The sequence below is a fragment of the Pelophylax lessonae genome (genome assembly GCF_965119305.1).
Source record: "Pelophylax lessonae genome assembly, chromosome: 13".
Lineage (NCBI taxonomy): Eukaryota > Metazoa > Chordata > Amphibia > Anura > Ranidae > Pelophylax > Pelophylax lessonae.
In genome coordinates, this window is record NC_138780.1 from 190,452,109 (window position 1) to 190,596,287 (window position 144,179).

General features: G+C 47.6%; 1 protein-coding gene across 1 annotated transcript; it reads right to left on the reverse strand.

Moving 5' to 3' along the window:
* Window positions 1-21,016: 21,016 nt before the first annotated feature.
* Window positions 21,017-96,932, reverse strand: NRDE2 (NRDE-2, necessary for RNA interference, domain containing). Its single transcript, XM_082242784.1, has 14 exons — window positions 96,818-96,932; window positions 86,684-86,792; window positions 74,748-74,954; window positions 71,058-71,204; window positions 64,922-65,369; window positions 61,050-61,455; window positions 55,627-55,760; window positions 45,446-45,569; window positions 39,841-40,016; window positions 35,383-35,769; window positions 31,681-32,561; window positions 26,891-27,029; window positions 24,609-24,680; window positions 21,017-21,235 (listed from the first exon to the last, which is right to left on the reverse strand). The coding sequence occupies exons 1-14, from the start codon at window positions 96,876-96,878 to the stop codon at window positions 21,110-21,112; spliced, it is 3,417 nt and encodes a 1,138-aa protein (XP_082098910.1). The 5' UTR covers window positions 96,879-96,932; the 3' UTR covers window positions 21,017-21,109.
* Between the last annotated feature and the right edge of the window lie 47,247 nt (window positions 96,933-144,179).

Sequence of the window (144,179 nt, forward strand, 5' to 3'; positions counted from 1 at the left end):
AGAAAAAGCCCTGGATGGGGCTGGGTGTCTCTTAGAGGACTCTTGGCTGATTTAGTGGCCATTAAAGGATGAGGTTACTGAAGGGTGCTGGGGGAAACTGTGGATGATGGGGGTCTCTGAAGGGGTTGGTGGTCTCCCTGGGAAGCTAGGAACTTTTCACAAGCACTCTGGGAACCTGAAGGGTGCTGCAGGAGCTAGGGGGTACTGTGGGATAATGTTGGAGATCAGGGGCACTATGAAGGGGCAGAGGCTTTGCAATAGGCTTGGGGGCACTGCAGGGGCTGGTTGGGGGGGGGGGGGGGGTTGAGGCTCTGTGGGATGCTGAGTTGCACTGTGGGAGGTTGGGGGCACTGTGGGGTCTAAAGGGCATTTTTGTCCACCATAGAAGGTTGGGGGGGCACTATGATTACTTGGTAGCTCTTTGGAAGGTTATGGGATCTGAAACTAGTTGGAGGCCTGGAAGGAGAAAGGCTGCCCGGCAGCGAGCCATTGTTAAGAACCACTACACTACACTAAACTAAAATTGTAAGTGCTGAGTCCACCCCAGCTATACACCGATTGTACCCAACCTAGGTGGAGATCCTGCCTCCCATTATTAAACCATACACGCAGCAGTTGGAAGAGGTAGAGAAGAAATAGAGTGGGGTCATGTGATCTCTAATCAACATTTTTCTAGGTGCACACATATTAAAATCACATTGTAAGATTACCTGTTCAGGTTATATTTATACGAATGATCCCCAAAGAGTTTCTAACTAAATCCCTGCACAGAAATGTACACTATATTGTCAAAAGTATTGGGCCACCTACATTACACGCACTTAAACTTTAATGGCATCCCAGTCTTAGCCCGTATGGTTCAATATTGAGTTGGCCCACCCTTTGCAGTTACTGTATAACAGCTTCAACTCTTCTGGGAAGGCTCTGCACAAGGTTTAGGAGTGTGTCTATGGGAGTGTTTGACCATTCTTTCAGAAGCGCATTTGTGAGGTTCACCAGAGTTCACAGGTTGCCACTGGAGTCCTCTTCCACTCCTCCATGACAACATCACGGAGCTGGGGGATGTTAGAGATCTTGCGCTCCTCCCCCTTCTGTTTGAGGATGCCCCACAGATGCTCAATAGGGTTTAGGTCTGGAGACATGCTTGGCCAGTCCATCACCTTTACTCTCAGCTTCTTAGGTAAGGCAGTGGTGTCTTGGAGGTGTGTTTTGGGGTCGTTATCATGTTGAAATACTGCCCTGCAGCCCAGTCTCCGAAGGGAGGTGATCATGCTCTGCTTCAGTATGTCACAGTACATGTTGGCATTCATGGTTCCCTCAATGAACTGTAGCTCCCCAGTGCTGGAAGCACTCATGCAGTCCCAGACCATGACACTCCCACCACCATGCTTGACTGTAGGCAAGACACACTTGTCTTTGTACTCCTCACCTGGTTGCCATCACACATGCTTTACACCATCTGAACCAAATAAGTTTATCTTGGTCTCATCAGACCACAGGACATGGTTTCATTAATCCATGTCCTTAGTCTGCTTGTCTTCAGCAAATTGTTTGCGGGCTTTCTTGTGCATCATCTCTTAGAAGAGGCTTTCTTCTGGGACGACAGCCATGCAGACCAATTTGATGCAGTGTGCGGCGTATGGTCTGAGCACTGACAGGCTGACCCTCCACCCTTTCAACCTCTGCAGCAATGCTTGCAGCACTCATACGTCTATTTCCCAAAGACAACCTATGACGCTGAGCACATGCACTCAACTTCTTTGGTCGACCATGGCGAGGCCTGTTCTGCCCTGTTAAACCACTGTATGGTCTTGGCCACCGTGCTGCAGCTCAGTTTCAGGATCTTGGAAATCTTCTTATAGCCTAAGCCATCTTTATGTAGTGCAACAATTCTTTTTTTCAGACCCTCAGAAAGCTCTTTGCCATGAGGCGCCATGTTGAACTTCCAGTGACCAGCAGTGTTCCCTTTAAGGTGCGCGCGTGCGCGGACGCGCAGTGGAAATTACGTCCCGCGCAAGCACCTAGTTAGACGGCGCAGCCGCAGACGGAGCGGCCAGGGAGCAGAGCGTGCACCCCGAGAGCACGCCCATCGTGTGACAATAGCGAATGAAAATTCGCTATTGTCATACGGATCCTCCTCCTGGCCAATCAGGGAGCGGGTCCTCCCGCTTCCTGATTGGCCGAAAGGCCAACTTCATGCCATTGGCCGAGGAGGAGGCGCCGGGACTCGGGAGGATGGAGACGCGGGAAGCTGGAAGCCGGGGACTGAAGACAGAGTGCCGTGACCGTCCGTGAGGTAAGTGCACGGGGTCGCGGGGGGGCATTGCTGTGGCACTCTGCAATTTATTGGGGGCATTGCTGTGGCACTCTGCAGTTTATTGGGGGCATTGCTGTGGCACTCTGCAGTTTATTGGGGGCATTGCTGTGGCACTCTGCAATTTATTGGGGGCATTGCTGTGGCACTCTGCAATGTATTGGGGGCATTGCTGTGGCACTCTGCAATGTATTGGGGGCATTGCTGTGGCACTCTGCAATTTATTGGGGGCATTGCTGTGGCACTCTGCAGTTTATTGGTGGCATTGCTGTGGCACTCTGCATTTTATTGGGGGCATTGCTGTGGCACTCTGCAATTTATTGGGGGCATTGCTGTGGCACTCTGCAATTTATTGGGGGCATTGCTGTGGCACTCTGCAGTTTATTGGTGGCATTGCTGTGGCACTCTGCATTTTATTGGGGGCATTGCTGTGGCACTCTGCAGTTTATTGGTGGCATTGCTGTGGCACTCTGCATTTTATTGGGGGCATTGCTGTGGCACTCTGCAATTTATTGGGGGCATTGCTGTGGCACTCTGCAGTTTATTGGTGGCATTGCTGTGGCACTCTGCATTTTATTGGGGGCATTGCTGTGGCACTCTGCAGTTTATTGGGGGCATTGCTGTGGCACTCTGCAATGTATTGGGGGCATTGCTGTGGCACTCTGCATTTTATTGGGGGCATTGCTGTGGCACTCTGCAGTTTATTGGGGGCATTGCTGTGGCACTCTGCAGTTTATTGGGGGCATTGCTGTGGCACTCTGCAATTTATTGGGGGCATTGCTGTGGCACTCTGCAGTTTATTGGGGGCATTGCTGTGGCACTCTGCAATGTATTGGGGGCATTGCTGTGGCACTCTGCAGTTTATTGGGGGCAATGCTGTGGCACTCTGCAGTTTATTGGGGGCATTGCTGTGGCACTCTGCAGTTTATTGGGGGCATTGCTGTGGCACTCTGCAATTTATTGGGGGCAATGCTGTGGCACTCTGCAGTTTATTGGGGGTAATGCTGTGGCACTCTGCATTTTATTGGGGGCAATGCTGTGGCACTCTGCATTTTATTGGGGGCATTGCTGTGGCACTCTGCATTTTATTGGGGGCAATGCTGTGGCACTCTGCATTTTATTGGGGGCATTGCTGTGGCACTCTGCAATTTATTGGGGGCAATGCTGTGGCACTCTGCAGTTTATTGGGGGCAATGCTGTGGCACTCTGCAGTTTATTGGGGGCATTGCTGTGACACTCTGCAATTTATTGGGGGCATTGCTGTGGCACTCTGCAGTTTATTGGGGGCAATGCTGTGGCACTCTGCAGTTTATTGGGGGCATTGATGTGGCACTCTGCAGTTTATTGGGGGCATTGCTGTGGCACTCTGCAGTTTATTGGGGGCAATGCTGTGGCACTCTGCAATGTATTGGGGGCATTGCTGTGGCACTCTGCAGTTTATTGGGGGCATTGCTGTGGCACTCTGCAATGTATTGGGGGCATTGCTGTGGCACTCTGCAGTTTATTGGGGGCATTGCTGTGGCACTCTGCAGTTTATTGGGGGCATTGCTGTGGCACTCTGCAGTTGATTGGGGCAAGCTGGTCACTCTGCATTGACGTCCCCCCCCCCCCCCCCCCATTGCTCAATCTAAAGGTTTGCGCTCAGAAATTTTTTTATTTGCTCAGCACAGTAAAAAATTAGAGGGAACATTGGTGACCAGTATGAGGGAGTGAGAGCGATAACACCAAATTGAACACGCCTGCTCCCCATTCACACCTGAGACCATGTAACACTAACGAGTCACAAGACACTGGGGAGGAAAAATGGCTAATTGGGCCCAATTTGGACATTTTCACTTAGGGGTGTACTCACTTTTATTGCCAGCGGTTTAGACATTAATGGCTGTGTGTTGAGTTATTTTGAGGGGACAGCAAATTTACACTGTTATACAAGCTGTACACTCACTACTTTACATTGTAGCAAAGTGTCATTTCTTCCGTGTTGTCACATGAAAAGATAGAATAAAATATTTACAAAAATGTGAGGGGTGTACTCACTTTTGTGAGATACTGTACATGCGTTATGTGGGTGGTAAAAGGTTATGCTGATTACATTTTACATAAAATTGACTTTATAAGATTATAGATCTGGTATAATAAAAGCTGTAGAGGGGGAGAGGGAGGCGCTGAATTCTTATCTCCAGATCTTCTAAGTGGCTCAGCAAGTCAGAAGTACTCAAATGAGAACAAAACGAGAAGGATAAATAATTTACAGCTCATGAAAATGTCTATTCCCGGGGGGAGGGGGAGATAATACAACCAGCGACACCATACTTGTACATACATATATACAAGCGTCAGTGTTGTCATGACACCAGGGATGCAGTTTATGAACTTTAACGAGAAAAACAACATTCTTCAACATTCTTGCAAATTAAGGGGCCCCAAGATTTCTTAGGATGGATATGCGGGCCCTCAGAAGCTCCCATCATCCCATTAGCTCCTAACCTGTTGCTGCCCATGTAACGCATATGTGCAACAGGAAAGGGGTTGAGCTTTAAAGGAGTTGTTTTTTACCTTAATCACTTGCCATCCACTGCGGCAGGCTGGCTCGGCTGCGCGAATCGCCGTACATGTACGCCGATCCACGGGAGTGATCCTGGGGGCGCATGCCCCCATTCACCAGCGGGAAAGCTGATTCACGGGGCCTGTGGCCACGATTGCTGCCAGGCACCCGCGAACGCTCCCCGTGGAGAGAGAACAGCGGTGACCCCATTTTTACAACCCCAATTTCCAAAAAGTTGTAAAATCTACATAACAGAATGCAATGATTTGTGAATCTCATAGACCCATTTATTATTCACAATAGAAAATATAGCAAATGTTCAAACATAGAAACTGTATAATTTTAAGAAATAATAACGTCATTTTGAAATTGATGGCAGCAGCTGGTCTCAAAAAAGGTGGGACTGGGCCATGTTTAGTACGGTGCAGAGAAGTCAGGACAGGGCCATGTTTAGCACGGTGTAGAGAAGTCAGGGCAGGGCCATGTTTAGCACGGTGCAGAAAAGTCAGGACAGGGCCAGGTTTAGCACGGTGCAGAAAAGTCAGGACAGGGCCAGGTTTAGCACGGTGTAGAGAAGTCAGGACAGGGCCAGGTTTAGCATGGTGCAGAAAAGTCAGGACAGGGCCAGGTTTAGCACGGTGCAGAAAAGTCAGGACAGGGCTAGGTTTAGCACGGTGCAGAAAAGTCAGGACAGGGCCAGGTTTAGCACGGTGCAGAAAAGTCAGGACAGGGCCAGGTTTAGCACGGTGCAGAAAAGTCAGGACAGGGCCAGGTTTAGCACGGTGCAGAAAAGTCAGGACAGGGCCAGGTTTAGCACGGTGTAGAGAAGTCAGGACAGGGCCAGGTTTAGCACGGTGTAGAGAAGTCAGGAGAGGGCCATGTTTAGCACGGTGCAGAGAAGTCAGGACAGGGCCATGTTTAGCACGGTGTAGAGAAGTCAGGACAGGGCCAGGTTTAGCACGGTGCAGAAAAGTCAGGACAGGGCCAGGTTTAGCACGGTGCAGAAAAGTCAGGACAGGGCCAGGTTTAGCACGGTGTAGAGAAGTCAGGACAGGGCCAGGTTTAGCACGGTGTAGAGAAGTCAGGACAGGGCCAGGTTTAGCACGGTGCAGAAAAGTCAGGACAGGGCCAGGTTTAGCACAGTGTAGAGAAGTCAGGACAGGGCCATGTTTAGCACGGTGTAGAGAAGTCAGGACAGGGCCATGTTTAGCACAGTGTAGAGAAGTCAGGACAGGGCCATGTTTAGCACAGTGTAGAGAAGTCAGGACAGGGCCATGTTTAGTACGGTGCAGAGAAGTCAGGACAGGGCCATGTTTAGCACGGTGTAGAGAAGTCAGGACAGGGCCAGGTTTAGCACGGTGCAGAAAAGTCAGGACAGGGCCAGGTTTAGCACGGTGCAGAAAAGTCAGGACAGGGCCAAGTTTAGCATGGTGCAGAAAAGTCAGGACAGGGCCAGGTTTAGCATGGTGTAGAAAAGTCAGGACAGGGCCAGGTTTAGCACGGTGCAGAAAAGTCAGGACGACGATCGGTACGTGTGTACGAGGCATAAGGATAGGAATTTGTGAGCTCCTGGTTTACACGGCTATAGTGGCCTCAAGGCATTGTATATGTCCATTGAGCTGGTACCGGTCGGTGCACTCTTTAATGTAAGCGCAACTACTGCAGAGTTGTTTTTTACCTATTTTGGTTTTAATAAACTGTGTTGCACGATCACCTTATTTGTTTTCTATACCTATTGCCATCGATTATCTGAGGGGAGAAAGCTTTGCAAAAGTTCACTAATCTTGCATTAAGTTGCATTTGCCAAAGCATGCATTATCCCTGGGACCTGGGGGCTCTGGTGAGTGTGTTGTATATCTGCATGTAGTGGAGCACTTGGTATTTTGGAGAAGAGCACCTATATTGCACTAAACACGGATGTATGGTCACTGTAACCATCACTATCATTTTTTAGTGGACTGTCACATTCTACAATGGATTGTCATTCATATTTTTTTGGGAGACTTTAACTGGCACGCTCTGTACAATTCAGGGCCCAAACTGCGGGTGGCCCCTTTGACCTTGAACTCTTCAGGATCCACTGACTAGGTACCCCCTTTACCGTTAGCTGGCACTGAATCCCAGAACCTCTCCCGGAGTGGTCCCCTCTAACTTCAGGCAGACCCCCAGGGGCAATCCTCAGTACTCACGACCTGTGTAGGCTTTCCTGGGACTGGACCCCTCTCTCTCTCTCTCTCTCTCCGCAGGCTCTCGGCACACCGGATCCCCTCAGCTCAACTCAGCACTCTCAGGCGACAGGAGGAGAGACAGCCGCACTCTCCTTCCTGGGACTCTGCTCCCACCAAAGACACCGTGTCATGTACTTCCCCCAAACTTATATCCACTCCCAGAATCCTTTGCAGCACAATCTGCCTCCTGGGGTAGTTACAAGCCTGGATGTGTCCCCTGATTGGGTTTCCTCCACTGCCCTATGAGAAGCCTCGCACAGGAGCCAGTGGGGAGACTCCCCCTTCAGCAGGCACACCTGGAAACCATAACACCCTGACTATTAAATCACAGCCCTGCTGTTAGGCAGACAAGGCCCACTATACATTTACCTAGCACCTACCTGTAGGGTGCTATATATAATATAATTTCTTCACTAATCACATGGATTTTTAATAGGGGATGATGGAATAGGACATTTTATTATATTTATATAACAGTGCCTCACTTTACTTGAATCTTAAACATTTGATATGTTTTATTGTTGTGAATAAAATATGGGTTTATGAGATTTGCAAATGATTGCATTCTGTTTTTAATCTATATTTTATACAGCGTCCCAACTTTATTTGAAATTGGTGTTATATATTCTCTGATGGGTAATGAAGTTGTTTTCCGTGCCTTTTCTATGGTTCACTTGGCAGTGGAAAAGATGTGAATTTAAAGACTAGGATGCGCAGGCCATAGAAGGTTTGCAGTAGGGCAAGGCCGATATATTGGTGGCCGATATGCACTTTCCCCGATATATCAGTATCGGCCCCGGAACTGGCCGATATTTTTGTGACATCATTCTGCTTCTTAGGCCGCCTCCCTCGCCTTGGACAGCCTCGTCTGGAGTCGGGACTAGTCTCGTGGGAGTGTATCACAGCCATACACCCACCCACAGCAGCCCGGTGTCAGCCACCCAACCACATTCACAGGCCCTGTACCAGCCAGCCACAGCACCTGAGCCAGCCACCCACCCACCCACCACAGGGTGCCAGACAGCCAGCCACCCACCCACAGGCCCTGTACCAGCCAGCCACAGGCACTGTACTAGCAAGCCACCCACAGGCTCTATGCTAGCCAGCCACCCACCGCAGGGTGCCAGCCATCCACCGCAGGGTGCCATACAGCCAGCCATCCACCGCAGGGTGCCAGCCAGCCATTAGGCATTAAACAAAAATTAACATGTTCAGTACCAGATTTATGTTAAAAAGTGTCTTTATTTCTCTTACGTCCTCCGACAGTCGCCGCCTCCTCTAAGTCCTCACTGATGGGTATTGTCCACCTATCCGTAGGAATAGCTAGGCATATAGACTTAGTCCAAAGACAAAAGGCATTAGCATATACACACCCACGGGGGCTGTCCCATCTGGTCAATACCCCCCCTGCATCACCACTCCCAACTCAGTTTTAATTTGCCTAGCGTCAGGAATAGTCAGGCTACCTTGTGCTGGGGCTTCAGTCTCAGCCTTCCTATTTGATTTTCTTTTATAATGTCAGTTTTTTTCTCTCACTTTGCTAGCTGTTTATTTTGTCAGCTTTAGTGTTAGTTTATTCTTCGGATGAAGATGGATCATGTGGTGCTGGGATTCGGACTGGCCGCCCTGGTTCTCCAGGGCACAGAGGGTCAGATGGACCCCCAGCCCGCCATCGAGCGTTCAGCTATGGTTCGCCCTGGCATTAAGAACGACCCATCCCTGTTCGCTGCAGGGATGCAGCCGTGAGGTGGCTACCTCACAGGACTTGTCTGCGGTACTGCAGCGTCATGTCCCTGGCTCACGGCACTCCCTGTCAGATGAGGACAGAGGTTTATCCGTGCATAGTGGCTCCCCCACGCCATCTGGTACAGGTAAGTACTTTTCTGTGTGGGGCCTCCGTTTGGGGGTGGCAGTCTGTGTTGCTGTGTGTCCCCATGTCTGTGCCTGTGTGACTCCCCGTGCGATCCCTGCGGGGTTCGCTGTGTGCAGATCTGTATGTTTGCCGGGGGTCCCTGTCCCTGTGTCACCTTAGGTGCATGTTTGGGGGTACAGACTTGTGTGTTGTGCGGCGACTGCTGCGGGGGTAAAATCGCGCGGTCCGCCATGTTTTTACTATGCACACGTGTATAGCCCCTCTGGGGCGAGTATACAGCTCATTTTGGCGCCATCCGCAGCCATTTTGTGGGCGGTGGAACGATCAGTTCGGCCGCATGTCGGCGGCCATCTTGGCGTAGCCTCCTATGCATCCCTATGGGGCAGCCATTTTCCCTGGGGGCTGGCTTATAGCCAGCCCCCTCCAGCAGCATTTCCTTTTCCTCTCAGACAGCAAGGACACAGGTAGCAACGATCTGCGGGCTCTGCAGTTCATCTCAGTCTTCTTCTGCATACTGCTTCTGGCTCAGTTTCTTTCTCCTTTTGGGGGTCTTCATAGCTGTGACAGTAGCGGTGGGCTGCGCACTCCGCAGCGCTATTTAAGGGGACAGTACAATACTTTTTTGCACTGTAGTTTTTTATTATCTTGAGCCATGGATTCTCAGGAAAGCAAGTTTCCTCCAGCTTTAGTGGGGGGCCCCAGTTCTCCTGTGGCCCCGCTGCGACCTGATCTGGCTGCTGTAGTTGCGACTTTAGTGGCAAATATGGAAATGCTGATGTCTGAACGGGCTGCGAGAAAACGGCCTAGGCTGTCTCTCTCTTCTGATTCAGATGGGGATATGGATGCTGCTGCTGCTGCAAGCGTGCCCTTTTCAGGGTCCCGCTCATCCTTAGACCCCCGGGGGTCTGAGGGGGAGGCTGAGGTGGAGGGTGTTGATACATCCTCCCCAGGGTCACCCGAAGAACGGGCGACCATGGATGAGTTGATTATTTCGGTTAAGGATACCTTACATTTGGAGGACGAGCCCAGTCCTCCGGGCGTTGTGTCCTCTTTTGGGATGCACAGGACCCGCAAGTCTGCACAGGTTTTTCCCTGCCTGGCGGAATTCCATTACACTGTTAATGAAATGTGGCGCACGTTAAAACGTCCATTCCTGGTACCTAGTTGGTTCAAATTGCTTTATCCTTTTGCGCCGGCTACGGAATCGCGATGGTGTGTGCCTCCACAGGTAGATCACACTGTGGCCGTGCTGAACAAGGCTACCTTGGTTCCTACTGAGGATACCCCGGTTTTCTGGGATCCCACGGACCGGCGGTTGGAGTCTCTAGCCCGCCATTCCTATACGGTGGCGGGTTCGTTGTTCAAACCCGTTTTCGCGTCCGTTATGGTGGCTCAGGCGGTGGCTGATTGGATTAAGGTGCTTAGAAGCAACCTAGTGTCCGATGACGTGCCACCTGCACGACTGGAAATGGTGGACCAGATCCATCAAGGAGTCATGTATCTGTGTGATGCAGCCCTAAATGAGGCCCCCTTGATGGCTCGCCTCTCTAGTGTCGCGGTACTTAACCGGCGACTGATATGGCTGAAGAGCTGGTCGGCCGACCAGTCCTCGCGGAAAACTGTTGCTGATTTTCCCTATGCTGGCTCTCGCCTTTTTGGCGAGGCGTTGGATACCCTGGTGAAAGGCGTCACGGGGGGTAAGAGCACTATGCTACCCCAGAACCCGAAGAACAAGTCTTTCCGTGGCAAGCGGGGTTCTGCGCCTAGATCAAGTCAGGGGTCCTTTCGTGCCTTTCGGAACCAATCCAAGGGCAAGCCCTTCAAGGCCCAGGGCAACCAGAAGAAACCCTGGGCGGGTAAGCAGAAGACCGGCAATGCCGGCTCGGCAGGACACTCCGTCTTTGCCTGAAGGGGCGCCCTCACCCATTTCTGGGGTGGGGGGACGTTTGCACGGTTTCCTCCAGCCTTGGCTGCTCCGGATCTCGGACAGGTGGGTCCAGGAAATCGTTCGATCAGGTTACAAGATCGAATTCCTTTCCAGGCCGGCGGACAGATTCTTTCCCTCCAATCTCCATCTGCTTCCGGGGCGTCTGCAGGACTTGCATCAAGCGGTGCAGGACATGCTTGCTCAGGGGGTGATTGTCCCGGTGCCTCATCGGGACAGGTTTCGGGGGTTTTATTCAAATCTGTTCACTGTGCCCAGGAAGGAGGGCAAAGTGCATCCTATTCTGGACCTAAAAGCGCTGAACCGCTTTGTGCGTGTTCGGAATTTTCGAATGGAGTCTCTCTGTTCGGTTGTGGCCTCCTTGAGTCCAGGAGAATTCCTGGCTTTGATAGACCTGAAGGATGCGTACCTGCACATCCCCATTTTCGAGGGTCATCAGCGGTACCTTCGGTTCGCTATCGCAGAGGACCACTACCAGTTTGTGGCATTACCGTTCGGTCTCGCTTCGGCACCCAGGGTGTTTACCAAGGTGTTGGCACCGGTTCTGGGCCTGCTGCGTGCCCAGGGCATTGCGGTCCTGGGGTACCTGGACGATCTGCTTCTGAGATCGCGTGCCAGTCAGGACCTTGTGCGCGATCTGTCCATCACGGTACAGACGCTCCAGGAGTTCGGGTGGACCATCAACGTTCAAAAATCAGCGTTGTCTTCGCTTCGCCTTCCCTATCTGGGAATGGTTCTGGACTCTGCTCAGGCAAAGGTACTCTTGCCGGAGGACAAGCTCCGGACTTTGCGGGACGAAATCCGGTCCCTCAGGGACAATCCGTCCTCGTCACTCAGGGCCTGCATGCGGGGCCTGGGTTTGATGGTGTTGGCCTTCGAGGCAATTCCCTTTGCCCAGTTCCACACGCGGGCTCTCCAGACGGAGATCCTGGCCAGGTGGGACAGACTTCCTCAGTCCTTGGATCTGGAGGTCTCCTTGAGTCGCCGGACCAGATTGGCTCTTCTGTGGTGGATCCAGTTCCGTCGGTGGCGGAAGGCAAGTCCTTCCGCCCGTTGGTGTGGACAGTGGTTTCCACGGATGCCAGCCTGTCGGGCTGGGGTGGAGTCCTGGGCACCCTGTCTGCCCAGGGCACTTGGTCGGAGGAGGAATCCTCCCTCCCGATAAATGTGCTGGAACTACGAGCGATAAAACTCTGTCTCTTCCAGTGGTCGGACCGTCTCCAGGGCCTGCCTGTTCGCGTACAGACGGACAATGCTACCGCGGTGGCTTACATCAACCACCAGGGGGGCACCAGGAGTGCTCGAGCAGCCCGGGAGGTGACCGACAACCTGTCTTGGGCCGAGACTCATGTCCCGGCGATTTCGGCAGTTCACATTCCGGGTGCGGAGAATTGGCAGGCAGACTATCCGAGCCGCCAGATCCTGGACCAGGGGGAATGGTCCCTACACCCGGAGGTCTTTCAGATGCTGTGTGCGAAGTGGGGATCCCCAGACGTGGATCTGTTCGCATCCCGGCTAAATCGAAAGGTGGAAAGGTTCGTGGCAAGAACGCGCGACCCGATGGCGGACGCCTCGGATGCGTTGGTGGCCCCTTGGCATCAGTTTCGTCTGATGAACGCCTTTCCTCCGATTCAGTTACTATCCAGGTTCCTTCACAGATTGATCTCGGAACCGCACATGGTGATTCTGGTGGCGCCGGACTGGCCTCGCTGGTCTTGGTACGCCGACGTTGTTTACCTGGCAGTGGAGCCTCCCTGGCGCCTGCCGCTGCGGGCAGATCTCCTGTCTCAAGGTCCGATCTTCCATCCTGCTTCACAGTCGCTGGCTTTAACGGCCTGGCTGTTGAGACCCAGGTCTTGAAGGACAAGGGTCTATCTCCTGAGGTTATTCCTACCCTGATCAAGGCTAGGAAATCCTCCTCTGGTAAGATTTATTACCGGACCTGGAAAGCCTATTTCGCCTGGTGTGAGTCCAGGGGGTTCTCCCCTCGTTCTTACTCGGTGTCGAGAATTTTGGCTTTCCTCCAGTCTGGAGTGGATCAGCACCTGGCGCTGGCCACGATAAAGGGCCAGGTGTCTGCACTGGCTGTTCTTTTCCAACGCCCTTTGGCGTCTCGTTCTTTGGTGCGCACCTTCTTTCAAGGTGTGCGACATCTGGCTCCTCCCAGGAAGGAGCCTTTACCTCCATGGGACTTGAACTTGGTTCTGTCCGCGTTACAGCGTGCTCCCTTTGAAAACATCAGGGAGATATCGTTGCCTCTGCTGTCTAAGAAGGTTGCCTTTTTAGTGGCTATCACTTCGGCTCGCAGAGTGTCGGAGCTGGTGGCGTTGTCTTGCCGCTCCCCTTACTTGATCATTCACGAGGATAAGGTGGTTTTGCGTCCACCCCCATCCTTCCTTCCCAAGGTGATCTCTGACTTTCACCTTAATGAGGACATTGTCCTGCCTTCGCTTTGTACAAAGCCTAATGCCCTGCATTCCTTGGATGTTGTCAGGGCGATCAGGGTTTACCTGTCGTCTACGAAATCCTTTAGGAAGACGGATTCCCTCTTTGTCCTTCCTGAGGGACCTCGGAAGGGCATGGCTGCGTCCGCAGCAACTATTGCCAAATGGATCAGACAGACCATTGAGCAGGCTTACGCCTTGAAGGAACGGGTTCCGCCCTTCCCTGTTAAGGCGCACTCTACCAGGTCTTTGAGTGCATCTTGGGCCTATTGGCATCGGGCCTCGGTGGCCCAGGTCTGCAAGGCGGCGACTTGGTCGTCGGTGCACACTTTTTCCAAGTTCTACAAAGTAGACGTTCTGGCATCAGCTGATGCTTCTTTTGGCCGCAAAGTTCTCAGTGCGGCAGTGCCATGATGGACCCTTGAATTTTTTCTCTGGGTCCCTGGCTGTTGGCATTTGCTTTCCTGGGCTGTTGCTCCTGTTGAGCATTGTTTTTTTCTGTTGCCCAGTTGGTTCTCTTACGGTGCAAGTAAGATTCCTTTCTCTGATGTGGGTACTGCGTTGCCTTTTCTACGGTTGCGTCTCCCACCCCTCATGTCTATACTGCTTTGCGACATCCCATCAGTGAGGACTTAGAGGAGGCGGCGACTGTCGGAGGATGTAAGAGAAAACGGAAATTTTTGTAAAATCTTACCTGTAAAATTCCTTTCTCTGAGTCCTCCGACAGTCGCCGCCCCCGCCCCTCTTTTGGGGTTCTTATTACCTACTGCTATGCTACCAAACTGAGTTGGGAGTGGTGATGCAGGGGGGGTATTGACCGGATGGGACAGCCCCCGTGGGTGTGTATATGCTAATGCATTTTGTCTTTGGACTAAGTCTATATGCCTAGCTATTCCTATGGATAGGAAGACAATACCCATCAGTGAGGACTTAGAGGAGGCGGCGACTGTCGGAGGACTCAGAGAAAGGAATTTTACAGGTAAGATTTTACAAAAATTACGTTTTTTCAAAACTTTAAATGTACAAAATATCGGCCCATATTGCCCAATACCGATACATTGTGACCAAAATATCGTTATTGGTATCGGTCCTGAAAAAAACATATCGGTCTATCCCTAGTTTGCAGAGTAGGGCTTCAAGTTAAGGTCCTTCCCAATACTACCCTAATTGCGTCATATACCCTGTCCCAAAAAAAAAGGACCTTGAGGCATTCCTAAAAAAGTGACTATTAGTCCCAGACAAGGGACATCTAAAACAAGTTGAGGGGTAAGAGGGAATAACGTTGGAAAACATGATGGTTCACGGTCCCAGCAAAATAAGGGCTTATAGATTGCTTCAATTGTTAGACAGTTACATTTTTGGTGTCGTCTGTGTCTTGTTAGGGAGATTTCCTTTTACTTCCTATTCTTGCAAATACAAAAAGAAGGGAGTCATTCATGCCTATAACAGAAAAACAACAAATCTGCATTATTATACATTTATATACAGTATCTGACAAAAGTGAGTACACCCCTCACATTTTTGTAAATATTTTATTCTATCTTTTCATGTGACAACACTGAAGAAATGACACTTTGCTACAATGTAAAGTAGTGAGGGTACAGCTTTGTATAACAGTGCAATTTTGCTGTCCCCTCAAAATAACTCAACACACAGCCATTAATGTCTAAACTGCTGGCAACAAAAGTCAGTACACCCCTAAGTGTAAATGTACAAACTGGGCTCAAAGTGTCAATATTTTGTGTGGCCACCATTATTTTCCAGCACTGCCTTAACCCTCTTGGACATGGAGTTCACCAGAGCTTCACAGGTTGCCACTGGAGTTCTCTTCCACTCCTCCATGATGACATCACGGAGCTGGTGGATGTTGGAAACCTTGTGCACTTCCATCTACTGTTTGAGGATGCCCCACAGATGCTCAATAGGGTTTAGGTCTGGAGACATGCTTGGCCAGTCAATCACCTTTACCCTCATCTTCTTTAGCAAGGCAGTGGTCATCTTGGAGTCGTATTTGGGGTCGTTATCATGTTGGAATACGTTTATCTTGGTCTCATCAGACCACAGGACATGGTTCCAGTAATCCATGTCCTTAGTCTACTTGTCTTCAGCAAACTGTTTGCAGGCTTTCTTGTGCATCATCTTTAGAAGAGGTTTCCTTCTGGGACGACAGCCATGCAGACCAATTTGATGCAGTGGGCGGCGTATGGTCTGAGCACTGACGGGCTGACCCCCCACCCCTTCAACCTCTGCAGCAATGCTGGCAGCACTCATACGTCTATTTCCCAAAGACAACCTCTGGATATGACGCTGAGCACGTGCACTCATCTTCTTTGGTCGACCATGGCGAGGCCTGTTCTGAGTGGAACCTGTCCTGTTAAACCGCTGTATGGTCTTGGCCACCATGCTGCAGCTCAGTTTCAGGGTCTTGGCAATCTTCTTATAGCCTAAGCCATCTTTATGTAGAGCAACAATTATTTTTTTAAGATCCTCAGAGTTCTTTGCCATGAGGTGCCATGTTGAACTTCCACTGACCAGTATGAGAGAGTGAGAGCGATAACCCCAAATTTATTACACCCGCTCCTCATTCACGCCTGAGACCTTGTAACACTAATGATTCACATGACACCAGGGAGGGAAAATTGCTAGTTGGGCCCAATTTGGACATTTTCACTTAGGGGTGTACTCACCTTTGTTGCCAGCGGTTTAAACATTAATGGCTGTGTGTTGAGTTGTTTTGAGGGGACAGCAAATTTACACTGTTATACAAGCTGTGCACTCACTAATTTACATTGTAGCAAAGTATAATTTCTTCAGTGTTGTCACATGAAAAGATATAATAAAATATTTACACAAATGTGAGGGGTGTACTCACTTTTGTGAAATACTGTAGCTCTGACCTATGCCACAGTGATGTACAAAGAACACTGAGCCAGTCACATCAGTCTCTGTACCAGAGGAGCTTCTCCACCAGGTGGTGCTGTTTTGCAAGGTGCTTCTGGCTCACTCTGCTTTGGTCTCAGCTGTAAGAAACATCAAGCCTGGGGCTTTCCTACAGGCATCTTCCCAGACACCATGCAGCGGGTGGGGGAAGACAAAGGTGAAGGCTCTGAGGCCTGCACCATGCGCTCAAGGTTCAATGGATCCTGGGCTTGTTCCTATACCAGCCTTCCAGGGTAGAGTGGAGAATAGACTTCGCCGTATTACTGAGGAACAGAAGCTTGCTGTCCTAAAAGAAGATTTCTCTTACGTCCTCTGACAGTCGCCGCCCACTCATTCAATCTGCACGTCTAGGTATTGGCCTTCTCCATAGGAGTAAGCTAGGCAGAAGATTTTGTTAGAATAATCACAAAAACTTAGTATAGACACACCTACAGGGGGCTGTCCCTCTGGTCCAATACCCCCAGCTAGCCTCATTCCCAATTCAGTTTGCTGCAGCCTAGCTTAGGAGTAAGCTGGCTTTTACCTGGCTGGGGCTGCGGTCTCAGCCTTTTTCTACTTTTTCTCTCTTGAAAAGTGTTTTTTCTTTTAAAAAAGATAGCTTTTTATTTGTTTCTGCGCTTAGTCGGAATTCGGATAACTACAGCATTTGCAGAGCTGGGAATGGCACTGGTTATTCTAGAGCCTTATGGAATCCCAGCCTGCCATTGAGCGTTAGCAGGTTATGTGTACGCCCAGGCCTCGCAAATGACTATGTCCCTGACCACATATATATATATATATATATATATATATATTGTATACTCCTTTTTTTAACAAATACACATTTTTTATTTTTAAGATGGGGGGATCTTGGGTGAGTTCCCACACTTTTTTTCCCAGGACTTGACCCCTGTAGGGATGGTATTGGCCAGGTGATGAGCGGCGCCTGGTTTCCTCCAGACATGACGCTTGCCATTCAGGCCAAAGAGTTCAATCTTTGTTTCATCAGACCAGAGAATTTTGTTTCTCATGGGCAGAGAGGCCTTCAGGTTCCTTTTGGCAAACTCCAGATGGGCTGTCATGTGCTTTTTACTGAGGCGTGGTCACTCTCTACCTTACAGGCCTGATAGCAAATTTATTAAAAATGAAAAAAAAACAAAGATTTCAAACAAACTTTTTTCACATTATCATTATGAGGTATTGTGTGTAGAATTTTGAGGAAAATAATGAATTGAATCCATTTTAGAATAAGGCTGTAACATAACAAAATGTGGATAAAGTGAAGCGCTGTAAATACTTTTCGGATGCACTGTATGTTTGATACATTTTTAATAAAAGCCAATTTTTTTGCACAGCTGCTTAAATCAAATGTTCAGATTCCAGAGAAGGATTGAGCCTGATCTAGATCATGTAATCAGCTATCATAGATTGAAACAATATTGTGGTACAGAGGAGCCCTCTAGAGGAAGATAATAAAGTTGCAGTAAAATGTAATTGAAAGCCAAATTTAATCATTGGGGTAGATTTAGAAGCATATGGAAGAAATGGACTAAAATGCAGAAATAAATGAAGGATGATCATACCACAGCAGAGATGACACTGACAGCTTATGTGTTTCACACCCAAGTTAGTGCTTAGTCATAGCTGAAGCTATGACTAAGCACGAGCTTGGGTGTGAAACGCATTAGATGCCAGTGTCATCTCCGCTGTGGTATGATCATCCTTCATTTATTTCTGCATTTTAGTTTTCTTCAATAAAGGACTCATTTTTTGGAGTGCTGCCATCCAGTCCATTTCTTCCATATGCTTCTGTTGCAACCAGGGCATGCGCCTGTATTTCCTCTCTGAGGCTGAACTTTGAATGGAGGCTTTTTGTCCTGGAGCAACACAGTGTCTTGCTTGGGATCGATTTAAACATGAGACTAAAGCCCCGTACACACGTACCGATCGTCAGCCGAACGATCGGCCGTCTTTTGTCCAGGGCTGTCGGTGTCTGTTGAAAAGTGCAAAAGACTGCACAAGAATTTTGTCCGCCGACTACAGAAGTGATGTCATGTAATGGTTAACTTTCCCTGTGTTTTTCCTTTTCTGAGCATGCCCAGTCTTGCAAATCAGCGGTCTGTCGGCCGAATTCTGTACTGACTGGCGAACAATCGGCCGCTCTGGTGTCGGCACACAAAAATTTTAATGCTTGCATGACAGATTCTATTCGGCTGAATGTGCGCTGTCGGCTGTCGGAGGCATCATACTAACAAGCCTACAAATCGGCAGATCGGTCGTCGGCCGAAGCTTTTCGGCCAACGATCGGTACGTGTGTACGGGCCTTTAATCTCTCTTTCCTCTGAAGTCGGATCCACATTTGGATCATGCCTGGGAGGCTATTGACAGATGATAAGGAAGCAATGTGATGCCTCCTCACCGCCTGTATTAACCTAATTTTTGACAATAAACATGCAGCAAGCACACGCATTGCTTCTAGTAATTTTGATAAATCGCATTTGTTATATTACAGCAAATCTCATCATTATTAAATTTCACATCTTCTTGTGACAATCACTGTGTCAGGTCACCTGTAGCCAGGTGACAACTGCACCATGTTGGAGGCAGGGGTGCAGCGCAAGGTAGTGAACCCAATAGCTGACTGCTGCGAATGGACAGGAACGTGAGCCCAAGATTCCCCAGGGCGCGGAGTCTTAGACCCAGCAGGTGTTCACCAGAGCCTCTAGTGGTGAGGATGGACTTGGCTGCAGCTGGGCCCAGGTCGCGGCCCCTGGGGTCCCCCGGGTCACGCTCCGTAGGGAGAGAGGAGAAGCAGGCACTCAGGACACAAGGGACAGTGATGGGCAAGCCGAGGTCGGTACAACAGGCAGACAAGGAAAACCAAGGATCAGGCCAAAGGTCAGGGTCACAGTCAAACAGGAGTAGTAAGAGACAAGCCAAAGTCGGTACACAGAAAGGTAGATGAAGCACACGGCAGACAGGAAACAACTAACACTGTTGAACAGCAAAGCAGACCTGCAGTGCACTGGTTAATATAGACTTCATGGAATGGCCTGGGGTGGGGCCGAACAGGAAGGAGAGGTGATAAAAAGGAGCCAGAAGGGGAGTCTGGCCTCTAATGGAGACATGAAGGAACAGGTAAGCTGCCAAACACTATTGCAAGTCCATGACACACTGTTGACTAATAATCGGCCTTTTTCCAGCTGCATTAAAAATATGTTTGTCTTTAACCACTTGCCTAATGGGCACTTATATCCCCCCCCCCCCCCCTTCCCGCCCAGGCCAATTCTCAGCTTTCAGCGCTGATGCACTTTGAATGACAATTGCACGGTCATGCAACGCTGTACCCAAATTGAACTTTTATCATTTTTTTTAAACAAATAGAGCTTTTTTTTGGTGGTATCACTACTGGGGTTTTTATTTTTTGTTGAACAAATAAAAAAAGACGAAAAGTTTGGAAAAAAACAAACAAAAAACATACATTTATAGTTTGTTATAAAATTTTGCAAGCAGGTAATTTTTCTCCTTCATTGATGTGAGCTGATGAGGTGGCACTGATGGGCCCTGATAGGCTGCACTGACGGGCACTGATAGGCGACACTAATGGGTGGCATTGAAGGGCACTGGTAGGTGGCACTCATGGGCAATGATAGGCACTGGTAGGTGACACTGATAGGCAGCCCTGATGATGGGGCACTGACCTGCACTGGTAGGTGGTGCTGGTGGGCACAGATGATCCTCTCCTCTTTGGGACCGATGTTGCTCTGACAGCAGCTGGCGATCTGCTTTTTTTTTTTTTCCAACTCACAGAAAAAAAAGCTGATCTCTAGCTGCTGTTTACATCACGTGATCAGCTGTCATTGGCTGACAGCTGATCACGTGGTAAGGGACTGGAATGTACTTGCTGATCACAGAGCGAGCTGCGTGCAGCTCCACAGGAGGCGCACAGGCAGCTTATGCACGGGAGGACGTACAAAGACGCCCTCCCAGCAATTAAGGTCCACACTGTAGCCGTCTTTCAGCTCTAGCACGGACAGCAAGTGGTTAAATCTGTTCTCTGGCCTTCTCTCCAGTCTTGCACAGTTGTACCGGCTCCTCTCCTGGACTGAAATGGCTTCCTCTGATTTCACTGCACACTGTGAGCTTCTCACAATGTGCATTAGAAGCTGCAGCAAGTCAGAGAGAGTCCACCTCATTTCCTGGCTGGAATACGTCCAGCATCATCTCCCCAACCTTACTGTCCCTGACCCGATCTTTTCAATAATTGGGATTTCAGATCTTTCGGTAATGGAGGCTCAGCTTCACAGGTAGGTGTTCTGCATGCAAATACCACCTACCTAGGAACGCCCACTCCTCCAGACGGACACACACCCATCAAGGCATTTTAGTTTTGTATACTTCCTCATAAAACCAGCCCTCCCCCTGCTTGTATCAGGACGGAGGGCTCTTCAGAGGAGTACTGAGGCAGGGTGCTGTGATGTTTTATGTACAGCCCCCTGCTGGCCCCTCCCACCAGCCATGATCTGCCTGCAATGTGTAGAGCAGCACAGAGACCCAATGATGACATCATGGAGTTTAAAATGAGGTATGCAAAAGAAAAAAAAAAAAAAAAGGTAATACGTTGAATTCTATGCTTCGCTTGACAGATTATTATGAATTGCAGATTAGGGAAGAAGAGTTCCAAAGAAATAAATGAGACACAAACATATTTCACATATCAAGCTGCTGAATCCCAACAACCCAGGTAGAGTTTTTTTTTCCTTTTTATTTTATATAAATAGGACACTTTGCTCTATACAGAAATATTGTAAAGGGGTTTTTGCTGCAAAACACATGAATAATTAATCTTCCAATAGCAAATCCAGCTCTTCCAGGGGAAGGCGAATTCTCAGCTCTTTTTCTGTCATCAGATCAACAATCTCCTGCAACTGCTCAGGGAAATACTCCACGGCATCCATGTACAACACCTAAGGGGGGGGGGGGGAAATATATATATAACACTTAGAAGGACAAGCATCAGGAAAAGCATGCTCAGAACCTAAGAAAAGCTTGTTCAAAATACATGCTTAAGTACCCCAGAGGGGCCAGCACAGCGACTAAAGAGGTTGTAAACCCACCTTAATGACTTGTACCTATAGGTGATCCTATGATAAGGGTTACCTATAGGTACTGTAAATATCTCCTAAACTTGCACCGTTTAGAAGATGTTTACATTGCATGCAGCCTATGACTTCATCAGCGCATGCTCTCTGAAGGAACGGCCACCCAAGTCCTGTGCCGTGAGCGGCGGCTCCCGCATGCAAGCACGAGAGTGATGTAATCGCGCCTCCAGCCAATCAGATGGCCGGAGGACGCGAACCAGGAAGCAGGACAGCCAAACATGTCTGCTGTGTTACCGATGAGCGGGCGGCCCTGCGGAGGCTTCGTTCTAAGGTAAGTATTTTATAATGAGCGAGTTTCTTTTATTCATTTTTTTTTTTTTCCTGAGGATTACAACCTCTTTAAGCTGACCATACACTATGTGCACTTCTTCTGGTTCCTGATGAACTGGGTGAAGTTACATAGTTAGGTTGGAAAAAGTCCATCTGGCTCAACCAATAAAAAAAACAAAAAACAGTAAAGAAAACCCAACCATACAATCCATATACACAATCCTATACAAGCAGTTGATCCAGAGGAAGATAAAAAAAAAAAAAAAAACTCAGCAAACCATGATCCAATTTGCTACAACAGGGGAAATAAAATCCCTTCCTGATCCTGCGAGAGGCAAATCGGATATTCCCTGGATCAACTTTACCTATAAATATTAGTACCCATTTATATTATGTACACCTAGGAAAGAATCCAGGCGTTTTTTAAAGCAATCTAGTGAGCTGGCCAGAACCACCTCTGGAGGGAGTCTATTCCACATTTTCACAGCTCTTACTGTGAAGAAACTACGTGGATGGTCCTGTCGCCCACCCCCACTGCTTGACATATGCTTTGATTTAAAGGATAAGTTCAACTTTTTAATAAAAATAATAAATGCAAATCATTTTGCAGGGGAAAAAAAATGTGCAATAATTTTATTTTTATATCAGGAGCCTGGCAAGCATTGCACCCACGATCAGCAGATGGTGGGTGCTATGCAGGGCTCCGGCAGGCTCTGCGTGTAAGCGGTTTAGCTGTACATCATAAGGCCAAGCATTTACACATTAACAGGAAGTGTCAATGAACTACCACAACGCTCAACAGTGCCGTGGTACTCCATTGAGAACTACAAGTCGAAAGCCGCAAAGGCTGCTGGTTCTTGTTGTTTTCAATTCACAGAACTCTTTGAATAAGTGACGCGGCCACGTTCTCTACAGATTCTGACAGAGAGCAGGGAGAGAAGATCCCCCCGCTGCCTGTGACATCAGGAGGAGAAGATCCCCCGCTGACTGTGATATCAGGAAGAGAAGATCCCCCGCTGACTGTGACATCAGGAGGAGAAGATCCCCGGCTGCCTGTGACATCAGGGAGAGAAGATCCCCGGCTGCCTGTGACAATAGGGAGAGAAGATCCCCCGCTGCCTGTGACATTAGGGAGAGAAGATCCCCCGCTGCCTGTGACATCAGGGAGAGAGATCCCCCGCTGCCTGTGACATCAGGGAGAGAGATCCCCCGCTGCCTGTAACATCAGGGAGAGAAGATCCCCCGCTGCCTGTGACATCAGGGAGAGAAGATCCCCCGCTGCCTGTGACATCAGGGAGAGAAGATCCCCCGCTGCCTGTGACATCAGGGAGAGAAGATCCCCGGCTGCCTGTGACATCAGGAAGCGGGGAGGTGTGGGGGCTGGTGGATTTGTACACGTTACACTCTAAATATGAATGTAACATGTCACAAAAGGTGAACTTATTCTTTAAAAACAAAGCAGTGGGACAGAAATGTTTCTGCTGCTTCATGTACACTTGTCAAACCAACTGTCTGCTTTTTGATGGAAACAGTTGGGACCGGGGAGGACTGAGCCAGGGTGGCAATTGCCCCGGGCCGCTCTGATGCCCTTTAAAAAGGCTGCACTGCTTCTGCCACAGACATGCCTAAAGGATTCCTGGTGAAGAGAAGTAAGAAGTCCCCACTGCTGACCTACAGTGTAAACTGTGTCTGAGCAGAGGCCAGTTCCATGCCCCACTGGAGACTCTCCGCCCCCAGGCAACCCCCGACCAAGCCGTCCCAGCTCTCCCTAACTGCTTCCTGCTGGCCAGGTCGGGAACTCTGATTCGGCCAGTAAGTAGAGAGTATCGGGAGCAGAGCTTCAGCCTGGAACAGGGGTCAGGAGGAGCCTGGGAAGAGGGAGAGTGGGAGAGAGGCTGACTTGCTGCACCATGGGCCTCTGGTTTGTACTTGCCCCCTGGGCCAAAAGTTGCCAGTCAGCTCCTGGTTAGGACTCTGATGTTTAATGGTCTGAAGTTTTATGGGTCCCTGCCAGAACTTGCTGCACCCTCCCCCCACGATGTGTCCTTGGCTCACTGTTCCTCCTGCAGGCATGGTGGATGTAGCCACATGGAACAGAGGGAGATAAGCAAACCTCCATTCACTGATCCCCCCCTCTGGTGAATGAAGCTGGAAGTTGCCTGTAATAGGTCACTTCTGGGTTCAGAGCTGTCATTTCCCCTCTGCTGTGGCCAGAGAAGCAGTGAAAAGTGGTTCTGAAAGCAAAAGGCATTCTGTGCAGTAAGATAAAAAACCTTCTGCATGCATCCCCCTCTTATACTTACCGGAGCCCAATCTTCATTCAGCAATGTGTAAGAGAGCAGCAGCTCTTACCCTTTTCATTGGAGCCATTGGCTCTTGCTGCTGCTGTGAGAAGGGAGCAGAGGGCAGGGCTGAGCTGCTGTGTGTCACTGGACACGCAGTGCAGGGCTCAGGAGGGAGCACACACGAGTGCCCCCATAGAAAGCGGCTTGCTACGGTGGGCACTCGGGGAGGGGAGGAGCCAGAATAGCCAGCAGGAGACCCAAGAAGAAGAGGATCGGGGCTGCTCTGTGCAAAACCATTACACATAGCAGGTAAGTATACCATGTTTCTAAATTTAATGTTAAAATATCTGATCATTTACAATCACTTTAATCCAGCACAAGCTCCCTTGACTGTTTTGGGGTATAATTTGCGCACCCGTTTTGTTTTGGAGGGAGGCTTTTGCGCAACACGCATTTTTTCATTTGTTTAGCAAAATCTGACCATTGCTGAGCTTCTGAAGTCACTGGACAGGATGTCAACAGAGTGCACCAAAAAACTGCTGGTCTGGGTTAGCAGCACCACTGATGTTTTCGATATGGTGAGCGAAGGAAGGGAAGGCAGAAGGTCTCACTCGGTTTCTTACCTTAGCCCATGGACAGCTCTGTATTGCTTTGTAGAAGAGACCTCGACCCCTGTCACAATGTCCCAGAGAAACCTGCAACACAAAAACAAAAAAGTCTATAAGTCAGACCCATTCATAGTTGTATCCAACACCCTCACTTTACTGACCAGGGCAGGGTTAGATGGCTCTTTAGAGGTACGACTAAGCCCTGCCTGCATCATGAAGCGCTTGACACAACCAGAGCACCACCGATGACCACCCTTCCTGCTGTGTAAAGACTATGGCGCTGCTGTAGCCACCCAGAGATACTCTAGGATGAGTAAAGGGGAAATAGAAATGGAAAGTCTATAATATAGCCAATCAAAAGGAAAGAGGCAGCTCCCATGGACAAGGTCCTGAGTCAATCAACCTATTAAACATAAAAGACAGAAAAGAGCAGAGGGAGCCTCCATCTGAATGTAGACTGTGCAAACCAGCAAATAGTACAAATATAATAATGCACTCACATGTAGTAGAGAAAGAGTCAGTACTAATATAATAATGCACTCACATGTAGTAGAGAAAGAGTCAGTACTAATATAGTAATGCACTCACATGTAGTAGAGAAAGAGTCAGTACTAATATAGTAATGCACTCACATGTAGTAGAGGAAGAGTCAGCATGTCATCACTGGCAGAGATTGGCAGGCAAATGGCTGGTGTTATGCAGTTTGGCTGGGAGGATGTGGAGGGAAGCGCTGTGGCATAGAGATTTGGAACGCAAGCAGTGCGGTGTGTGCTGCGGCTTCCAGGTGTCCTCAGCTTTCTCGTCCGTGCACACACCAGGCTGCCTGCGTTCCAGTTCCCCAAGCCATAGCGCTTCTCTCCACATCCACCCAGCATCTTCCTTGCCAAACTCTGCATAACACCAGCTGACTGCCGAGCAAGCTGACACCCGGAAGCTGCTGCACACTCCCTAAGCCACAGCAATTCCCGGGTTAAATCTGCATAACACCAGCCGCTTGCCTGCCGATCTCTGCAAGTGATGACAAATCCTCCATTGATAACACGCTGACTCTTCCTCTACTACATGTGAGTGCACTATTATATTTATACTTTTGGCTGGTTTGCACAGTCTACACTCAGATGGAGGCGCCCTCTGTTCTTTTCTGTCTCCCCGCTGTGTACTCAAGTCAAAAACGAAAAGAAAGGAATAGACCAATAAGAGATTAAAAAATGTAAATAAACTACTTTTGCTGCAATCCACCTTCAACCTAAATCCTTCTAGTAAACAGGATTACATCTAGTACATTAAAGTACTTCACGAGACGTCCTCAGTCTTATGGGTTGCTTGGGTCAGCCCATTTCCTCTGAGCCCAGGAAGTCCCTGACACACCCCCAGCCTGTGACTGGGAAATGAATTGAGAAGCAGCACAGTGATAAGCTCTCGATCACTCTGCTTTGCCCTTCTATCAGCATGCTGCTTGTCAGAACATAAAAAAAAAAAACTGTTTAAAACAAGTAAATATGATCTGATATACTTTCCTATCTATCGGTTTACTAATGCCAGCAGCATGAGGATCACAAATAATCAATGTTGACAGAGACTGAAGTTTCGCTTTAAAATGGAAAAGGTTGCGGACCCCAGCCGATACACGTATGAGACCTATAGAAGGGAGGGGGTCCAGTGACTAGGGATCGACCGATTATAGGCAAAGCCGATATATCGAAGGCCGATCACTTTTTCCCGATATATCGGAATCGGCCCCGGAGGTTACCGATATTGCCGATATTTAGTGAAAGTGCTGTACCGGAGTGATGACTGCAGCTAGAGGCATCACCCCGGTACCGGCGTCCATAGCCAACGGTCGGCTGTCTTGTAATGACAACCGATCCGGCTGAGAACCTGCTCGGCTGTCATTACAAGGAGCGGGAGGGGATGCCCCCCCCCCCTCTTCCCGCCGCCTTCCGCGGCTCTTTCCGGTCTATCGTCCCACTGGGAGACCTGGGCGACCAGCCTGCTTGGCCACCAAAGACCCGATCAAAGCCGCATTCGGCTCTGATTGGGTCTCCATGCAAAAACCCAGAAGTGATATCATGACATCACTTCCGGGTACGTCTGGTGACAGCATTCAAAACAGCCAAACTTGGCGTTTTGAATGCTTTTCAGTTCAGAGGATACCTGTCAAGAAAAAAAAAAACAATTTTTTTTTAAATGTACGAAAATATTGGCCAATATCGGCCGATACCGATATGCAATGGCCAAAATATCAGTATCGGCAACGAAAAACCGATATCGGTTGATCACTACCAGGGACAACTCACCGTGAAGTGCAGGTACATCCTCCAGAGCAGCACACATCGGGACCCGCGCTCCGTGCCCACACAGTGCTCAAACAAGGCCTTGATTCGGTTGGACAGGCCAGTCTCTGGTAATAGTGTGTGCACCTCTCCCATATCCCCCCTGCAAAACACAGAGACAGACTCAAGTCACGCACCCCTGCCTGTTCCCAAAATACATTTCATTTACCATTGGCACATTTTTTTAGACCCATTATAAATGCAATGAATATATAATATCTGAAAGTCTGACAACGGAGCAGGATTATAACTTAAAGGGTAACTCCACTTTCGTGGGGGGAAAAAAAACAGCAAATAAAGGAAAAACCAATATAGCGTATACAACTGCGACACAAATCATATTGTAATTGAATGTCATTAAAAATTCCCTTTCCTTTTCAATCTGCAGCTGTTGTAATTTTCTGAAAATGCAATGCAATATGGCCGCCTGGAGGTGTTCTGTACACAGAATGTATACCGACCACACCCCCAGAAACAATTTCCTGCTTGTGTGATTGGCTCACTGATTTTCCCAGAAGTCTGCACTAAGATACAAGTCAGATTTCTGGCATCCCCTGCAACAAAAATGTCATTTTTGGTGAGATACTCCCAATAGGAACACGTCTAAAGGGATGCAGGCCCAGCAGATTTCCTCATCAGAGCTCTGCAGCTGCCAGAGCTGATAGATAATTATGAAACCACTCCCATTTGACCCACTCAGCACAGAGGAACAAACAATGATTTCTACAGTGTAACAAAAGTTAGGAATCTGCAACAAAGTTTGTTATAATCCCTGCAATGTACAGAGATCACCCAGAGGGAGAGTTTTTTTTTTTTCTCAACAGAAGTGGAGTTACGCTTTAAGTGTCCTTGCTCAGCAACTTTCCTCATTAGAGCCCTGCAGCTGCAGCAGCTGATAGATAATTATGAAACCACTCATTTGACCCACTCAGCACAGAGGAACAAACAATGATTTCTACAGTGTAACAAAAGGAAGGAATCTGCAACAAAGTTTGTTATAATCCCTGTAATGTACAGAGATCACCCAGAGGGGAATGTTGTTTTTTTTTTCAATAAAAGTGGAGTTACGCTTTAACAGAGGAGGGGTTTTACTGACTGTAACCTAAACAGCGAATCAATAAAAATCTTAAAAAAATAAGAAAAAAAGGACCACAAAACAAACATTGTTTCCAATAGCTGCCAATCAGGTTTCACCTTTCATTTTATGTAGGGATGCACTGATGCCAATACCAAGCATTTGCGCGAGTATCGGTACTCGATCAAATGCTCCCGATACCGAAACCAATACTTTGCGGTGTGAATTCCCTCAATACAAAATTAATCGAATCTGCAAAGAATTGCATGCGATTTGAACAGGAATGCTTGCAATTCCTGTTTGAATGGCATGTGATTTCCCCCAGTGCTCTGGTGTGTGTATAATAAGGGAAAAGCGCCATCTAGTGGGAAGTTTAAAAAAAAAAAATGTTAAAACTCACAGTACATATCTGGCCACATCCAAAATAATCTACATAAGTGTCCCGATCTGCTGATGACAGCAAATAAGGGCCGCTGGAGGGGCTCACAGGGCTAGAGTAGATGTAGAGACGGTCCGCCCCCAAGCTGACATTACTTCTGCCCTATACCCACGGGGTCCTGGAACCTCTCCTCCAGTGGCCCTGATTTGCTATGATCCGCGGACCGGGACACCTCTGTAGATTATTTTGCATGTGGCCAGATGTACTGTGAGTTCTAACATTTTTTAAACTGCCCACTAGATGGCGCTTTTCCCTTTCTACACACACAAGCAGTGGGGTAAATTGCATGCAATTCGGACAGGAATCCTGCTCAAATCCCATGAGATTATTTGCAGTGTGATTTGCACCGCAGAGTTTTGGTGAGTACTTGACCAAAAGTATCGGTACTTGTGCTCACCAATAAAAAAAAAAAAAAAAAAAAAAAAAAATCGGTGTAACCCTAATTTTATGTAAAAATTAAAAATTCAGATTGATCACTAAGAGCAAAACGCCAACTTTGTGCTCATTTTATTATCTCTGGTTCTCCTAAATTATTGTGAATCCTCAGCCCACTATTTAACCCCTGCTTACCGCAGGTGGTTTTCTGCACAAATCAGATACCCGCCCCATCATTGTCTCGCTGAGATCCTCTTCTGTTTTGTCTCTGCTCCGCCATGTTTAGATGTGACGTCATCGATGTGACGTCATCAGTAGCTTTTCCGGGTTAAGCCAGCCGGTCAACCAATAACGTGCTGCTTGGCCCGCCCGCCCCCCTCCTCCTTTACTGAATGGAGGGACAATGACTCCTGGGTAATGTGACGTGCATATCGCAGGAGGAAAAGGACGCACAGCGCACGCCATTTTTTTTTTTTTGGGCACAGCTTCTGCACACCAAAGCCATATCATGATTACCTTGGGTTGTGATGGGGTAAACTGAATCTAGAATTGAAGAGCCACAATTTGATATTGCTGTTTCGATACAGATTAATTCCAATGTAAAATTAAAGGAAACCGCCAACGGGTTTCAGGTGCTAAGCATTGCCCCTTCATCAGGGCCTGGAAGATAGGAAACAATATATGCGGTCTTTGCATTGAAAATCAAGTTATTAATTTGACTGTCAGTGCTTTAATTCTAGGCCACAGGTGTCAAACACAAGGCCCGCGGGCCGAATGCAGCCCCCCCAGGTGATTTCATGTGGCCCTCGCACCTCTCCTGCAACTTCGGCACCCTCCTTGTCTCTTCCCCCACCTTGTCTCAGTAGTTGGCAGCAGAGAGGACAGAACTCCTTTGCCAAATCCTGTGCTGCTGTCTTTGCCCACCCCCCCCCCTTCTCAGCAGTCTGCAGCAGAGGAGGGCAGAACTCCTCCTACAGATCCTGCACCTCTCTGTGCAGTCACATCACCACCTTGTCTCTACCTCCCCTGGTCTCAGCATTCTGCAGACTCTGTAAGCTGACTCCAGCTCGCCTCTGGTCCTCCTCCATACCTTGCACTTTCTTCTTTCCAGATCCACCCGCATCTTCTTCCTTGCAGTAGCACAAGGTAAGGGTGTGCATTGTGATGTAAGAAAGGGTGGGTGACTCTTAACATCTCATGTAAGGGGGCGTGGGTTTCTCTGGATATCTAATCTTACAGATATAACGGGCCCTTTGAGGGCAACCATAATGCTGATGTGGCCCCACTATGAAATTGAGTTTGACACCCCTTTCCCAGCCCCCCAACCAATAAAATAAATAACTTAAAGCTTTTACCTGTGATGATTATGGTGGATAGGAGACAGCGATCTTCTAGTCTTAGGCCAGCCATACATGGTTCGCATCTCAGCCGGTTTAGCAGGAACTGGCCGAGATTTGAACCATTAATGGGCATACTGAATGCACACAGTTGATTGATTGATAAGCTTGGGTACACCCAGCCTGCCGGATTCGCTTGCGATTATTGCAAGCGGCTGCTATAGCTGCTAGCAATAATCACATTCTTCACCCAGGGAAGAAGGCTTCCCCTACAACACCCCTCCCCCAAACGTGAGAAGACAATTGCTCAGCAGGAGGGATTCCCTTGTCAACACTGTGTTGATGGTGGAATCGTGCAAATTTCTTTCCTGCAACCCGTGGTTGCAGGAAAGAAATATGCACCGTCAACAGTCGTCCTTAACCTCTTGCCGACCGCCCACCATAGTATTACTGCGGCAGGGCGGCTCGGCTGTGCAAAATCACGTAGTACTACGTGATTTCGTAAACGAGGTCTCGGCGGCACGTGCGTGCCGCCAGAGCAACGTGCGCGCCGCCAGAGCAACGTGCGCGCCGCCAGAGCCACGCTCCCATTGTGTTTAGACACAGCAGGAGGCGGGCCGCGGTGATTGCCGCCGGCATCTCGCGATCGTCAGATAAACCGACAAGACCTGCCTGCTTATGCAAACAAAGCAGGCGAGTCTTCTGTCAGACAAACAGAAAGAGATCAGGAGTTTCAGCTAAGCTACAACCCCGATCTCTCTGTGCCTGCCACAGAATCCCCCCCCCCCCCACACACACACAGTCAGCAAGCATATTTAGGCACACATTAACCCTTTGATCACCCCCCCCCCCCCCCCCGTGTGTACCCGTTCCCTGCCAGTGTCATTTATACAGTGCATAATATTTAACACTGATTACTGTAGTAATGTCACTGGTACCCCCAAAAGTGTCAAAAATGTCAGTTAGGGGTCCAATCTGTCCGCCGCAATCCCGCTAAAAAATGCTGATTGCCGCCATTACTAGTAAAAAAAATAAATAAAAATTCCAAAAATCTATTCTGTAGTTTGTAAAGGCTATAAAGTAAAGACTTTTGTGCAAAACAAATTAAAATAAGCTTTTTGGGACTTTTTTTTTACCAAAAATATGTAGCAGCATACAAATTGGCCTAAATTGATAAAAAATTTTGGGAATGTTTCATAGCAGAAAGTAAAAAATAGTGTTTTTTTCAAAATTGTCGCTCTTTTTTTGTTTATAGCGCAAAATCTAAAAACCGCAGAGGTGATCAAATACCACCAAAAGAAAGCTCTATTTGTGGGGAAAAAAAGGACATTAATTGTATTTGGGTACAGCGTCACACAACCATGCAATTTTCTGTTAAATTAACGCAGTGCCGAATCTCAAAATATGGCCTGGTCATTAAGGGGGAAAATCTTCCGGTCCAGAAGTGGTTAAGCAAGGCGTGTCTGCCTCCAGTACTGTATATTATATTAGTCTATTAGACCAGGACGGTGAAAATGGCCTGGGCTACCTTTGAACAGATTCCAGCAGCTTTTTCCTATCCTCCTCCGCCCGAATCGCAAACAGATATGGCTCCAGGGCATCCGACGTCCTCCTGACCCCGTCGATGAACCTCCTGGCTTTGCTGATATTGTGAGACCGGCTCTCGGTCTGGATGTAGGATTTCCACAAGGTGTTGTTGTTGGGATACAGATGTAAAGCATCCAACAATGCGTCCCTGAGAGGCCCCCGTGGGTACACGCTAACCTTAATGTGATGTGTGAGCAAGTTGATTTGCATCAGCTTGATAGCCTGCAGAGGGCTGTATGAGTCCTGTGATTCTCCACACCCAGCTGCAGGGGGTGTCAGTGAGCCAGCCACCTCCCTGAACACTGTAGCAGCAGCCTCTATGCCCATGGTGAGGTACTGGAAAAGTGCGTAACACCCCGTTAAGGTGACCAGCGATGCAGAGGGCGGCGAATTCACGCTGTCCTGCAGAGCGAGCTCGTAGGTTTTTCGTGCTTTCAAAACAGTAATAGCCTGAGAAGGTCCCCTATAGGGTTGGTAGGGTGCACTTTCTGCCAGGCTGGTCAGTACATGGACCGCCCGAGACCCGCCAACCCCCTGCAATGGGTCCGTTATCCCCCCTTCCAGCTCTGCATAGAGTAAACAGAGGCTGCAGAGTTCTTGGTCCTTTAACCCTTTGCCTCCTGCCAGACTGATGGCAGCATCAAACACCTTCCTGGCCTCCTCTGTGTTCCCCAGCAGCCACTCCAGGAGAGCGTACTCCTTCCACAGCGCCAGGCTGTTCCGGTTCCATGGCTCTTTCAGCAGACTTTTGGCAAGTCTCTTACTCCTCTTCCCCTGGGATTTAAGCTGCTTCTTCCTCGGTGTTCCAATACACTGGACAATCTGGAACAGCAAAGAACGAAACGCATCAGCCAGCAGTCACATACATGCATCCTGATTAAACAAAAGAGCAAGCTTAGCATGAAGATGTACCAAAGGTTACAGATGGTGAATCTGAATAACCATTGTTAAAAGGGAGCCTGTCACTACTACAGACTTTTTAAAGCGGAGTTCCGGCCTATTTTGCAACTTTAGTGATTCCTGGAGCGCTCGCTATTCTGATCAACAATAGGGCATTTTCAATTTTTTTCGGGGGTCCCTTACCTTATTTTTAGGGCATTTTTGATTGTACTTCCTCCTTCTCCCCCCTCTGTGGCCACGGCCACCAACATCACTTCCGCCTTTGCATTGCATCCTGGGAGCTGTTTGTCTGCCCGCGATCCGAAAATCATTGCAAATCGCGTGACGCCTGTGTGATGCCCGTTATTTGCAATGGCACCTCAAACCCTGTACGATGTTGCCGCGATTTCCGCCTGCCGAATCGCGTAAACAGAATCGCGGCACGCATGACGCCCAAAAAAGGTACAAGGGCTTCTTTTGTGCGTCATGCGTCCCGCGATTCTGTTTGCGCAATGTTACCACGATTCGGCAGGCGGAAATCGCTGCAACATCGTACAGGTTTTGGGGTGCCATTGAAAATCACGGGCATCGCACAGGCGTCCAGCGATTTGCAATGATTTCCGGATCGTGGGCAGAATCGCGGTGATTCTGCCCACGATCCGCTACGCCCACATGTGAACGTAGCCTAAATGCATTATGTTTAATTTTGTTTCAAAGAAGTGCAGGGAAAGATTCTCCTTGGGCAGCTCAATTTACTAGAGAGACTGGCTGTGCAAGGAGGAAAATGCCAAAAACAGATCATTCAAAGCCCAGCCTAATTTTTTATTTATTTTTTTTAACCACCTCTGGACCGGAAGGATTTGCCCCCTTAATGACCAGGCCATATTTTGCGATTCGGCGCTGCCTTATTTTAACGGAAAATTGCGCGGTCGTGCGACGCTGTACCCAAAAAAAATTGATGTAATTTTTTTCCCACAAATAAAGCTTTCTTTTGGTGGTATTTGATCACCTGTGCGATTTTTATTTTTTGCACTATAAAGAAAAAAAGAGAGGCAATTCTGAAAAAAAAAAACAATATTTTTTACTTTCTGCTATAGAACATACGTGCCCCCAATGTAGTCACCAGCATACAGGGTTATTTGCATCACCTATATCCAGATAGCGCTGTCCACACTGGTTGCTTGCTGAATGGTCATTTTTTACTATTTTCTGATGGCTGCACCAGATTAGTTGGGACAGTATATATACAGTGTGGATTGTCAGAGAGATTAGCGCTTGGGACCATTTGCTGGGAACTATGTGTGAAGGCAGCGGAGGGACGAAGGAGCGACCAGAAATACTCAAAGATCGCAGGTGAAGTGCCAAGTGTGTGGGGGGGGTGCAAACATACGGAGGGAGGAACTCCACTTTAACTTGTGCTTCTGCCGGGAAGAAGCTGGAGGTGGACCTAGGAAACAGAAATTGCAGGGTCTGGAGGGAGGAGGACCAGAGGAGTACTTGAGTCAGCTGTGGCAGACTGCTGAATGCTTTGACCGAGGAGGCAGAGATAAGGGGGTGCTGCTGCATAGGGAGACACAGGATCTGTAGAAGGAGTTTTGTCCTCCTCTCTGCTGTAAACTGCTTATCTGGGGGGGCTGAAACGAGCGGATGCTGCAGCTTCACAGAGAACCACACCATCTGCCCTCCTTTCTGCTGCCAACTGCTAAGACAAAGTGGGGGCGGAGATGAGGGGGTCACCGCAGCTGCAGGAGAGGTGCGGGGGCCACATGAAATGGCCTGGCAGGTCGCATTTGGCCTGTGGGCCCTGTGTTTTGACACGCGGCCTAGGTGATTCCAGCGGAAGTGGGGAGCAGGTACTTGTCAAAATGATGGCGCTTTCCACTGCATGGAACCGAATGGTTCGGCTCGCTTTTGCGCTTTTCCACTGCATGGTACCGCATGGTACGGTGTTGGAACGGTTCGGTACAGTACGATACGGCGGCGCTTTTTCACTACATGGAACCGAACGGTACGGCTTGCTTAAACAGTACCACCTCGGTTGGGGTTCCAAGAGGGCCGTACCGGTCCCATATCCCACAATCCTTTGCATGCAGCCTTGACTGTTTGTCACTACTAGCCACTGGTTGGTCAGAGAATCATTGTTATCCCACCCACTTACTACTTTAGTGGAAAAGCAAACCGTACCGAACCGTTCCAACACCGTACCATGCGGTACCATGCAGTGGAAAACCAAACCGGGCGAGTGGAGCCGAGCCGGTACTTGCAGTGGAAAAGTGCCATTAGGGACCTGCTCCCCCCCCCCCCCCCCAAAAAAAGACATTGTTACAAAAGTAAAAGGGGGAGGGGGTGAACTTCTGTTTCCCAGTGAAGTTCTGCTTTATTGGTAGAGAAACACCTCAGAAGACAAGACTTTGCCTACAAGGCAGCTAAACACTTAAAAATAGGTCTGCACCAAGTCGGCAAAAAGATGGCAGCCGCTCTGATTCGTCTGAAACTAGCAAAAACAAGAGTAAAATAAAAAAAAAAAAAAAAGGAAAAACGTACACCGGGCAGCACAATATGCAGTACAAAACAATACAAAAAGGGGTCCTCAGCATACAGACCCGGTCACCCCGCCTGAGTGACAGGGTCACTTTAAAGCAATTTTGGTAGCCAAGAGTAAACAGCATGATATAATATTTTAGAATCCTCCCATGCTTTTCCTTACATCCCCCAATCATCTTATGAAAAAATGAGTGATATTGGCTATTTCAGGTTCCATTACCTTGGAGATTTCATATTGCAGCCAGCAGACACACAGCTCCATCTTCTCTTGTCCCTGGAACAAGGACATTGCGGATTGGAAGACGTTCTGTATGAAGCGTTCGCCTTCCTTACAGTGGCCAATCTGCTGCCTCCCTCTGTTCACCGTGTTGAGGTGACCGACCGTACTGACCCCAGCCAGGGGAGCCTCGAATGAAGTCACCAACCTCTCACCGGCTGACATGGAGTCAAAGAGGGAGAGCTCATCCAGGGCGAGGTATAGACAGGCCGGAGGAGGCCGAGGGCCGCAGGGGACACCCAGGAACTGCAGGAAGGAGAGAATCAACTGGAACTTTAATGCCGGGCTGGTGATCCCGAACATAGACGGTCCAAGGTCATCAAAGAGAACCTGTAATAGGAAAGGACTGTGAGCAGAATCCACACAAAGATCCCTACAGGAAAACAGACATATTATCCATCACTTCAAAAGTATTACTGCTTTAACCACTTCAGCGTGGAAGGTTTTACCCCCTTAACCAGTTCCCGACCACCAGCCGCCTTTTTACTGCGGCAGGATGGCTCATACAGGCAAAACGACGTAGACCTACGTAGCTCACCTGAGAGGAACTGGGGAGGGAACGCCCCCGATCGTCAGCGTGGGAGCCAATGCAGGTGTCAGGCGGCTCCGATTGCCGCCTGACACCCACGATCGTTCCCCCGCTAAGAAGGACAGTTGGCTGTTGTAAACACAGCTGATCGTCCTTCTCCCTGGAATAATCGCAGAGCTCTATGGCCCTGGGAGGATCACGTCTCTATGGTCATCTCAGAAGCCATGCCCCCCCACAGTTATAATCACTCCCCTAGGGTCACATTTAACCACTTGATTACCTATACTCTTAACCCCTTCCCTGCCAGTGTCATTAGTACAGTAACAGTGCATATTTGTAGCACTGATTCCTGTAGTAATGTCACTGGTACCCCCAAAAGTGTAAAAAATGTCAGTCAGGGGTCCGATCTGTCCGCCGCAATGTCACAGTCCCGCTATAAATCGCAGATCGCTGCCATTACTAGTAAAAAAAAAAAAAAAAAAACACAATAAACATGACATAAATCTTTCCCGTAGTTTGTAGACGCGATAACGTTTGTGCAAACCAATCAAAATACACTTATTGTTTTGTTTTTTTACCAAAAATATGCATCAGAAAACAAATTGGCCTAAAATGTTAAAAAATTTAGATTTTTTTTTATGTTTTTTTTTGGGAATGTTATATAGCAGAATGTGAAAAATATATATTTTTTTTTATGTTTTTTCAGAATTACCACTGTTTTTTTGTTTATAGCACAAAAAATTGGATTTTTGTAAGAACTTACCGTAAAATCCTTTTCTCTGAGTCCTCTGACAGACGCAGCTCTCACTGCTTCTTCACTTATGGGCAGGCCTGATGCTATAGAAATTATAAAGGAAGCACAGGGAAAATGGCTGCCGCCCAATACAGCGCGGCCTGCCCATAGTAAAGAAGCATTGAGAGCTGCGTCTGTCAGAGGACGTAAGAGAAAATAAAAAACGCACAGGTGATCATATACCACCAAAAGAAAGCTCTATTTGTGGGGGAAAAAAAGACATCAATTTTATTTAGGTACAGCGTCGCAGGACCGCGCAATTGTCCGTTAAAGTAACGCAGTACCGAATCGCAAAAGATGGCCTGGTGATTAAGGGGGAAAATCCTTCCGGTCCAGAAGTGGTTGATAAATAAATTGAATAGGAAGGAAGGCTCGGGACTGGAGAATTACATTTAGGTTGTTTTTTATGCCATTGATAAGTTGGGGGGGGGGGGATTGGTGATCCCAGAGCTCTAAAGCTGAATGCCAGGCAAATCCATATGCATTCAGTGCTTTACCTGCTACCTGGAGAGCCCATTATAAGAAGTTCCTACGATGCCTGCTGGATTCTTTATTCATTAATTATCATGAAATAGCAGGGAGAACATCCATTTAGCAGCAGAAGCAATCTTACATCTCACAATCTTATGGAACAAACCCTCCAGGCAGAAAAAGAACTTGAAATTCCGTCAGGAAGATCTCATTAATAGAGTCCTCAATGGACACGGCGCTCCGTCTACGGCCAAATTATCACTTTTCAAATGAAAATCTACAGGACTGGCAGAAAGATTTTTTTACTTTCAAAATGTTTATTGGTTATTTTACAATCAAAATACAGAGACACCAGCAAGGTGGAGGTGGGGTACTGGTATGGGCTGGTATTATTAACCACTTCTGGACCGGAAGATTTTCCCCCTTAATGACCAGGCCATATTTTGCGATTCGGCACTGCGTTATTTCTACGGACAACTGCGTGGTCGTGCGACGCTGTACACAAATAAAATTGATGTCCTTTTTTTCCCACAAATAGAGCTTTCTTTTGGTGGTATTTGATCACCTGTGCTATTTTTATTTTTTGCGTTTATAAAGAAAAAAGGAGCAACAATTTTGAAAAAAAAAAAACATTTTTCACATTCTGCTATATAACATTCTCAAAAAAAAAAATCCAAATTTTTCAACATTTTAGGCCAATTTGTTTTCTGTTACATATTTTTGGTAAAAAAAAAAAAAAAAAAAAAAAATCGCAATAAGCGTATTTTGATTGGTTTGCGCAAAAGTTATCGCGTCTACAAACTAGGGGAAAGATTTATGTCATTTTTACTGTTTTGTTTTTTCTTACTAGTAATGGCAGCGATCTGCAATTTTTTAGCGGGACTGCGACATTGCGGCGGACATATCGGACCCCTAACTGACATTTTTGACACTTTTGGGGGGGACCAGTGACATTACTACAGTAATCAGTGCTAAAAATATCCACTGTTACTGTAATAATGCCATTGGCAGGGAAAGGGTTAACCCAGGGGCGATCAAAGGGTTAAATCCGTACCTAGGGGTGTGTTTCTAACTGTATGGGGGTTGGGCTTGTGAAATGATCACAGAGACCTGTGAGCCGATATAGAAGGATCACAGGCACTCTGTGATCATTCCAGAGAGAACGGTCAGCTGTGTTTACAACAGCTGACCGTCCTTCTCCCTCAGCAGGGAACGAATGCGGGTGTCAGGCGGCAATCAGAGCCACCTGCCCCGTGCATCGGAGTCCCCACTGCCGAGTGGGGGCGGAAGAGCCGGCATGCGCCCGCCCCCTAGCTGCAGGCGCGCGACTGACGTATACCTACGGCAGTTCGCGCAGGAGGGCCAGCCTGCCACAGTATTTCTGCAGCGGGCAGTCCTAAAGCGGTTAAAGCTTCAAAAAGCATCATCATTGTATCATCGAGGCATCAAAAAAGCATGTTGAAGTGATAGGCGTTTTAAATGTGTAAATGAGCCCTGAGAGAGCTTTCAACACTAAGAAAGAGCTCTTCCACACTAGCAGCCGGGGGAACAGTAAGGCCCCTGTCACACTTCCGCAACCTTTTCCTGCACATTGGGACTGAAAAGTCGCATGACAAGTCACACTCCATGATTTCCAATGAGTTCCGTTCATATCTGTGTGACTTCAAGTCGCAACGACTTCAAAAGTAGTCCCTGCACTGCTTTGGGACGATTTTAAAGCGGAGTTCCGGCCACAAAATCGATAAAATCGATTTTGGGCCATCCGCTTGCTAAGGGGAACCTGAAAGAGAAATGGATAATGCAGATTTTTTTTTTTTGGTCACTTACCTTATTATAGAAGAAAATATACTCACCTTCCTTCCACTTCCTCCTTCTGCGGCCGCGGCCCGCGCCGTCACTTCCGGTTTGCGATGACTCCTGGGAGCTGAACGTCATCGCTCCCAGGAGTCAATGCGCCTGCACCGGCCCCGCTCGTCACTTCCGGTGCAGGCACGGCATTTCCTGCTAAACAGCTTCTGGGCATGCCCAGAAGCTGTTCAGGGATGCCGTGCCTACACCGGAAGTGACGAGCGTGGCCGGTGCAGTGCATTGTAGGACTCAGACGTCACGGAAGAGGGACACGAAGAGGGACGCTGCGGCTTCAGCTGCCCACACCTGAGATGGCAGCGCTGGAGAAGAAATTTTCAAGGTAAGTATTTCTTCTTACAGGTAAGTGCGACCCGGGACAGTTCAGAGGCTATCCATTGTGGAATGTACTATCCCTGACTGTCCCGGGGGTATTTTTAGCTCAAATTGACCCCCGAGGCCGGAACTCCGCTTTAATGCGTTTTGAGGTCCATAGACATAGGCATTGCTTCAAGTCCAGTCAAACTTGCATCAAAAAAATCACGCGACTTTTAAGTCGCATAAGTGTGAAAGAGGCATAAGACGGTAATAACAGGTAGCTGAGCCACCGTGGATCACTTTAAAAGAGCAGTAAGCATTACTGTCAGTGTGAAAGAGTCCAAAGAGAGGCGTTCTGAAACCCGTAGCACAATAATGGTGGATGGTGTAATCTTTTAAGCAAGTCTTTTACCCCGATGACTGGAAAGGGTCCGTACTCTCTCACCTGTCTCTCAGGATCCTCACAGTCTTCCTCCGTCTGCTTCTTATCTGGGTCCGCTCGCCATGGTAAGAAATGTCTAGCCTCCCGCAAACTCTCCATGTCCAGCCAGATCTTATGACGATGGAGACTCTTGTCTTTTATATCAAGCTCCTCCTCCACATCCTCCTCTTCCTCCTCCCCTGAAAACACATGTCCCCAATGATTGATCAAAGAGGAGTTCCACTTTAAAGACCCTGCTTTTATACCAGGCTGTTTTTAATCACTAAATATTCCCAAAATTACCACTTTACAGGTTAAAAAGCAAAAGATAATGTGCACAGAAAGTTACGGTGAATTACTCACCTTTCTGCCATTTCCTGCCCTGCTCCATCCTTCAGTCTTTCTAAAGCTGTAACAGTCACATTTAGGCCTCATGCACGCTGGCTGTTTAGCCCTGGATGCACGAGACTCTGGTATTTACCGTGTTTCCCCGAAAATAAGACCTATCTGTTTTCTAGGATTGCTGCAATATAAGCCCTACCCCGAAAATAAGCCCTAGTTGAAATCCTTGCAAAATCATGTAATCTCTGCTGTAAAAGTATTATATATTGTCCAGTGTGTGTCTGTATGTAGCATGATTGTAGAAAATACCTTATTTACAGCGCCACTGGGCGCTCATGTGACCAGCCGGAGCTCTCCTCCCAGCTGACGTCAATGGCCCCTCCCCCTGCAGTGCTCGGAGCAGGGCTGACGTCAGCGGAGATCCTGGCATCTCCCTCTGCAGTGCTCAGAGCAGGGCTAACGTCAGCGGGGATCCCAGCATCTCCCCCTGCAGTGCTCAGAGCAGGGCTGACGTCAGCGGAGATCCTGGCATCTCCCTCTGCAGTGCTCAGAGCAGGGCTGACGTCACCGGGGATCCCGGCATCTCCCTCTGCAGTGCTCAGAGCAGGGCTGACGTCAGCGGGGATCCCAGCATCTCCCCCTGCAGTGCTCAGAGCAGGGCTGACGTCAGCGGAGATCCCGGCATCTCGCTCTGCAGTGCTCGGAGCAGGGCTGACGTCAGCGGAGATCCCGGCATCTCGCTCTGCAGTGCTCGGAGCAGGGCTGACGTCAGCGGAGATCCTGGCATCTCACTCTGCAGTGCTCAGAGCAGGGCTGACGTCACCAGGGATCCCGGCATCTCCCTCTGCAGTGCTCAGAGCAGGGCTGACGTCAGCGGGGATCCCAGCCTCTCCCCCTGCAGTGCTCGGAGCGGGGCTGACGTCAGCGGAGATCCCGGCATCTCCCTCTGCAGTGCTCGGAGCGGGGCTGACGCCAGCGGGGATCTCGGAATCTCCCTCTGCAGTGCTCAGAGCAGGGCTGATGTCAGCGGGGATCCCGGCATCTCCCTCTGCAGTGCTCAGAGCAGGGCTGACGTCAGCGGGGATCCCGGCATCTCCCTCTGCAGTGCTCGGAGCAGGGCTGACGTCAGTGGGGATCCCGGCATCTCCCTCTGCAGTGCTCGGAGCAGGGCTGACGTCAGTGGAGATCCCGGCATCTCCCCCTGCAGTGCTCGGAGCGGGGCTGACATCATCGGGGATCCCGGTGTTCGGTTAAAAAACCCTAACCGTGAAAATTCCCTACCCTCGTCACTTCCTGTTAGGGTACGTCAGTCATCAGCTGGGCGGCTTCCCAGTGCGCATGCGTGCACAGTAAATGATCTCGGCTTCCGTGAAAAAACCCTACCCTCATTCCCAGTCCTTAAAGCGGCGGCTTCCCGTCAAAATACCCTACCCTCGTTCCCCGGCGGGTCCAGAAAAATTTAAAAGTGCCTCCTAATGGAAGAAAATGTATATATATTAATCGAAATTAAATGATAAAAAAAAAAAAAATATATATATATATATATTTTAAATTTTCCTCCATTAGGAGACACTTTTACATTTTCCTCGACCCGCTGGGGAACGAGGGTAGGGTATTTTCATGGGAAGCCAACATCATTTGCTAACCCAACGCTTTAAGCACTGGGAACGAGGGTAGGGTTATTTCACGGGAAGCCGTTGTAACGTTAAAAAACCCTACCCCGTGAAAATTCCCTACCCTCGTCACTTCCGGTGTGAGCCGATCAATACTGCCTGAGCATGCGCACTGGGAAGCGGCTCAGCTGATGCATGATGTACATGCACTGGAAGTGATGAGGGTAGGGAATTTTCACGGGGGTAGGGTTTTTTTTTAACGTTACACCGGTCTCTCCCTCTGCAGTGCTCAGAGCAGGGCTGACATCATCGGGGATCCCGGCATCTCCCTCTGCAGTGCTCGAAGCGGGGCTGACGCCAGCAGGGATCTTGGGATCTCCCTCTGCAGTGCTCAGAGCAGGGCTGATGTCAGTGGGGATCTCGGGATCTCCCCCTGCAGTGTTCGGAGCAGGGCTGACATCATCGGGGATCCTGGCATCTCCCTCTGCAGTGCTCGGAGCGGGGCTGACGCCAGCAGGGATCTTGGGATCTCCCTCTGCAGTGCTCAGAACAGGGCTGATGTCAGTGGGGATCTCGGGATCTCCCCCTGCAGTGTTCGGAGCAGGGCTGACATCATCGGGGATCCCGGCATCTCCCTCTGCAGTGCTCAGAGCGGGGCTGACGCCAGCAGGGATCTTGGGATCTCCCTCTGCAGTGCTCAGAACAGGGCTGATGTCAGTGGGGATATCAGGATCTCCCCCTGCAGTGTTCGGAGCAGGGCTGACATCAACGGGGATCTCGAGATCTCCCTCGGCAGTGCTCGGAGCAGGGCTGACGTCAGCGGGGATCTTGGGATCTCCCTCTGCAGTGCTCAGAACAGGGCTGATGTCAGCGGGGATCTCGAGATCTCCCCCTGCAGTGTTCGGAGCAGGGCTGACATCAGCGGGGATCTTGGGATCTCCCCCTGCAGTGCTCGGAGCAGGGCTGACGTCAGCGGGGATCTCGGCATCTCCCTCGGCAGTGCTCAGAGCAGGAAAGAATAGCTCCGGCGGGTCATGTGAGCGCCCAGCAACGCTGTAAATAAGGTATTTTTTATAACATTACATAAAGACACACACTGAACATTATATAAACCATTTACAGAGCAGGTTAAAGGATTTTACAAGGACTTTACCTAGAATTTATTTTGGGGATTACAGGGATATGGACTCCTGAGCGGACAGGGAGGGAGAGGGGGAGAGAATACAAGGGACAAATAAGACATCCCCCAAAAATAGGCCCTAATGCATTATTTGCACCTAAAGATAATATAAGACCCGGGCTTATTTTCGGGGGAAACACGGTAGGTGCAGGTAGAAGGTACAGTTGCACCGTTCAACCCTGCAAACTGTGAGCGGCTGAAAGCTGCATCGAGTGCTAATAACATTTAGCCTGGGTTCACACATATGCGATGCAGGAACCAGCCTGATTCTAGTGTGGGTTCCCACATCGCATTTTCCCCTGCAGGCAGATTTAAGTCGTTTGCAGATAAAACTACTGCTATACCCCTCATGGACTATTGGGAAACAGACCGATAAGTAAAACAAATATTTTTATTGTCGTACTCCTATCGTATAAAATATAAAAAGGACATACATAGATTAATCCTTTATATCAAGAAATAAGGAATAAACCCAAAACAATCACTAGTATTCTAGATACCGTGCAAGTAGTATTTGACAATACTCCCACTGCCTGGACTGTGTCATAGGTTGGTTGTTGGGCACAGGTATCTAACCAGCTAACATGTTTCGGACTAAACTTGTCGAGTCCTTTTTTCGGAGGTACAGCAGTGGGTACTGATAATTTCTTAAACACAAATGTGTGTCATTAGTAATAAAATGGTAACAAAAAATATAACAACATAATAACAACACACTTATGTTGTATAGTACATATATCATATATAAATAGTATCACAATCAAACTACTACAACATTGATTGTATTGTACTCACAAAATTTGACAATCGTATTACATCGTAGTTGGATATAAGATATATCTATCTATATACATACTATACATCCTATATCTATCTATCTATCCATCTACATTATATATATATATATATATATATATATATATATATATATATATATATATATATATATATATATATATATATATATATATATATATATATATATATATATATATATATATATATATTATACACACACACACACACACACATTCACATACATACATACATACATACATACATACACACACACACACGGTATCTCACAAAAGTGAGTACACCCCTCACATTTTTGTAAATATGTTTTTATATCTTTTCATGTGACAACACTGAAGAAATGACACTTTGCTACAATGTAAAGTAGTGAGTGTACAGCTTCTATAACAGTGTAAATTTGCTGTCCCCTCAAAATAACTCAACACACAGCCATTAATGTCTAAACCGCTGGCAACAAAAGTGAGTACACCCCTAAGTTAAAATGTCCAAATTGGGCCCAAAGTGTCAATATTTTGTGTGGCCACCATTATTTTCCAGAACTGCCTTAACCCTCTTGGGCATGGAGTTCACCAGAGCTTCACAGGTTGCCACTGGAGTCCTCTTCCACTCCTCCATGATGACATCACAGAGCTGGTGGATGTTAGAGTCCTTGCGCTCCTCCACCTTCTGTTTGAGGATGCCCCACAGATGCTCAATAGGGTTTAGGTCTGGAGACATGCTTGGCCAGTCCATCACCTTTACCCTCAGCTTCCTTAGGAAGGCAGTGGTCATCTTGGAGGTGTGTTTGGGGCCGTTATGTTGGAATACTGCCCTGTGGCCCAGTCTCTGAAGGGAGGGGATCATGCTCTGCTTCAGTATGTCACAGTACATGTTGGCATTCATGGTTCCCTCAATGAACTGTAGCTCCCCAGTACTGGCAGCACTCATACAGCCCCAGACCATGACACTCCCACCACCATGCTTGACTGTAGACAAGACACACTTGTCTTTGTACTCCTCACCTGGTTGCTGCCTCACACGCTTGACACCATCTGAACCAAATAAGTTTATCTTGGTCTCATCAGACCACAGGACATGGTTCCAGTAATCCATGTCCTTAGTCTGCTTGTCTTCAGCAAACGGTTTGCAAGTTTTCTTGTGCATCATCTTTAGAAGAGGCTTCCTTCTGGAACGACAGCCATACAGACCAATTTTATGCAGTGTGCAGTGTATGGTCTGAGCACTGACAGGCTGACCCCCCACCCCTTCAACCTCTGCAGCAATGCTGGCAGCACTCATACTTCTATTTTCCAAAGACAACCTCTGGATATGACGCTGATGGTCAGGGATTGCAACTAGACTGATGTTTCTGCTCCTCTCTGCACTCAAAGACCGTGGGGGATCATGAAAGGAAGTAGAAGGGCCAGCGTGGGATGAAACCTGAAGTGACATCACTAAGGAGCCGCATGGTGCGCCTGTGCCTTTCCGCCTTCACCTAAATGCCAGAGTCTCATGCAAGTGGGTTAAACGTCCAGTGTACACGAGGCCTATAATATAGCAATACAGGTGTGTCAATTAGTAACAGAGGAGCACTTTAATTGCTGCATATGTGCAGATAGTGGGACAGCATGACAGTTAGAAAGCCCTAAAGACAAGAAATTCAATCTTCTACAAAGATATAGCAGATCAGATCGATTACCCAGGTTATTGACGACCACCCAGCCTCCTTTCTCTTGCTGGCGCATCCATGAGCTCCAACCCTTTGCCCCTTTTTCTCCAAATCGAGGTTCACCGCTGTCCCAAAATGGCTCGAAAAACTCCACCTACAAAAACAGAGACAAAGTTCTTATCACCTCAGTGCTCTACATCAGGGATCCCCACACTTTCCAAACAAAGGGCCAGTTTACTGTTCTTCAGGCTTTAGGAGGGCCAGACTGTGGCCAGTGGGAGTAGAAAATGGCCTGTCATTGCTGTCAGTGGGAGCAAAAGTGCCCCATCATTGGTGTCAGTGGGAGAAATAGTGCCCTATAATTGGTGTCAGTGGAATAGTGCCCGTCACTGGTGCCAAGAGGAGGAAGAGTGCCCCATCATTGGTGTCAGTGGGGGGAATAGTGCCCCATAATTGGTGTCAGTGGGGGGAATAGTGCCCCACCATTGGTGTCAGTGGGGGGAATAGTGCCCCACCATTGGTGTCAGTGGGGGGAATAGTGCCCCACCATTGGTGTCAGTGGGGGGGGGGATAGTGCCCCATCATTGATATCAGTGGAAGGAATAGTGGCTCATCATTGGTGTCAGAGGGAGGAATAGTGCCCCATAATTGGTGTCAGTGTGGAGAAATAGTGCCCCATCACTGGTGTCAAGAGGAGGAATAGTGCCCCACCATTGGTGTCAGTGGGGGGACAGATAGTGCCCAATTGATGAAATTAGTGGGGGGAATATTGCCCCATCATTGATATCAGTGACCAATCATTGGTGTCAGAGAGAGGGATAGTGCTCCATCATTGGTGTCAGAGGGAGGGATAGTGCTCCATCATTGCTGTCAGAAGGAGTGATAGTGTTACATCATCATCCAGAAAGCTCCTCTACTGTAGAGACTGGTGTGTTTTCTGTACAGCCCTTTGGAATATTTCATAGCTATATAAATGTGTAATAACAGTGTGACTGTGTTGGGGACATTAGGGAGTAAGCTCCTCTGGTGCAGAGACTGATGAGAATGGCTCAGTGTTCTCTGTAAAGCATTACGGACTATGTTAGCGCTTTAAACAAATAATAATATAAGTGTGTGACTGTTCTCTGTACAGAGAAATTTCTGCAAAAGAAATGGGATTAATGGGAAGTCCATCTCTCTGGTTCTGATGGGTGACAATGTTAATTTGTCATTGGTCACTGTAAACGCACCCATCTGACAGTTCCTGGAACAATGAAATGCAGGGCTAAGTCCCTGTAATGACGAGCTGGCAGAGGCAGCGTGTAAATGTGGGGGAAAACAAGCAAAAAAAATCAAAGTCACAGTAAACTGTTTTTTGGGGAATTTTTTTAGAACCTCTAGACCTGGAAAACCTACAACCTAAAGGTGAGACTGTAGAAAAGCAAGAAAATACACAGGTCAGATACTTATAGGACCAGCCTTACCTCCCCAAACATTTATAATTCTGTTTGGTTGGTCTCATGTGTCACACACCCATCCTCCATTCCATTTTCTCTGGCCCACACACAGCCTGTCGAGGCCACTGTACAGTGTGTTGACCTGTCTGGTTGGTTAGGCATTGTATAGACTGCTTAAGTTGTTCCTGACACTGTGCATATGCAGCTTTACATGGTAAATGTACCATCACTGTATCTCAGAGGCACCATTGCTTTCAACTTGCCAAGATGAAAATATCAGACATGGCTACAAAGAGACCATTGACCTTAGCCTCAGGCACACCCTGACCTTAGCCTAGCCTCATGCTACCCCTGACCTTAGCCTACCCTCATGCTACCCCTGACCTTAGCCTACCCTCATGCTACCCCTGACCTTAGCCTACCCTCATGCTACCCCTGACCTTAGCCTACCCTCATGCTACCCCTGACCTTAGCCTACCCTCATGCTACCCTTGACCTTAGCCTACCCTCATGCTACCCCTGACCTTAGCCTACCCTCATGCTACCCCTGACCTTAGCCTAACCCTCATGCTACCCCTGACCTTAGCCTAACCCTCATGCTCCCCCTGACCTTAGCCTAACCCTCATGCTCCCCCTGACCTTAGCCTAACCCTCATGCTCCCCCTGACCTTAGCCTAACCCTCATGCTCCCCCTGACCTTAGCCTAACCCTCATGCTCCCCCTAACCTTAGCCTAACCCTCATGCTCCCCCTAACCTTAGCCTAACCCTCATGCTCCCCCTAACCTTAGCCTAACCCTCATGCTCCCCCTGACCTTAGCCTAACCCCCTGACCATAGCCTAACCCTCATGCTACCCCTGACCTTATGAACAACAAAATTAATTGTGCTTAAAAAGTTGATAAATTGATATACAATTGATAACAATGCAATATAATAAAATGAATCAATTGCGCTAAATCATAAGTCCATTCGGCATGTATAGATGGTGGAGAGTCCACTAGAGGGTGAAGATCCCAAGATGTGAAAAGCAATGGAAATAAAACAGTCACCCGTGCGGATAGGCAAGATGGCAGCTTACCGCAATGAGTGGGCCTCCAAATTAATGGATGGGCCACTAAGAGCATAAAGTAATAACTCCTATGGACTGGGTTCTCTCCTCTGCGTGAACGGACCAAGTATCACTAGACTGCATCAAACCCTCACTCGCTCATAGATCCAGACACGACTCCGATATGTATGGCAATATGTAGAGGATAAAAGCATTCATAGCGTAATCCCGTTTCACGCAGAGGAGAGAACCCAGTCCATAGGAGTTATTACTTTATGCTCTTAGTGGCCCATCCATTAATTTGGAGGCCCACTCATTGCGGTAAGCTGCCATCTTGCCTATCCGCACGGGTGACTGTTTTATTTCCATTGCTTTTCACATCTTGGGATCTTCACCCTCTAGTGGACTCTCCACCATCTATATATGCCGAATGGACTTATGATTTAGCGCAATTGATTCATTTTATTATATTGCATTGTTATCAATTGTATATCAATTTATCAACTTTTTAAGCACAATTAATTTTGTTGTTCATAGCGCTGCACTACTTGACACACAATATGAATGGGATTACTATGAATCCAGTGTTCTAGCTGCTACCTTGTTTTTATGTTAATTTATCATCTACTTTTTTATTCATCATTAAGCGCAGGATATCCCCCTTGATTTTATACCCCTGACCTTAGCCTAACCCTCATGCTCTCCCTGACCTTCGCCTAACCCTCATGCTGGCACTGACCTTGAAAAAAAAAAGACCCCCGCCTCAGCCTACAGTTCACGCTTCACAGCACAATTTTGAATGCATTATAATGGGGGATTTTCCCTGGAACTGCACTCTGCAATATTCGCAGAATGCTGAGAGGTACGTCTCTTTTCAGGGACAGGGGGGTCCTGCCAGGTAGGCTGTACGGGGCCCCATGATTTCACGGGGCCCCATGATTTCCGATGGGGGCTCTGCCCAGGTTGGAAGGAAACCTCATAATTCACTGGTTATGTCATTTTCCTTCTCAATGGGTGAAGAAATGGCAGACTCGTTGTGCGGTAAGCAGACTGAAGGAGGAGAAGCGATACGAGTCACTGTAAACCTGAACCAAGACTTATGTTGGCCATATAGCCAACAATGCGGTCATTCAACATAATGATCATGTCAATAGAAGAACCTTTCATAAAATGAATTGCGCTCAATAGAAGAAAACACGGTTTGTGCTCATTAAGAAAAAGAACGCTCTGTTCTGGCAAAAAATCTAATTCAGAAGATAATTTATTTGATCAATAGATGATAAAAAGCAATTAAATTATATCTACAGCCAAGAGTTTGTTTTGAATAGGGAATGGCTAAAAACTTATTGGAGAGATTTCACTCCATTTCCTGTGCAGCAGACCCCTCAGCGAAGCATGTGGAAATCTCCTCAAAGTGGGGGAAAATCCTCTGTTAGACGATACGAGAACAAGTGTCCCCATTGGAAGATTTTCCCTCTATCCTTGTTCCAGCCACAACTCAAAATTTGGGATTTTTTTCCTTTCTTTTTCTGTCCCTGAGATAATGATCATCAGGACAAACAAAGAGGCTGTAAACGTACTTGTGGGCAAACGAACAGCAATAAAAAATAGGACTTGGGTTCTAATGTACAACTGGAGCTCACCACCAGGAAAAATGACACCCTCAAGGGGCGGGAGCCTCTGCAACCGCAGCCTGCAAAACATTGCGGCCAAACGCAGCATCCGAAGATGCAAAAACATCCACCTTCTAAAACTTTGTGAAAAAATTCCATTTAAAAAGGAAAGAATGCCAGGACCGCAGATCCCAGCAGAGAGCCCGGTCCTTACTCCTGACCAGGCAGAAAAAACTGAAGTCCTACAGCAGAAGTGATGGTATATCCCCTGGGACTGCCTCAGGGGCGTAACCAAAATTGTTTCCGCCTAGTCCTACTCCTGAAGAGAGAGCAGCATAAGAAGACCTGGAGCTGTGTCCGTCAGTGAACGAAAGAGGAAAAAAAGTTATGGCTAGGGATCGACCAATTATCAGCAAAGCCGATATATCGGGGGGCTGGTGCACTTTCCCCGATATATCGGAATCGGCCCCTGAGGTTACCAATATTGCCAATATTTCGGGAAAGTGCTAGTGGCACCACCCCGGTACCGGCGTCCATAGCCGACGGTCGGCTGTCTTGTAATAACAACTGATTTCAGCACGAGAAGCCGATTAGCTGTCATTACAAGGAGCTGGAGGGGATGCCTCCCCCACCTCCCGCCGCCTTCCGTGGCTCGCCCGGGTCTCCAGTCCCACTGCTACATATTTCTGGTAAAAAAAAATCACAATAAGCGTATTTTGATTGGTTTCCGCAAAAGTTATTGCATTTACTAACTACGGCAGGGGTGTCAAACTCAATTTAATCGTGGGCCGCATCAGCATTACGATTGCCCTCAAAAGGGCCGGTTGTATCTGTAGGCCTAGATGTCAAGTGCATCCCCTACCCTTACATAAGACGTCAAGAGCCTCTCCACCATCAGAAGTTGAGTCCCCCCCTTACATCACAGTGCCCCTCCCTTACCTTGTGGTGCTGCTGGAAAGAAGCTGGAGGCATTGCTGGAAAGCAGAAAGTATAAGGCCTGGAGGAGGACTGGAGCTCTCCTGTAGCTACAGGAGAGGTGCGAGGGCCGCATAAAATGGCCTGGAGGGGGTTGGGATTGTGAGATGATCACAGAGACATGCGATCCTATATAGAAGAATCACATAGTCTCTGTGATCATTGCAGGGAGAAGGACGGACGGCTGTGTTTACATCAGCCATCTGTCCTTCTCTGTCAGAGGGAGAGATCGCCGATGTCAGGCGGCAATCGGAGCTGCCTGACACACGCGCCAGCTTCCCCGCTGACGCCGCCCCCTATCTCCTCCCAGGCAAATGACGTATTTATACGTGGTTTTGCCTGGGAGAGCCACTCTGCCACCGTATATATACAGTAGGCAAGTGGTTAAAGGTAACCATCCTCACCTAGGATCTGTTTGCTTGTAATTAGTGTGTGTGTATAAAAGGTCAATGAGTTTCTGGACTCCTGACAGACCCTTGCATCTTTCATCCAGTTCTGCACTGGCGTTTCTGGATTCTGAGTCATGGGGAAAGCAAAAGAATTGTCTGTGGGATCTGCAGGAAAAGGTAGTTGAACTGTATAAAACAGGAAAGGGATATAAAAAGATATCCAAGTGTAGCAAGGTTTCCAGGCCTATGGCCTGATGTGGGTCTGCCATTAGTACCGGAATCCTCTCCAGCCCATGTGAGCTGTGACCCTGGGTGTGACAACTGAAGCAGCGACAACTCCGGCATCTTTGTTTGTGTTTTTTTATTGGAATTAGGGGATGGGAGAAGGGAATGAGTGGGATGCTCCTTGAGGCTTAACTAATTATAATTGGGGCTTCACTTCTGAAATGCCCGTTGGCGCTTCTGTGACGTCAGCCGGCGCCAGCCAACGCTCACTGACACTGAGAACACTCTGTAGAACAAGAAGTGCTGAATACTCGACTGATAGTCCAGAAGATCCAAGACTGAGAACTGCAGAACTCCTGACACTGTTGTACTATAAATGTCACTGAATACTTTCCCCTGCCTGGCACAGCTTTGAGGTAGTATATAGTAGAACTCTGTATAACTGTCACTTTAACTGGCACGCTCTGTGCAATTCAGGGCCCAAACTGCAGGTGACCCCTTGAACTCTTCAGGGTCCACTGACTGACTATGTACCCCCTCTGTAGCTTCAGGGTCCTCAACCTAGGTGCCCCCTTTACAGCTAGCTGACACTGGATCCCAGAACCTCTTCCAGAGTGGTCCCCTCTGACTTCAGGCAGACCCCCAGGGGCAATCCTACGACCTGTGTAGGCTTTCCTGGGACTGGACCCCTCTCTCTCTCTCCGCAGGCTCTCGGCACACCGGATCCCATCAGCTCAGCACTCTCTGGACACTCAGGCGACACCCTGAGACATCCGCCTTCCTCAGACATTTGGAGTGATGAGACCAAAGTTGAGCTTTTTGGCCACAACCATAAATGCTACATTTGGAGAGGAGTCAACAAGGCCTATGATGAAAGGTACACTATACCTACTGTGAAACACGCCGGTGGATCGCTGATGTTTTGGGGATGTGTGAACTACAAAAGGCACAGGAAATTTGGTTAGAACTGATGGCAAAGATGAATGCAGTATGTTATCAAAATATACTGGAGGAAAATTCGGATTCATCAGCCCGGAAGCTGCGCATGGGACCTACTTGGACATTCCAACATGACAATGATCCTAAACACAAGGCCAAGTCAACCTGTCATTGGCTACAGCAGAATAAAGTGAAGGTTCTGGAGTGTCCATCTCAGTCTCCTGACCTCAATATCATTGAGCCACTCTGTGGAGATCTCCAACGTGCCGTTCATGTAAGACAGCCCAAGAGTTTACAGCAGGGGTGTCCAAACTATGGACCTCCAGCTGTTCAGGAACTACAACTCCCATGAGTCATTGTAAATCTCTGACATTCATAGACATAACTAGGCATGATGGGAATTGTAGTTCCTGAACAGCTGGACGGCCATAGTTTGGACACCCCTGGTTTACAGGAACTGGAGGCTTTTTTGCCAGGAAGAATGGGCAGCTTTACCATCTGAGACGATAATGAGCCTCATCCACAAATACCACAAAAGACTTCAAGCTGTCATTGATGTTAAAGGAGGCAATACACAGTATTAAGAACTGGGGTGTGTAAACTTTTGATCAGGGTCATTTGGGTAGTTGCTGTTGTCATAATTTAAAAACAGTAAACACAGTTGATTTAGACCTCGTTCACACTGGGGCGACGCTACTTGCCGGGGCGACCTCACAGGTTGCGGTGCGCAGCTCGCACCGCGACCTCGGAGCGGCCGGCACGGACTTTATATCATTGAAGTCAATGCATGTCGCTCCAGGTCACCCCAAATAAGCTCCGGACCCTTTTTCTAAGTCAGAGCGACATGTGTCGCTCCTATTAGAACGGGTCCACAGCTACTGTATGGCAGGCGACCTACAGCGACCTGTCAGGCGACCTGTTCGCCCCAGTGTGAACGGAGTCTTATAATAAATGGCTTCAGCCAAACACTAACCATGAGTGAAAGAAAAGTTTTTGTGTTATTCATATTCTCTGAAAAATGGGCAAGAATTCATAAATTCTGCTAGGGTGTGTAAACTTATGAGCACAACTGTAGCTGCAAAGGGTGGGCCAACTCAATATTGAACCCTACGGAAGAAAGACTGGGATGCCATTAAAAGTTCATGTGCGTGTAAAGGCAGGCATCCCAATACTTTTGGTAATATAATGTACTTCTGGCCATACAGTTTATGTGGCTCCCAAATCTTTTGGCAGGTAAAGGAAATCTCATGTGTGCTTCAGCTTTCTATTTATCTCTTCTCTGTACTTCTGCATTAATAAAGACCAAACCGGGCCCTCCGGGGTCATCCTGGCAATGCAGCGCCTTGGTCTCTAATTAAACGGTTTGGAATATTTGCTCGCTGATCGGCCCCAGCACAGAATTGCCTCGTTTCAAGCTGTCGCCAAACTCTTCTGGGTTTATTTTTAATTTAAATAATACCGATACTTGTATACAAGAGTGAAGCCCGTCCACAGCTTTGCAATCATTTCCGAAATGTCAAAGATGTTCCAGACAAGCTGGACGTTTCATTAAATCACCCCCCCCCCCCCCCCTGTCAACAGAATGGAGCCTCTTATTAGTGAGGTGAAGGACGAGTTAACCCTTTGCTGGATGTACAAGAAGCAGAGTTTACTATGGGGTGCATAGCTAAGGAGCCAACCCTCTCTAGTGTAGGGTCTTCTGTTCTACCACCTGGAATCGCTGCATTTGACAGAGGCGTTGTTCACCAAATGTACTACAGCGTACACCCATGCAAGGGCCATGTTTACCCACGCAGGGATACATAGGTGTTCAGTGCATTCACGTGTAGACAGTCCCATTCTGTATCCTCTGGATCCTAACTGACATGAATGGGACTGCCTCCATGCGGATGAACGGAACACCTGTTAATCCCCAAAATTCTCCGTGCAGGGGACAGACGAGTGACTTCACATCCAGGGGTTGGAACGCACGCCGCCGCGGCGTCCACCACAAATGATACTGCCTAACATACCTTTTTATTTTGTAAGTGTATTCATTTTTATATTTTAAATAAAATGTAAACTTTTTACGCTATGAGCACTCTCCTCTCATTTCTACAACATACGTTGTTGGGAGCCTGATAACGGGGAAAAGCCGCAGGGATAATCTTACCGCATGCTGCACTACTATACAGTAGGGATCGACCGATATCGCTTTTTCGTTTAAATGTACAAAATATCGGCCGATACCGATATGCATTGGCCAAAATATCGGTATCGGCCGATATTTTGTACATTTAAAGTTTTGAAAAATAAAGAAAATTTTTGACACAAATCTGGTACTGAACATGTAGGGTAGGTCTTTTAGCTGTAATATACGGTCTTCCCTTCCCTTCCCTTCCTGCCTGCCTGCCAGGAATCCCATGTGAACCTAGTTTAGGGTCATTAAAATCCTAGAATCCACTTTATTAGTGTTTTATACAATGTCCAGTGTGTGTTTTTGTAATAGAATAGTGGGAAATGCCTTCATTACATCGCTGCTCCGGGCTCTCCTCCCTAATCTCCCGCTCTGCTGTTTTCTCCTCTCATAGCTGTCAGAGGGGGATCTCAGCCCCCCTCTGCAGTGTACACAGAAGTGCCGGGTATTAGATTAGAATAGTGGGAAATACCTTCATTACATCGCTGCTCCGGTCTCTCCCCGCTAATCTCCCGCTCTGCTGTCTTTCTCCTCTCATAGCGGTCAAAGGAGGATCTCAGCCCCTCCCCTCTGCAGTGTACACAGAAGTGTCGGGTATTAGATTAGAATGTGAAATACCTTTGTTACATCTCCGCTCCAGGCTCAGCTAATCTCCCGCTCTATATATATTATATATATATATATATATATATATATATATATATATATATATATATATATATATATATATACCAACCACCTAACAACTGTGCTCTTATTTTCTCCATCAGCCCATCCCCCACAGTTATTACCTGTTGTGTCTCTTGACCGTCCCTCTTAGATTGTAAGCTCTAACGAGAAGGGTCCTCTGATTCCTACTGTATTAAAGTGTATTGTATTTGTACTTTCTACCCTCAAGTTGTAAAGCGCTGCATAAATTATATATATATATATATATATATATATATACACATATACACACACACACACACAGTATGTATATATATATATATATATATATATATATATATATATATATATATATATATATATATATATATATATATATATATATATATACACATACACACACACACATATACATATACATACATACACATATATACACACACTTTAACTTATTTATTATATTATAATTTTTGATTTTGTGTTTCAAACTTTATCATACCCGAGATGTTATAAAGAAGAACGCACAGTAAAAAAAAAAATCATATGTAAATAGTTGGTTTGGGCTGCTCATCCTTAAGAATAACATGCAAAATAACGGTACCGCTTTCAGCACCTAAAATCGGAAATAATCATACCGCCAGGGAGGTTAAGAGGGTAAAACTGGTCCAGAAGCGATTAAGGACAAATCCAAGACATAATAAAGACGATATAAGGATGCATCAGTGCACAGCGTGTACTTACCTGCCCCTTGGTGATCATGTCCTTCACACTGTCTGGCTTAAAGAAGGTGAAGTCGATGAGCGCCTGGAACAAGGACACGGCCTTCTCGCAGTGGCCAGCCTGCCGCAGGAAGTGACACTGCTGGAGGAAGATCTCTACCAGACACAGAAACAGGAAGGGTGATCAGCAACAGGCAAGCAAGTGTATGACATGATTTCATTAGGTATGGATTTACACACCACACACTGTAGTTTTAGTAAATCTGACATCCAGCCTTCCCACAGTTGTCCCGGCTCCTCTCCTGGACTCAAATGGCTAACTCTGATTTCACTGCACACTGTCAGCCTCTCACAATGTGCATTAGAAGCTGCAGCAAGTCAGATTTCAGTTGTAAAATTTCTCCAGAGACAGCTTCCAGGAGGTCAGGTACTTATGATGTCGGCACACCCCCAGAACTACATCTCCCAGGAGCTTATTTTCAAAATAGAGTATGGACAGGCTCTTGGGAGTTGAGGCAGCATCACTGTTGTACTGGGAAACAAATGTATGTATGCATGTGGAGAGGGGCAGAGAGGAGCGGGGAGAAGCGGAGATCTGTAGTCTAGCTGTCAGGGCAGCTCACACAGAGAGTTAAAGGGTAACTTCACTTTCGTGGGGAAAAAAAAATTGCAAATAAAGAGAAAACAATATAGTGCATACAATTGTGACACAAATCATATTGTAATTGAATGTTATTAGAAATGACCTTTACTTTTCAATCTGCAGCTGTTGCAATTTTCTGAAAATACAATAAAATATGGCCGCCTGGAGCTGTTCTGTACACAGAATGTATACTGACCACACCCCCAGAAACATAATTTCCTGCTTGTGTGATTGGCTCACAGATTTTCCCAGAAGTCTGCACTAAGATACAAGATCCTTCCTTCCATCCCTCTCTATATCCATCCATCCCTATCTATATGCTAGGGTCACCAGTACAGTATTTGTACATTGATATCATGTCTCTTCTCCAGAGAGAATAAGTTCAGTGCTTGTAGTCTTTCCTCATAGCTGAAGTCTGGTTCATATTGGGATAATTAAAATCCCCCATTATAATGACATTTCCCATCCTTGCCACTGGCACGCTCCCGCCCCTACTCGGCAGCTGGGAAGCCGATGCACGGGGCAGGCGGCTCTGATTGCCGCCTGACACCCGCGATCGTTCCCCGCTGAGAGAGAAGAACGGTCAGCTGTTGTAAACACATCTGACCGTTCTTCTCCCTGGAATGATCACAGAGCCCCTGTGATCCTTCTATATAGGACCACGTCTCTATGGTCATTATAGAAGCCACACCCCCCCCCCCCCCCCCACAGTTAGAAACCCTCCCCTAGGCTCACATTTAACCACTTGAACAACCCCTTCCCTGCCAATTGCATTATTACGGTAACAGTGTATATTTATAGCACTGATTACTGTAGTAATGTCACTGGTCCCCCCAAAAGTATCAAAAATGTCAGTCAGTCAAGGGTCCGATCTGTCCACTGCAATGTCGCAGTCCCGCAAAAAAAAAAAAAAAAAAAAAAAAAAAACGCAGATCGCCACCATTACTAGTAAAATTAAATAAAAAATTACATCTTTCCCCTAGTTTGTAGATGCAATAACTTTTGCGCAAACCAATCAAAATACGCTTATTGCGATTTTTTTTTTTTTACAAAAAATAGGTAGCAGAAAACAAATTGGACTAAAATGTTAAAAAATTTAGATTTTTAATTTTTTTTTTTTGAGAATGTCAAATAGCAGAATGTGAAAAATATTGTTTCTTTTTTAAAAAATTGTTGCTCTTTTTTTGTTTATAGCGCAAAAAATAAAAAAAATCGCACAGGTGATCAAATACCACCAAAAGAAAGCACTATTTGTGGGGAAAAAAGGACGTCAATTTTATTTGGGTACAGCGCCGCACGACCGCGCAATTGTCTGTTAAAGTAACGCAGTGCCGAATCGCAAAATAGGGCCTGGTCAGGAAGGGGGCAAAGTGGTTAAAAAGAGTTGAGGCTGTAATTGGTGCCAAAGATGCTTCAACAAAGTAATGAGCAAAGGCTATGATACTTGTATATACATAAGATTTTTTTTTTTCATTTTTCTATTTTTAATAAATTTGCAAAGATTTCAAACAAACCTCTTTCACATTGTCATTATGGGGGATTGTTTGTAGAATTTTGAGGAAAATAATGAATTTAATCCATATTGGAATAACGATGTAACATAACAAAACGTGGAAAAAGTGAAGCGCTGTGAATACTTTCCGGATGCACTGTAGTGAATGCACGCTCCTGAGTTTAGGATCACTTTAAAATGTGATAGCTGCATTTGTTTTCTTTATTTATTTTCAGCTGGTGATACTGCCAACTTGATTAACAAATTAAAAGCAAACACTTTTTTGCAGTTACAGCATTTTTCTCTCCTTTTGGGATAAAGGTTTTATGTGAATAAATAAAAGCTAATCCTTGTAAGCACCCATGTCAGCGGGAAATGGTTTCTCTCAGCCCTCTAACTGCCACTTTTGCTGGACAGCTTGGTCTGTTAAAAAAGATCTAAAGGCAAAAAATAAAAAACTGCAAACAGATAGGCTCTTTATTGCAGAGCAGACATGCAAAGCCTCTTCTGCAGTCAGATAAACTTACCTGCCTATTTGCAATCCCCTGAGCAATGTACAGGTTAACATTTACATTTCTGGCACAGTGCCAGTGCTCTGAGATGAACGACTCCCACACATGGGCTGGGGGTGACGTCATCCCGCACCAGCCAATCAATATGGCTGGAGACCGGCACCCTGAAAGAAGCCAGTGAGAAGATATCAGGCTGGCTAGGGCCCTTCGGGTGTTGGATTGTTGGAGCACAGGTGAGAATTTTTTGCCTTTAGCTCCAGTTTAATCACTTGCCGACCGCAATACATATATATACGTTGCGGTTTGCAAGTGGTTTACCGGGATTACGGCTGAAGAAATCATCCAAAATCCCGGTATTGTGTTATACAGCCGGTGGCTGGCTTTCTTCTGAAACCGTTCCAAGCAGCTCATAAGCCGCTGGAACCCTTTCAGAAGCAACGAGAGATTTATTTTTTTAAAATGCGCTTGAAAAACTGCTGCGCAAAAACCGTGCAACAAAAAATTGCAACAATCGTCAATTTATTCCCTAGGGTCTCTGCTAAAAAAAAAAAATTATATTATATTATATATATATATATATATATATATATATATATATATATATATATATATATATATATATATATATATATATATAATGTTTGGGGGCTATAGGTAATTTCCTAGCAGAAAATACTGGGTTTAAACTTGTAAACAAAAAGTGCCAGAAAAGGCCTGGTCTTCAAGTGGTTAATACTGCTTACGCTCTTTGTGGGTAAGAACTCCTGATCAGCAACAGAGAAAGCACTGAAAACTAAAGGGTCAGCCAGGCAGTTAGCATTTTTTTTATAAGGAGAGACCAGAAATCACAGCACACGTATTCCTTACTCTTGCTTTCCTGTAAATGGGATGTATTTCTTATATTCCGACTCTAGAGGGCAGTGTGTGTCCACATATAGCGCACAGAAACCTGGTACTGATATAGAGAGGAGCAGATATAAGGAAAGATCCATTTAGATCAGGGGTCTCCAAACTTTCTAAACTTTAGGGGGGCCGGACTGTGGCCAATAGGAGTGGAAAGGTCCTGACGTCTGTGGGGAAAAAAAAATGCCCCATCGTTTGTTTTAGAGGGAGTGATTGTATCCCATCATTGGTGTCATTGGGAAGAATAGTGCCCCATCATTGGTGTCATTGGGTGCCTGTGTGTGTGTGCGTCTGGAGGTCTGTGTGTGTGTGCCTGTGTGTGTGTGTCTGGAGGTCTGTGTGTGTGTGCCTGTGTGTGTGTGTGTCTGCCTGTCGGTGTGTGTCTGCCTGTGTGTGTGTGTGTGTGTCTGCCTGTCTGTGTGTGTGTGTGCCTGTCTGTGTGTGTGTGTGTGTGTGTGTGTCTGCCTGCCTGTCTGTTTGTGTGTATGCCCGTGTGTGTGTGTCTGCCTGCCTGTCTGTCTGTCTGTCTGTGTCTGCCCGTGTGTGTGTGTGTGTCTGCCTGCCTGTCTGTGTGTGTGTGTGTGTGTCTGCCCGTCTGTGTGTGTGTGTGTCTGCCCGTCTGTGTGTCTGTGTGTCTGCCCGTCTGTGTGTCTGCTTGTCTGCCCGTCTGTGTGTCTGCTTGTCTGCCCGTCTGTGTGTGTCTGCCTGTGTGTGTCTGCTTGTCTGCCCGTCTGTGTGTGTGTGTGTCTGCCTGTGTGTGTCTGCTTGTCTGCCTGTGTGTGTCTGCTTGTCTGCCCGTCTGTGTGTGTGTGTGTCTGCCTGTGTGTGTCTGCTTGTCTGCCTGTGTGTGTCTGCTTGTCTGCCTGTGTGTGTCTGCTTGTCTGCCTGTGTGTGTCTGCTTGTCTGCCTGTGTGTGTCTGCTTGTCTGCCCGTCTGTGTGTGTGTCTGCCCGTCTGCATGTGTGTGTGTCTGCCTGTCTGTAGTTGTCTGTCTAGTGTGTGTCTGTGTGTATACACACTGTATGTATTCCATTTGTGTATTTCGTTGATTGCCTAGAGTTCAGTTATTAAGCACGTCCCATCCCTTAGGCCGTATTTTTTTCAGCTGGCAATTCTGTTTTCTAGTAAAAATGATCCAAGCAGCTATAGAGCCACTGGATTACTTTTACAGGCAGGGGGAGGCTGTACCCCACCCCCCCCCCCCCGCCCACCCTACACCCCACCTTCCACCTTTACTGAGCTCTCCAGCTCGATCAGGGAGCCTGGGTAAGGACGGGGCCGACAGCAATGGCTTCCCCAGACAGTGAGAGGAACGGATGTTGTTCTTACCATTGTGTGACTTCAGAAAGGATTTTGTCACTTTCAGTTTCGGTCTCATGTAAACAAGCCATTTGATCAGAGGCTTTGGAGGTCAGAGGAGAGATTTGGGGTCTAATGGATCCCAGATCTCTCCATAAAGAGTACCTGTATGGACCCTGCTATTACAAGGAATATTGTTCATCCCTTGTGATAGCAATAAAGTTGATCCAAAAAAGGGTCTCTGCTTAAAAAAATAGCAAAGAGGTTGGTTCCCCTAGTGGTGGGACTTTACAGGCACTCCTCATTTGGAGTGCCTGTAAAGTCCCACCACTAGGGGAACCAACCTCTTTGCTATTTTTGTATGGGATGTGGCACCAAAATCAGGGTCGTCGTTGAGAGCAACTCTTTCTCTGCTTAAAAAAAATATATAATGCTTGGGGGTTCTAAGTAATTTTCTAGCAAAAGAACAAAAAGCTAATTTTTTCCATGTATGGGAGAAATGTCAGAATTGTCTCGGAGTGGAGCTAGTCTGTGGTATAGATTTATTTAGCTTGTATTCCCCTGGTGGCTGCCTGCTATGTAAGAAAGTCTACTCACCAAACATGAAGTGCTCAGTGCCCGGCACAGCCGGGTGAGACAGCATGCTGCCATCTTGTATGGCGGCGAGGGTGGAGAGACATTTTCCGTAGACGGCGATCACTTTGGAGATGGAGAAGGTGCTGAAATGACTCTGAGAGAAGAGAAGATATTTCTGCCAGAGCTGCGGGTCATTGGGGTGTAGAAAGACCAGCTTCTGCCACTCCTTCAGCAGTGCGGGGGCCTCCCAGAACTCAGCGCACAGCCGCAACCGCGCCAACTTCAGCTCCGTGCTGCCCGGATTGCTCTCGATGGCTCTGTCCAGGATAGACAGCTTCTTCTCCAGGACCAGTTTGAAAGACATGCGATAGCTGTCCACCTCTCCCTCGCAGGTGGAGTACATGCTGGGCTGTGCCAACAACTCGTCCTTTAAAGAAATACAAACATCACAGCATAATGATTTATATCCAAAACTCTTTGTGATCATTTTTATCCTCGCTTTGCTGTTGTGTTGTATTGAACTTCATTAGGTTGGTATTGTTTTGTAGTATGCTGACATCTAGTGGAGGTTTGGGCCACCATAACCTTGATTTTGGTATCTTCACCTGCACCCCCCCTCCTTTTTAGTGCTAATTGAGTCCAAAATAGCCCCTTACCACTTCTTCCAAGTTTCATCAGCCAGTGTTAGTTGTTCACAGAGACAGAGCTCGGGAAAGTCAAGGTATTCTTACATACAGTAGTTGGTAAGGCTGAATAAAGACACCAGTCCATCAGTTCAACCTGTATAAGTGTGGGTGTAAGTATTTAGGTCTGTACCATTTTCTATATCCCTGTATACTGCATTCTCTAAGATGCCCATCTACAAGTTTTTTTTTTTTAACTTTTCGACAATCCCTGCTGACACCACCAACTGTGGAAGGGAGCTCCACATCCTTACTGCTCTGACAGTAAAGAACCCCTTACGCAGTTTCACCACTTCTGGACTGGAAGGACTTCCCCCCCTTAATGACCAGGCCATTTTTTGCGATACGGCACTGCAGTATTTTAACTGACAATTGCGCGGTCATGAGATGCTGTACCCAAATAAAAATTGATGTCCTTTTTTTCCCACAAATAGAACGTTCTTTTGGTAGTATTTGATCACCTCTGCATTTTTTTTTTGCGCTATATACAAAAAAGAGCGACAATTCTGGAAAAAAAAATATATATTATATTTTTTTTACTTTCTGCTTAATAACATTCCCAATTTAAAAAATCAAAATTTTTCATCTTTTTAGGCCAATTTGTATCCTACATATTTCTAGTAAAAAAAAATCTCAATAAGTGTATTTTGATTTGTTTGCGCAAAAGTTATCTCGTCTACTAACTAAGGGAAAAGATTTATGTGTCTCCCCGGCATGTTCTATGTCTCCCCGGCATGTTCCCATATGTCTCCCCGGCATGTTCCCATATGTCTCCCCGGCATGTTCCCATATGTCTCCCCGGCATGTTCCCCTATGTCTCCCCCGGCATGTTCTCCCATGTCTCCCCCGGCATGTTCTCCCATGTCTCCCCCGGCATGTTCTCCCATGTCTCCCCCGGCATGTTCTCCCATGTCTCCCCCGGCATGTTCTCCTAGGTCTCCCCGGCATGTTCTCCTAGGTCTCCCCGGCATGTTCTCCTAGGTCTCCCCCGGCATGTTCTCCTAGGTCTCCCCCGGCATGTCCTCCTATGTCTCCCCCGGCATGTCCTCCTATGTCTCCCCGGCATGTTCTCCTATGTCTCCCCGGCATGTTCTCCTATGTCTCCCCGGCATGTTCTCCTATGTCTCCCCCGGCATGTTCTCCTAGGTCTCCCCGGCATGTTCCCCTAGGTCTCCCCGGCATGTTCCCCTAGGTCTCCCCACCATGTTCTCCTATGTCTCCCCACCATGTTCTCCTAGGTCTCCCCGGCATGTTCTCCTAGGTCTCCCCGGCATGTTCTCCTATGTCTCCCCCGGCATGTTCTCCTAGGTCTCCCCGGCATGTTCCCCTAGGTCTCCCCGGCATGTTCCCCTAGGTCTCCCCACCATGTTCTCCTATGTCTCCCCACCATGTTCTCCTAGGTCTCCCCGGCATGTTCTCCTAGGTCTCCCCGGCATGTTCTCCTAGGTCTCCCCTGCATGTTCTCCTATGTCTCCCCACCATGTTCCCCTAGGTCTCCCCGGCATGTTCCCCAATGTCTCCCCGGCATGTTCCCCTATGTCTCCCCGGCATGTTCCCATATGTCTCCCCGGCATGTTCCCCTATGTCTCCCCGGAATGTTCGCCTATGTCTCCCCGGAATGTTCGCCTATGTCTCCCCGGCAGGTTCTCCTATGTCTCCCCAGCAGGTTCTCCTATGTCTCCCCGGCAGGTTCTCCTATGTCTCCCCAGCAGGTTCTCCCATGTCTCCCCGGCATGTTCTCCTATGTCTCCCCAGGCATGTTCTCCTATGTCTCCCCAGCATGTTCTCCTATGTTTTCATGCACACACAGGCTGTTATCAGCAGTTTTTGGCAGGGGCGTTTTCTGGCTGTAAAAAAAAAAAAAACGAAAACTAGTGGGCTTTGAGTGGCATTTTTCAGCTGTAAAAATGCTCTATTGTCAGTACAGCTGATAAACGCCAAAATACGCTGCTAACTAGCGTTTGACGTTTTTTATTCCATTGCTTTTTTTAAGCCTGGATTGTGTTTGGAGGTGTCGTTGATGGAACATAGCCTGGGGTCACACTGGTGCATGCTGAACACCGCATGTGATTTGCACCAAAAACACACCGCATTCCTGTGCACATCACATGTGAAGTCTGTGCGATGCCATTTGAGCCATATATTTAGTAAATATGTTGTAGGACCCTTTTTTTCTTCCACACCTAATTGCATTGCATGGGTGTAAACACACATGCGATGCAATTCTGGCAAGCGCACTGCATTTTGCAATCTGTTTCGGGGTATCGGTCATGGAAGACGAAGCCCGGTTGACATTGTCCCGATTTGGCATGCGATTTGTCATGTCAAATCAAAGCCTATTGCCGGCAACAGCACCGGGTCACACTGGGGGCGGGGTTTGAAATCATTCAGCTGAACTCGCATGTCAGTGCGACTTTGGGGGCTATTTCAATACACATCTGTGCATGAACCCGTACAGATGTGTATTGAAATCGCCCTTTTGGGAATCGGTGCGGCACCGCAAAGTCAGGGCTGCACCAATTTGGACATTGGCGTTGCCGGCAATAGGCTCTGATTTGGCATGTCAAATCTGCCTGATGTGAACGGGGGCTTAATGTTCCATGAATGACACCCCGCAACAGATTGCAAAATGCAGTGACAGAATCGCATCACATGGGTGTTAACACCTATGCGATGCGATTTTGATGCAGAGAAAAAAAAAGGTCCACATTTGCACCAAAATGTTGCAGGACCCTTTTTTCCCCCCACCTAAATCTTATCGCATGAGTGTGAACACCCATGCGATGCAATTCTGGCAAGCATTGCATTGTGGGAAAGTCTGAGTTACTAATATAGCAGAGAGGTGATTTTTAGCTAAAAAAAAAAAAAAAAAAAGAAACGCTAACGGCCAAAAAAAAACGCTAAAAACGCTGAAAAGCGCCAATGCAAAAAAGCTAAAAAAGAGCTAAAAAATCTCACTACAAAGCTACTGGCGTTTTTATAACGTCCCGTGTGCATGAGGCCTAACTGTTTGGTTCCTCTGTGCTCAACCTGTGGCCCTCCAGCTGTTGCAGAACTACAAGTCCCATCACGCCTCTGCCTTCGGCAGTCATGCTTGTTTAACTGACAGCCTTGCAATGTCTCATGGGACTTGTAGTTCCTCAACAGCAGGAGGGCCACAGGTTGAGCACCCAGACGAGATGCAGAAGCAGCAGAATTTATGAGAAATACCTGAAATGAGACGAAATCCATCCATGTCTGGATATCTCCGGGGTTCTCTCGGATCCTCCGATTATAATCCTCCACCTTCCCCAGCAGTTCAGTGTCTCTGGGAGCGGCTGGCGGAGTCTTGTCCTCCGGGCCTCCTTTGCCTTGTAGCCACATCGAGGTGGAGTCGTCATAGACACCCAGAGGATTCACCCAGCTGGTGTGGGCGGCAGAGGCGGAGGAGGTATCTGGGTTATAGTCCGTCACCGGAATGAAGCCAGCAGATGGTGCGTCCGTAGTGTCCTTATTGCATGCCACGTGCTCTGCCCGCATCCTGAGCGTCTGTACTGCGCTCCTGCTGTAGTATCGCTCTGGTTTCTTGTGAGATGGCTTCTTCTCAGGGGCATCTTCCCATACAATCTGCTGCCTTTTAGGGTCAATCCCCAGGCAGGAATGACCTTTCCGCTTGTATCTGGGAAGAGAACACACCAATAGGGGTTAAAGATGAGTCATCGTCCTTCCCTTCAGTCTTGTGCAGTTGTACCGCCTCCTCTCCTGGACTGAAACGGCTTCCTCTGATTTTACTGCAAACTGTGAGCTTCTAACAATGTGCATTAGAAACTGCAGCAAGTCAGATAGAGCCCCGCCTTGTTTCCTGGCTGGAGGACGTCCAGCACTAACTGTCCTTGGCCAACTCCTACCATTCATTGGATTTCTGTCCCTTCAATCATGGAGGCTCAGCATCACATGTGGACGGTCTGCATGCAAATACAGCCTGGCTAGTAATCCCCCACTTTTCCAGACTAATATCAACCCATTAACGCGTTTTGATATTTGCATAACTCCTCCCAAGAGCCAGCCCACTGCTTGAATCAGAACTGATGGCTTCTAATGGCACTTTTCCACTTCAAGTACCGGCTCGGCTCCACTTGGCCCTGCTTGGCCCGGTTCGGTTTTCCACTGCATGGTACCGCATGGTACGGTGTTGGAACCGTTCGGTACAGTTTGCTTTTCCACTAAAGTAGTACTAAAGTAAGTGGGTGGGATAACAACGATTCTCTGACCAATCAGTGGCTAGTAGTGACAAACAGTCAAGGCTGCATGCAAAGGATTGTGGGATATGGTATCAGTACGGCCCTCTTGGAACCACAACTGAGGTGGTACTGTTTAAGCAAGCCGTACCGTTTGGTTCCATGTAGTGGAAAAGCGCCGCTGTACCGTACCGAACCGAACCGTTCCAACACCGTACCATGCGGTGGAAAAGCACAAAAGCGAGCCGAACCGTTCGGTTCCATGCAGTGGAAAAGCGCCATAAGGGGAGTAGTGGGGCAGGGGGCTGTGATTAGGGATGCACCGAAATAAAAAATTCTGGGCCGAAACAGAAACCGAAAATTTAGGATGCCCTTGGCCGAAAACCAAAAATGACTTTTTTTCCCCCCAAATGATTTTTAAAATTGTTTTTGCTATCATTTTATTAATTTTAGACTTTACCTCCACTGTATACAGCCTGTATATAGATGCTCCTGGCACTGGAGGTGAAAATGAAGATGGAGGGAGGAGGTGGGTGGAGCCAGAGAGGCGCGGAGGAGGACGAGGAAGATCCTCCTCCGCTCTGAATGCTGGGTCCTCTTCTCGGCCTCGCTTTCCTCTCGGGGGACTGTGATGTCACTGGTTGCTATTTGCTAGGCGGCTGGTGATTCTAGCAACCAGTCTAGCACAGGGCGGGGGAGGAGGTTCAAGCAGCGGGTCTCAGGAGCCGGCCTCGGTCGCTCACGCACCATATAAGTTAAAGTGAAAGCTGCGGCGGCAATTCATTTTCAGCATGTAGGACCCCGTTTTCGGCCGAAATGGGATAGGCCCGTTTTCATCCGAAATGGGATAGGCCCAATTTCGGTGCACCACTAGCTGTGATGTTTTCAGGAAGCTATCTATGTACAGCACCCAGCCGGCCCTTCCCACCAGTCATGATCTGCCTGCATTGCATAGAGAAGCCAGTGAGTCCATGTAATGAAAAGGGGAAAGATTCTATTTACATTTTTTATTCGCATGTTTATGAGGAGAGAGAAGAAGGAACCATAGAAGGAAAAATATGGCACTTCCTGTGATGAGGTGACAACCCCCTCCCAGTTGTGCTCCTACATTGTCACCTGGGACCTTGGCTGGCCATGCCGGCAGACATTTATAGCCTGCTGTTGTCACAATTAGGAAGCCGGTCCAGAACAACAAAGTGCTGCCAACAGTGGAGCGTAGGTAAAGGGGAAGTGGCTGAAAGAGGATGGTGGAAATCAGCAGCACTGAGATGTAACAGATGATTAAAAATAAAAGTGAAACAGCATTTTAAAATAAAAATAAGCAATGGTTTATGATACAGTAAAGTAACAAAGTAAATATCATCAAGTTAAGGATTAGATCTACCCCAATGCACAGAATTCTAAAACGCACTATTAGCATATAATTAAAATAACGGGCCTTTTTTTTTGTTTTTTTTTAAAGCTGATGTTTAATCTGCTTATATTTTACATTCCCTGATTCCTTCATATCCTCCTCATCAACATGCTAACGGCATTTTTAAATGTAATCTTTCTTTTTTTCAATACATACCTTAATTTAGACCCAGTGATGTCATAGAGGCTTCTCTATGCAATGCAGGTAGATCACAGCTGTGGGAGGGGCCAGCAGGAAGCTGTTCATAGCTTTTCAACAGCATTACATGATTTTTTTCATCATAGCACCTGAAAAGTGTTGATTACACAGCAAATAGTATTATCTCTATACTTTAACCACTTCAATACCGGGTATTTTCACCCCCTTTAGCTTTCAAACACTTTGAAAGACAATTACGCGGTCATGCAACGCTGTACACATATGACTTTTTTTAAAATTTTTGAGACAAATGGAGCTTTCTTTTGGTGGTATCTAATCACCTCTGGGTTTTTATTTTTGGCAAACAAACGGAAAAAAAAAACAACAATTTTGAAAAAAGTTTTTCTTTTTTTAGGGTATAAAATTTTGCAAATAAGTAATTTTTCTTCTTCACTGATGTGCGCTTATGAGGTTGCACTGATGGGTCACTGGTGAGGCTGCACTTATGGGAAAACCCTGATGAAGCTGCACTGACGGGCACTGGTGAGGCTGCACTGACAGGCACTGGTGAGGCTGCACTGACAGGGAAGCCCTGATGAGGCTGCACTGACGGTGAAACCCTGATGAGGCTGAACTGATGGGCACTGGTGAGGCTACACTGGTGGGGAAGCCCTGCTGAGGCTGCACTGACGGGAAAGCCCTGCTGAGGCTGCACTGATGGGCACTGGTGAGGCTGCACTGACAGGGAAGCTCTGATGAGGCTGCACTGACAGGGAAGCCCTGATGAGGCTGCACTGACAGGGAAGCCCTGATGAGGCTGCACTGACAGGGAAGCCCTGATGAGGCTGCACTGACAGGGAAGCCCTGATGAGGCTGCACTGACAGGGAAGCCCTGATGAGGCTGCACTGACAGGGAAGCCCTGATGAGGCTGCACTGACAGGGAAGCCCTGATGAGGCTGCACTGACAGGGAAGCCCTGATGAGGCTGCACTGACAGAGAAGCCCTGATGAGGCTGCAGTGAGGGCGCAACCCTGATGAGGCTGCACTGATGGGCACTGGGGAGGCTGTACTGACGGGGAAACCCTGATGAGGCTGAGCTGATGAGCACTGGTGTGGTTGCACTGACGGGGAAGCCCTGATGAGGCTGCACTGATGGGCACTGGTGAGGCTGCACTGGCGGGGAAACCCTGATGAGGCTGAACTGATGAGCACTGGTGAGGTTGCACTGACGGGGAAGCCCTGATGAGGCTGCACAGATAAACAGCACTGATAATCAGTGTAAATGTGCCCTTGGCAGTCTTGCCGTTAATCAGCTCTCCTTTCTTCACACAGTGACAGGACATAAGAAAAGGAATCGGTTTACATGTGATCAGCTGTGATTGTACACAGCTGATCACATGGTAAAGGGCCTCTGTGGTTGGTCATTTACCTTAATCTGTGATCAGCTGTGTCCAAAGGACAGAGCGTTCCCGATGTGCACCCCAGGAAGCGCAGGAGGCATCTGGCAGGACGTCCACTGGCACCTCCGAAGAACAAGAGAGCTGCTCCGGGCTTTGGCCCGGTAATAAAGTGGCTAACAGGGCTGTGGTGCTTGGCAACTTACCAGTTCAACCAGCCCCCTAATATGTGATAGAGCGGGCAGGTGACGGGTTCTCTTTATGGTGACTAGTCCCTCAATATTTCCCCTGCCCTCCAGTGCAGCTAGTCAAGCACAGATCATGCCTAACTAGTTGCTTCCCCAGCCACAGTAGCCAAGAACTGAGATTACAAAATGGGTCTCCAACCCCCCCCCCCCCCCCCCTGCTCGAACCCTGAAGTGAGTTACGCCAGTCCTGCATTCTCTGAAGAAACAAGAAAGGCCTGAAAACCACCATGGGTGACAGCGTGGATGGATGGGTGCCCCTTTCTCAGTACCCTAAAAGCAGATCCCCAGCTGGCTGCTGCAAGACCGGTCCCCCGCAGCATCTTCTCCCCCACTCTCCACCGGTCTAAGGTCCAGGTGTCATGGTATGGTGGTCTTGAAAGGCACGACCCGTACCGCTGTCAGATACCTTTAAATAAATAGCAATCTATTAAGTAGAAGAACTTGGAGAGGAAGCTGGACCGCGATAATGAAATCTCTCATTCGAGGAGGTCTGTGCGTTCATTAGAGGCTGAGATGATTAAAAGCCCAGCTGCTGGCATCCATACACCTTATTAAATGAAAAGTTCATCACTTCAAGCAGCGATAGAGAGGAGGAGATCACACAATTACTGAGCAGACTGAGCGCTGTCTGCAGAGGGGATTAGCCAAAACTAAACTTCCATTCTTAACTGATCTGTAACTCTGAGCAACTTTACAACAAGTGAGGGCAAACCTTTCAGAGGATGAGACCAATCGAGAAAACATGGAGGAAATCAAAGATCTAAAGGGGGGGGGGGGGGCTTGATAACTATCAGCCCCCCAATAAAAATAGAGCATCAAGAACACATAGGGGTTTATTTACTAAAACTGGAAAGAGCAAAATCTGGTGCAGCTCTGCAAAGAAACCAATTACCCCCCTCCCACACACAGTAATGTACTCTGCCCCCCTTCACATCACCCCCCTCCCACACACAGTAATGTACTCTGTCCCCCAAAGCAGTGTCCATCCCCCCCTGACACAGTGGTGTCCTCTGCCCCCCTTCATATCACCCCCTCCCATACAAAGTAATGTACTGTGTCCTCCAAAGCAGTGTCCCCCCCCCCCACACATATGGTAATGTACTCTGCCCCCCACAGTGGTGTCCTCTCCGGCCCCCTACATAGTAGTGTGCTTGCGTTACATCCCCCCCCCAGTGTCCTCTGCCCCCCTTCACATCACCCCCTCCCCCCAAAGATGCGTCCTCTGCCTTCCCCCCCCCCCTAGTGTCCTGTGCCCCCCATCCCAAGCTGTGTCCCTTTCCCCTCACATGATCCCGCTGACACAAACACACAGCAGTGTGTAGGTAGCACCCTTGGAAGGCGGGAGCGGGGCCTGCCAGAGTTAATTTTTCATGTTAACAGGCTGATAGGACATCCCCTCTGGCTGCTTGTAAAAGCAATCCAGCAGCTAGTTAGCCACTAGGATTGCTTTTACGAGAGAGCCAACACCATTTCGGTATAACCAGTTGAAGTCCAGCGATGTACTGGTATGTCGCTGGTCAGAAAGTGGGTAAGGGAGTACAAGAAGCAGACACCAGGTCAGATTTAATGATGTATTAATAAATAAAAAGCATGAATGTGTCTTTTTATATCTTCCTGAAGTTCATTCTAGATTTACACGGTGATAATTAATAACAGTAAAAATACTTCCATGAGAAGAAGCCGAATTTCAGCAATGAAAACCCTTTGTACCAGAATAAAACAATTCAACACCAAACTGCCACAGAGTGAGAAGTGATGGACAAATGGAGGTCAGCAGAGTATTACATTTTGTATTACCCTTTACCGTGATAATTGTAAAAAAGGAAGGGCAATGAAGAAAACTAATGAAGGGTAACGTGTACCCCCTCCCCCCGCATTATCTGGTGAGCAAAACCAGTTTCAGGCTTCAGTGGCGCTGTGTGCGGTCTCACCTCGCTATGTCTCCTCGGTACAGCGATTTGTACTCCCAGTTTGCTGGGTCAGCTTTCTTATCCATCCTGAATGTCTCCGCCGTCACAGACGGAGCTTCCTCCAGCCAGATGGAGCGGACTCCAGAGGCGGACATCTGCGGGGCCTCCCTGCAAGAAGCAACAGTTACCAAACTGGATTTGTACTCTGAACAAATTCTGTTCTTAAAGGGTTAGTCTACCTTCCCCAAAAACAAAAAAAACGAGTAAATGCAGCAAAACGGATCTCATGATCCACGTGCATTTACTAACAATGAAGCCTGCAGAACATTGCACCTGAGATCAGGGAGTCCTGGGTGCAATGCACAGGCTCCTTCAATGTCTTCCCCTAGGTCAGTATGGAGTAGGGCCGGGACAAGGGGTTGGCAGGAGGGACGGCTGCCCCGGGCACTGTGGTATCATGTGAGGTGGGAGGGTTACAGGCCATTCACACGGGCGATCCAATCTGCCTGTCAGTTTTTCAGGCAGATCTGATCGGATGCTCCTCCATGCATCCCTATTGGGCAGCAGGTGTCAGCGGAGACATCTCCGCTGACCACCGCTCCCGATCCTATCCGTGAAATCCGGACGGATAAAAAGCCTATTTTCCATCTGTCTGGCGGATCTGGTGGGATCAGATGGACCGCCTGTCCATTCTCATCTGATCTCCCCATAGAGGAGAGCAGGGATCTGAAAGCTCCATCTCTGCACACAGAGCGGAGATGGAGCTGTCATCTGCCTGCTCAGCGGGGATCGGCGGATCAATTCCCTGCTGAGCAGAATGGACTCCATCAGCGGATGCAGACTGTGTGAAAGGGGCCTTAAGAGTTGTTCTAGGAGGGGAAATATGGGGGATGTGCTAGGAGTGGTCATCTCTAGGAGACTTGTGTTGGGAGGGGGGATGGAGGATGAGGATTTGTGCTAGGAGGGGGAATTTGAGGGGTTTGTTGTAAAAGGTTATATGGTTAGAGTGGGGTGAGAAATTGTGCGAGAAGGTAACTTTTTTTTTTTGGGGGGGGGGGGGGTATTTGTGCTAGTAGGGATGATTAGGGGGTTTTGTACTGAGAGGAGAAATTTGGGGGAGGGAGAGGGACAATGTTTATTCGGAGAGAAAATTTGAGGGGTAGAGGATTTGTGATAGGAGGGGTGATTTATTTTGTGCTGAGAGGGGGGGGGGATTTAGCAGGGGTAGATTTGTACCGGGAGGAGGGGGAATTTATGCTTAGGGGGCAAGCATGCAGATTAGCCCAATTTTTGGGGAGGATTTTTGCTGACACATAATGCTCATACACCCTGAGGGTGGGGGGGGCAAGAATTGTTCTAGGAAGGGAATTTTTTTTTTGGGGGGGGGTGGGGGGGGGGTGCTAGCAGTGGTGATTTAGCCTAGGTTCACACACATTATATATATATATATATATATATATATATATATATATATATATATATATATATATATACACACACACACACACACACACACACACACACATATACATATATATACACACACACCGTGCCTTGCGAAAGTATCCGGCCCCCTTGAACTTTGACCTTTTGCCACATTTCAGGCTTCAAACATAAAGATATAAAACTGTAATTTTTTAGATCTACGTGATTATGCGCAGCCAAGCCGCCCTGCCGCAGTAAATCTGTGTGGGGCGGTCGGCAAGTGGTTATTGTATTAAGAACATCATAATAACACTCAAGCAAAGAGCATAAAGGTTGCAGGCTGGAAAGCTCTAGGTCGGACGCACAAGGGGGCATGTTGGAGCACTGTAGAGAGACCACTGCTTCCTCACTGTCAGAGAACTATCCATAAACAAACTGGATTTGTTGCCAACACTCTGCAGAATAGCGCAATGGCGCATAGAAATTCGCTAACGCTACGGCGCATGCGCGAACGGACATTCTCGGCGAAGATTCATGCGCCAGTGCACATGCGCATGGGTGTACGCAATGCGTAATGATTGTTGCCGCCCAGTGGCCTATTTAAACCAGCCTGCTCCAGCCATTAGTTGCTGGATGATCTTCAGCTTCCCTGTGAGTTCCTGTGTTCCTGCTCTTGGTTACCTTGTATTACCTGTTACCGACCCGGCTTCCCTCAACCTGTCTTGTCTCCGACCAACAGCTTGTTTATCTATTCTGCTCTAGTCTGCTGTTCCTGTATATGACCCCTGGCTTGCTCCTTCGGATTCCTCTACTGCCTGATAGACCATGCTTGACTACTTGGCCCGAACTTGACCTCGCTCCTGTCTCACCCTTTGGCAACCTTCTCCGGACACTCCCAAGAAGCCTGCCTTGCAGTACACTCTGCTTGTCTACTACTACAGCAGTCATCCCTTCATTGGAGCCTGTCGCAGCTGGTGACCCCTGCTCCTTTGGGCACAGCACTCCCTGTCTCCACCCTGTGACATAAGGGGACGGGGTCTCCGGGTGACGTCATAGCCAGGCCACGGCCCTAATGGCTATATAACAAGCTGCACAGACCGGGAGTCGGCATAATCACCGGAGACAGCGTCGGAGGAGGACCAGAGGGGAGAAAAGACCAGAGGAAGAAGAAGACCAGAGGAAGAAGAAGACCAGAGGAAGAAGAAGACCAGAGGAAGAAGAAGACCAGAGGAAGAAGAAGACCAGAGGAAGAAGAAGACCAGAGGGGAGAAGACCAGAGGAAGAAGAAGACCAGAGGAAGAAGAAGACCAGAGAAGACCGGATGAAGATTTTTAATAAACTTCTTAAAACGTCTCCTGTCATTATTTACATACACTGCCTTTTATGGGGTGAATGGGAAGGGGTACAATGTACCCCATACCCATTCACATAGGATGGGGTCCGGGATCTGGGGGGCCCCCAGATTCCGATAAGCCCGCTGCCCGCAGACCCCCACAACCACCGGCCAGGGTTGTCGGGAAGAGGCCCTTGTCCTCATCAACATGGGGGCAAGGTGCTTTGGGGTGGGGGTGTGCAGAGCTCCCCCTGCCCCAAAACACCCCCCCATGTTTAGGGCGTGTGGCCTGGTATGGTCCAGGGGGGTGGGGCCGCTCGCTCGTCCCCTCCCCTGGCCTGCATGCTCGGATAAGGGTCTGGTATGGATCTTGGGGGGACCCCACGGCGTGGGGCTCCCCTCGAAATCCATACCAGACCCGAAGGGCCTGGTTTGAAAGCTGGGGGGTACCCCATGTCGTTTTTTTCCCATTTTGGCGTGGAGTTCCCCCTTAAGATCCTCAGAGCGCAAGTCACACCACAAGTCGGATCATCCTGATCCGACTTGTGATGCGACTTCCATTCAAATCAATGGGCTCCCATAGGGAACCATTGATTTTCAAATAAAAAAAAAAAAAACATATAACGTGGCTTAACGCTGTAAATGCAATGTTAATTGTTAATCAGCCTTTAGCAGCGTCGGGCATTTTTACAGCTTGACGCTGCAGCTTCAGAACCCACTGGTCCTGGGTTTTTTTACAGCTTAAAAACGCTTATGCCACTTGGAGCTCCTAAAAGCCCTGTATGTGCATGAGGCCATAGAATAACATGGAAGGGCGTTTTTAAGCTGCAAAAAAAAAAAAAAAAAAAAAAAAAAAAAAAAAAAAAAACGTCTGAGGCTCCCAACAGCAGCTGCAAAACGCCCTGTTTGCATGGGGCCTAGAAGTTATTAGTATTCTCTATAAACATTATCACCTGGCGCCTCTGGCTGATGTCTCCATATCATGTTTCTTTGTTTCAGAGGTGGAATCCGAGTCATCACCATCGCCGTTCCTCTTTCTCTTTTTCAGCTCTTTGAGTTTCTTCTTTTTCTTCTTTTTTTTCTTCTTCTTCTTCTTTTTCCTTGCAGCCTCTGACTCATCCTCGCTGTCAGAGGACTGGCATCCCGGGGAGGGACTACTCCTATGAGAGAGAATAGACGCTGCTTAAAAGGAAACATCAGCATTGTAATAATATCATAAACTATAGTTATTTTATAAGAAAAAAAAGGGGGGGGGGCAATTGTGTCAGACTTTACAGGCAAGAAAAGGAAAATGCCATATTATATATAAAATTCAAATTAATTATCTTCTTTAAAAAACCACAACCATAACCTTGGTTACATATAAAATGCATAACAGTGTAAATACATGAAAAGTACTATACAAGTGGTTCCACAAGGAACTATACCAATGAAAAGCACTATACAAGTGGTTCCTCAAGGAACTATACCATTGAAAAGCCCTATACAAGTGGTTCCTCAAGGAACTATACCAATGAAAAGCACTATACAAGTGGTTCCTCAAAAGCAATTGTGGTTACATGAAAAGCACTATACAAATGGTTCCTCAAAATCCAACGCATTTCGCATAACAATGCTTCATCAGGGCTTGCTGGGGCTGGGCGGTCTCGCCAGATGGAGGCGGTATAAAAAGACAGAAAAGAGAATGATCTGAGATGTATGCAGTGGCTGACCTCCATCCCTCGTGGATATACGAGAATAAAAGCAGCGTCGTGGGACTTTAAGTGAGGTCAGTCACTATACTAAAATGTCAAAAGTCACAAAATGGTAAATAATTTATATAATTTAATGAAAATATCAGGATTGGCACAGTAATGTAAAATACAGATACAATTAATAAATATTGACAGAAAACAAATGGAGGAGAACAGGACATAAAGTAAATGAGTTCATATAAATACATATCGTAATAAATAACCATGTCATTCATAATAAATATCATAAAACGTTGTGACGGAATCTGGACACCCCGACTGGGTATCTCCACCAAGAATCTGCTTCCTAAGCTCTGGAACACGGGATCCGTGAATCTGGCTATAGTTACCCCAAGAACTCTGCAGTACAAGTTTCGGAGTGAACCAGTATCAAACTGTTTATTGAAACACAAAGCACAAAGAGATATACACTCTGGGACAACCCCTCCCCCCTTAGAGCCAATCCACACACACATACACATCCCATAATAAGCTTACTCAAGGCAGACAGGAACAATAGAACAATGGAATGCAGGTATTCAACAATAACAAACCCCACCCCACTAGCAAGGGTCTATGAAACCCTTCTGCAATATCCTGGCAATCTGCAATAAATCTTTATATATTTCCGGAGGGACACTGTTCAGAAATATTACTGTCCCAAGTGAAAGAGCCCTTCACTCTTTCAACACAAAGCACACATTTAGAACCAAGGACAGCCGGGGTAACACAAAAGGCTGAGTCCAGTGTGGTTGTACAGCGGGTCTGATTAGTGCAGACCCGACTGGGGTTCTTGGTCACCCTGTGCCCCTAATAGACACAGGGTGACATACACATAAGAGGGGCTGGGGAAGCTGGACAAGTAGTCTCCCAACCTCCCTAAAGCAATCTGGGTTCCACAAGCCCCCAACCAAAGTGACTCAGTCACAAACGTGTCGTCAGTCTCCAAGTGTTAAATCTTTTATTCATAGGCTCTACGCGTTTCGTAGCTCATGGACCACTCACCAGGAACTGTTTGGAATCTATGTCTGTAAATATGGGCTGATATTAAAATACAAAATAGTCATGTAGACATGGCTACCTGCAATGTAGACAGACTGTCTACATGACTATTAAATGGTAAATGGTAATGGATATCTATTATTATCAAAGGAAAACTTGCCCAAAATAGTAAAAAAATAAAAAAAAAAACTGACCCTGACCTTGACCTTGACCCAGACACTAACCCCCTAGCACTGACCTAGATCAAACCCTGATCTAGGTATTTTTTTGTATATTATTTTTTTACACACTTTTTGTGTAAGCATCTCTCTCCTCTATTCACAGAGGAAGAAAAAAACAGCCAATCAGAGGCTATCATAGCGATCAGGTGACCCAGGAATACTACCCCTATTGTCTGACAGTCTATACAGTATTGGGGGGGGGGGGGGGGTCCATGTTGAGCCATTAGGTAAAGTTATATATTTATCTAATATCACCCATTCAGAAAACCAACAGTCACTTATAAAAAGGCGAAACCCCTTGGAGATTGTCTTACAAGGAGCCATCTTCAAAAAAGCTCCACTTTGTCAAACAATGGGCCAAAAAGAAGGGGCATTTTCCCATGTGGGAAATGTGAGTTCTGTGAATGGGTGAAATCAGATAGATACATAAACTTTACCTAACGGCTCAGCATGGATTACCCAATAGTGTATAGACTGTCAGACAATAGGGGTGGTATACATCATGACATGTAAATGCAATGCATTCTATGTTGGAAAACCCAGAAACCTTTTTGGAAGCAAATACGGGATCGGGTGTATCTGATCAGAAATGGGAAACTGGAGTCAGTCATTAACAGGCATGTGGACTACATTAGAATTTTGATTTATTGGTAATGGAATTTTTTGCACTGAAACATGTCCCTGCATCTGATGGGGGTCAATATCCCCCCCCTCCTAACTCGGGAGTCCCTTTGACGGGAGTCCCTTTGGTTGGGGGGCCCGTGGAAAACAGCTTACCTTAGAGAGGTTGGGAAATCCCTCTCTCCCTAGGCCCCTCTTGTGTGTAAGTCACCCTTGTGTCTATTAGGGGCACAGGGTGACCAAGAAAATTATGGATTTAAAGCGGAGTTCCACCCTGGAAAAAAAAATTTTAGATAAAAATACCCCCGGGACAGTCAGGGCTAGTGCATTTAAGCAACGATAGCCTCTGAACTGTCCCCTGTTTCACTTAACTTTTAGAAGAAATACTTACCTTAAAAATGTCTTGTCCAGTACTGCCATCTCAGGTGTGGGCAGCTGAAGCCGGAGTGTCCTCTTCGGTGTCCTCGGTGACATCGGAGTCCCAGAATGCCTGCACCGGCCCCACTCGTCACTTCCGGTGCAGGCGCGTCATCCTTGCACAGCAAGTGACGAACAGGGCCGGATCAGGCGCATTGACTCCTGGGATCGATCATGCTAATCTCCCAGGAGTCAATGCAAGGAGTAAGTGACGGCGCAGGCCGCAGAGGGAAGAAGAGGAAGTAAGGTAAGTATATTTTCTTTAAAAACAAGGTAAGTGAATAAAAAAAAAAAAAAAGTTTAATTATCTAATTCTTTTTCAGGATATTTAGAGCAAGCGGACGGGAAAAGTTCATTTTGAGGGTGGAACTTCGCTTTAATGGACACAGCATATGGTTTGGATTACTCAAATGGGACAGTAATAATTATCAACAATACATCTCAAGAACTATGAAGGATTTAATCCCACTTTACAATGAGACCTATAGACTGTTGTAGACTGTTGCCATGAAGTCTGGGACTCCTAAATAATCAAAGCATTGCTTTGATGTGTATTCCATGTACTTCAATGTAGGAGACGGACAGACTGATACTGGGGTCTCTTGCCATTGTCTGTATAATAAGGTGTTCTGTTTTTATACTTGGGATAATGTGTCATTTTGTATTTTGTTTTAGCTTTGTTGCCGGGCAGTCTTCGTCATCCAGGTTGGGTTAAGTGCGCGGAGTTAATTACCATGTGAATGATAACCTTGTCTAGATGGGATTAGCCATAAATCAGCTGTACCTCGTTATCTAACCATTGTGTAATGTTTTGGGTAAATATTCGGGTCATTGCTCATGTAGTGACTGACATACTTCTCAAGCGTATAAAAGTCTATTTCTTGTTCAATAAAGAGTTAGTTGCTTTCAGACACATACAAGCTAAGTTGTCGGCTAGTTTTGTATGTAGGGCCGCTGGAATATCTATGTTCAGACTGGAGGAAGCCGTATACTGACGGAAGCCCACAAGTACAGTGTGGGTTGAGGTTCCGTTACACTTAGATTAGAAACTAAATGGATAGTCACCTTACAAGCCACGAGATCCCCGGGTTTGAATGAATGCGTTAGCTATAAACCCTTCCTACAATAACTAACTCCGCCTACATCAAAATGAGAGGACCTGTATCTGTAATCGCTTTTATGGAATCCACTCACACCAGGATCTGATATTCTGACATCCCTGGATTCAGAAAGAGGAAAGAGAGATAGAAAAATAGCCACTGTCTTGCTGCATCTGGTCTCTGTTTTTTTGCTTTGTTTTCTGTTTTCTATTTGATACACATGATAATTTGTGCAAGATATTTTGCAAATAACTGCAGGGCTAAAACCCTGTATGGATATTATGTTTTTTTGGTACAACCCTCTCCCCTCTCGTTGGAGATGTGGGGTACCCAGGGATCCGGCAGGGGGGTATTGGGAGGGGGGTTTCCGTGCAGCAGTCTACAGATGGAGATTTTTCTTTTTTTTTTTTAGCCAGAGGGTATGAGGATTGCATCCCCTTCTCACGTGTAGTTTGTTGGCAGGGCAGCAGATCTTTCCTGCCCAAGTGTACGTGGGGTTTTTTAGTTTTTGTTCTTTGTTTTGGTGGGGTTTTTTTGGATTTGTTTGTTATTGTTTTTGTCTTAGTTTTTGTGTTTGAGTTTGTTTATATTTTTGCTTGGGATCCGTTGTTTGATTCTTGTTTTTTGTTTTCTGTTCTCCCTCTCGCCCTGGCTGGGGTCTGGGAGGGGCCGCTGTGTGGTGTGTGTTGGTGTTGACAGATGGGAGTCGGTTTGCAGTCCTTGGCAGGACAGGACCGTTATGCTCCGGGTCCCCCTTCTGTGGCACTCAGCGGGGAGCTTTGCGCGAAGTGGCGCATACCACTTCCAGTATCGACTGATCCTAACCGGAAGTGACACAGGGAGCGAATTAATGTCCCGCCCCACCATTTCCGGTCATGCTCGGCCGCGGACTTTGGCCTTTGCCATGCATGCCCGGAGACATACCCGCCCACGATCCCGCCGCTAGTTACGACGGGGAGAAGCATTATCCTTGGCAGCCATCTTCTCTCCCCATTACATTTATATATATATATATATATATATATATATATATATATATATATATATATATCATTATATATAGGGGATGCATGGAGACGATCCAAGTGGACATCTCACCAGCTTCCCACTTGGTGGGGCCCCCTCATGGTCAGGATCGGCACAGTCATGGAGGGGTGGCTCTTCATATTCAGTCTCTGCACGATATTCCCCTAGAGGGAAATTGGCACACAAGTTACCTTCAGGAATGGAGGGACGGTCCTAATGCCACTTTGGCTGTAAAATTTGGAGTTTATACATTTGCGGCTATTTTTTCAAGTGAGTCCTGAATTAACTTATATTCATAGAATTCATAGAGACTGACCTTTTATCATATGGTCATCATTCTGTCCAACGTGAGTGGCTGTATTTCCCCTCGGATTTACGGGAAAATGCCTCCATTTGGAATAATTTATCAATACACACTGACCCATACCTACATTATATTTTATTTGTCAGGTTTTTCTGGCTCCAGGGCAGGACATCTCTGTTCTGGCTGTATGGTGTCTGGTGTACGCTCCTCTCAGAGCTGCTTTGCGCGTGATCTCCCCCTGTGCCACGCTGCTGGCTTGGGTGCTTCATATTCTCCCTCTGGGTTTGGCTAGGTACCTGTGAGTACTCGAATATTTATGCTTGTATATTATGGTTTTTGCTCTGGAATTCATGATACGTTTATTGAAAAATGTAACGTGATGTACCAATGATGTGGAAATGGATGTATTTTGAACTGTATAGTAATTATGCTGCATCTTCCAGTACCAATAGGATCCCCTGAAGACGCTAAGCGAAACGCGTCGTGATCAATTGGCACATAAGATTCCTGTTTGGCCGGGATATCCGAGATCATCGCAGAGTCTGTGATTCCATGAACTAGTTCTCTGCATATAATGGGCATGTAACCGGTTCTTTTGCACAACCATACTTACCCCTTTACGTGGAGATGCCGCACATTTTTTACTACACTACTTCCTATGATATGGTTTTAAATTTTTTTTATCAGGTTGTTATAATACATTTTCTATTTTTTATTACATCGAGTACTCTTTTTTCTTCCTTCATGGGATTGTTGGTGGAAACCTTTAAAGTCCTATACATGTTCTTTCCTTTTTTTGTCGTAGTAGAGTACCTCCAGCCCAGGCTGGAACACAAACACGTCATTGTTAATCACAGAAACTACATAACATTAGTGCGGGTCACTGCTGTCCTGAAAGACTCTTGGAAAACAAGTTACAGTTAAAGAGGAAGTAAACACTCCTCTGCAACTTTTACCCATCGGTAAGCCTATGATAAGGCTTACCTATAGGTACTGTAAATATCTACTAAACATGCACCGTTTAGGAGATATTTACCTTACATGCAGCCAGTCACATCACTGGCACATGCGCTCTGAAGGAACGGCCGCTGGTGCCGTTCCTTCAGAGCCCCGTGCAGTGACCGTCGGTTCCCGCGCGCGTGCGCAGGAGTGACGTCACCGCGGGTCCGGCCAATCAGATGGCCGGATGCCGCGATCCCGGAAGACGGGCGACTGGACATGTCGCCCGTCATACAGGTAGGCGGGCGGCATGGCGGGGGCTCGTTCTAAGGTAAGTATTGCATAATGAGCTAGTATGCGATGCATACTGAGAAAATAACCGAGACTTACCCCATTAGGGAGGGACAGCAGCTTGCAGGACCTTTCTGCCAAAGGCCTGATCGCTGGCTGACAAAAGGTCCAATCTGGAATGACGAGCAAACGTCAGAAAACTCGACCACGTGGCTGCCTTGCAAATCTGCTCAGCACCAACTCTCTCAGCCCAGGAGGTTGCAAGAGCTCTAGTAGGATGTGCCCTGATCCCCAAAGGAGTGGAAAGTTTCATATGGGGATATAAAGCTTCTGAGATTACCGATCTGAGCCACCCGGCTATCGATCCTTTAGATGACCAGTGACCTTTTTTTGTTACCAGCAAAAAGAACAAAGAGCCGGATGACCTGAACCCTTTTGTTACATCCAGATAAAACAAAAGGGTTCCCCTTTACATCTAAACTGTGAAAAAAGTCTCTCTTTATCCCCGGAGGGATCTGAACAGAAAGCTGGTAGGACAATGTCTTGAGAACGGTTTCGGGTCGAAGCCACCTTTGGGAAAAAAAATTTTAATTTGTTTTGAAGACGATCCTATCCGAAAAAAAATGGAAAGAAAAAGGTTCTCCTAACGACAGAGCGTTAAGCTCATTGATCCTAGAAAAAACGTCTTTACTGCCATAGGGCGGCACAGTGGTGTAGTGGTTAGCACTTTCACCTAGCAGCAAGAGGGTCGCTGGTTCGCATCCCAACCACGACACTACCTGCCTGGAGTTTGCATGTTCTCCCTGTGCCTGTATGGGTTTCCTTCGGGTACCCCGGTTTCCTCCCACACTCCAAAGACATGCTGGTAGGTTAATTGGATCCTGTATAAAAAAAAAAAAAAAAAAAAATTGGCCCTATTGTGTAAGTGTGCGAGTTAGGGACCTTAGATTGTAAGCTCCTTGAGAGCAGGGACTGATGTGAATGCACAATGTATATGTAAAGCGCTGCGTAAATTGACAGCGCTATATAAGTACCTGAAATAAATAAAATAAATAAATACATTTTTCAGTGACATTGAACCCAAAAGGTTCAAATGGTTCCTTCATCAATGCCTTAAGAACTACTGTAAGATCCCATTTTGGAAAGCTATTCACCTGGACTGGCCTCTTCCTGGCCAGAGCCCTAAAAAAAAATCTTGCAACCAAAGGCTCCGAGGCTATAGATCTTTCCAAGAAAACTCCTAAAGCCGACACCTGAACTTTAAGAGTACTAATTGCAAGCCCTTTTCTGCGCCAGCCTGCAAAAACTCTAGAATTGAGGACAAGTTTTCCAAGGGTCGACCTTCCAAATGACACCAGGAATTGAAAACCTTCAAGGCTTTTGCGTAAAAAGCCATAGTGACCTTTTTCCTACTGGAAAGCAGGATGGGAACCAAGGGTTCTGAAAACCCCTTATTTCTCAGCAGCTGCTCTTCAGATACCAAGCGGTCAGCAGTAGTTTGGCTACATCTGGGAAGTTCACCGGGCCCTGAGATAAAAGATCCTTCCTTGGAGGAAGATGCCAAAATGGTTTTACTGATGAAGAATCGTGGAGAACCAGCCAAAAGGGGGTCACTAGAATCACTGCAACTTTCACCTCTTCTACCTTCCTTAACACCCTCGGAATCATCTGAAAAGGTGGGAAGGCGTAACCTAGTTTAAACTCCCAGGGATGCGCCAGGGCATCTGACCCTAGGTGAAGAGTGAAAAACAGAGGAAGTTTTGTATTTCCTCTGGAAGCAAAAAGATCCACCTGGGGATTCCTCCATTTCTCTATAATCAGGGAATACCTCTGGATTTAGGGCCCAGTCTGCTGCCTGTGTTACTTGTCTGGACAGGAAATCTGCTACCTTGTTCAGTGTGCCTTTGAGGTGGACTGCTGATAAGGATAGTACATGCATTTCTGCCCATTCCAGAATTTGAGGCTAGTAGCTGCAGGCTCTGCTTCTTGTTCCCCGCTGCTTGTTTAAGTATGCCGCGGTTGTGGCATTGTTCAACAAAATCTGGACATTGTAACCCTGGATGTCTTGTGAGAAGGAATTCAGAGCCATTGCTACAGACCTTCATTCTCTCTAGTTGGGAGGACCTTGCCGCCTCCTTCTGGGACCACGTTCCCTGAGCTATATTCTTTCCCCAATGGGCACCCCACCCCCCAGGCACTGGCATCCCTTCGACTTGAGACGACCACAGATGGCCCTTGGATAGGACTGATTGTTTCTTCCACCACCAGAGCGTTTTTTTCACCCTGGTCAAAATCTTTACTATCTTGCCCAAAGATTCTGGATTGTGATTCCATGCTTGTAAGAGAAAAGCTTGAAGAAGCCGGAAGTGGAGTCTCGCCTACTGAATGGCTGGAATGGTCGGCGTCAGTGCTCCCAGGGCCGACATAACATTCCTGATTGATCAGGGTTGATTGGTCTGTAACATAGTAACTACCGCTTTGACCTTGTTCTTTTCTTCTGGCAAGAAGATCCTTTGCTCCACTGAACAAATTTTGTAACTCACAAATTGTACCACTTGATCTGGCTCCAAGTTTGACTTCTGGATGTTTAGGATCCAGCCCAAAGACTCCAAATGGCTGCAAGCTTTTCCCAGATCCTTCAGCAGTTTCTCTATCAAAGGGGCAAAAAGAAGGAGGTCCTCTTAAGTACGGGATTACTGCAATTCCACGTAGACGAAGTGGAGTCAGAGCCTCGGCCATCACCTTCGTGAAAATTTGCGGCGCAGAGGAAAGGCCGAAAGGAAGTGCTCCAAATTGCAAATGAAGAATTTGATTCCCCATGTTCACCGCTAGTCTCAAATATTTCTGAGACTGAATGCTGATGGGCAAGTGAAGGTAAGCGTCCCTGAGATCTATTGATGCCATAAAGCAGTGGTCCTCAACCCTGGCCTACAGGGCCTACTAACAGGCCAGATTTGCAAGATAACTGAAATACATCCCAGGTGATATCATTTGCTGCTCAGTGATTGCAGTACTCTAGTCTGCATCTCCCCAAGGTAATACTTAAAATCTGGCCTGTTAGTGGGCCCTGAGGACCGGAGTTGAGGACCACTGCCATAAAGCATTCTTTAGTTAACAGATTCCGGACTGTAAAAATCAATTCCATACGGAATCTTCTGTAACGCACTGACCTGTTCAGGAGCTTGAAATTGAGGATTAGACGAAAGATTCCGGAAGGTTTCTTTACCAGAAAGACATGCGAGTAGAAACATTGCTGATATTCTTCTGGAACTACCATGTTCTGTTGCGTCAGATGCTTTATAAGGGTCTTCATGGCCAGAGCCTTGGTAGGATCTATCGGAAGATTTGTGATTAGAAACCTTTCTGGGGAAAGATTTGAGAATTCTATCTTGTACCCCTGGGAAAGCATTGTCAAAATGTATTGGCTTGAGGTTATCTTTTGCCACGGAGGGAGAAAACTTAGAAGTCTTCTTCCCACAGAAAGTGGCCAGTCATTGGATCTTGCTGGTCTGCGTAGGAGGATGGAAAAGGAGTAGTCCTTTGCTTTTTGTGAGGACCAGTTCCGTCTCTTTGATTGAGGCCTGCCCTCCTGATCTTGTGATCTTTGAGGGCGAAAAAGACGCCTGGGAGGCGGCTTCTTCTTTTTGACCGGAAATGCCCTTTTCCTATCCGCTGTTCTATCCAGTATGGAATCTAGTTCTGGGCCAAACAACAGGTCTCCTGTAAAAGGAATTCTGCAAGGCTTACTCTTGGATGTGGATTCCTCCAGCCAAGTCTTCAAACAAAGAGCTCTTCTGGCTTAATTAAGATAGTGCCGCTGACCTAGCTGTCAACTTAATAGACTCAGCTGAGGTGTCCGCAATGTAAGCTACAGCTGACGACAGGGTAAAGAAGGAAACCAAGATTTCTTGCTTGGGTCAATCCGTTACAATATGCGCTTTTAGCTGGTTAACCCAATATTCCAGATTCCTGGCCACACAAGTAGACCCAGTGTGTGGAGTCAGGCTGCACATGCTCAGTTTGGTCTCTATTGCTGGAGAGAACATTTCCGGTTTGATCAGAGCTAGTCAGGTGACATGTCCCAGCCAATCAGCACTGGCCGCACCGAGGGTCGGGGGTCAGTCAGCGTCAGAAGAGGAGAGTGAAATCACCTCCTACAGAAACATTCAGTGCTCGGCTGGACTCTTCTATATATCACGTGACTGCTATAGGTCGCGGGTCAGAAAAGGTATATAGCGGTTTTACTTTAATGAAAAAAAACACATTTATAGATTGTGTGTACTGCGGGGTGCGGATGCATTATGGTTACATTCAAGTGTTTAGTAACATTTTAAAGGGAATCACAGCACTTTATTGCATTTGTCTAAAATAAGATACAGTATCTCACAAAAGTGAGTACACCCTTCACATGAGCAAAGCATAATCCCCCTCCCTTCAGGGACTGGGCCGCAGGGCAGTATTACAACATGATAATAACCCCAAACACACCTCTAATACGACACTGCCTTGCTAAAGAAGCTGAGGACAACGTTTATGAACTGGTCAGGCATGTCTCCAAACCTAAACCCTATTGAGTATCTGTGGGGCATCCTCAAACAGAAGGTGGAGGAGCGCAAGGTCTCTAGCATCCACCAGCTCCATGATGTCGTCATGGAGGAGTGGAAGAGGACTCCAGTGGCAACCTGTGAAGCGCTGGTAAACTCCATGCCCAAGAGGGTTAAGGCAGCGCTGGAAAATAATGGTGGCCACACAAAATATTGACACTTTGAGCCCAATTTGGACATTGTCTCTTGGGGGTGTACTCACTTTTGTTGCCAGTGGTTTAGACATTAATGACTGTGTGTTAAGTTATTTTGAGGGGACAGCAAATTTACACTGTTATACAAGCTGTACACTCACTACTTTACATTGTAGCAAAGTGTCATTTCTTCAGTGTTGTCACATGAAACGATAGAATAAAATATTTGCAAAAATGTAAGGGGTGTACTCACTTTTGCGAGATACTGTAGGTCATGTTTTATTTAAAAATGTAATTGGCATGTTGTGATGAAGGGGGGGGGGGGGGGTGTCTAGGGAACACAATAGCTGTTCACAGCCATTAAAATAACTATTCTAGCAAAGTTTAGAAATCTGAAGGGAGTAGATTGGCTTCTCTGAGTGACACGCACATTTCTTCTATTAGACATTTTCTTGCACAACTTTGGTTCTTAAAAGAGTGCAGATAGCCGACAGTACCTGGAAACTGGAGAATCGAGGCGAGGGGACGGCTCAGCCTGCAGTGACCGCTGATGCAGAGACAGTGCGTCCTTCGAGCAAAAGCTCTCATTTCTCAGCCAGTCGAGCTCTGCAGAGGAAGAGACAGGATCAATATCTGTGACATCACTGCAGCTTTATCACATCGGGACAAAAACTTGTTTGTCATTCAACCTCTCATAATCACCGTCCGGCTCCGGCTGCAGAACGCCATTCACACAACCCTCACCTGACATTCTGGGTGCAAAGATGACGAGGAGTACATAAAAGCCCAACTCCAGGACAGGTTTTGGATGGAGAGGAAGTTTTATAACCCTTCTCGGGTTTTAAAACTGTCTGTATATCCCCATTTTTTATATATTTTTGTATTCATGTTTTACATAAACCAGAGAGATAGTTGGGTCCCATACACACTGGCACTGTGGCCCATAGACCATCAAGGCAGCTTGAGCCCCCAGCACCTGGAAGCAGGATGGACATTTTTTTCACAAACAACCATTTTCCATGGGGGGCACTTGTGCATGCTTGTTCCTGAGCCCCGCTGCTGTGCCCATTGACAGACAGCGGGACTCATTCTCTCCACTACATCCATTGACACAGACAGCGGGACTCAGCCCCTCCACTGCATCCATTGACACAGACAGCGGGACTCAGCCCCTCCACTGCATCCATTGACGCAGACAGCGGGACTCAGCCCCGCCACTGCGCCTAATGACACAGACAGCGGGACTCAGCCCCATCCCTGCATCCATTGACACAGACAGCAGGACTCAGCCCCGCCCCTTCATCCATTGACACAGACAGCAAGATTCAGCCCCAACCCTGCATCAGTTGACACAGACAGCGGGACTCAGCCCCGCCACTGCATCCGTTGACACAGACAGCAGGACTCAGCCCCTCCACTGCATCCATTGACACAGACAGCAGGACTCAGCCCCGCCACTGCGCCTATTGACACAGACACCGGGACTCAGCCCCGCCCCTGAATCCATTGACACAGACAGTGGGACTCAGCCCCGCCACTGGGCCTAATGACAAAGACAGCGGGACTCAGCCCCGCCCCTGCATCCATTGACACAGACAGCGGGACTAAGCCCCACCCGTGCATCCATTGAAACAGACAGCGGAACTCAGCTCTGCCCCTGCCTTCACTGACACAGACAGCGGGACTCAGCCCCATCCTTGCATCCGTTGACACAGACAGCGAGATTCAGCCCCATCACTGCATCCATTGACACAAGACGGCGGGACTCAGCCCCGCCACTGCATCCATTGACACAGACAGCGGGACTCAGCCCCGCCACTGCATCCATTGACACAGACAGCGGGATTCAGCCCCGCCACTGCATACATTGACACAGACAGCGGGATTCAGCCCCGCCACTGCATCCATTGACACAGACAGGGGACTCAGCCCCAACCCTACATCAGTTGACACAGACAGCGGGACTCAGCCCCGCCACTGCATCCGTTGACACAGACAGCAGGACTCAGCCCCGTCCCTGCATCCATTGACACAGACAGTGGGACTCAGCCCCGCCACTGAGCCTAATGACAAAGACAGCGGGACTCAGCCCCGCCCCTGCATCCCCTGACGCAGACAGTAGGACTCAGCCCAGCCCCTGCATTTCCCCTGACGCAGACAGCAGGACTCAGCCCCATCCCTGCATCTGTTGACACAGACAGTGGGACTCAGCCCCAGCCCTGCATCCATTGAAATAGACAGTGGAACTCAGGTCTGCCCCTTCATCCATTGACACAGACAGTGGGACTCAGCCCTACCCCTGCATCCACTGACACCGACAGCAAGACTTGATTGATAGGAGCAGGAGTTAATGGCTCCTGCTGCTAATAATCTGCCCAATGAGGAGGAAGACAGTCTTTGTGCATGTGGCTGGATCAAATCGGGCTCAGGTAAGAAAAAAAAAAAGGTGGGGGGGGGGGCTAGGTTGAGGCTTTAGAACCACTTTAAGTATATGGGGATACAGCAGCTGCACAGACACAGCCAAACTTTCCAATTTGACAGGTATGTGCGTTTAGGGGCCCCTCATCTGCAACCATACGCCAAATTAGGACAAGAGGCTGTGTCTGTGCAGCTGCTGCATCCCATTACACTAAAGGTCACATTCACCCCAGCGATTAAGGCTGTTGCGAATTGCAGCAGCAGTTTCTGCTCTCATAGGCTAGGCTATAATGACAGGTTGCTGGCATCTATTCATGGTACTCTGCACAGCCAGTAATTACCTGCGGTGATCGCTGCTGGATGCACTTGGTGTGCTTCTATGGGGCACAGCACACATCAAGGGAATGTTTGTTTATCCAGAAGTGGAAGCTGCAGGATACGCTTTATGTGCATCCAGCAGCGATCACTGCAGGTAATTGGTGGCTGTGCTGAGAGCCGTAAATAGCTGAAGCCGTCATCCACCTATCATTATAGTGAATGGGGCTGGCTGCCACGCTTAACGGCTGAGAGCTGCAGCAGGAACTGCCGTTACAATTTGCACCGGCCCCTATTGCCAGTGTAAATGTAGCCTTACACGGGCTGCCTTCACGCAGCACCTATTGGCTTAAGTCGCATAAACAAACGTTCATGGTCTATGGCAGGGGTCAGCAACCAGTAGATCACAGTCAGGTGTCTGGTAGATTCAAATCTGGGCTTGCTGACCATTCCAAACAGAGTGCAATGCAGAGGGACTACTTGTAAAGTTGGAGCTGTAGTAGGGAGTAAGAGCCACATACACCAATGCCTCCCCTGTAGTGCCGGCTCCTGTCCCATGCGGAGTGATAGCAACTGCACTCCACTTCTTATCCCAGCTAGTGGTCCCCAGAGTGGTGCCAGCAGCAGGAAAGAAGAGATCAAGTCAGTGTGAAGCAATACACTGGGTATAATAGTAAAGGGCTGATTTCCCACTGATGTGCTGCGGTTTATCTACGCCACAGGTGCAATGCATTGTACTTGCAGCTTTCCTGCGGGTTTGCTGAGCTTCGCTATAGACTTCTATTATATCCTGCGGGTTTGGTGCACTTTCTGAATGCAGGAATTTTGGTGCGCTTTCAGAAAGTGCAACACAGTAAGTGAAGCTAACCCAGGAAAGTCGCAGATGCACTACGCTACACCCGCGGTGCAGGTAAACTGCAGCACATCAGTGTGAAAGTTGAATCCCTTGGACCCCGCAGAAGCATGCAGTTGCAGGACACTTGCAGAGTGGCCTTATTTACTTGAATGGGGCACCACTGGCAGGCAGTAGCAGCCATCAAAAGCAACAGGGGGTTTAATTCCTGCTGTGGCATGTGTACACCTTTGGCTGCTGCCTCAGCAGCTAAAGGGGTTAGAGATTGGGGGTGGTAAAACAGCGAATAAACCGTACCCCCCCCCCAACTTTATGTGTAAATGAGCCCTAGGTGCGCTGCTGCCGAATGCAACTAAGAGCTCATTCACAAGTGCAGCAGGCAATGCTGCTCCTCTGAAAAGTAACCAGAGCGTGTTTGACAGGTGTTGGAGGCGATATGTTGCCTCCTCACCACCTGTTTCAAACCCATGATTGCCATGCAATGCAAGCGATTGCGACACAGCAGTATAGCAATTAGAGGTTTAAATCAGGTGTGAGGAGGTGACATTATGCCCGCTGATCTTTGACTTCCCCCATGTTGCAGAGGTAGATCTCCACCTCTTTAACCACCTCCCACCCGGGCCATTGTAAATATACGGCCGGGCGGGAGTCTCGTCCTTCTGAATGGACGTTCCGGGAACGTCCTTCAGAAGGAGAGAGATCTCGATGTGCCTGTGTCCCTCGGACACAGAGCAACATCATTCAGCAGGAGGGCCCTGTGATTGGCCCTCCTGATCACATGACGGCTGTGTCCAATCACAGCCGTCATGTAATGTAAATAGAGCCGTTGTAACGGCTTCGATCTCTTCTCCTCCTGACAGATCCTGTCAGTGAGGAGAAGAGGGATGATCGGTGCTGCTGCTGGGGTGATCAGTGAGTATTTCTAATTACTCGATGATCACAGGGGGGGTCTGTGCTGGTAATCAGATGATTGATTACCAGTACAGCCTTGGGGGGGGGAGGGGTGCCACTAAGCCACCAGGGATGCCCACCCATGACCACCAGGGATGCCCACCATGGCCACAAGGGATGGCAAGCAGGGCTCAGAGAGCCCCCCAGTGCCCTCCCTATCAGTGTTGCCCACCAATGCCATCTATCAGTGCTGCCCACCAGTGCCGTTATTGCCATCTATCAGTGCCGCCCACCAGTGCCCATTACTGCCCACCAGTGCCGCCTATCAGTGCCCATCAGTGCCCCCCATCAGTGCCGATCAGTGCCGATAATTGCCGCCCAACAGTGCCACCTATCAGTGCCCATCAGTGCCGCCAATCAGTGCTGCCTATCAGTGCCCATCAGCGCTGCCTATCAGTGCCCACCAATGCTGCATATCAGTGCTATCTATCAGTGCCCATCAGTGCTGCATATCAGTGCTACCTATCAGTACCCATCAGTGCTGCATATCAGTGCCACCCCATCAGTGTCTCCTCATCAGTGCCTGTCAGTGCGGCATCATCAGTGCTCATCAGTGCAGGAAAAAACGTATCTATTTACAAAATTTTATAACCTAAACAAAAAAACTTTTTTTTTTTTCAAACTTTTCAGTCTTTTTTTATTTGTGCACCAAAAAAGAAAAAACCTGACGGTGATCAAATATCACCAAAAGAAAGCTCTATTTGTGGGGAAAAAATGACACAAATTTGGTGTAGGTACAGTGTTGCATGACCGCGCAATTGTCATTCAAATTGCAACAGCGCTAAAAGCTGAAAATTGGTCTGGGAAGGAAGGGGGTTTAAGTGCCCTGTATTGAGGTAGTTAAAGTTGCCTACCCCTGGTCTATGGGCTTCAGCACCCATCAAGGGAATGTTTGTCTATCCAGTTGGAGCAGTCAGGCGACACAGCCACTGCTCCTAATTTGACAGGCGTAAAGATGAGCGGGCCTGAATGCAGACTATGTGCGTTCAGGGCGGTACTCCTGCATCCTCACGCCTGCCCAAAAAGCATGAGTGGTTGTGCCCTTGCAGCTGCTGCGTCCCCATACACTTATGCTCCGTTCACATGTAGGCGTTTTTTGGGCGTTTTTCTGCTCTAGGATCAGCTCTCAAAACGCCCAATAAGACAAATCCTATTCATTTCAATGGCCCCTGTTCACATCTGAGCGTTTTGACGCTGTGAGCAAAACGCCCAACGCTCAAAAATGTACAAGAGCTTCTTTTTGGGCAGATTACAGGCGTTTTCCATTGGTCTCTATTCAATCTAAAAACGCCTGCACAAAAAAAGCCTGTAAATCGCGGTAAAAATTGCTGTAAAAAAACGCACGAAAACGCTACGCTAAGGTGTGAAGGTGTGAATGTAGCCTTACAAGGGCTGCTATGCAAGCAGCACCTAGCGGCTCAAGCCACATAAACAAATGGCCCATTCATGGTCTACAGCAGGGGTGTCAAACTAAATTTTATTGCGGGCCGCATCAGCATTATGTTTGCCCTCAAAGGGCCGGTTTATATCTGTAAGATTAGATGTCCAGAGCACCCCACACCACCCTTACATGAGATGTCAAGAGCTCCCCACCATCAAAAGTCACCCTCCCTTCCTTACATCAAAATGCACCCCCCTACCTTGTGCTACTGCCAGGAAGAAGATGCCGGTGGATCTGGGAAGAAGAAAGTGCAAGGTCTAGAGGAGGGCTAGAGTCAGCTTACAGAGTCTGCTGAATGCTGAGAACAGGGGAGACAGAGACAAGGTCGTGTTGTGGCTGCACAGAGGTGCAGGATCTGTAGGAGGAGTTCTGCCCTCCTCTCTGCTGCAGACTGCTGAGAAGGGGGGTGGGCAAAGACGAGCCTTTCTGCAGCAGCACAGAGAAGCACAGGCGTTGGCAAACGAGTTTGGTCCTCTCTGCTGCCGACTATTGAGACAAGGTGGGGGCAGAGACAAGGGTGGTGCCATAGCTGCAGGAGAGGTGCGAGGGCCACAATGGTCTGGGGGGCCGCATTCGGCCCGCGGGCCTTGTGTTCGACACTTGTGGTCTACAGGCTTGTGTGAATGAGGTCTTAGCAAACAGCAGCCTAATGTGGTATCTCAAGCAAACGAATGGACCTATATTTAACAGTTACATTCTCTTAGATGTTAAAACTGTTGCAAGTACACACAACAGACAAATATGTTGGTATTTAGGTGGTCCTGTTTGGGTTGTAGTGAGGATCTAGTGACTCTTTAGGTTGAGGAGTTTAGGCATTACCTGAAGAGCAAAAAGTAGTAGGGAGAGGTAAGAGAGAAGAGCAGAAAGTCAAGCCAGCCATAGATTATTCAGGCTGGAAAAAAATAAAAAATACAGATTTATCCAACAACACATACGAGCTAATCGAGAAAAGTTTCCAACATTCCCATTCAACAGAAGATGATATAAGTCCCGGTTCACACTGGGGCAACTTGTCAGGTGCCTTAGCCACCTGACAAGTCGCGCTCCATTCAGTGCAATAAAACCGTTCTAATCAGAGCAACTCAAGTCACTCCGACTTAGAAAAAGGTTCCTGCACTACTTTGGGGGCGACTTCCATTGACTTCCATTCGAGAAGTCGTTTGCAAGCCAAGCTGAAGTCGCGCTGCACAGGGCAGCTTCAGAGTTGGGTGATTTTGAAGCCGCCCCCAGTGTGAACCCAGGCTAATTCCCCATACACACGTGCAGATTATCTGCAGACTTACCAAAACCATATAATATGAGGTCAAACCTAAACACTTTCAATTTGTATGCAATCCGGCAGGCCCTTGCACTACATAGAAAAGGTAAATCTGCAGACAAAAGTCTGCAGATAATCTGCATGTGTGTATGGGGCATAACAATCAACTTTTATCAAACAGGGACAGCCACACCTGGATTGAAATTCAGCCAGTCCCGGGGGAAACGGTCAAATTTCGATCCATCTATGGCTGGTTTAAGGGTGCTTTTACACTGTCGGCGCAGCACTTTGGCCGCAATGTGAGTGCAGCGCAGAGTACCTGCAGTTTTCTTGCAGGTTAACTGCGCTTTCCCATAGGCTGCTGCGATGTTCTACAGTTTTGGTGTGTTTTCTGAAAGCTCCCACATGCAGTACATAATAGAACTTCATGGGACAGCGCAGCGAACACGCACCAAAATCGCGGGTGCACTGCAGCCAAAGTGCAGTGGATCAGTTTGAAGTCACCCTAGGACAGTAGGAAAGTGCGAGGAGATGTGAGTGTAGGCCAGGCAGTGGGCAACTTCAGCAATCCAGCTGTAGTAAAACTACAAATGCCATCATGCCTCTGTCTCTGGGAGTGATTCTCGAGACTGTCAAGAGTCTTGGGAGTGCCTCCTGGAACTTGTAGTTCCCCAACAGCTGGCGTGCTTAGGGTCGCCCACCCTTTGGTAGGTCAAGAAATGTGTCTGGCAGAGGGAGGTGCCACATATGCATGGTAACCATGTCTATGATGTCATAACCAGCCCAAATGTGTGCGCTTCTTGTAGGAAAACTGAAGAAATGTGTAGAATTGATAAAAGCAATCCAAATGCTCCACTGACAATGTTACCCTCAGGTCTTCTAACACAGTGGTCCTCCACCCTGGCCTACAGGGCCCACTAACAGGCCAGATTTTAGGTATTACCTTGGGGAGATGCAGACTAGAGTACTGCAATCACTGAGCAGCAAATTATATCACCTGTGATGTATTTCAGTTATCTTGAAAATCTGGCCTGTTAGTGGGCCCTGTAGGCCAGGGTTGAGGACCACTGTTCTAACACATCAAGTCTTTTCTTTACTTTGATTTCATGGTCAATAATGCAGAGAATCTGGTTACAATCTTTTATTTGAATTATTCAGCAGGGGGTTTCTAGAAGAGGCCATGGAGTTATAGGGGGCTGCAGGAGAGGGTATGAGGCCACAGGGGAGCTCCGGCAGAGAGCACTGGGCTACATTGCAGACTCCAGTTTGGAGCACTGGGCTACCAGAATGGGGGTAGGAGCTTTAGGAGGAACCATGGGGCTATGGAGAAGGGGCACTCCACCCTTCTGGTGGGGAGCACGTGCTTTGAAGGGAGAAGAGGTTCTGGTAGAGGGTGTTGGGCTATGGGGTGGGCTTTGGTGGGGAAGTTTCGGTGCTCTGGTGGGGAGAACAGGGATATGGAAGGGTTTCCAGCAGAGGGCATAGGGGCCCCAGAAGGCAGCACAGTACAGCTTAGACAGGCACCAAGGGGCTACGTGGGGTGAGGAGTTACAGAGGGGCTCTGGCAGGCAGTATAGGGAGCTTCAGCAGTGAACACGAGAGTAGGGGGTGTTTCAGTGGAGAGCAAAGGGCTACAGAGGGGTTTCAAGCTGAGGACATGGGGGCTCCAGAAAAAGACAGTTCATCTCATACAAGGAGCACAATGCTATGGGAAGGAGGCGCTCTGGCATTGGGAACAGGACTTTGGATGGGGGTTTTGTACTCTGTTGAGGAGCATAGGGCTATGGGTGGGGGGTCCAGCAGGCAGCACAGGGCTACATAGGGGTTTTCAGGATAGGGCATAGGGGTTCCAGAAGAAGGTACAGGTCATCTCATGCAGGGAGCTATGGGAAAGAGGAGCTGTGGCGGAGGCGGAGGAGGAGGAGGAGGAGGTTGGGTTCTCTGTCGGGGACCATGATGCTATCTGGGGCTTTCCAGCAGAGGGCAAGGGGGCTCCTGAAGAAAACAGGGTAAAGCTTAGACAAGGAATATGGGGGGGGGCACTTCAGGGGACGGGGATTTGGCAGGCAGCATGGGGCTATGGGGGCTTCAGCAGGGAGCACAGGGCTAAAGGGGGGGGGGGCACTAGAAGAAGGCACAGAACAGCTCATACAGAGCATGAAGCTATTGGATGGCGGGGCTCCGAGGTGGGGAATGGGGCTATGGCGGGGGGGATGAGTGCTATGTCGGGGAGTATGGGGGCTAAGGGGGGGGGGGGGTTCCAGAATAAGGCACAGTTCATCTCATGCAGGTGGAAAAGTGCTATGGTGAGGAGGGGTGAGAATAGAACTATGGCAGCAGGGGGGGGGGGGGGGATTGAGTGCTATGTCGGGGAGCATGGGGCTAAGGGGGGGGGGTTCAGCAGAGGATATGAGGGTTACAGAATATAGCACTGTTCATCTTATGCAGGTGGCACGGTGCTATGGGGAGGAGGGGTGCGATTGGGGCTATGGTAGGGGGGGTGTGCTATGTCAGGGAGCATGGGGGCTAAAGGGGGGTTACAGCAGAGGATATGAGGGGTAATAGAATAAGGCACAGCTCATCTCATGCAGGTGGCAAAGTGCTATGGGGAGGAGGGGTGGGAATGGGGCTATGGCGGAGGGGTAAGTGTTATGTCGGGGAGGGTGGGGCTAAGGGGTGGGGGTTTCAGCAGAGGATATGGGGGGTTACAGAATAAGGCACAGCTCATCGTATGCAAGTGGCACGGTGCTATGGGGAGGAGGGGTGCGATTGGGGTTACGGTGGAGGGGGGGGGGTGTGCTACGTCACGTTGGGGGGAGCATGGGGGCTAAAGGGAGGTTCCAGCAGAGGATATGGGGGTGGGTATAGAATAGAGGAGGGGCTCCGGATTGGGTGCTATCGGAGGGAAGAGCAGTGCTGTGGGGGGGGGGGGGGGGGGAGCGCAGTTCTGTGGGGGGGTCCAGCAGGGGGCATGGTGCTACAGGGGTCTCCGACACATGACTACAGGGGGGCTCTGGTGGGGGTTAAGGTAATACAGATGGGGGGTTGGTTTGCAGGATCTGGCAGAGCACACAGGAATATGGGGGGGCTCCGGAGTGGGTGCTATTGGGGGTAACGCAGTGCTGTGAAGGGGGGGCATGGTGCTACAGGGGTCTCCGTCACATGACTACAGAGGGGCTCTGGCGGGGGTTAAGGTAATACAGATGGGGGGTTGGTTTGCAGGATCTAGCAGAGAGCACAGGGATATGGGGGGGGGGGGGGGGGGGCACTGAGCTACAGAGGGGCACAGGGTTCTAGAAGCCTCCAGCAGGGGGCACACAGGTGACATGCAGTGTCTGTGGCTATAGAAGGGATGTATATAGGGAAATGGAGGCACTCCCCCACCCCTCAGTTACCTCTATCATCAGCAGCCGGGCCGGCACCAGCAGGCTCTGCAAAAGCTGGAAATAGAGCCATGGAGGCCCTGATGTCAACACACGGCGGCGCACACAATCTACGTCACTCAGCCCCCTGTCTCGAACTACACTTCCCAGTGTGCGCCGCGGAGTCAGCGAAGCTCAACCAGCCAATGAGCAGTGTGTTCTGTAAGCCCGCCCCCAGCTCTGTAGCTGCCGATTGGCTCCCCTCAGTAGCAGTGAGCAGAGGCTGAGTACAGATGATGACAGGTCCATCTCTGATCTCCTCCAGCGCACAGGAACTCTATGATCACAGTGTCATGCATTAGTATTTCATACTCTGGGTACAAGCAGCTCATAGTCACTACATTATTCAATTAAAAACAATTGTTTGGAAAAGCACCATACCCATACATGGGGGGAACTCGTATTAAATAGTCCAAAGGAACTTCAGTGACTTCCATTGGGGGGGGGGGGGGGGGGGTGGTAGCTGTCCAGGACTTTTACAGAGGGGTGCATATCAGAGGATGTGTACTTAGAGGGGAAATTTGAGGGGTAGAGGATTTGTGCAAGCTGGGGGTGTTGTAGAACAGGGGAGAGGGGAATTGTGTGGGGGTGGGGATTTGTACTAGTAGGGATGATTGGGGACTATTTGCACTAGGAGGAGAAATTTTTGGGGGAAGGATTTGTGTTAGAAGGGGTGAATAGGGGGGGATGGGAGAATGTGTGCTGGAAAGGGGATTTGGAGTGGGGGGGGGGAGGATCATGTCATGACCTCACTTCCGGGTACTCGGCGGCGCCAAATTCAAAGAAACAGAGACCCGGTCAGACGGCGGTGGTGCAGATGGAGACTCAGTCAGACGGCGGCGGTGAAGTTAGGATGGCCGGGTCTCCCGGTGGGACAGGAGTCCCGGGCGAGCCGCGGAAGGCGGCGAGAGGGGGGGAGGTCCCCCTCCCCGCTCCTTGAAATGACAGCCGAGCGGCTATAGACACCAGTACCGGGGTGATGCCTCTAGCTGCAGGCATCACTCCGGTACAGCACTTTCCCGAAATATCGGTAAATCAAAAGGCCGATTCCGATATATCTGGCAAAGTGCATATTGGCCCTCGATATATCGGCTTTGCCGATAATCGGTCGATCACTAGTTAAAGGTAGAGGGAAGTTGACTGGGACTGGATGAGAAGGTGTTAATAAGAGTCATAAAATAGGTCTGCTTGTAAAAATGGAGGCAGGAATTGTATTTTTGGAGGGCAGATTTATATTGGTTGAAGTCTTTCTGGGACTCAGTCTTACGCCACAGACGCTCAGGAGCGTGGCTACAATTATTGAGATTTCTGGTGTCATCTGTTTGCCAAGGGTGTAGGGGGTTGGGGCCTGATTCTATGTGTAGTGAGGGGTGCGAGATCATCCAGGGTAGAGGACAAGGATCTATTGTAGACAGAAGTGGCTAGATTGGGGCAGGACAGGGGTGAGTTTTTGTCATAGAGGTGATCAGTACCAGGTGAAGGTTTCTACGGGTCATTGTTAGGTGCTTGGAGGGAAAGTTAGTGGAAGACAGGGAGAGAGCAAAACTAATAAGATAGTGATCAGAGAGAGGGAAAGGATTGTTGGAGAGGTTGTACGGGGTGCATAAGTAAGAGAAAAAAGGTCGAAGGTGTTGCCATCAGAGGTTTATCACCCCAAGAAGCCAGACAAGTTAAGAGTTGTCTTTGATTGTTCAGCAAAGTTCAAAGGCATCTCCCTAAACGTCACCTTACTGACAGGTCCCGACCTGATAAATTCTCTAGTGGGAGTCCTCTGTCGCTTCAGGAAGGAAGCAGTTGCTGTGATATGCGACATTGAAAAGATGTTCCATCAGTTCTACGTCCCCCCAGAAATGCGCAATTACTTAAGGTTTCCGGTACTTAAGAGAACGGTCAGTTGGAAACAGAACCGAAAGAATACAGAATGGCAGTTCACCTTTTCGGTGCCAGTTCCTCTCCAGGATGTGCCAACTTCGGCCTTAAAGCGGAGTTCCACCCAAAAGTGGAACTTCCGCTTTAGGGAGTCCTGACCCCCCGACATGCCACATTTGGCATGTCATTTTTTTGGGGGGGGAGCGGGTACCTAGTTTTGACAGGTACCCGCTCCCACTTCCGCTCGGAGCGCCGCGGCGCCCTGAGCGGAAGTTCTCCTCTCCCCCTCCCTCCCTGCAATCTTCTGGGACACGTCAGAGGTCCCAGAAGATTGCCGGCCAATCACGGCTCGCAGCGCGACTCGCGCATGCGCAGTGGGTACCCGGCTGTAAAGCCGCAAACTGTAACAGCCGGGTGCCCACAGCAGTGATGCCGGCGCCGAGGGAGAGGATCGAGGCTTCCCGCGGCCGCATCGCTGGACCGTTGGACAGGTGAGTAAATGGCTGGAACTCCGCTTTAAAGAGGTTGTAAACTCGGTACAATTTTTTTTTTTTTCTACAACCTGAAAGAGAAATACATAATGAGCTAGTATGCATCGCATACTAGCTCATTATGAAATACTTACCTTAGAACGAGCCCCCGCCGTGCCGTCCGCTCTCCTCTATGACGGGCGACATGTCTAATCGCCCGTCTTCCGGGATCGCGGCATCCGGCCATCTGATTGCCCGGAGCTGCGGTGGCGTCACTCCCGCGCACGCGCGCGGGAGCCGACAGTCACGGCATGGGGCTCTGAAGGAACGGCACGAGCGGCCGTTCCTTCATAGCGCATGCGCCAGTGACGTCACTGGATGCATCGAAGGTAAATATCTCCTAAACGGTGCATGTTTAGGAGATATTTACAGTACCTATAGGTAAGCCTTATCATAGGCTTACCTATAGGTACAACTTACAGAGGAGGGTTTACTTCCTCTTTAAGTATCTTGCAAGACAACACAAGTCAGAATATCCCTCAGCATCAGCCTTCATCGAGAAGAACTTTTATGTCGAAGACGGCCTAACCAGCGTTCCAACAGTCAGTGAGGCTTCGAATCTAATCCTCGAAGCGCAAGAATTATGTAAAAATGCTGGCCTACGACTGCATAAGTTCAACTCTAATAGAAAGGACGTCCTGTCCTGTATAGCTCCGTCAGAAAGAGCAACAACTAGTGTACCTGTCAAACTTAACCCAGACTCAACAACAGAAGGACAAGTACTTGGCATTCAGTGGTCAATTGAAAACGACACCTTCAGTTTCAGTGTTGACATAAAGAATCAACCCTCAACTCGTCGTGGTATCCTGTCAGTTGTAGCCTCTCTTTATGATCCTCTAGGCTTCATAGCCCCCTTCATACTGAGTGGCAAGTGCATTCTTCAAGAGCAAATGAGGAGGTTAGACTAAGTTTAGAAATAGCGGGAGTGTTTGTATTAAAGCGGAGTTCCACCCTGGATTTTTTTTTTTTTTTTTTAATACCCCCGGGACAGTCAGGGCTAGTGCATTCCACAATGGCTAGCCTCTGATCTGTCCCGGGTTGCACTTACCTGTTAGGACAAATACTTACCTTGAAAACGTCTTGTCCAGCGCTGCCATCTCAGATGTGGGCAGCTTGAAGCCAGCGAGATCCTCTTTGGCGTCCTCTTCCGCCTTCTTTGGTCCCACGATGCTCTGCGCCAGCCCCGACGTCACTTCCGGGTCGCGCGCGTCACCGCTTTACAGCTTCTGGGCATGCCCAGAAGCTGTTTAGAAGGGGATGACGCGCGCGACCCGGAACTGACGTCGGGGCCGGTGCAGGCGCAATGATTCCTGGGAGCTATGACGTTCAGCTCCCAGGAATCATTGCAGAGCCAGGAAGTGACGACGGGCCGCGGCCGAGGAAGAAGGAAGTAAGGTAAGTATTTTTTCTTCGCTACGAGGTAAGTAAAAAAAAAAAAAATATGCGATTATCCATTTCTTTTTCAGGTGACCCGGAGCGAGAAGATGGAGGTAAGTATTAAATTAGGGTGGAACTCCACTTTAACAGGGATGTTGAAGTCACAGAGAATGCCAGACAGAGAAGTCATCAAGGAAAGTTGATACCGGTCCAAGGGGATTTTCATTTTTGGATGAACCATTTGTAAGTGTGAAGATATTAAAGTGAGAGAGCTCAAGAAGTCTTGTTGATACATCTTGAGAACACATGAAATGAGTAAAGTTAACAGTGGTAAACACAGACAAATTGAGTACACACGGATACTTTTGGAAAGTTTCTCATTCAGACACAGTGAGGATTTAAAGCAGGCATGTCCAACCTGCGGCCCAGGGGCCGCATGCGGCCCACTGCCCCCTGACAATTTTTTTTTTTTTTGCTTGGGAGGAAGGAAGCCGGGTCAGGGGCACAGCCACAGCGGCTTCCAACTAACTGTAGGCAGAGGCTGCCTCGGAAGGGATCATCCTCTAGTTGTGTTAAATTAGTGGCAGTGCGGGAAGGGCGCGGTGGCGTTTTATTACTTATATACCTTAACTATAGTATATACAGTGGGTATGGAAAGTATTCAGACCCCCTTAAATTTTTCACTCTTTGTTATATTGCAGCCATTTGCTAAAATCATTTAGGTTCATTCTTCTTCCTCATGAATGTACACATAGCACCCCATACTGACAGAAAAACACAGAATTGTTGACATTGTTGCAGATTTATTAAAAAAGAAAAACTGAAATATCACATGGTCCTAAGTATTCAGACCCTTTGCTGTGACACTCATATATTTAACTCAGGTGCTTTCCATTTCTTCTGATCATCCTTGAGATGGTTCTACACCTTCATTTGAGTCCAGCTGTGTTTGATTATACTGATTGGACTTGATTAGGAAAGCCACACACCTGTCTATATAAGACCTTCCAGATCACAATGCATGTCAGAGCAAATGAGAATCATGAGGTCAAAGGAACTGCCTGAAGAGCTCAGAGACAGAATTGTGGCAAGGCACAGATCTGGCCAAGGTTACAAAAAGATTTCTGCTGCACTTAAGGTTCCTAAGAGCACAGTGGCCTCCATAATCCTCAAATGGACGTTTGGGACGACCAGATTTCTGCTGCACTTAAGGTTCCTAAGAGCACAGTGGCCTCCATAATCCTCAAATGGACGTTTGGGACGACCAGAACCCTTCCTAGAGCTGGCCGTCCGGCCAAACTGAGCTATCGGGGGAGAAGAGCCTTGGTGAGAGAGGTAAAGAAGAACCCAAAGATCACTGTGGCTGAGCTCCAGAGATGCAGTCAGGAGATGGGAGAAAGTTGTAGAAAGTCAACCATCACTGCAGCCCTCCACCAGTCGGGGCTTTATGGCAGAGTGGCCCCGACGGAAGCCTCTCCTCAGTGTAAGACACATGAAAGCCCGCATGGAGTTTGCTAAAAAACACCTGAAGGACTCCAAGATGGTGATAAATAAGATTCTCTGGTCTGATGAGACCAAAATAGAACTTTTTGGCCTTAATTCTAAGCGGTATGTGTGGAGAAAACCAGGCACTGCTCATCACCTGTCCAATACAGTCCCAACAGTGAAGCATGGTGGTGGCAGCATCATGCTGTTGGGGTGTTTTTCAGCTGCAGGGACAGGACGACTGGTTGCAATCAAGGGAAAGATGAATGCGGCCAAGTACAGGGATATCCTGGACAAAAACCTTCTCCAGGGTGCTCTGGACCTCAGACTGGGCCGAAGGTTTACCTTCCAACAAGACAATGACCCTAAGCACACAGCTAAAATAACGAAGGAGTGGCTTCACAACAACTCCGTGACTGTTCTTGAATGGCTCAGCCAGAGCCCTGACTTAAACCCAATTGAGCATCTCTGGAGAGACCTAAAAATGGCTGTCCACCAACGTTTACCATCCAACCTGACAGAACTGGAGAGGATCTGCAAGGAGGAATGGCAGAGGATCCCCAAATCCAGGTGTGAAAGACTTGTTGCATCTTTCCCAAAAAGACTCCTGGCTGTATTAGATCAAAAGGGGGCTTCTACTAAATACTGAGCAAAGGGTCTGAATACTTAGGACCATGTGATATTTCAGTTTTTCTTTTTTAATAAATCTGCAACAATGTCAACAATTCTGTGTTTTTCTGTCAGTATGGGGCGCTATGTGTACATTCATGAGGAAGAAGAATGAACTTAAATGATTTTAGCAAATGGCTGCAATATAACAAAGAGTGAAAAATTTAAGGGGGTCTGAATACTTTCCGTACCCACTGTATTTTATATGCGGCCCGAGAAAATTTCTCTACACTCAATGTGGCCCAGAGAAGCCAAAAGGTTGGACACCCATGATTTAAAGGATAAACACATGGACATCTTGGTTTCTATAATATTCACTTTATTTTGTCCCATGTAATAAGAAAAGATCACAGTGGTACATATGTACGAAATGGGGACACACTAACAATTTTGGATGTTTTCTCCGTTTTTTTTCTATCTTTTAGAAACACTGTAAGGATTTAAAGAAAAGACACGCAGGCTCTTTGTTTTTATCATGTGTAGCACTGCCCCGCAGGGACTGCTGGATACTGTCTTTACGGGCTCCCCTGGTTACCGGGACATATTTAATTAGGAAAATCTCTAAATCCCTCCTTATTCCCAATGACTCGACACATGAATGAAAAGTTTAGGGTTTGATTGGTTTTGTTGTTTATTTAATAATTTGGGATAGGAGAAGGGAATAGTGGGATACTCCAATCAAACTATTCACAACGTTTGAGGACTTCTATCTTCAAATCTCTGCTGGTAGGTATGAAACAGCCAGGCTGTTAATTTACCTCGCCACTGAGATGAATGGGGTTCAGTCTCTTGTTCTGTTTGCTCTCTTTAACAAGGTGACTTGATGGACGATAATCTACCTTCAGGACACTCTCACTAGCATCCTCTTCCTGCTGACAGCCGTCCACGGACTATCCTATGAGCAGGGGTGGCCCCCCCCTCAGGTCAGGCCCCTTGACATGAGTTCCTGTACTCACGATATTGTAGAAACAGGTCCTCCAGTGTCTGCCCTCTCAGTCAGCTTCCCTGGACCTCTGAGTTCAGCTCCTCACTGGTACCTCTCCGGCTCTCAGGACGACCTCCTGAGGCCGCATCGCACCTCTTGTCTCCGCTTGCCAACAAAAGACCTCAAGCACATGTGCTCCTGGATTTTATACAGTATCCCAACATGCACCGAGGCAGCCTGCCTTCTGCCAATCATCAGGGTTGTATCAAAAGCCCATGCACCCATTCGTCTGGTTTCCTCCCACTGTCCAATATGCCTCCCTATTGGACCAGCGTGAAACACTCTCTTGACTGAATGAATCGCATACTGAGCACAATGAGCAGACCTCACTAACAGATCCTGCTCTCTGGTAGGCAGAGAACAATATAGATTTACCTGCACCAACTCTGGTAAGCAGACAGAGCTCAAAACTATACTCTCTCACTAGCACCTACCTAGGAGGGTGCTACATATGTTTCACTTTACTTTGTTTTATTTAGGCTACGTTCACATGTCAGCATAGCGATCGCGGGCAGAATCACCACGATTCGGAAATCATTGCAAATCGCGGGACGCCTGTGCGTTGCCCGTGATTTGCAATAGCACCCCAAACGCTGTGCGATGTTGCCGCGATTTCCGCCTGCCGAATCGCGGTAACATCGTGCAAAAAAAATTGCGGGACGCATGACGCCCAAAAAAGGTACAAGAGCTTCTTTGGGGCGTCATGCGTCCCGCGATTTTTTTTGCGTGGAAATGGCGGCAACATCGCACAGCGTTTGGGGTGCTATTGCAAATCACAGGCAACGCACAGCCGTCCCGCGATTTGCAATGATTTCCGGATAGTGGGCAGAATCGCGGTGATTCTGCCCGCGATCGCTACGCTGACATGTGAACTTAGCCTTAAAGGAAGATTTGGTTGATTTTTTAAATTGGTTACATTTCACAGTTATTTATGCATACATTTGTATTTTAACACTGTGGTTGAGTACTGCACGGCACTATTTCATATATTCTGTATTGTTTAATCTTGTGAAAACACATGAGTGTGGGCAGCGCTGCCTAATTGTATTTAGAGGAGTGATTGCACTTAGGTATTGTTGATTTCGGGAGATTAGTTATGCACTCTGTTTGGGTTGGATGGAGGAGGATCCATCAGAATCTCAGAATCATAACATAATGAATGGAAAGAAATTCATTTCAGATTCATTTGTTGTGTTATGATTGGGAGATTCTGATGGATCCGCCTCCATCCAACCCAAACACAATATGTAGGAACTATTTTATTTCACTTTTTTTTACCTTCCTGTATTTATTGCAATGTTTCCATTTTTATAATAATGAAAAATGTTAATGCAACATAAAAACGAAATAGATCTGAATCAATTTGGATCTTTCGTTATGTCGTTACGCTTTTGAAGATGCTTCAAACAAAACAAAAGACCCAAACTATCGCATCATGTCATCCAAATGAATCGAAATGATTACTACTAATTTGTTGTTTCATTATAATTTATTTCAGATTCGTTGATATTCATTACTATTGTAATTTGAATATTCGGACACCTCTGATTCTCCAAATAATGAAAATTTCATACGAAATCGTAATCAAAAAAACCGCACATGTCTAAATTTAGTTCAGGGCTATCCGGAATTGTTTCCCTGAACTCAGGACTCTGCCCTCATCTCTGGTCCTTGGGGGAGGGTGGGGCTCAAAATCTAGGACCAATCAGTAGCCTCCCAACTAGTCTAGTTTGAGCTCTTAACATCCAAAACCAATAAGCTCAGGGCTCAGGACAGGAACCAAAATGTTGTCCTCACCTTTGCTCTGCAGACCTGAGGAGCCATGTAAAAATGTTCCTACCGAATCCTACAAGTTCTGCAATTTTCTATTCTAGCCAGATGGGGGAGCCCTCCACAAAATACACCGTAATACAAAAAATAATGGATATGGTCTCTACTTTGCCTATGGACTTCCAAGGGCAGAAAATATTTATGCGTTCCATATATTTTGATATATGTTTTCTACACTTGGAGGTTCGGAGGTAATATAGAGCCCATATCCGTTTTTTTTTTTTTTTGTACAGTAAACCCCCCTCCATTGCGGGGGTTACGTTCCGGACCCAGCCGCGAAAAGTGAAATTCCGCGAAATAGAAAAACCCTATTAAAATGCATTGTAGGCATGTTTATTTTACTGTCACTGTACGTGTAAAAGCATTTTAAGGTCTTTAAACACACTTTTAAAACAATAGAAACTCATTTAAACACATAAAAGATACTGAGAGACAGAGCAAGAGCTATGGAAAACACAAAAATATTTCATTTTTAATGATTTATATAGTAAAATAACATTACAAAAAAAAAACGCGAGTTACCGGGACCGCAAAAACTGAACCGCGATGGAGCGGGGGATTACTGTATTACTGACATGAGGAGCCACCAAACACAAGAACAAATGGAGTGCTGGATTCAGACTTTCTAAAGGTCATTGACATAGTCACTGGGCACATTGGCTCCAATTTGGTAGTACTTCACAAAACAGGGATTCCCCTTAAAGCGGAGTTCCACCCAAAAGTGGAACTTCCGCTTTAGGGAGTCCTGACCCCCTGACATGCCACATTTGGCATGTCATTTTTTTGGGGGGGGAGCGAGTACCTAGTTTTGACAGGTACCCGCTCCCACTTCCGCTCGGAGCGCCGCGGCGCCCTGAGCGGAAGTTCTCCTCTACCCCTCCCTCCCTGCAATCTTCTGGGACATTTCAAAGGTCCCAGAAGATTGTCGACCAATCACGGCGCGCAGCGCAACTCGCGCATGCGCAGTGGGTACCCGGCTGTGAAGCCGCAAACTGTCACAGCCGGTTGCCCACAGCAGTGATGCTGGCGCTGAGGGAGAGGATCGAGGCTTCGGGCGGCCGCATCGCTGGACCGTTGGACAGGTGAGTGAATGGCTGGAACTCCGCTTTAAGAACGGGGGAAGGTCCCAGAGTTGAGAATCCACATACATACAATTTAATGAGAGCACTAAACAAATGTCCAAGACTCCGAGGGTACCAAACACACTTCCCCTTCATTGGGGGTACAAATTATACTTGTTTCGCAGCCCTGATGGAGGGGGAAGATGTTTGGCCCACAAAATGCATTGGTTTTTCTGCCATTATCATCAAAAACTTTGAGCTCTTGGATGATTGTTAGGCGCTCTTGTTGGGTTGTATTTATGAGGAGCCTCCAGTCACACCAGTCTACACCACCACTCTGAACCCTTTCTATAACGAACAACCCTGCTCTCCAGCTCCCACAGGTTCTTGCATACGGAACATGTTCTCAATCACCAGAATCTCCAGACCTTATAATGGTTAAACGTTGTGCTCTTATAGAGATTTTGGTACAAATACAGCAAAATGGTCAATTTCTCTACACGAGAAAAACTAGATCTTCCTCACTCAAGGCCTACTTCACATCCCTCTAGAATTCCAGGCATGAATATTTGTAAATAGTTACATTGGTCCAGTGTGGAGCAATGTAACTATGCATATACCTTACCTGTGGGATCCCTCTAGAACAGTGGTCTTCAAACTCTGGCCTGGGGACTGGAACCGGCCTTTTGCTTGCCTTTATCTGGCCCTTGGGGGCACTATTTTTCCCACTGACACCAAAAATGGGGCACTATCCCTCCCACCGACACCCAAAGATTGGGCAACATTCCTCCCACTGACACCAATGATGGGGCACTATTCCTCCCACCGACACCCAAAGATTGGGCAACATTCCTCCCACTGACACCAATGATGGGGCACTATCCCTCCCACCGACACCCAAAGATTGGGCAACATTCCTCCCACTGACACCAATGATGGGGCACTATTCCTCCCAGTGATACCCAAAAGATGGGGCACCATACCTACCACTGACACCCAACTTATTTGAACTTAATTGGACAAGCTGAACTTAGAAGCTGATTGGCTACCATGCACAGCTGCATGAGATTTTGCACTCTCCAGTTTTATTAGATCAGACCCAAAGCGTTCTATAATTGGACAAGTTGGGAAGGCGTTGCAGTGATGTCAAGCACTCCACCTTGAATATCCATACCTGGAATTCTTCTTTAACCACTTCAGCTCCGGGAAAGGTTTTACCCCCTTCCTGTCCGGGCCATTTATTGCGATATGGCACTGCGTTGCTTTAAATGACAATTGCATGGTCGTGCGACACTGTACCTAAGTAAAGTTGATTTTCCCCACAAATAGAGCTTCTTTTTGGTGGTATTTGATCACCCCTGCAGTTTTTGCCGCATTCTGCCTTTCTTCCAAGCGATCGAGGGGTCCCGGCGGCTATTGCGGTCGCCAGACCCGCTGATTTGCTCCCGCTGTGTCCATTCACAGCGGGAACGTAGCCCCGGCAGCGTGCGCGCACCCCAGATCTTGAGCGCAAAATGATGTACATGTACGTGATTATCCGCAGCCGGGCCGCCCTGCCGCAGTATATGTATATGCAATGGGCAGTCCAGCAGTGGTTAAGGCCCTAGTTGTAATGCTATTTAATGTGAAAAGTGCACCAACTCAATACTACAATAAGAGGGGAGGGGGGGGGGAACGCAACAATCATAGTGTGACAGGTAAAATGTAATTTTAATAGAAAAATGTAAAAAACGCACTCACAAAGTTAAAATAGAGTTCAGCATGACAGTCAGGTAGCCTCTGAGACAGAGATCGGACAGCCAACCAGGATTCCTTGCCTTGGCGACCAGCAAGGGGGCAGAGATAGAATGGAAGCAGAGAACCGCTGTCACTGGAGAGCTAAAGCCATAGATGGAACACAGCGCCCAGGATTTGAAGCCACCTTATTTTGTTAAAGAATGCTGGAGCTGAAACAGAAATGCTTTTCAAAGCAAGTGGCTGAAGAAGAAGCAAGGTTGCTTTAAAATGCGTTCCTTTTCCAGCTTCAGCATTCTCCAGCAGCAGTTCCCTGCTTCCATCCCATCTCCGCTCCCTTGCCGGTGGACAATGCAAGGCATCCTGATTCCCTGACTGTCATGCTGAGCTCTGTTTTAACTTTGTGAGTGCTTTTTTACATTCTTTATTAAAATTACATTTTACATGCTACAGTTGTTACGTTTCTCTCCCCCTCCATACCTCCCAACTTTTGGAGGTGGGAGCGAGGGACACCCATTATCAAAAATATGCAGGTGTAGGACACACCCCCGCCACACCCCCTTAAAGGAGAATTATGCAAAAGAAATGATAAATTAAACCCACAAGTGCCTTTTTTTTGCACACTTATATTCCTTTTTATACTGGCTTTTGAAGTTTACAAATTCACAGATGAAGTTCCAGAATTCAGAAGACCTGCTTTACAGAACTTTGTCCCTGAACAGACAGGGCCCTAAACACTGGGACCACTCAGTGCAGCATTCAGTGCCGGTTCACATTCTTGCGGCTGCGGCGATCGCATGTAATATCGGAGCGCACCGCTTCTTCATTACATGCGATCGGCTGTGCGGTGCGAATTCAGCCATACACTTTGTATGGCTAAATTCGCACTGCACCCGCAGCAAAGACGCACAGCACCCTTTTTTTCAGCCGCATCAGGATCGGATCGCACAGTGGTTTACACTTGTGCGATCCGATTCTGTGTGAACTGTAAAGATCGCACTGCGATATGCGATCAAACTGGGGGTGTCGTTAACATTTCATTGACACCCCCAGCTTATCGCATATGGCAGTGTGAACTGCCAGGGGTGCATTTGCGATGCGGGAACAGGCTGTGAATTCGCAGCCTTCCCGCATCGCCTAAGTGTGAACCGGCACTCAAGCCCACACAGCTGCAGCCTGCCATTGACAGGGCTGGATGTTGCACCCAGGGCCACTGATAAAGCAGTACAGCCAGCCCTCCTGTACTGGGCCCGGCACCTGCTGAGTAGGAGGGCCAGCTGTACTGTCTTATTGCAGACACTGATCATCTTCTGCCCCCCCCGCAGCGCTGCCAGCTTCTCCTACTCTTTCTCCCTTCAGTTTTAAGGGGAATTGGTTTTAGTACATGCGCCGCTTCCATCAGCTGTCAGGGCCCCCCATGTGCCCCTTTTCCTCACTGCGCTGCTGGCTTCCCTCCTATCCTCTGCAGGCACACAGATGGAGGTTTTCAGGATGGAGAGCGGGGAAAGGGCTGGTAAATATGTAATTTTCTGGTCCCTTCCTTTCTTGAATGAACACTGTGAGCGATCTGTACCAAAAAAAAAACCTGTGTCTAATTATTACTGAAGCATAGTAAACTGTATTTACTATGCTTCAGTTCGTGAATGAGCAGGAAGCCTCAGAGCGCTTCCCATTCATTCATCTGTGTAGCTGAGGTTGCAGAGAAAGGGATTGATAAATGTCATCAGTCACTTTCGGCCGGGGGGGGGACCTGTCAGGCAGCCTGTATGGGGCCCTGTGATTTCTAACAGCAGCCCTGGCTGCACCTGCCCTTCCCGGGTGTACCAAAGCACTGGGAGGGACGTACTGCAGCCTAATGGCCCACTGCGCAGGGGGCTTTACATTGCGTCCCCAGCACCTTCAAGGTTAAATGGCCACTTTAATGCATGCAAGTGCATCATACTGCTGCATATTTACAAAGATTATATTTTTACAGAATAAAAATAACTTTTGAAACAACATTAACGTGTTAAAGCTGAGATTTGCGACTTTGGATTTACATCTACTTTAACCCGCCGGACGCGCATCAAACAAAGCGATGATGTCATCTTGCAGGAGCTGAGCATTACCGACCTGTTTAAGGCCTGTTAATTACAGCTTGGGCTAATTTTATGGTAATCGTTGTTTGCACAAAGTTCACGCTGCGGATATAAGTGTTCAGGTGTTGCCATATATTAAAAAAGAAAAAAGGCAATCGAAATGCTCCGCCATCAATAATTCAGGTTGCTGCAGTGTAAAGCGCTGTGTTAATTATTCATAGTGAAGCACTCTGTTTTATGGCAGCAGTTGTTAGTCAATGCCAATGTGGTCAGCTGTGAGTTCCAAGGAGGATGAGACAGCCGGCGATATCAAGAGAGGTCCTAAAGGCACAGTCCTTAACCACTTCTGGACCGGAAGATTTTCACCCTTAAAACCAGAAAGATTTTACCCCCCCTTAATGACCAGGCCATTTTTTGCGATTCGGCACTGCGTTACTTTAACGAAAAATTGCGCGGTCGTGCGACGCTGTACCCAATTAAAATGTATGTCCTTTTTTTTCCCCACAAATAGAGTTTTCTTTTGGTGGTATTTGATCACCTGTGCGGTTTTTAGATTTTGCGCTATAAACAAAAAAAGAGCAACAATTTTGAAAAAAACACTATATTTTTTACTTTCTGCTATAAAACATTCCCAATAATAAAATTTTAAAAATTATTTTTTTTTTTATCAGTTTAGGCCAATTTGTATTCTGCTACATATTTTTGGTATAAAAAAAAATCCCAAAAAGCGTATTTTAATTGGTTTGTGCAAAAGTTATTACGTTTACAAACTACGGGATAGATTTTGGAACTTTTTATTTTATTTATTTTATTTTTTATTAGTAATGGCGGCGATCAGCGATTTTTAGCGGGACTGCGACAGATCGGACCTCTAACTGACATTTTGACACTTTTGGGGATACCAGTGACATTACTACAGTAATCAGTGCTATAAATATGCCCTGCTGCTGTTTAAATGACACTGGCAGGGAAGGGGTTAACACAGTGGGTGATCAAGGGGTTAAATGTAAGCCTAGGGGAGTGTTTCTAACTTTGGGGGGATGGGCTTTCGAAATGATCACAGAGACATGCATACTTGCCAACTGTCCTGTTTTTGCCGGGACAGTCCCGGCAAATAGGAGCCTGTCCCGGGTAATTTACATTGTCCTGGCAAGCGCCCGTTAATCAGGCTACCCGTAAATGCCCGTTATGGGCAGCCGGTGCCCGTAAAAAAAAAATGATTTCGCGCTGACATCGTAACGGCGCATGCGTTGTTTCCGACGCCTGCCGGGCTCGGGAAAGCTCGTACAAGCCCGGGCAGGTTACGTAATGGCTGCCCCCACAGCTCTGTACTATCAGGGAATGGATTGGGGACTGTGGAAGAAGGGGAGGATCAGATAAGACAGGATCAAATAGCCTTTTTACACAATGCAGAGGATTAACCCCTTAGGTTCCACAGTGAGTATAACAAGCATACTTTACTGCATATACAGACTGATTTTACTGGTGTGAGTTCAGTAATATATTAAAGCTTTGAGAACAGAACCCGGTTTCGGACTGACGTTACTTCAACTTATTGCCAGCAAACACGGTAGTAGCAAAAGTCATTGTTTGCTGTAAGGGGAAGGAAACTTTGACAGCGGTGACCTTTGTACACAATAAATATCTGCCTGTGTGTGTGTGTGCAAACACCTCTTATCTCTCCATTCTGTACTTTGGTATGTGCGGCATTTTCGGGGTTAATCATTCATCGTAGTCACGCACACGCCTAACGCCAGAGTGTGGATGGAGACGCGGCCTGTTGCCGGGGGAGCCACCAAAACAAACAGGAATCGCGCCTTTTTCTGTGATATCATGGAGTGCATGCCGGCACATTCCACAACCGCAGGACACCTAGAAACCCAGAGAGGCCGCGCTGTGCGGGGAAAACTGCGAAACCAGGAAAGAGAAATATGAATGAAAATGTCAACAAAACGCCAAGCCCAAAAAAAATCAGAAAGGTCCAATGACGCATTCATTTAACCCTTTCACTGCCAGAACAGTTGTTTGGTGGTTTTTTTTTTTTTTCACACATTTTTTAACCACCTGCCTATTGGGCACTTTAAGATTTTCTGAAGACTTTTTCCTATAGATTTACCAAAACCAGATAATATGAGGTCAAACCTAAACACTTTCAATTTGTATGCAATCCGGCAGGCCCTTGCACTACATAGAAAAGGTAAATCTGAAGGAGAAAGTCTTCAGAAAATCTTATAGTGTGTATGGCCCATAAGAAAAACTTTTTTTTTTTTCAAAATTTTTAGTCTTTTTTTGTTTTTTTTTAGCAAAAACAAAAACCCAGTGGTGATTGTAGTGGTAAAAAAATGTAAATAAGTAATTTTTCACCTTCATTGATTGGCACTGATGAGGCTGCTCTGATGGGCACTAATGAGGTGGCACTGATATGTGGCACTTTTGGCCGATCATAGGTGGCAAGGATAGGGGGCACTGATGGAAGCACTTATATACAGCACTGATGGCCACTGATAGGTGGCACTGATATGCAGCACTGATGAGCACAGATAGGTTGCACTGATATGTAGCACTAATTAGCACTGACCGGTGGCACTGATGGGCACTAATAGGTGGCACTGATAGGCAGCACATTTGGGCGATCATAGGGGGCAAGGATAGGTGGCACTGATGGAAGCACTAATATACAGCACTGATGGGCACTGATAGGTGGCGCTGATATGCAGCACTGATAGGTGAGACTGATATGTAGCACTGATGAGCACTGACAGGTGGCACTGATGGACACTAATAGGTAGCAGTGATGGGCACTGGTAGATGGCACATTTGGGCGATCATTGGGGGCAAGGATAGGTGGCACTGATAGGCACTGATAGGTGGCTTTTTAGGGTGATCATAGATGGCAAAAATAGTGGCACTAATGGGCATTAATGGGCAGGCACTGATGGGCACTGAAAGGTAGCACAGATTGGCCTCACTGATGGGCACAAATTGGCATTACCGATGGGCACAGAGTGGTGTCACTGATGGACATAGATTGGCATCACAGATGGGCACAGAGGGGCATCACTGATGGGGGCTGATTGGAACTTTTGGGGCTGCACTGTAATCAGGGCAATGATTATCATTGCCCTGATTACCTGTACAGGTTTTTCCTATGAGGAGAGGCCACTGATCGGCTCTCCTCTCCTCACACTCCTCAGAATGAGGTGAGGAAAGCTGATAAAAGGAATCTTCTTGTTTACATGTGATCAGCTGTGATTGGACACAGCTGATCACATGGGTAAAGGGCTGTCAGCTGGTTCCCCCCCCCCCTTGACAGCTGAATGTTGATGGTAACAAGGGCCTCTTCCCGACAACCCTGGCCAGTGGTTGTGGGGGTTTGCCGACAGGGGGCTTTTTTAAAATCTAGAGGCCCCCTTTAACAGGGGGCCCCAGATCCCGCCCCCCCCCCCATGCCAATGAGTATGGGGTACATTGCACACCTACTCATTCACCAAAAAAGTGTAGTGTATAAAAAGACAGTAGGCGGTTTTTAAAAAAAATCCTTTATTAAAAAAAGTCCTTTATTAAAAAAACAAAAATACAAAAAAAAAATGTCCCCTGGGTAGAGCCATCATCAGTCAGAATGCCTGCCACTACCAACGACCCGAAAAAAAAAAAAGAGCTCCACACTCAAGAAGGTCTCCTGCTGACTGAGAGCTCTGCTGTCTGACAGTTCTTAAATAACTAATGGGCAGGGCCACCCGATGATTCCAGGGGTGACCCCGACCTTCGGATCAAACAGAAATCAACATGCTGCTTTTCCCCTGATAAAGACTCTTTGGAGTTGAAACGCGTTGGGACCTCCATGCTATATATAAATAATGTTTGTTAATTTCCTTATTGTTACATATCTACAATACTCAAACATGTCACTTTGTATAATATGATCTTGATTTTAAATGTTTTGTATCAATAAAACGAGAGAAAAATAATTGTATTACTTTGTCAAATTTGGTGCCAAAAGAAATCCCATCCAAAAAAAGTTTTCAACATTCTATATTATTAGAGATGTGTTGCCATTTTCTCCATGTCTTGCATTTGCATTTTAGGCCTAAAGATTAAAACCTCCAAAAGCAGAGACCCTGGAGAATGGGGTGGCGGTAGTTCCAATTTTTTATGTCACAATCCCTGCAATGTGTTTATTGCAAGGATTTTAACAAACTTTGTTGAAGAAGATTCCTACCTTTTGTTATTCTGAAGAAATAGCTGTTTGTTAGTCTGTTTCCATGTGCAGAGCTAGTCTAATGGGAGAGGACTTGCAATTATCAATTAGCTGGTGCACTTACGGGGTTCTAATGAGGAAAGTGGCAGGGTCTGCATCATTTTAGATGTGATTTCCCTTTGGGAGTATCTCACCAAAAATTACATTTCTGTTGCAGGGGATGCCCAAAATCTGCCTTTTATCTTAGTGCAGAATTGTGGTAAAATCAGTAAACCAATCATGCTAGCAGGAAATTACAATTCTGGGGGGGGGGGGGGGTGTTCTGTATACAGACTGCCAAATTGCATTTTACAGACAATTACAGCGCTGCAGAGTGCAAGGGAAAGGTCATTTTTAATAACATTCAAATACATATGTGTATGGAAGCCAGGGGGAAGTAGCTGAACACTGCACTCCACTGCTGCTCAGGCCTCAAACTACTTATGCCCCCGTCCCCCCCTAGCTAAGCCTAGCTGGGACCTTGATGTCTTGATTGTGGCTGCTCTAGCTCTCCTATCCCAGGGGCAGAGCCTCCTCCTACAGGACTAAACTCAAGAACACTGCACTGCTGCTCAGGTCTCAGACTACTTATGGGCTCTCCTTCCACCTTCTGGGCACACCTCCCCAGAGATTGGCTGAAGTGCCATAAATATTCAAGCTACCTGTTCTGCTCTCCCTCCCACTATGTATATAAAAGCCAGGGGGAAGTAGCAGAACACTGCACTATACTGTACTGCTGCTCAGGCCTCACACAACTTATTGGCTCTTCTTCCACTTTATGGGCAGACCTCCCCAGGGATTGATTGGAGTATCATAAATATTCAGGCTGCCTGTTCTGCCCTCCCTCATACTATGTGTATAGAAGCCAGGGGGAAGTAGCTGAACACTGCACTCCACTGCTGATCAGGCCTCAAACTACTTATGGCCCTCCCTCTCCCTTCTGGGCACACCTTCCCAGGGATTGGCTGGAGTGACATAAATCAGGGCTCAAAATTTCAAGTCCTGAACTACTGGCCAGGCCTTAAGAGATAGACATCACCAGTTGCCCTACCCAAACCCGACCCCGCCCCACCCCTAAGTCCACCCCTAAACCCGCCCCTTGTAAATTATCTCATGAAATGACAATGTTAAATGTTTTATGCAGAACTAAGTTACATAAATAAATATTAACAACAACAATTTTAACAATATTAACATAAAGCATATCACTGCACATCTGTGCAACCTATCAGTGCAGCCTGTTAGTGCCCATCAGGGCAGCCTGTTAATGCCCATCAGTGCAGCCTCATCAGTGCCCATCAGTACCCATAGGTACAGCATATGAGTACCTATAAGTGCAGCCTCATCAGTGCCCATAAGTGCAGCCTATCAGTACCCATTAGTGCAGCCCCATTAGTGCTCATCAGTGCAGCATATCAGTGCCCATCAGTGTAGCCATAGGCGTGCGCACAGGGTGTGCCTGGGCACACCCTAATCACCTAGGGCACATTAGCATTATCGCTCTGTTTGCCAGTGAGGAGATGGGAAAGATCTCCCTCGGACCTGCTCTGCTCTATTTCACTTTGCCAGCAGGGAGAGTAATGTATCGGGGCCATATACATGTAGGCAAACACATGCATGTGTATTTAAACTTTGGGGTGCACACCCTAATGCAATAGGCTGCGCACACCTATGAGTGTAGCATATCAGTATCTATAAGTGCAGCCTCATCAGTGCCCATCAATGCAGCCTATCAGTACCGATAAGTGCAGCCTCATCAGTGCCTATCAATGCAGCAGGGATCACAGGGAGGAATTGGGAGGATTGCTGACCAGGTCAAACAGAGCAGGGATCTCCCGCTGTGACACAGCTTGTATAAGAAATGCCGGCCGCTGTCAAACAAAGTCCTGTCTCCTGGACTGGCATTTGACCAGTGTGTTGTTTATTATAGGCGCCGGTCCAGGAGGCGGGACTTTGTTTGACCGCGGTGGGCGTTTCATATACCAGCTGTGTTGCAGGGGGAGATCCCCTCTCTTTGTTAACTGGCCAGCAATCCTCCTGACAGTTTACTGGTTGATCGCTTCTGGCAGAAGCGATGCAGTCTTTTTTACAGGGTATCAGTTGCCCTGTAAAAAAAGGCTGCACCACTTCTGCCAGAAGTGATCAGCCAGGAAACTGTGGGCCCAGTCTGCTCCTGCTCCATACTCACCCTCAACGAATTTCCACTCGTCAAATGTGAGCAGACAAGTGGAAATTTTAAAGGACTGCCATAAATATTCAGGCTCCCTGTTCTACCCTCGGTATCAGGACAATATCCCCCTGGACATAATCCCCCCGGGACAACATTCCCCCGGATAATATCCCCCCAGGACAACATCCCCCGGGCAATATCCCCCGGGACTTAGGGTTAGAGGGTTAGGGTTAGAGGGGGGATATTGTCTAGAGGGATATTGTCCAGGGAAGATATTGTCCGGGGGGATGTTGTCCCGGGGGGATATTGTCCGGGGGGATGTTGTTCAGGCGGGATATTGTCCGGGGGGATATTGTCCTAGAATCCTAACCTCACTCCCACTATGCCTATAGAAACCTCTAGAAGCCAGAGGGAAGTAGCAGAACACTGCACTGCACTGCTGCTCAGGCTTCAGACTTCTTATGGGCTCTCCTTCCACCTTCTGGGCACACCTCCCTAAGGATTGGCTGGAGTGCCATAAATATTCAGACTGCCTGTTCTGCTCTCCCTCCCACTATGCTTATAGAAGCCTCTAGAAGCCAGGGGAAGGTAGAAGAACAGCAGCCTGTGAAACACTGAGCAGCCCTAAGCTATCAACCCCCCTGCTCCACTGCATACAGAGCAGCTAAACTAAATTTTGCTAGCAGACTACTCCAAATTAGGAGGGTGCTACAAGGTTTTACCTTACCCTTTAAAATATTATACATATAAGTAGAGGTCTGTACATAAGACCAACAAGGAGGGCTGTTCAGGCAAGAGGGGTTTGGTTTCAAAAGAGGGAATGTACTTCAAAAAGAGGTTGGGAACTACGCATTTACATATTGGACAAGTTGTATTTGCCCCGATCTGGAAAAAGAGAAACATTTGTGTTTCAGAAAAAGAGGAATCTGAATCTGAAAAGAGGGGAAACTGGAAGCCTGGAGCATGGTGCAAGATGCGCAATGTCCTAGATCTTTGGCATTCATAGGGCTGGGAATTGCACAGTCATGTTCTGGAAGGGTACAACCAACCAGGCACACAGGAGGTCTTATGACAAAGCTTGTTTTGGGAGACATTTCTCAATACTAAGCGGTTTTGGAACAGTGTTGCCATTGTGTCATTTTATTTCGTAACAATGCTCTCATTCTTTCTCAGGACCGGCTGGCCCTGATGTCTGCAGGCACAGAAAGCCTTATGGGTTGGTATTCACAATCTCATGGTTTTATCTGTTCCTCCTTTACTGCATCAATTACAGTTACCGCTCCCAATAGTTAAATCTTGTTAACATTTCCATTTATGAAAGCTAGGTATTATTGAATGAACAAGAATTTGGAGTATAAAAATGAAAAACTAAAAACGTTCAGCAGTACATTCTCAAGCTGGTCAAAAAAAAAAAGGAAATATCTAAGGTTTTTGTTGCATAAATTGCAAATAGATGTAAAGCCACACTGCTGCGTCAAGGCACCTCTGAAAATTGATGGTCCTAACTCAAAACTCTCTATGACATAAATGGGATATATTGCCAGGACCTGAATCACCTACTGGTGGCACTGTGGTTTCCTGGACGAAAAGTTGTAACTCCAGTGTCCACCAGTGGGTGTCTCCCAGCAGCCAGCAGTTTCTAATAATCAGGCTCCACCTGATGTTGGCTGCTGGGAGAGTACTTAAAGCTGATCTCCATCTTTTTTTACACTTTACATAGTTTGTTTGGGCCAGCTTGGCCCAAACTATGTCCCTCACTAACGTGAGGCTGCTGGGTGTGCTGTATAAACTGTATGTAACTAGGGCTACTGTGTTTGAGGTTCAAGCTGAGACTTCCTCTCTCATAACCCGGAACACAATAGAGTCTATCACAGTGGCGCTCAGCCATTCAGAGTAAGCAATGTATTCTATTAAAGAAAACAAAGCTTCCTCTGATTGGCTAAGTCAGAGGTTGTGACATCATCAGTCCGCCTCTCTGACTCAGTTAATCAGAGGAAGCACTTCTAGGAAGCTCTGCCTCATCCAACCTCAGCAGTTCCACTTGGCCCTGCCACCATGTTCAAATATGAGAAAACACCCAGGGATCAGCCCTAGACCAATACTTTAAGTCTCAATCTGCCTTTTTCTCAACAACTATTTCTGCTAAGGTCCCGAAGACAACGGCCTGCAGGAACCTAGGGACATCTGGCTCTCGTAAGGAGTACTGGTAAAAGAAAACTGGTCTAGCACTTGCAATTGTGTACATCTCCATCCCTAAAATTTTGTAAAGACAAGAGAACGGTCGCCCAGGTGGGACTTTATATGAGGTTGCCACAATAGTCATAAAGAGTAAAATTTATTAGTAGAGTAAAAGCATACAATAGATATAAATGTATAGCCATAAGCATAGTTACAAAACATGTACAGCATGTAGGAAACAATTGACAAAATAACAACATGGCAGCAAATTGCGCATGATGACAGCATTGCAGCATCCGTGTAGCATAGTGTTGGGTATATCTGTATTGAAAACTCTACGCGTTTCGTGAGTCTAATATGCCCACTCATCAGGAGTATATAAGTAGATCTGTCTAAAAGTAAATAATAAAATATCAATATTTGCTGTGCGTTTATATTGGCCAACAACTGTGAAGTTTCAACAAATTTTGTCAATTGTTTCCTACATGCTGTACATGTTTTGTAACTATGCTTATGGCTATACATTTATATCTATTTTATGCTTTTACTCTACTAATAAATTTTACTCTTTATGACTATTGTGGCAACCTCATATAAAGTCCCGCCTGGGCGACCGTTCTCTTGTCCTCGTAAGGAGTACAAGCATCAAACACACCAGGAGGTGGCCTAGATCTAACAGCTGGCCTGACTATGTATTCCCTTACCTCCAGGTCAGGTCCCATGAGCCCTGTGGATTCTTCCTGCTTTACCTTACCGCAGATGCTCCTGATATCGCCATCTCTCATTCTCTGTCAGCAGAGGAGACCTAGAATCCTGCACTCCTATCCAACTCATGAGGAGCTCACTTCATTTGTGGCCCAGATAAAGTTGGCCTTTCAAAAGAGACCTTTCAGAGAGTCATCAGGGCTTGTAAACACTGGCAGACAAGGACTTTATACCAAATGTACAAAGCCTTGAGAACACCAGACGGTCATTTTAAAAACCCATAGTCATTTATTGGTGATAGCAATATTCAGGGGAGGACTGGGCCAGGGGGCAGGGGGGCAATTGCCCCCCAGGCCACTCTGATGCCCTGTAAAAAGGCTGCACATGCCTTAAGGATTCCTGGTGAAGAGAAGTAAAAATTCCACACCGCTAACCTCCTGAGTGCGGGATGAAGACAAGGACAGAGCGCAGGCCTCCCCTCCAGCATGGATGGTGTAAACTGTGTCTGAGCAGAGGCCAGTTCCATGCACCACTGGAGAATCCCCCCCCCCCCCTCCGGCCAGCCCCGAGTTTGGTCAGTGAGTAGAGAGTACCTGGAATGGAGCTTCAGCCTGGAATGGAGGTCAAGAGGAGGCCAGGAAGAGAGAGAGTGGGGCCAAGTCGCTGCACCATGGGCCTCTGGTTTGTACTTGCCCCCCAGGCAGAAAGTTGCCAGTCTGCCCCTGGCAATATTAACAGGAAGACAGGTTAAGGACAGCTAAAACGTGTTTCAGGGCAAACAATCCCCCGAAAGAAACTTGTACAGGTCTGCAAGAGTCTATTTACACATGTTCTTTGTAATTATTAATGTCATTTTCTTGACTAAATGTACAGTTTAAGACTTTCAAAACAGAGTCCTATATTGAGTCTTGCTCTTTTTACCAGGGCCCTGATGAAGAGGGGTTGTTTGCCCCCGAAACATGTTGACTGCTTTTTACCTTCCTATTTTGATATGGTTACCATCAATAAATGCTTATGGACTTAAGAAGATCCTCTGGCTCTCTCATTGTTGACTACATTTGGTTTACTCAATTTGGGAGACCATCACCCGTTTGGGGGCCTCCATTTTGTGGTAGAACTGCCAGGGTTAAATTATCAAGCCCAACCAATACCTGAGCGATGGATAAAAGATCAAAGTCCAACCTTTCTGTGTTTATAAGGGACAGCTTTGCTCTCAGTGGCTTCTGGATCTAACAGATCCTTATATGCACTCACAGCAGGGCACAGCGGGGATAGATCTCCAGAAACTCAGGGAGAGAACAATCTCCCTGAAAGGCGAGGCAGAGCCGCCTTTACAGGGAGGTACTAGAGCCGAGCCAGGTAGAAGAGAGAAATGTGAGGAAGTTTTGGGGGGGGGGAGGTTGGGGTTGCACACTGTGCGTAGCACACCCCTAAACCCTGCACTCTGTACACAGCACACAGCACACCCCTGAACTCTGCACTCTGTATGTAATGCATGCCCTAAACCTTGCACTCTGTACATAGAGCACCCCTGAACTCTGCGGTCTTTGCATAGGGCACCCCTGCAACTGTAGTCTGAACATAGCGCATCCCTGAACCCTGTACTCTGTACATAACACACTCCTGAACTCTGCACTCTATGCATAGTGCACTCCTAAACTCTGTACGTAGTGCACTCCTGATCTCTGCACTCTGTTTGTAGTGCACTCCTGAACCCTGTATGTAGAGCATCCCTGAACCCTGTACCCTGTACATAATGCACTCCTGAATTCTGCACTCTGTACATAACACACTCCTGAACTATGCATTCTGTATGTAGCGCATCCCTGAACCCTGTACTCTGTACGTAGTGCACCCCAGATACAACCGACCCTTTGAGGGCAACCATACTGCTGACGCAGCCTGCAATGAAATTAAGTTTGACATCCCTGTTTTAGATGATCTAGAAAACTACAGCTGCAATAACATCAAGCTGTGAGGAATTCCTGCCACCTCTGGAGCTCTGGAGCAGAATTAAATTCCACAGAGATCAGTATCCTAAACACCTTCTTGGGCAAACCATCTACCTAGACCAGCCTTTCCCAACCGTTTTGCCCCAGAGAAACTCTTGAAGTAATTTTTAGGTCCCGGGGGAACCCCTGCTAAACTGAATTCCGTTGGAATAATGCCCTTTACGATGGTGGCCAATGGGTAGCCCCCCATACAGAATACCCCCCCCCCCCATGGTAGTCAGACTGCCACCCTAACAGAGAGTTAAAAGGACTAATGGTGTAGTGCTGCTGGCTCTGCCAAGTGGTGTTGGCCCCAGAATCAAAGAGGAATGATCAGGTGGGAGGTTAATCAGCCACAGCTCAAGGAACCCCTAGGAACCACTAGAGGAACCCTAGTGGCTAACCTGGACCCTGGAGTGCTTGGGGCGGGCCCTAAAAGTTAGGAAGAACCACCTTGTATGGAAAAAGCAACAAAAAACATGTGAATATGCTCCATATAATTGTATTTAGAATTCAAATATTGCATTCCAGATCCTTCAAAAATGCTTCACTCGAACGTCTTGAGTACACAAGCTTTAAGCAGTTTATTCATCTCTCCACGCCCGTCAATCAAAGAGCTTTGGACAGATTCATGAATTTCAATAAAATAACTGCTTCTGGGATTTTTTTTTCCGTTCTTTGCATAATTTTGCTGCTAAAACTTCCCTTGTTTTCCTCCAAATTAAAAAAGATTTATAAGGGAAATTGTGAAAATAAAATGAAAGAAAAACTTGGAATGGAAAACCTTGGAGGAATGCAGACAGATTGGTGAAAGAAAGACAATAAAATGTACAAAAAAAGTAGACGCCTCCTTACATTTTTGTTACATTTTTGTTACTAATTGCTTTGCATGCATTCTACAATGTTAAAATCACAAACTCCAGCTAATACCTATATGCAGTTTTCCTTTTGGGATTTAAGAAGTTGTAAAGTCAAAAGGTTTTTTTCTCCTAATGCATTCTATGCATTAAAGCGGAGTTCCGGCCTATTTTTCAACTTGTCTGATTCCTGGAGTGCTCGCTATGCTCATGAACAATTGGACAGTTTACATTTTTTTCGGGGGTCCCTTACCTTATTTTCAGGGCATTTTTGATTGTTCTTCCTCCTTATCTCCCCCTCTGCGGCCGCGGCCGTCGACGTCACTTCCGCCTTTGCATTGCATCCTGGGAGCTGTTTGTCATCACTCCCAGGAGGCAACGGGCAGTGACGTGGGCGGCCGGCCGCTCCTCTCCTCTATGCCGATTGCATAATACAGCGCATGCACGAGATTGCCAGGTGCATTCTGGGTAGCCAGAATGAACTGGAATCAGGAATAAGGACACAGCAGATTACACTGCGGCTTCAGATGCCCACATCCAAGATGGCCGCGCTCAGACAGCGTTTTTAAAAGTAAGATTTTGACTAAAATCCAATACTGTACACCTTGCAAGTATGAGAATAGCGGTTCTGTAAAGGGTGATGGATTAGTATTATAGAGGTATTTTTAATTAAAAAAATGTATTTGAGGCCGGAACTCCACTTTAAGAGGAAAAACCATCTGTGTGTAGCAGCCTCCCCAGCACACCCCAATACTTACCTGTGCCCATCACTCTCCATCAATGTCCACGAGTCCCTCGGCCATCCAGGACTCTTCCTCCTGACTGGCTGAGATATAGCCGTGATGCCAGTGGCTCCTGCAGCTGTCCATCATTATCAGATAGCCAATCAGGAGAGAGAGGGGGGTGGGGCTAAACCGCAGCTCCGTGTCTGAATGGACAACAGGAGCTGCAGCTCGGCTCAGGTGCCCCCATAGCAAGCTGCTTGCTGTGGGGGCATTTGACAGGAGGGAGGGCCAGGAACAGCGAAGAGTGACCTGAGAAGAGGAGGATCTGGGCTGCTCTGTGCAAAACCAACTGCACAAAGCAGGTAATTATAATAAGTTTTTTTATTTTAAAAAAATAAATAAATTTAAAAAAATTAAAAAACAAGACTTTACAATCACTTTAAGGTTTTTATATAAATAAATAAAATCTGATCATTGTACGCACCCTGTCAGTGTTAAAAGGTTTGTCTTATCTCTGTAACACTGATACATTCTGCTGGAGAGCTAGTTCTTTTTGAAAAACAGCACCAGATGAAAATAGAAGATAGAATGTGTAAGGCCCCTTTAACACTTGCGGACCGTTCATATCCGCCGGATCTGAATGGGTGCCCCATGCATCTCTATGGGGCATCGAATGTCAGCAGAGACATGTCCGCTGACATCCGATCCGATCCTGTCCGTCAAATACGGACGGATGGAAACCCTATTTTCCATCTGTCTGGCGGATCGGATGAGAACGGACAGGCGGTCCATTCTCATCCGATTCCCCCATAGAGGAGAGTGGGGATCTGACACCTTTGTCTCCGCACACAGAGCGGAGACAGAGCTGTCATCCGCCTGCTCAGCGGGGGATCGGCGGATCGAACCCCCCGCTGAGCAGCACGGCTCCGTCGACGGAACGGAGCCATGTGAAAGGGGCCTAAAAGAGAAAACAAATGCAGACATCATATCTAATCATTGGTCAGCTGCAATATAATAAATGTTTGTTTTTGAGTTTAATACCGCTTTAACTTGAAATTCTACCTTATAGAGGGAAACAACCCAATTACTTCCACTTACGTACATACTAACACCATGCAGTTCTGTGTGAAGTGGTTTTAGAAAAGCTTTTGGGACTTCTTTACCCGCATTTCTTGCAAGTGGGTGAATGGACTGCTGTACCTGTGCCATGCGTGCGCAAACGCGCACACAATAGTGCAGCTCCGCAGTTTATGCATTCCAAAATTGTCTTGTATTCTTTCTAATAAATGTTGGCCGTTCTGTGTGTGAAGGAGGTGCGGATGAATGTCACAATCCCCCGTTCTCCAATCACACATAGCCTTGGGTTCATTGCAAAGAATAAAAGCCATTTTCAGAAAGTACGATCACTTAATGAGGTTTATTTATTAAAGCTGGAGAGTGCAAAACCAGAGAAAATCCCTGCTCAGTTTACCGACCAGCCTGCAACCAGCTGAATTATCCTAACAGCATCTCCAATCTCTCCACCATTTTTTTTTTTTTTTTTAAAGCCCGTGGTGTGTGAAACACACTCAAAAGACTTACACCCGGTGCATAAAAAAGTGCACACACGCAAACGTGAACACACAAAAAAGTGCACAAGGCGTACACACATGGCCCTCCTCCGAAGAGGAAGGGCCCTGACCCTGATCCCCCGGGGCGCGAAGCTCCTGACAGGGACTGAGGTACTCACTTAGGTCCACCCAGCCGAAGCCGGGCAGACCCCATTCTTCAGGGGGACTGCCGAAACAGCCCACCCCGAGTACTAGGTAGGGCTCCCCCGAAGGGAGACCCCATGGGAGAAGGCGAACTAAGCCAAAAGGCCATATCCACCCCCTCCCAAGACTTACAGGGCAGGCCCGAGGACCTACGCCATCCAAGTCGTGCAGTGACAAAACAACCAAAAAGGGACATACGTGGACACACAAACAAAGAAAAACAGAGTGGGGAAAGGGAAGTGGAGAAGTGCTGGGTAGTGCCTAAGTGCTAGACCTCGGCAGGCCCCCCGGCCAGGAATAAAAAATTCCTCTGGTGTTGGCCAAAAGGCCCACCCCAAGAGGCAGGTGCAGAAAAAGTGTGATGGTGCAGTGACCAAGGTGCCACAAAAACTCAGGTGAGCTGCCCCTCACCAGTGAAATTGAGGCACCCCTGGGCTGCCACCCCAGGGGCACGTACACCACGGGCTCTTTCGGTCTCAGCCCCCGGCCAGACCCAGTGTAGCCCTATCCCATCAGGAGGCATCAGAATTTTAGACAGCTTAGGGAGAACCTGCCTTCAACTGGGGACAAGCCTTTTGCAAGGCCAGATTCAACCCAGGAGGAAAGGTTCCCCCACCACCATCCGCCATTCCTTACCAATCACATCCAGGAGCAGTACTAACCGGAAAATTGGCGAAACCGGCTTTCCCGCTCCCTTCAAACTGACAGGGGCGGACCCATTCAAATCAGAAGGCAACAGACCCATCCGGCTTTCTCTGACAGTGCCTACTTCCCGGTCCTCCAGTGACGTCCAGAGCGCCCCGGTTCATTTCAGCCCCTGCCGATACTAACCTTCAGGGTCCATACCAACTGATAAGAACAGATACTACACTTGATCTTAGCCAAAAGGCCGAGAAGCGATCTCTCCACCATGGCCAAGACCAAAGAGCTGTCCAAGGATGTCAGGAACAAGATGGTAGACCTACACAAGGCTGGAATGGGCTACAAGACCATCGCCAAGCAGCTTGGTGAGAGGGTGACACCAGTTGGTGTGATTATTCACAAATATAAAGAAACACAAAATAACTGTCAGTCTCCCTCGGTCTGGGGCTCCATGCAAGATCTCACCTCGTGGAGTTTCAATGATCATGAGAACGGTGAGGAATCAGCCCAGAACTACACGGGAGAATCTTGTCAATGATCTCAAGGCAGCTGGGACCATAGTCACCAAGAAAACAATTGGTAATACACTACGCCGTGAAGGACTGAATTCCTGCAGCGCCCGCAAGGTCCCCCTGCTCAAGAAAGCACATGTACAGCCCATCTGAAGCTTGCTAATGAACATCTGAATGATTCAGAGGAGAACTGAGTGAAAGTGGTGTGGTCAGATGAGACCAAAATCAAGCTCTTTGGCAACAACTCAATTTGCCGTGTTTGGAGGAGGAATGCTGCCTATGACCCCAAGAACACCATGCCCACCATCAAACATGGAGGTGGAAACATTAGGCTTTAGGGGTGTTTTTCTGCTAAGGGGACAAGACAAGTTCACCCCATTAAAGGGACGATGGACAAGGCCATGTATCGTCAGATCTTGGGTAAGAACCTCCTTCCCTCAGCCAGGGCATTGAAAATGGGTCGTGGATGGGTATTCCAGCATGGCAATGACCCAAAACATACCGCCAAGGCAACAAAGGATTGGCTTAAAGAAGAAGCACATTAAGGACCTGGTCACATTAAGTGGCCTAGCCAGTCTCCAGACCTCAGTCCCATAGAACAGGGATTCCCAAACTACGGCCATGCAGCTGTTGCAGAACTACACATCCCATGAGGCATTGTAAAACTCTGACATTCACAGACAGGACTAGGCATGATGGGAATTGTAGTTCCTGAACAACTGGAGGGCCATAGTTTGGGAATCCCTGCCATAGAAAATATGTGGAGGGAGCTGAAGGTTTGAGTGGCCAACTACAAGAAACATCTGACCTCTGTGATTGCCAACAAAGGGTTTTGCCACCAAGTACTAAGTCATGTTTTGCGAAGGGGTCAAATACTTATTTCACTCCTTAAAATGTAAATCAATTTAAACCTTTTTTTTAAATGCATTTTTCTGGATATTTTTGTTGTTATTTTGTCTCTCGCTGTTAAAATAAACCTACCATTAAAATTATAGACTGATCATTTCTTTGTCTGCCGGCAAAGGTACAAAATCAGCAGGGGATCAAATACTTTTTTCCCCTCACTGTATGGAAAAATATCCATATCTGCAATTCAGCTTTTATTTTTGTTACGTTCTTAACCACTTGCCGACTGCCTAACGACGATTTACGTCGGCAGTCAGCCCCTCACAGGCAAAGCGACGTAGATCTACGTCGCTAGCCTGTGAGGGTCTAGGGAGCGAGCGCGCGCCGCAGGAGGCGCGCTCCCGCTCGCTCACAGACCCCCCCGCGCGAGTGACCGGCGGACCCGATGTCTGCCGGTCACTCGCGATCGTCGGTTACAGAGGGAGACAGGCAGGCGGCTAATGTAAACAAAGCCGCCTGTCAGTCTCCCCTGTGTAACAGCACAGCAGCGTTAATTTTGGCAGCAAATTTCAATTTAGTTTTAGTCTTAGTCTTAGGACTAAAATGGCATTTTAGTTTTAGTCCCATTTTAGTCTTCTGCAAGTGTTTTAGTTTTAGTCGTATTTAGTCGACTAAAACTCCAGTATATTTTAGTCGACTAAAACGCCCTACATTTTAGTCGACTAAAACTCATTTTAGTCATCTATAATCAAATGGGTTCAATTGTAATTTGTAATGCATTATTTAAGCATTTCTCTACAATTTTCAAACTCATTATATACTACTGCTGGTCCTGGAGTGAAAAATCTAATATGTTATTATTTATGCTTTGAGCATGCACCAGTGTTAATTTTTGGCAGCAAATTTCGATTTAGTTTTAGTTATAGTCTTTTGACTAAAATGCCATTTTAGTTTTAGTCGTATTTTAGTCATCTGAATTGTGTTAGTCGACGAAAACGTTTTAGTCGGTTTTAGTCGACGAAATTAACACTGCAGCACAGATCATACGGTCCTGCTATGTAGGACCGTATGATCTGTGCTGTTACACACACAGCCACATCCAATCACAGTTAGAAGCACGCCCCTAGGGACACACTTAACCCCTCCTTCCCCAATAAAGTTAACCCCTTCCCTGCCAGTGTCATTTTTACAGTAACAGTGCATATGTATAGCACTGATTACTGTAGTAATGTCACTGGTACCCCCAAAAGTGTCAAAAATGTCAGTCAAGGGTCCGCCGCAATGTCGCAGTCCCGCAAAAAAAATCGCAGATTACTCGTTAAAAAAAAAAAAAAAACAATAAAAATGACAAAAATCTTTCCCTTAGTTAGTAAACGCAATAACTTTTGCGCAAACCAATCAAAATTTTGCGATTTTTTTTTACCAATCCTATGTAGCAGAAAACAAATTGGCCTAAAATGTTAAAAAATTTTGATTTTTACATTTTTTTGGGGGGGAATTTCATATAAAAAAATGTGAAAAAATATTGTTATTTTTGCAAAATTGTCACTATTTTTTTGTTTATAGCGCATGATCAAAAAATCGCACAGGTGATCAAATACCACCAAAAGAAAGCTCTGTTTGTGGGAAAAAAAGGACGTCAAATTCGTTTAGGTACAGCGTCGCACGACCGCGCAATTGTCCATTAAATTCATGCAGTGCCGAATCGCAAAATAGGGCCTGGTCAGGAAGGGGGTAAAATCTTCCGGGGCTTAAGTGGTTAATAAATGTAAAGACTAAACTGAGTTTTCCTTCCTGTAAAACGGTTTGTTTGCCACCAGAGGGCAGTCCTATCCGCTCAGCCAGTGAAGCGTTGCACTGACAGCTTAGCACAGCCCTAGAGTCTGTTGGTTTAGGGTTACAGGCTGGGGGGGGGGGGGCTCATGAATTATTTCCACCTTTGTTGACTTCAGTATGATTCCTCTACCAAGCCCCAGGCTGTAGTTGCAGCACTGATCAGATAACACGTGCAAGGGTTTCCTTCAACGCTTCCTGTCTGTGTTCATTGTAACTGCGATATGATTTTATCACCGTAACCACTACATGCAACATTGTTCCGCTTCACACATTTCCTTGTAAATCAGCTCACAGCCGGTGTGAGTATTATTATCCTCCAGCAGATCGGCTTCAATGAGGACAACCCTAACTGTCAAACAGGCATGACAAGGGGTTAGGCCTACAGCACTCTTTCCGCATTCATTTCATGTATCGAGGAAGATCTCGGTGGTCGTTCAGAAACTCCATATTTATTTGAAAAAAGTTAATAAAGTGGAACTAAACCCATCAATTTAACAGTTTCCCAAAACAGTTACATTCAAGGCAGGGCCATCTTACCGAATGGGCCCGCTGGGCAGTTGCCCAGGGGCCCCACTTGCCCGGGGGCCCCACCTGCCCAGTGACCCAGTCAAGCATTAGTCCCGATTCCCGCGTGCATCCCGCTGCCGATCTTAGCAGGTGGCAAGCGCCTGTCGGCCCTGCGCTGCTGTCAGGCCACTTGGGCCGTGGAGGGGGGGCCCACATCTGCAGGAATTCCTGTCCGTCTCCATGGGAACAGGCGCACACAGGACAGTCGAGTCTGACTCCTATCCGTGTGTGTGTTCACCGGACCCAGCCGCCCAACTAGCCTGGCACTGCTGTAACAATAAATATCACCTTATCGATAATTTGCATTTTTATTCTCATGGGTGATAGTGTAGGCGGGGCCCCAGTGTACTGCATTGCCCGGGGCCCTTTAATGCTCTTAAGATGGCACTCATTCAAGGCATGTCATGAGTGAGAACTGTCACAATTGCTTGTGCTCTCAAATGAACTGTCAAGCCATCAAATGACGGGTGTCAGAACCAATCACGTGTGACGCAGTATCAAACAGAGGCTACGATGGCAGCCTGCTTGGCTGTAAAGGTTAGGAGGGTTTAGTTCCGCTTTAACTAAATCAATAACTCTTCATTAGTGCATAACCCCTTTTTGCACCAGGCTGGTCAAAATAGTGGGTTCAATTACCAGCAGATTTCACAGGAACTTACCTTATCCCTGCTTTGCTGGAACAGGAAGTGGAAGGGAATATCTCCTGTTTGCCAGCACCAATCACTTTTAAGGTGATTCTATAAAGTTTTTTAAAATATGTGAAGCAAAAGCACCCGATACAGTACTTACACTTTCAATGCACACAGGGTTACCAGTACCTTCAGGATTTCCTGGTTTTCCAGGGAACCCGTTCCTGTGCTTGTAAGCGTGCATCAGTGCGTGTTGATGGAGCTTTGTGTGTTCTCTTACCAGAAGAGTATTTAAGCTCTAGCTTTTGAAGTTGAAGGTGCTGTGTCTTATCACCAGATATAGAGATTGATGTAATATTGAATCTGTCATCTAATGCCTGTTGCAGATCCAGCTTGTTTGACCTGACTACTCTCTTGCCTGCCACCTGCCTTGACCTGTGCCTGGACCTGACCACTCTGTAGCTTACCGCCTGCCTTGACCTCTGTATGGACCTGACTACGCTTCAGCCTACTGGCTTCCTCGACCTCTGCCTTGACCTGACTACTCTCTTGCCTGCTGCCTGTCTCAACCTCTGCCTGACCTGACTGCTCCCTGCTTTGACCTCTGCCCGGACCTACTATTCAGTTGCTTGCTTCCTGCCTTGACCTCTGTATAGACCTGACCACGTTTCAGCTTGCTGTCTCGCTCGACCTCTGCTTTAACCTGACTGCTGCCTGTCCTAACCTCTACCTGGCCTAACTGCTCTCTTGCCTGCCACCTGCCTCGACCTCTGCCTGGACCTGACTACTCTTTTGCATGCTGCCTGCCTTGACCTCTGTATGCGTCTGACTACTCTCTTGCCTTCTGCCTGTCTCAACCTCTGCCTGACTTGACTGCCACCTGCCTCGACCTCTGCCTGAATCTGACTAATCTCTTGCTTGCTGACTGTCCTGACCTCTGTATGCATCTGACTACTCTCTTGCCTACTATCTGCCCGGACCTGACTACTCTCTTGCCTGCTGCCTGTCTCAACCTCTGCCTGACTTGACTGCCACCTGCCTCAACCTCTGCCTGGACCTGACTACTGTCTTGCTTGCTGACTGTCCTGAACTCTGTATGCATCCGACTACTCTCTTGTTTGTTGCTTGCCCTGACCTCTTTATCGATCTTACTACTTTCTTGTTGGCTGCCTGCCTGGACCAGAATACTTTCTTGCCTGCCTTGACCTCTGCCTGGACCTGACTACTTCTCTGCCTACCTCAACCTCTGTCTGACCTGACTACATTCTTGTCTACCACTTGCCTTTGCCTGGACCTGACTACTCTCTTGTCTGATGCCTTGCTCGACTTCTGCCTGGACTTGACTACTTTTCTGCCTGCCTCAACCTCTTTCTGACCTGACTACTTTCTTCTCTACCACTTGCCTTGACCTTTGTCGGGACCTGACTACTCTCTTGTCTGATGCCTGCCTCGACTTCTGCCTGGACTTGACTACTTTTCTGCCAGTCTCAACCTCTGTCTGACCTGACTACTTTCTTGTCTGCCACCTGCCTCGACCTCTGTTTGGACTCTTGTCTGCCACTTGTGAACAACCTCCACACTGTACCCCTTTTTTTTTCTGCAATCTCTTGGTAGGACAATCCTGATGGCTATGACCAGGTGCCAGTTTGCAGCAAATAAAATGAGGGGCCGTTAGGGTTTATGACCTACCACCCCCTAGATGCTGCGCCTAGGGTGTAATGAAAAGCATTAACTCACTTCAACATTCCAACACTTCCTAGGATTTCTAATGCCTAGTCCCCCTCTGATCCCTGTGGATCATACCAGTGGCCTCTACCTCACTACAGAACATGGCAGCAACATAACAGCCAGAAGAAAGAACCACAGCACCCAGCAGGGGGACCAGGAATTGGACTCTCATAAGTGTGTCAGATGAAGATCCAAATCATAAAACATAAAACAGGAGCCCCAGGCCAAAAGGTAAAGTGTAAATCACGTCAATTCATAATATCATTACTTTAAACAGCCAATGCATTTCAGGGGCCAGCAGCGCTTCCCCTTCATCAGGGCTCAGTTAGCAATGAGAGGGCTCTGATGGATGAAATACATAATCAGAGATAGATTTGAAGTTTGCTGGTGAGAATTAAATTAAGCAGCATACGTCAGTGCAAGTAGAGACTGCCAGTGCTTATCCTTGCATATGCTGCTTAACTGAATTCTCAACAAGTTTACTGGGCCCTGAGGAAGAGAGTTGTTGGTCCCTGAAATGAGTTGAATGTTTTTTGCAATCATATAAACAATTAAAGCGTTTTGGACTCATTTACTATTTGGTCTGGAGCTCCTACTGAATGTTTTATGCTTTGAGTCACATTCTGGGTATCCACCTGACGAGAACCTTGTCTGGTATTGGGGTGATTATACGCATATGGTAGATACTTTTTCCAATGCATTTGTGCCAGTCCAAACTGTATTTTTTATTAAACATAACTAAAAAGTTCACATAGACATCAGTTGTCCACGCAGGGGTTCTTCAACAACAACAACACATGTTGAAGAAAATGCTAGCACACCTGGCTATGCTTCTACAGCACTGCTTCTATGAATATTGGTCCCTCAGACCACCGGCTCTTCCCGCTCATTTAGCCTTGTAGATGGCAGCACCTCACTGTGCAGGTCCACACTCTGGCCCCTCAGTAGAAGCCCACCTGACTCCTGGGACAAGACCTCCTGTCTCCTTGTTGGGTACACCTGGTCCCTGGCTGAAACGTCCTGTCTACTGACTCCTGGCTGGGGAGCCTCTGACCCCTGGCAGAGACCTCCTGTGTCCTGACTCCTGGCTGGGACCTCTGAACCCTGGCAGAGACCTCCTGTCTCCCATCTCCTGGCTGGGGCACCTTTGACCCCTGGCGTAGACCTCCTTTCTCCTAACCTCTGGCGGAGACTTCCTGTCTCTTGGCGGAGACCTCCTGTCTCCCAACTCCTGACTGGGGCACCTCTGACCTCTAGCTGAGACCTTCTGCCTATTGACTCCTGTCTGAGGCACCTCTGACCGCTGGCGGAGACCTCCTGTCTCTCAACTCTTAGCTGGGGCACCTCTGACCCCTGGCAGAGACCTCCTTTCACCTGAACCACTGGCGGAGACTTCCTGACTCCTGGCTGGAGCAACTCTGACCCCTAGCAGAAAACCCATGTCTTCCGACTCCTGGCTGGGACAGCTTTGACCCCTAGCAGAGACCTCCTGTCTCCTGACTCCTGGCTGGGGCACTTCTAACTCCTGGTGGAGACCCCCTGTCTTCTGACCCCTTGTGGAGACCTTCTGTCTCCTGACTGCTGGCTGGGGCACCTCTGACCCCTGGCTGAGACCTCCTGTGCCCTGACTCCTGGCTGGTGGCACCTCTGACCCCTTGCAGAGGCCTCCGGTCTCCCGACTCCTGGCTGGGGCACCTCTGACCCCTGGTGGAGACCTCCTGTCTCCATTATGAGAGCCTTGAGCTATCCTCAAGCCTTCATTATAAAGGCTGTGTGCACCTGGACACACACCCTGCTGGTTTTTAACAAGAGCCAGACACTGGGTTGGAGACTTCTTCCCACCCAAGGCACTTTAAAGTCTCCAGACCCTGATCCAGGAGTTACAAAACTCGGAGAAAGATCAAGAAACCACCTTTCTCCTCGTTTAGAGCTTACATTCTGGAGTCCCGTATTCTGCCTATGTACAAACCCTGTGTCACTTTCCCCAACATTTTTACAGTGGCAGGGCCTCGCACTCTCACACTTGCTTCATGTAAGAGAGAGTCGGGTCATTGAATGATTTTGGTTTCTTCGTCCTTTCGAATTAATAATTGCTAAAGTCCCCGCATCTCATGGATATGTCTTTTTGGATGCTGAAGACCCTCCAGTCAGTGGAGTTAATGAAGACAGCAGCAGGAGGGGTCACTATTACCCTTTTTAATGCCCTTGTTGGGATATTTAGAAACAAAACTGACAGCATCGCTTTTAACATTCCTTGTTGATTTTTATCAATGATTTACTATTGATCCCTTTGGCGGTGCTCGATCTCACTCGCTTGTTGACGCACGTTTTCACCGTACTGAGGAATGTAGGCTAAATCGTTATTAGTATACACCAGAATTTTTCTTCCCACCTACTAGAGATTCACATTACAGCTAATGTGGATCTAGACCGTGAATATCCCGGAAAGCTTGTAGTCTCCACTTGGGAGGGGGGGGGGGGGGCATGTGATAGGGTGGCAATGCAGGAGCAAAACTGGAAGACAGTCACCCTGTAACAGGAAGTGCTTCAACAAGGATCTTCATGGTGGTATCAGCAGGGAAAATTTTAACGAAAGCTGAAGATTCAAAAATAACAGCTTTTTAGTTATAAATCTTTTTTATTTTTTTTTAATCACTTGCCATCAAATCCATTTCTGACACCTCGCTACCAGCTGTAAAGAATTACTTTTTTTGCTAGAAAATTACTTAGAACCCCCAAACATTATGTATTTTTTTTAGTAGAGACTCTATGGAATAAAATTGTGGTTGTTTCATTTTTTTATTTCACATTGTATTTGCTCAGCGGTTTTAAAAAAAATATAAAAATCTGGCTTCTGTTTACTTCTGTAATCAGCTGTCATTGGTGTGGGGGGGGGGGCTATTGTGTGAAGAGAAGAGGGGGGTGCATTTTGTGAAGGGAAGGGGGGGTATTTTGTGAAGGGAAGAGGGGATGTATTTTGTGAAGTGAAGGGGTGTATTTTGTGAAGGGAAGGGGGGGGGGCATTTTGTGAGGGGAAGGGAGGGGGTATTTTGTGAAGGGAAGAGGGGATGTATTTTGTGAAGGGAAGAGGGTGCATTTTGTGAAGGGAAGAGGGGGTGTATTTTGTGCAAGGAAGAGGGGGTGTATTTTGTGAAGGGAAGGAGGGGGGTGTATTTTGTGCAGGGAAGGGGGGTGTATTTTGTGCAGGGAAGGGGGGGGTGTATTTTGTGAAGGGAAGGAGGGGGGTGTATTTTGTGCAGGGAAGGGGGGTGGTGCATTTTGTGAAGGGTAGAGGGGGTGTATTTTGTTTTTAAATGAATATCTGTAATTAATATGAATCACTTGCCGGTCAGTGGATTTGAACCCACAACCATCTCACTTGCAAGCCTGGTATTCTACCACCTACACCACCGTCAAGCCTGTTAGGGGCGTGCATTTTGTGAAGGGAAGGGGGTGTATTTTGTGCAGGGAAAGGGGGTGTATTTTGTGCAGGGAAGGAGGGGGTGTATTTTGTGCAAGGAAGGAGGGGGTGTATTTTGTGAAGGGAAGGGGGTGCATTTTGTGAAGGGAAGGGGGGGGTGTATTTTGTGAAGGGAAGGAGGGGGGTGTATTTTGTGCAGGGAAGGGGGTGTATTTTGTGCAGGGAAGGGGGGGTGTATTTTGTGCAGGGAAGGGGGGGTGTATTTTGTGCAGGGAAAGAACCCACAACCATCTCACTTGCAAGCCTGGTATTCTACCACCTACACCACCGTCAAGCCTGTTAGGGGCGTGCATTTTGCGAAGGGAAGGGGGGGTGTATTTTGTGCAGGGAAAGGGGTGTATTTTGTGCAGGGAAGGAGGGGGTGTATTTTGTGCAAGGAAGGAGGGGGTGTATTTTGTGAAGGGAAGGGGGTGCATTTTGTGAAGGGAAGGGGGGGTGTATTTTGTGCAGGGAAGGGGGTGTATTTTTTGCAGGGAAGGAGGGGGTGTATTTTGTGCAGGGAAGGAGGGGGTGTATTTTGTGCAGGGAAGGGGGGGGTGTATTTTGTGCAGGGAAGGGGGGGTGTATTTTGTGCAGGGAAGGAGGGGTTGTATTTTGATACTGCAGAACAGAGACAACATGAAGCCAGTGATGACAGGGCCTCTTCATGGGGCTCACATTTCAAGTGACAGAACAGGTTTTTTCGCATGCGCTGCTGTCATTGTTACAAAGGAGAGCAGTGCGGGTTCTGGCGCTCTCCCAGCTCGTTATCTCACGCCTGTCTGTCATCATCCCCCATGGCTGTACATTGCTCAGTATCATGTCTGCACCATGCACAGCTCCAGATTCCCATGGTAATGACCTCCAGGGGTGTTTTCTCGAAAAAACATAAAGAATTCACGTTTGCGATTTTTCTGCATCTGCTAAGCAGGAGATTGAAAGTGAATGTACGAGTTTTTTAATCCAATAATGTTGCTCACCTCCTGTTCACTGTCTGGTTCCAGTGATGCGACCCGTGTGTCTTCTTCGGCGATACAATTCCCCATCTATATTATCCACTTCTGGACCAGAAGATTTTCCCCCTTAATGACCAGGCCATATTTTGCGATTCGCCACTGCGTTACTTTAATGGAAAATTGTACCCAAATAAAATTGATGTCCTTTTTTTCCCCCAAATAGAGCTTTCTTTTGGTGGTATTTGATCACCTGTGCGATTTTTATTTTATGCGCTATAAACAAAAAAAGAGCAACAATTCTGAAAAAAAAAAAACAAAAAAAAAAAAAACAATATTCTTTACTATCTGTTATAAAACGTCCTCAATAAAAAAATGTAAAAAATCGAATTTCTTTATCAATTTAAGTCAATTTGTATTCTGCTACATATTTTTGGTAAAAAAAAATCCCAAAAAGCGTATATTGATTGGTTTGCGCAAAAGTTAGAGTGTTTACAAACTATGGGATAGATTTATGGACTTTTCATTTTTTTTTATTGTTTTTATAAGTAATGGCGACGATCAGCGATTTTTAGCGGGACTGCGGACAAATCTGACACCAATTGACACGTTTTGGGGACCAGTGACACCAATACAGCGATCAGTGCTAAAAATATGCACTGTCACTGTCCTAATGACAGTGGCAGGGAAGGGGTTAACGCAGTGTTCCAGCCTCACCCCCCTCCCCCTTAATATTTTTCACTTTTTGCTATATAACATTCGCAATAACAAAATTTAAAGATCAAAAATTTTCATCCTTTTTGGCCAATTTGTATTCTGCTACATATTTTTAGTTAAAAAAAATACCATTAAGTGTATTTTGATTGGTTTGCGCAAAAGTTATCGCGTCTACAAACTAGGGAAAATAATTATGTCATTTTTTTTTTTTTTACTAGTAATGGCGGCGATCTGCGATTTTTAGCAGGACTGCAACATTGCGGTGGACAGATCGGACCCCTAACTGACATTTATGACACTTTTGGGGGGGGGGGGGCAGTAACATCACTACAGTAATCAGTACTAAAAATATGCACTGTTACTGTAATAATGACACTGGCAGGGAAGGGGTTAACACCAGGGGTGATCAAAGGGTCAAATGTGAGCCTAGGGGGTGTTTTCTAACTGTGGGGGGGGGGATGGGCTTATGGAATCAACACAGAAACCTGTGTTCCTAAATAGGAGGAACACAGGCGCCCTGTGATGATTGCTGAGAGTACAACGGTCTGCTGTGTTTACAACAGCAGACGCCGTTCTGTCTCCATGGGGAGCAATCGCGGGTGCCCCGCGGATCAGCTCCCCTGCTGGCGCACGCGTGTCCCCACGATTGTGCTCCCACGAAGCGCCGTACAGGTACGGTGATTCGGGGGAACCTGCCGATCTGCCGCCTTATATCTGCAGTGGCTGGTCGGCAAGTGGTTAATGAATAGAATGCATTAACCACTTGCCGCCCGTCATATAGCAAAATGACGGCGGCAAAGTGGTTGCACTATCCTGACTGGGCATCATATGACGTCCGGGGGGCGCGCAGAGCGGCGATTGGTGGTGCAGTGTGTCCCTCTGACACACCGCATCTCCGATCCCGGTAAAGAGCCCAATGAGGTAGACTCTTTACCATGTGACCAGCTGTGTCCAATCACAGCTGGTCACATAGTAAATAGAAAGTGCCGTTGATCGGCTTTCCTCAGCTCGCACCTGACAGGCACGAGTAGAAGAGAGCCGATCGGCGGCTCTCCTGACAGGGGGGGTCTGCACTGGTAATCAGAGCATTGATTACCAGTGCAGACCCTTGGGGGATGCCACTACAGCCACCAGGGATGCCCATCCATGGCCACCAGGGATTGCCTACCCATGCCACCAGGGATGCCAGTCAGTGCTCAGGGAGCCTCATCAGTGCTGCCCATCATTGCCATCTATCAGTGCCGCCCACCAGTGCTCATCATTGTCATCTATCATTGCTGCCCACCAATGCCCATCAGTGCCGCCTATCTGTTCCCAGCAGTGCCGCCTATCAATGCCCATCAGTGCTGCCTATCAGTGCCCATCAATGCTGCATATCAGTGCTACCTATCAGTGCCCACCAGTGCTGCATATCATTGCCCATCAGTGCTGCATATTAGTGCCTCATTATCAGTACCACCCCATCAATGCCTCCTCATCAATGCCTGTCAGTGCGGCCTCATCAGTGCAGGAAAAAACGTATATTTATTTACAAAACTTTATAACATAAACAAAAAAACTTTTTTTTTTCACTTTTCGGTATTTTTTTATTTGTGTAGCAAAAAACAAAAAACCTTGCAGTGATCAAATACCACCAAAAGAAAGCTCTATTTGGGGGGGGGGGGGGATGACTTAAATTTGTGTTAGGTACAGCGTTGCATGACCGCGCAATCGTCATTCAAAATGCAACAGCGCTAAAAGCTAAAAAATTGGCCTGGGCAGGAAGGGGGTGAAAGTGCGTGGTATTGAAGTGGTTAAACCTCTTGCTAGTGTGCGATGATAATCTAAAAAAGCAGCTCCAGCCTCAGTATTTCATTAGGTTGGTCGGGATGCCGAGTCTGGTCGCTGACTTGTTGCTGATTCACACACAGCAGGAATAAATTTTGTCATTGCTCCGAAAATGAGAATTAGCGGTGAAAGAGGCGAGAGGCGGCGACATTGTAAATGGAAAGCTGCGTGAGTCATTGCAGACGTGCCATTTATATAGAAATGTAAATACAGAGAGCCGATGACCTATCCATATGCCTCCCGCTATTGACCAGCCAGGATCTCCCCGCTTAAAACCTCCACCAATTAGTAGCGCCACCGGGCTGCTCTGAGGTTACCGCCGCTGTGCGTCGTTGAGTCTATGATTAAGGACACCTGTCACAAAAGAAGCATATAGCTACGTTTGCAAACTTTCAGTGCATTAACACATAACATGTTGGTACCTGTTAATGTGCGTTGTGCTACTGTGCATTGCGATGTGCTAGAACACGCGTGCTTTGGTAAAGAGCGTAAGGGCGCTATTAGGAATTAATGGCACCGTCAGCACCAAGCAAACTAAAAAGAAGGCAATTGAGCCAAATCCCCCCCCCCCCACCCCACCTCCCCAAGCTGCAATGGCAGTCAGACAGAACTGTATACTTGCCAACAGCCAAGATGCTGCTGTTAGAAATCACGGGGCCCCATACAACCTACCTGCCGGGGCCCCCTCTGCCCAGCTGAAGGCGACTGTGACAAACTCACTCAGGACAGGGGCTTTTGGAGGGGACTGCAGGCTAGCCTCTTGCCTACTGACTATGGTCCCTGGCTTGTGAGGAAACACTGCTCTATTTGGGGTGTATGCTGGGGGGACCCTTGGAGTAATGATACTTTGGATTCAAGTCCACATCCCCCCAAGACACATAGACTCTGGGACTCTAGGCCTAGGATCCATGTTAAAGGCCTGGCTGCCTATTGCCAATAGGGGACTGCTCCACACAGTCAGACTCGTGGCAGATGCTAATGTCATCAACTCAATCACCTGTCTTCCACACATTGTTGATTGTGCTAATTAACTCACCTATTGCCTACTGTGGGGATGTGTTTACACTTATAATAATGTGCATTGTACTTCATGAGCTTGATGACGGCAAGTCTGCTAGTTAATTAGCTCAAGGTAATTAAATCACTGTCATCTATTAGTAGCTAGTGGGGAAGTAGAATATGGTTTGTGTTGGTTGTTCCTTATATATGTTAATTATATTTCTGTACACAATTTCATCTGCATATGATAATGTAATCAGGCACCTGACCTGATTACATTATCATATGGGGTATATATTCGGTGTGAGTTTGTTCAATAAATGTTCCAGATCTTATACAAGCTATTCTCGGCGAGTTTTGTATGGGAGCGGCTAGAATATCTGATATCTATGTTCAATGGCTGAAGGAAGCTGTATACTGACGGAAGCACGCAAGCCCATTGTGGGGTCGCAGTTCCATTACAGTGATGGAGGACATAGACGTATCAGTCCCTTTTTTTACAGCCTCAGCAGCACAGATTAATGAATAGGAAACGCTCTGAGGCTTCCTGCTCATTCACAAGCTGAAGCATAGTAAATTGTATTTACTATGCTTCAGTTATGAATGGACACAGCAGTGATTGGTACCGATCGCTTACTGTGTTCATTCAGGAAAGGACATATTTACTGGCCCCTTCCCCCAATCTCTATCTTGAAACATCTCCCTTTGTGCCTGCAGTAGCTGCTGGCGGGAGAGGAGCAAAGTGAAGCCAGAAGTGCTGCGGGGGAAAAGGGGCAAACTGGAGCCCCAGACAACAGATGTAAGGGGTGCATGTGCTAGGACCAATCGCCCTGCAGTGCAGCTGGAGGGAGAAAGAGGAAGAGAAGCTGGCAGCATTGCAGGGGAAGTCAGAAGCGGATTGGTGGCTGTAATAAGACAGTACAGCCAGCCCTCCTGTACTGGGCCTGGGCACCATCAGTTCAAAAGGAGGGCCCGGGCCCAGTACAGGAGGGCTGGCTGTACTGCTTTATCAGTGGCCCTGCCTGTAGCAGTACCGCCCCCTGAACGCAACCCGTTCAAGTGAATGGAGCCACGCTGCTACCAGCCTGTGGTCACGGCAAGGTGGTTCGGGATCTTGGGGGGGGGGGGGGGGGGTTAAAACAGGCAGTAAGGAAGTGACAAAATGCCATAATTGTGCTGCCTTTTGTTGTGCATTGAACAATCTAGCAATAAGAAAAAAACATCTGTGCTGTTTGCGTGCCACCTGCTGCGACTACCTGTGGCGCCCCCACATGCCTTCCAGCGCAAAAGTGTTTATGGGACTGGGACCCTAGCCCAGCACCCAACTCTCTTCCTTTCTCTGCACGGGCTTGGGACCGGCCATGGCAGACTTATGCCCTGTACACACGCGTCGAAAATTGGCAGGGAATTTTCGTCCGACGACCGATCTGCCGATTTTCGGCTTGTTAGTATGATGCTTCCGACAACCGACTTTTCGGCCGAAAAAAATCTGGTGTGCAGGCTATAAAATTTTTGTTGGCCGTCAACACAACGGCCGATTTTCGTGCAGTCAGTACAGATTTAGACAGGGAAAAATCTGATGAGCAAGACTGGGCATGCTCAGAGATGAAAGAACACAAAGAAAGCAAACCAACACATGACATCACTTCTGAAGTAGAATTTTGTTGGCTATGCAGAGGGGACATGGACACAGCCCACTGTTCTCTATGGGGCAGTCGGATGGAAGCAGACTGCCTGTCCGTCTCAATCCAACTGTCATCCTATCCAATCCGCCGGACGGATGGCGAACAATGAATAGTCCGACTGGGTCCATCTGAAAAACGGACAGGTGGACCAGATTGGTCCGCTGGTGTGAAAGGGGCCTTACACTTGAGTTATGTTTTTACCGCTCTTCAACTGCTCTCCTCATTCTACAAAGGCAGTGAATGGGGATGTACCCATGCCGTGGCCATGATACTTTGCATCATGCCTACGGCAATGATAATCCCCTTATCGTGTTCGGTGGCCAGGAGCATATGGGGCAGAGCCCGGCACCACAGAGACCAGCACCACAGAGACCGGCACCACAGAGCCCGGAACCACAGAGACTGGCACCACAGAGCCCGGCACCACAGAGCCCGGCACCACAGAGCCCGGCACCACAGAGCCCGGCACCACAGAGACCGGCACCACAGAGCCCGGCACCACAGAGCCCGGCACCACAGAGCCCGGAACCACAGAGACTGGCACCACAGAGCCCGGCACCACAGAGCCCGGCACCACAGAGCCCGGCACCACAGAGCCTGGAACCACAGAGCCCGGCACCACAGAGCCCGGCACCACAGAGACCGGCACCACAGAGCCCGGCACCACAGAGCCCGGCACCACAGAGACCGGCACCACAGAGACCGGCACCACAGAGACCAGTATACCACAGAGACCAGCATACCACAGAGACCGGCACCACAGAGACCAGCACCACAGAGCCCAGCATACCACAGAGCCCAGCATACCACAGAGACCAGCATACCACAGAGACCGGCACCACAGAGACCAGCATACCACAGAGACCAGCATACCACAGAGAACGCCACCACAGAGCCCAGCATACCACAGAGCCCAGCATACCACAGAGCCCAGCACCACAGAGACCGGCACCACAGAGACCAGCACCACAGAGCCCAGCATACCACAGCGCCCAGCATACCACAGATACCAGCATACCAGAGAGACCGGCACCACAGAGACCAGCATACCACAGAGAATGGCACCACAGAGCCCAGCATACCACAGAGACCGGCACCACAGAGACCAGCATACAACAGAGAACGCCACCACAGAGCCCAGCATACCATAGAGCCCAGTACCACAGAGACCGGCACCACAGAGACCGGCACCACAGAGCCCAGCATACCACAGCGTCCAGCATACCACAGAGACCAGCATACCACAGAGACCAGCATACCACAGAGACCGGCACCACAGAGACCGGCACCACAGAGACCAGCATACAACAGAGAACGCCACCACAGAGCCCAGCATACCACAGAGCCCAGCACCACAGAGACCGGCACCACAGAGACCGGCACCACAGAGACCGGCACCACAGAGACCAGCATACAACAGAGAACGCCACCACAGAGCCCAGCATACCACAGAGCCCAGCACCACAGAGACCGGCACCACAGAGCCCAGCATTCCACAGCGTCCAGCATACCACAGAGACAGGCACCACAGAGACCAGCATACCACAGAGCCCGGCACCACAGAGAATGGCACCACAGAGCCCAGCATACCACAGAGGGAAGGGGGGGCGTGGGGGGGAGGGTGGTTGCGGCGGCGCGGAGTGCCACCTCCCTGAAATGAATTTTTGCAAGTTGGGATGTCTGGAATGGACTATCCAATCAGGTCCTCCTAAAAAAACTATTAACAAAAAAAGACTCTCTTGCGCTCAAAAGTGATGTGACGGCGGTGGATATCGCCTCGGATCTCTCAGGCTCCGGGTAAATGCGCAGATCTTGCTGCCCTCCAAGGATCGGGGAACAACCAATGAAAACACTGTACATAAAATGAAAAAAGGGCGCACCAACCTTGCGCATTACCCAAGTGCTATTTATTGGTATAAAAATAAAGGACATACACAGTATCTCAGAAAAGTGAGTACACCCCTCACATCTTTGTAAATATTTTATTCTATCTTTTCATGTGACAACACTGAAGAAATGACACTTTGCTACAATGTAAAGTAGTGAGTGTACAGCTTGTATAACAGTGTAAATTTACTGTCCCCTCAAAATAACTCAACACACAGCCATTAGCCCTGGTTTACATTAGTGCAATCGCGGAGATCGCATGTAATTCGGAGCGCACTCCTCCTAAATTACATGCGATCACATGTGCGGTGCAAATTTCAGCCATACACTTTCTATGGCTGAATTTGCACCGCATCCGCACTAAACTCGCACATGAGGCTTTTTTTTATCCGCAGCAGAATCGGATCGCATAGTGGTTCACACTAGTGCGATCCGATTCTGTGCGAACTTGCAGATCGCATTGCAATATGCGATCGCAACTGGGGGTGTCGTTAACTTTTAATTGACACCCCCTGCGTATCGCATATGGCAGTATGAACTGCCAGAGGTGTGGATGCGATGCGAGATCGAGCTGCACATTGGCAGCATTCCCGCGTCACACAAATGTGAACCGGTACTTAATGTCTAAACCGCTGGCAACAAAAGTGAGTACACCCCTAAGTGAAAATGTCCAAATTGGGCCCAATTAGCCATTTTCCCTCCCCGGTGTCATGTGACTCGTTAGTGTTACAAGGTCTCAGGTGTGAATGGGGAGCAGGTGTGTTAAATTTGGTGTTATCGCTCTCACTCTCTCATACTGGTCACTGGAAGTT

Coding starts and splice junctions, on each gene's coding strand:
- NRDE2 (XM_082242784.1), bottom strand. CDS start 96,878: ATGGCTCTATTTCCAGCTTTTGCAGAGCCTGCTGGTGCCGGCCCGGCT. Junction 55,761..61,049: donor CACTGAGCACTTCATGTTTG/GTGAGTAGACTT, acceptor TGTGTCTGGTAG/AGATCTTCCTCCAGCAGTGT. Junction 35,770..39,840: donor GTGAGGATCCTGAGAGACAG/GTGAGAGAGTAC, acceptor TTCCTATTACAG/GTTCTCTTTGATGACCTTGG.